Source organism: Anomaloglossus baeobatrachus, chromosome 4 (genome assembly GCF_048569485.1).
Source record: "Anomaloglossus baeobatrachus isolate aAnoBae1 chromosome 4, aAnoBae1.hap1, whole genome shotgun sequence".
Classification (NCBI taxonomy): Eukaryota; Metazoa; Chordata; class Amphibia; order Anura; family Aromobatidae; genus Anomaloglossus; species Anomaloglossus baeobatrachus.
Genome location: NC_134356.1, coordinates 644,236,938 through 644,381,116, shown reverse-complemented (window position 1 = coordinate 644,381,116; position 144,179 = coordinate 644,236,938). Strand labels below are relative to the sequence as shown.

The following is a 144,179-nucleotide window of genomic DNA, read 5'->3' as shown; positions in this document are numbered from 1 at the left end:
TGGACCGTTCCGAGCCGGAGGCCCAGCTGCGGAAAGCCCCTGTGCCCATCCCCCACACCTCGGCTTAGGTTGCGCCGGGTTGTCGCTGCAAGGTGGCGCCTAAGGCCAAGACACCGCGGGACTTGCCGCCCAGATCTCTGACAGTGGGCAACGTCCAGAATGTCCCGCGGGGCCCGACCCGTGCGCCGGAGCTCGCTGCAGCGCCGTATTGGGACAGGGAGCCGGTACCGCTGGGCCTGGAGATCGGTGAGAGAGAGAGGAAGAAGGCCGAGCTGGTGGCCCGAGAAATTAGGGAGAAGGAAAATCTCCGCCAGGCCGCATTCCGTGTCCGGGGCCCACTATATGAAGGACAGGTGAGGCGGTTTGATGTCCGCCGGGGCTATGGGTTTATATATGAACCGGGTCTGGAGGCCGAAGTGTTTGTAGCCCGGCGGGATGTGAATGCCCACCTGCCTGAGGAGCACCCCGGCCGTAATCTGATGCCGGGTGACATTGTACAGTATACCCGGCACTGTGGAGAGAGGGGGTGGTTCGCCCTAGATGCAAAACTGAGGGGCAGCCAGGAGAGCCGAGTGATTTCTGCACCCCCTCCCTCGGATGAAGCCGGATATCAGGAGTAAGAGCAGCGGAGCACCGTTGTCCAGTCCCCGTTGGGACCACCACTGAGTTGTTTGTTTGAAAGTTGGAAAATGATAAAAGAAAATGATTACCGGAGCTTTACCTGATTTACCGTGATTAGGAAACCGGCCGTTGCCGGCACCGTTGTCCCCGTGGGGACCGTTTAAAAAGTTGCATGAGGAACTGCTTATGGACAAGCCCGTGAACTTGCAGGGCAACCACAAACGTAAATAAGGCTTGTAAATAAGTTGTTTTACCGTTACCGTTTCCGCAGTTGCCGCCTCCGGAGAGGCAGGTTGGAGGGAGGGCCCTCAGCAGAGCAGGCTGGGGCCCAGCCACCACAGGAACCGGTGGCTACCCTCTGGAGGGGAAGGACAGATCCCGCTCGGGTAACTTGTGCTGGACTTGGGTCAAGGGGTGCTGCCTGGGTTTTAGGGGCAGCATCAGGGCCAGGTTGCTTGGGTGAGAGAGAGCGGAGACCGTAACCGTAAACCATTTTGCAACGTTTAAGAAATGTGCCTCCCGTTGTGGGATGATGTTATGATTTATATGTTACCGTTTACCTTTTTACATATTTTCCAGAAAATAAAACCGGTGTTAGACGGGCAGCCCGCGGACGGTCTGCATTCAGGGCAAGCCAGGGGTCACAGGTCATCACACCACCACACCCTACACCCCAGTTAGGAACACCCAAGCTACCAAAATCCTTGTTGCCTTCCTCCAGGGGCTGATGTTCACACCAGGGGGTGGTCCAGGCGGTTGGCTCCGCCCACCGTGGAGTACACAGCCCTGGAGGCGGGAGGAACCAGAGAGATAGAGTTTGGAGGAGGAAGTGAGAGGAGTTGAAGCCAGGCTAGAGTCACAGGAGGAGTAAACAGTGGAGTGAGGAAAGTGAAGTGAAGTGGAAGGAAGGAGTAGTGAAGCTAAAGAGAGAAGCTGAAGTGACAGTAGTAAAGCCTGAAGTTGGTCCGGATGTGTGCCCGGACAGTGACAGCAACGTCAGCAGACGGCGGTGATAGTCCGCAGGGGTGACTGCTCGGAGGTTGCTGGAAGGACCGCGGACGGGTAGTGGCCCGGCGGTCTGGAGCAGTATACGAAGAACAGTCAGCACCAGGGCAGGGGCCTTTCGGATCCCGGCAAGGCTAGGAGTCGCCATAATTTGCCAAATCCGTCAGTGAAAGGGACGTCTGTCTACAAACAAGCAAGTCCCGATTGAAGGCAACAGTCCAACCGTAACAGAGAGACACCGCCACCGACAGAGCACTAGTTTCTCAGGGCCAGCGCCTGCGGGCAAGAGAAGTGGGGCTCCTCCGGCTTATATCCAGGCCGGGGAGTGGGGTAACCGGTGGGAATCCATCGCTACCAACAACCGTATCTAGGTGCAAGGAAAAGGGACCGTCACCGTCACCTACTGGGGAAAGCAAGTGCAGCCGTCCGTGGGAACCGTCTTTACAGCCGTGTGTTTTACCGAAAACTGTGTCAACGTCTCAGGCTGAGTGAGTAAAACAGTGCCGCAAGGCACAGCGCTGCCCCCCGCGTCCCTGCGCCCACCAAGCCCTGCATCTCCCACCTCATCACTGGGCCCCGGGATCACCAACCCCTACCCACGGAGGGGCAACACAACAACTGGCTGCTCCATACCATCCCACCCGGGAGCCCCATACAGAGCAGCAGTGGTGTCAACAAATCACCACAACCGTGGGTGGCGTCACGGACAATAACCAATCCCCACACCCAAAAATCCCCTTTCACTCACGGGCGAGGAGCTCCGCTCGAGCCCCCGGGATCCGGCCCATCGCTCGAGCCACCGAGCAGCGGCAGGCCGCAGCAGCCGCGGCAGCCGGACCCGAGCAGTGGGAGAGCGCGGCGTCCCCTCCTCCGCCCGCGACACAGGGGTCACTCAGGTACTCACTCAGTCATTAAGCAGATGCTGAAAACCGGGTAAATCAAGTCTCTGACTGCCGTTGTCTCTCAGAGGGGAGCTCGTCTGGGTCCCGTCCCCTACAGTGCTGCCTGGTGATCCGTGACCTGCCTCCTGGCACAAAGTATAACTTCAACGTAGTGGCCCAGTAGTCTGAAACTTGCCGGGCCCCGCTCCCCACTGTGGCTAAGTGTGGGTGCCTGCTCTCAGGGCTGACACTTGGATTTTCTTGGGCTTCTTGTTTGGAAGGTCCTATCCCCCTCATTGCGCTAGTGCCCCGATTCTGGAGTGGGTGGGAACAGATCATAAAGGCTCCGTTCTCCTCAGGTTAATTGCCGGGTTGCCTCAAGCTTCTCCCCAATCTAGGGTCCATGTACCCCGCCGTGCCTTCGGTCCTGGACCGGTGATAGGACTAGGCTGCTGACCGTCCTCTTTGACAGGTCTAGGCACCTAGCCGCAATCCCGTGCGACCGGGGGTCCGACTCCTCTAGGTCCAGACCACCGTCTGCAACCTAGACAGCTTCTCCTAGGAGCCACCACTCCCAACCTCCTCTGAGCTCCTCTCAGCTCGAGGGCTACTTCGCTTCTCCTCTCCTTCACTTCACTACTCTACACTCCTCACCTTCCCTCCCTGACCCTCCAGGTGGGTGTGGTGCAGGGTGTATCTAGGATTTGATTTGCTGTTGGAGGCAACACTATAAGATAGGGACACAAAACCATGAGGGACTTGAATACTGCATGGAAGGGCAGTTTGTGCAGTACCCTGTGATGACCTGATAGTCCAGGGGCGTCACATATGCATGAGAGCTAATGATCGGACCCAGAAGCAGTGATGCAACCGTGTGGAATGTCGCTAAGTATAACTCTCCTGCTTTATACCTGATTTTCTTTGTTTTTCAGCCCCTCTAGCCCTTACAAACGCCATTTTAGAACGCATAAGTTCAGGTCCCTGAGACTTCTATGGGGTTTCAAGTTCAGCTGCCGAACCCGATTTTAATATTTGTCCGTGCTGGTTCAGCAAAACCCGAATATCCATGAGACTGCTCATCACTACTTACAAATATGGAGGTAAAAAACTTACCAAATACTCAACGTGTGCAATAGAAGACACAAAAGACTCAATATTTGTGTGGCGCCCTGGCCTAGCCAGGTCGTCACAAATAACATACAAACACCCCACCCCCATCAGACAGGGACAACAACCAAACAAAAACCCTTGTTGCCTGCCACCAGGGTCTGATGTCCACACCAGGTGGGGCGGGGCTAAGCGGTCGGCTCCACCCACCGAGGAGTTCACAGGCCTGGAGGCGGGAAAGGTGTCAGAAAGAGTTTAGGAGTTGAAGTGAGAGGAACGAACACTTGGGTGTCTGGGTTTGTGGCCCAGGCACTAACAGCAAGGTTGGCAGACGGTGGTGGCCGTCTGCAGGAGTCGTGGAGCAACGCGGAACCGTAGGACCGGGGACGGGCGACGGCCCGCCGGTACCAACCGGGGAGCGAAGTGAAGCCAGCACACACAGGCAGGGCCATCGGACCCCGACCAGGCTTGGAGCTGCCGACAATAGTCAGATCCGAATGTGACTGGAACCCCAGGGGTTTCACAACAGCAAAAGTCCCGATTGAAGGCAACAGCCCACACCGTGAGGGTATACAGCTACCGCCTAAGGCTAGAGACCCAAGGGCCAGCGTCTGCGGGCAAACGGGCTCCTCCGGTACCCATACACCGGGGAGCGGACTACCGTTGGGAATCCATAGTAGTCAGAAAGAAGAACATCAAGGTGCAGGGAAAGACAGCCGCCATCACCTGTCCGGGGAGAAACACTGCAGCCGGCTGCGGGACTCGTCCATCCAGCCGTTTGGTTTACCAAGAACTTTGTACCCTTCTTGCTTAGTGAGTACACCTGGGTCATCCGGCACCGCGCCGCGCTGTCCCTGCAACCCTGCACCTCACCAACCCTGCCTCCCCGTCACAAAATCCCCGGGACCATCAACCCCTACCCACGGAGGGGGAAAACAACATCTCAGCTGCTCCCTACCATCGCTCCCGGGATCCCCGTCACCAGCAGCGGTGGTGCCCATCTTCACCACGACCCGTGGGTGGCGTTGTAGTGGGTGGGCCTACCCCCTACTAGTTTAACATAGTTAACCCGGAAATGTTATTAATAAAAATGTTTTATTTGTATGTGCATGTGTATAGTGTTAGGGTACCCCTAGTGGCCGGGTGGGACGGCTGTCACCACAGTGGAGAGGAGGAGCCGGCAGAGACAAGGGGAGGAGAGAGCAAGGGTGTGAGGAAAAGATTAGATCAAGGGAGCAGTTGTCTCGGGGACAGGAGCGGAGCAGCAGAGCCGGGGCAGAGTGTGGAGCTGAGTGGGCAGAAAGCAAGAAAGAAAGAAGGGAGCTGGAAATCAGGGAAGCCGGTGAGAAAAGGAGCGAGCGGAACCTCATAGTGTGAAGCAGTCCGGTGTGGGTCCGGACTGTGGGTAGCCAGCAGTGGGAGCCGGGCGAAGTGGAGTAGTCAGGCACATCACCACTGGAGGGGACGCAAGGACAGGCTTCCCCCAGCTAAGAAAGCGTCTCAGCACCTTTATGGCTTTGTTCGGGACTTTGTGAGAAGTAGCATCCGGGGCAGCAGTGTGTGCACGTCGGGCAGAGTGTGTGAGCAGAACAGCAGGGGACACCGGAGAGAAGGAGGTGGACGTAACCTCAGAGCCTATTCTGCCGGTGTGGGTCCGGTGTATGCTTGGCTGAATAGTGGGTGCCCGAAGGAAGTAGAGTACGGAGGGCATATCCCCACCCGAGGTGACGTTTGGTCAGGGTGTCCCCAGCTCCACAGGAATTGTCATCTGCCAGATTTATTGCTGACCGGATTGCTTTGTCTGGACTTTTAACTGTGAAGAATAAAAGAATGTTTGTTCATCGCATTGTACCCTGCCTGAAGAGTGTTTGTGCGCCGGACAACATCTACACCACGACCACACTCTGCCCCACCAAGTTAGCTCCTGTCCCCATAGTGACGGTGGAACCAGGGGTAAGCCTGATACCGAGGGCCACGACTACAAGGCCGGAGGCACCCCTGGCACCCCGCTTCATGTGGCGTAGTCGGCAGGATCCGGATCGTATGCCAGGGGACCCGCTCCAAGAAGATGGAGACCAAGTGGTGCCGAGGGCCCCTGATCCGGACTCTCAGCGAAGATTTGCAGTCCCATGGTGGGAAGAGGAGACGGTGCCTGAGGTGAAGGACCGGGCACAAGATGGCGGCAAGATGGCCGTTGTCTGGGAAGACACAGAAGACGCGCGCAGAATTGGCGCCAAAAGAAGAGCCTGGGGCTGGCCGGTGCCGAAGAGAAAGCATGGAGTACTCCGCCCAAAGAGGGGAGGCGCCAGCTCCAGGGCATTGAAGACTAAGAAAAGGAAAAAGAAGTACCTCGGCGGAGGAGTCGAGATGATGCGTGAGGCTGGGGGTGGAGTCTGTTCAAGAGCGGGAAACGAAGACCTGCCTCCACTTCCTCCAGCCTCAGCATTGACACCGCCGCCATTACCAGCAAGATTGGCAGGGGCAGGGACACCTTCACCACCGAGAGGAGCTGCAGCAGCTGTGCCCGTGGAGCCACCCTACGCCCCTGTGTCCTTCCAGAGGATCCGTCGGCAGCCGGGACAATCGCTGGGGGCATACATCCAGGCACAAGCGGAGGAATGGAAGAGGGCCTGGCCCCCAGAGTAAGTCACCACTGCTGATCTGTTGTTTAAGTCCGGCGCCGTTCAGCCGGCAGAAGTTTCTTTAACGTTGACGGGCCTGTTGCCCTCCAGCAAAGACCGGGAGCGCTATTGAAGCCTCCGGGCACCTCCAGCAAAGACCGGGAGCGCTCTTGAAGCCTCCGGGCACCTTCAGCAAAGACCGGGAGCGCTGTTGAGCCTCCGGGCGCTATCCAGAGACCGGGAGCGCCGCTGAACTGGTGCCGCTGTTGAGGACTGAACCGAAAGGTTTTTATGTGTTTATGTTTTTATGTGTTTAAGAGCCTTGCCGGGAGGCTCGGATTTTTAAGAGGGGAGGCATGTAGTGGGTGGGCCTACCCCCTACTAGTTTAACATAGTTAACCCGGAAATGTTATTAATAAAAATGTTTTATTTGTATGTGCATGTGTATAGTGTTAGGGTACCCCTAGTGGCCGGGTGGGACGGCTGTCACCACAGTGGAGAGGAGGAGCCGGCAGAGACAAGGGGAGGAGAGAGCAAGGGTGTGAGGAAAAGATTAGATCAAGGGAGCAGTTGTCTCGGGGACAGGAGCGGAGCAGCAGAGCCGGGGCAGAGTGTGGAGCTGAGTGGGCAGAAAGCAAGAAAGAAAGAAGGGAGCTGGAAATCAGGGAAGCCGGTGAGAAAAGGAGCGAGCGGAACCTCATAGTGTGAAGCAGTCCGGTGTGGGTCCGGACTGTGGGTAGCCAGCAGTGGGAGCCGGGCGAAGTGGAGTAGTCAGGCACATCACCACTGGAGGGGACGCAAGGACAGGCTTCCCCCAGCTAAGAAAGCGTCTCAGCACCTTTATGGCTTTGTTCGGGACTTTGTGAGAAGTAGCATCCGGGGCAGCAGTGTGTGCACGTCGGGCAGAGTGTGTGAGCAGAACAGCAGGGGACACCGGAGAGAAGGAGGTGGACGTAACCTCAGAGCCTATTCTGCCGGTGTGGGTCCGGTGTATGCTTGGCTGAATAGTGGGTGCCCGAAGGAAGTAGAGTACGGAGGGCATATCCCCACCCGAGGTGACGTTTGGTCAGGGTGTCCCCAGCTCCACAGGAATTGTCATCTGCCAGATTTATTGCTGACCGGATTGCTTTGTCTGGACTTTTAACTGTGAAGAATAAAAGAATGTTTGTTCATCGCATTGTACCCTGCCTGAAGAGTGTTTGTGCGCCGGACAACATCTACACCACGACCACACTCTGCCCCACCAAGTTAGCTCCTGTCCCCATAGTGACGGTGGAACCAGGGGTAAGCCTGATACCGAGGGCCACGACTACAAGGCCGGAGGCACCCCTGGCACCCCGCTTCAGCGTCACGGACTAAATTCCCCAAACCAACCACCCCTTTCACTCACGGGCGAGGAGTGCCGCTGGAGTCCCCGTTTCCGGCCCACCGCTCGAGCCACCGAGCAGCCGCAGCAGCGCCGGACCCGTGTGTTAGCGAGAGCGCAGCAGCGACGGCGTCCTCCCCGCCCGCGACATTTGCACAGCAATGGCATTTTTACATTGCTGTGCACTGTGTTCATTTTCTGAACCAGCAGAAATTTGTTCCCCAGGCTGCTCCCCCAGATTAGTAGAAGATATGATATCTATGCCCTGGATTTTAATACCTATAGAATTTGTTTAATGACGGATGGCATATACAGATCAAAATCTGTGAACCAGATGGTGACTGGTGGCCTGTACATGAGTTGTTGGGTCTCCCTGTAGAGTTCTTCTGTCTTTTGGTCTTTATAGTGGTATTCAGCGCAGTGTAATAACAAAGAGCGGAACATGTGGGAATATTTAGAAGGTTTATGACACGGTGCTGAGGGTCCGTATCCTGTCGTGAAATGTCGGAGTCTGCTGTGAATTACCACCTCTTCCCACAAGTTCAGGCCAGAGGGGGAGCCGTGGCCTTCAGAGAAACCGCCCGGCCTGTTTATTTGGCTTTTTCGCGTCTGATCGGGCTTATTTATTGAAATAATATAGTAAATACCACAGCACGCGCCAAAATTACACAGTTCTCATTATCAAAACCGCGGCACTGGGAGGACATTCTGACATCTTCCAAAGAAATTGAAGCAGAAACTATCCAAAAACTCAATGGATGCAAAAATTGTGAAGATGATATCAAGGAAACGATTAACTCAAGTGCTCATCCAAACGTCCAACTGCTCTTAATGAGTACTGAGCACCTGAGCATGGTAGTGCCCGCTCATCACTAGTTACGAGAACCGAGCACCCAAGCATGGTAGTGCCCGCTCATCACTAGTTACGAGTACTGAGCACCCAAGCATGGTAGTGCCCGCTCATTACTAGTTACCAGTACTGAGCACCTGAGCATGGTAGTGCCCGCTCATCACTAGTTACGAGTACTGAGCACCCGAGCATGGTAGTGCCCGCTCATCACTAGTTACGAGTACCGAGCACCTGAGCATGGTAGTGCCCGCTCATCACTAGTTACGAGTACCGAGCACCTGAGCATGGTAATGCCCGCTCATCACTAGTTACGAGTACAGAGCACCTGAGCATGGTAGTGCCCGCTCATCACTAGTTACGAGTACAGAGCACCTGAGCATGGTAGTGCCAACTCATCACTAGTTACGAGTACTGAGCATCCGAGCATAGAAGTGCCCACTCATCACTAGTTACAAGTACCGAGCACTTGAGCATGGAAGTGCCCACTCATCACTAGTTATGAGTACCGAGCACCCAAGCATGGTAGTGCCTGCTCATCACTAATTACGAGTACTGAGCACCCGAGCATGGTAGTGCCCACTCACCACTAGTTATGACTACAGAGCATCCCTGCTTTCTAGTGTCCGCTCATCACTAGTTACGAGTACCGAGCACCCAAGCATGGTAGTGCTCACTCATCACTAGTTACAAGTACTGAGCACCCGAGCATGGTAGTGCTCACTCATCACTAGTTACAAGTACTGAGCACCCGAGCATGGTCGTGCTCGCTCATCATTAGTTACGAGTGCTGAGCGCTCGCTCATCACTAGTCATGAGTAACGTGCACCCGAGCATGGTAGTGCTCGTGTGACGCCCTGGGCAAGCCAGGGGTCACAGGTCATAACACCACCACACCCTACACCCCGGATAGGTACACCATAGCTACACAAAAATCCTTGTTGCCTTCCTCCAGGGGCTGATGTCCACTCCAGGGGGTGGGCCAGGCGGTTGGCTCCGCCCACCGAGGAGTTCACAGCCCTGGAGGCGGGAAAACCAGGCAGATCAGTTTGGAGTTCAAAGTGAGAGGAGCAAGAGAGAAGAGTAAAGGTGAAGAGAAAGTGACAGTTGAGAAAGCCTGAAGTTGGTCTGGGTGTGTGCCCCGGACTGACACAGCAAGGTCAGCAGACGGCGGTGATTGTTGGCAGGAGAGGCTGCTTGGAGGTTGCCGAAAGGACCGTGGACGGGTGGTGGCCCGGCGGTACCGGAGCGGTATACGAAGAGAAGCCAGCACCATTGGCAGGGGCCTTTCGGATGCCGGCAAGGCTAGGAGTCGCCGTGAATTTGCCAAATCCGTCAGTGAAGGGGACCTCTGGGTCTCCCAACAACCAAGTCCCGATTGAAGGCAACAGTCCAACCGTTAGAGAGAGACACCGCCACCGCCAAGGCACCAGTTTCTCAGGGCCAGCGCCTGCGGGCAAAGGGGGGCTCCTCCGGCACATATCCAAGCCGGGGAGCGGGTTACCGGTGGGAACCCATCGCTACCAACATTTCATTAGGTGCAGGGACAGAGACCGTCACCGTCAACTACCGGGGAAAAGCAACAGCAGCCGTCCATGGGAACCGTCTTTCCAGCCGTGTGTTTTACCGAGAACTGTGTCACCGTCTTAGGTTGAGTGAGTACCACAGTGCCGTGAGGCACAGCGCTGCCCCCGCGTCCCTGCACCCCACCAAGCCTTGCACCGGCCCTGCCATCCAGCATCCCCCACCTCATCACTGGGCCCCGGGACAACCACCCCCTACCCACGGAGGGGAGAACTAACAACTTTGCTGCTCCCTGTCACCGCTCCCGGGATTCCCATACAGAGCAGCGGTGGTGTCCATACAATCACCACAACCGTGGGTGGCGTCACGGACAATAAATTATCCCAACAACCAAACCCCTTTCACTCACGGGCGAGGAGTGCCGCTCGAGTCCCCGTGATCCGGCCCATCGCTCGAGCCACCGAGCAGCAGCAGGCCGCAGCAGCAGCGGCAGCCGGACCCGAGCAGTGGGAGAGCGCAGCGTCCCCTCCTCCGCCCGCGACAACTTGGCGTCACGAACAGGATCTTACCGCTCTGCCGTTGGGTAGAGGTGCGCCTTGTGACCGCTGGAGGTGTCCGGACGGAAAATTTCAGAAGCCGCCATCTTTGGCGCGAAGAGTTCCCGCTCGAGCGTCTTCTCGAGTAGCAGAGGCACGAAGGCCAAAACCCCGCCCCGATAGAGGAGGGGCCGGAAAGAGGCTAAGGGGGACGAAATGGCGACTGGTCGCATGTAGCCGCGGCTATACAGATAGGGACGCCGGGACCCCACGATCCGCTGACCCCTGCAAAGAATGTCCGCTCCACCTAGCTATGCGGAGGCTACCGAGCCGGTGCCCGGAACAGCGGCGTGGCTGAGGGCCCGAACGGCGGGGATCTGCCGACATTACCAGAACCAGATCTGCAGGCTGATGGAGCAGTGGACCGCGGAGGTGGAAGACGTAGCTGCAGTTGCACGGGTGTATGGAATGGAGGCCATGATGGAGGAGCTGGTGAGTGACCCACGCCCCTGTGTCCCCGAGGGACCGGCCGTTGCGGCTGAGGGACCCGGTCTACCTCTGGCCCCCATGCCGCCTTCGTCCTCCTTGCCTGCGCACCGCGCTGCACCTGGCTCGTCGGGCGTACACCCCTTTGTCACAGTGGCCGAGAGAGTAGCGAGCCTGGAAGCTGCGGCAGCTGGTGGCAACCCGCCTGACGCAGGGACAGACGATAGTGATTCCGGGTCTGATACCGAGCCCGTTTCGGAAGAGGATGAAGGAGTCGTCGCCCTGCATGGCATGGAGGCCACATATATTCCCCGAAGTGGAAATAACGGGTATCGGGCGGCCCTTCCTCGCCGTGCTTGCTATGCACTGGAGGGGCTGGTGCCCGTGTTCTTCCACCCAGAGCCGGGTGAGGAGGACGAAAGTGCACAGTAAAGGCAGCGGAGCACCGTTGCACCGTCCCCGTTGGGACCGTCTGTGTGTGTTTGAAAGTTTTGAAAAGTGTTGAAAGATAAAATGAAAGTAATCAACCGAAGTCTCAGCTGATTGTCAACCGTGATTGGAACCGGCCGTTGCCAGCATTGTTGTCCCCGTAGGGGCCCTTCAAAAGTTCGCAAGGGAACTCTCTATGAACAGGCCCGAGAACTTGCAGGACAACCACAAACATTAGTGGCTTGTAAATAAAAATGTTGTTGCAGCTACCATTACCGCCTCCGGAGAGGCAGGTTGGAGGGAGGGCCCGCAGTGGAGCAGGCTGGGGCCCAGCCACCACAGGAACCGGTGGCTACCCTCTGGAGGGGAAGGACAGATCCCGCTCGGGTAACTTGGTGCAGGACTGGGGTCAAGGGGTGCTGCCTGGGTTTTAAGGGCAGCATCAGGGCCAGGTTACTTGGGTGGGAGAGAGCGGCAGCCGCAACCGTTTCAAACCGTTTGTAACGTTTAAGCAAAGCACCTCCCGATGTGGGATGAAGTTATTTTACTTGTATGTCATATTTTTTATATCTTTTCAGAAAAATAAAACCGGTGTTGGACGGGCAGCCCGCGGACGGTCTGCATTTTTGCTAAGGGGGAATGTGACGCCCTGGGCAAGCCAGGGGTCACAGGTCATAACACCACCACACCCTACACCCCGGATAGGTACACCATAGCTACACAAAAATCCTTGTTGCCTTCCTCCAGGGGCTGATGTCCACACCAGGGGGTGGGCCAGGCAGTTGGCTCCGCCCACCGAGGAGTTCACAGCCCTAGAGGCGGGAAAACCAGGCAGATCAGTTTGGAGTTCAAAGTGAGAGGAGCAAGAGAGAGGAGTAAAGGTGAAGAGAAAGTGACAGTTGAGAAAGCCTGAAGTTGGTCCGGGTGTGTGCCCCGGACTGAGACAGCAAGGTCAGCAGACGGCGGTGATTGTCGCAGGAGAGGCTGCTTGGAGGTTGCCGAAAGGACCGTGGACGGGTGGTGGCTCGGTGGTACCGGAGCGGAATACGAAGAGAAGCCAGCACCATTGGCAGGGGCCTTTCGGATCCGGCAAGGCTAGGAGTCGCCGTGAATTTGCCAAATCCGTCAGTGAAGGGACCTCTGGGTCTCCCAACAACCAAGTCCCGATTGAAGGCAACAGTCCAACCGTTAGAGAGAGACACCGCCACCGCCAAGGCACCAGTTTCTCAGGGCAGCGCCTGCGGGCAAAGGGGGGCTCCTCCGGCACATATCCAAAGCCGGGGGAGCGGGTTACCGGTGGGAACCCATCGCTACCAAGATTTCATTAGGTGCAGGGACAGAGACCGTCACCGTCAACTACCGGGGAAAAGCAACAGCAGCCGTCCGTGGGAACCGTCTTTCCAGCCGTGTGTTTTACCGAGAACTGTGTCACCGTCTCAGGCTGAGTGAGTACCACAGTGCCGTGAGGCACAGCGCTGCCCCCGCGCCGCTCGAGTCCCCAGGATCCGGCCCATCGCTCGAGCTACCGAGAAGCAGCAGGCCGCAGCAGCAGCGGCAGCCGGACCCGAGCAGTGGGAGAGCGCAGCGTCCCCTCCTCCGCCCGCGACACTCGCTCATCACTAGTTACGAGTACCGAGCACCCGAGCATGGAAGTGCTCACTCATCACTAGTTACAAGTACTGAGCACCCGAGCATGGTAGTCCCGCTCATCACTAGTTACGAGTACTGAGCACCCGAGCATGGAAGTGCTCACTCATCACTAGTTACAAGTACTGAGCACCCGAGCATGGTAGTGCACGCTCATCACTAGTCACAAGTACCAAGCACCCGAGCATGGTAGTGCCCGCTCATCACTAGTCACGAGTACCGAGCACCCGAGCATCTGGGCCCTAGGTAGGGAACGGATGGGATGAGCACTTAGTCATCCCCACTAAGCTCTAAAGAAGACACAGGGATAACAAACAAGGAAAAGGAACAACAACTTATCCCCAGATGCATCAAAAAGAGAAACAGCAAACAACAACCAGGTTATACCAGACGAATGCGAGCCGACTGCTTGCACTGAAGACTTGCTAAGGGTAGAGGACTTATCACCAGCATTGAGCATGGGGAAATGAGGGTATATATAGACATCAAGGAAGGTGCTGATGAAAGGCAGCTGGAGGGTGAGGAACTCCTCTGGATCCTAAAGAGAAAGGGATGAAAACAATGCGGAGGCGATACATAGGATACCAATTACATCAAGCAGGGATGATAGAAGGTGAGGGAGCAAACGCTTTGACCCTCTATAGCCGGACACCACATGACTGTCTGTGTCACCCATGACAAACCCAAAACAATGATTGACTGCAGTGATCATGTCGCGGGCAGAGGAGGGGACGCTGCGCTCTCCCACTGCTCGGGTCCGGCTGCTGCTTGCTGCTGCTCGGTGGTGGCTCGAGCGGTGGGCCCGGATCCCGGGACTCGAGCGGCGCTCCTCGCCCGTGAGTGAAAAGGGTGGGATTTGGTTATTGTCTGTGATGCCACCCACGGTTGTGGTGATATTGGTGACACCACCGCTGCTCTGGACGGGGATCCCGAGAGCGATGACTGGGAGCAGCTTTGATGTTAGTTCTCCCCTCCGTGGGTAGGGGGTTGGTTGTCCCGGGGCCCGGTGATGGGGTAGGGATGGATGGCAGGCGGGTTACGGGGCCTGGTGAGGTGCAGGGTCAGCGCTGTGCCGCACGGCACGGTGGTACTCACTCAGCCAATGATGAGGTCACAGTTCTCGGTAAAACACACGGCTGGATGGACGGGGTCCCACAGACAGCTGCGGTGTTGTTTCTCCCGGCAGGTGATGGTGACTGCTTTTCCCTGCACCTATGTAGTGTAACGGTTCCAATGGGTTCCCACCGGTAACCCGCTCCCCGGCTTGGATGTGGGCCGGAGGAGCCCCTTTTGCCCGCAGGCTCTGGCCCTGGGAACGGTAGCCTTGGCGGTGGCTGTGTTTCCCTCTCTCGGTTGGACTGTTGCCTTCTGTCGGGACTTGGCTGCTGGGAAACCCAGGAGGTTCCCTTCGCTAACGAATTTGGCAAATTCACGGCGACTCCTAACCTTGCCGGGGTCCGTAAGCCCCTGCCGGATGGTGCTGGCTTCTCCTTTGCGTACCGGTCCGGTACCGGCCGGGCCACCGCCCGTCCACGGTCTTTACGGTAAACTCCAATAGGCCACTCCTGCAGACGGTCACCACCGTCTGCCAACCTTGCTGATCCGTCCGGGCCACACACCCGGACCAACTTCAGGATGCTAACTTCACCTCCAAAACTAAACTGCTCTACTTTTCCCGCCTCCAGGACTGTGAACTCCTCGGTGGGCGGGGCCAACCGCCTGGCTCCACCCCCTGGTGTGGACATCAGCCCCTGGAGGAAGGCAACAAGGGTTTTGTCTGACTTCGGTGTGCCTGACCGGGAGTGTGGGGTGTGTTGGTGTTGTTCTCTGTGGCCCCTGGCTTGTCCAGGGCGCCATATTCCCCCTTAAGTAAAATGCAGACCGTCCGCCGGCTGCCCGTCCATCACCGGTTTTATTTTCACCAACTGAAAAGATAAACGGTAAAACAGGGATACAAGTATAATAACATCTTCCCACATCGGGAGTTACTCTTACTTAAAACGTTGCAAACGGTTACGGCTTCCGCTCTCTCCCACCCAAGTAACCTGGCCCTGATGCTGCCCCTAAGCAAACAGGCAGCACCCCTTGACCCCAGTCCAGCACAAGTTACCCGAGCGGGTCTGTCCTTTTTCAGGGGACCCACGTCCATGGGGAACCCCTGAAACCCCCAGAGGATCGCCACCGGTTCCGGTGGTGGCTGGGCCCAAGCCTGCTCCACTGTGGGCCCTTCCTCCAATCTGCCTCTCTGGAGGCGGCAACGGTGAAAAGCCACAACAGAATTATTTACAAGCCACAAGTTTGTGGTTGCCTTGCTAGTTCTCAGGCTTGTCCATAAGGAGTCCCTTATGTAAAACTTGAAAGCAGTCCCCACGGGGAGAACGGTGCCGGCAACGACCGGTCTCAATCACTCTGCAAATCAGATGAATCTTCTCGGTTGATCATTCACTTATCATTCTTTTACAACGGTACTTTTAACTCACATGGTCCTAAAGGGGAACAATTGCAACGGGACTCCGCTGCCCTTACTCCGATTCATCTGAGTCGGTTGGGGGAAGGGGTACGGTGGATACTCGGGCCTCCTGACTGCCCCTCAACTTCGCATCCAATGCGAACCACCCCCTCTCCCACAGTGCCGGGTATACTGCACCAGGTCTCCAGGCATTAGGTTGCGGCCTGGATGCTCTCCGGCAGGTGGGTCATTTACATCCCGCCGAGCTATAAAGACTTCGGCCTCCAGGCCCGGTTCATAGATGAAACCATAGCCCCGGCGGACATCAAACCGCCTCACCTGCCCTTCATACAGGGGGCCCCGGACACGGAAGGTAGCTTGACGGAGGCTCTCCTTTTCCCGGATCGTACGGGCCACCAACTCCGCCTTCTTCCACTCTCTTTCCGCGATCTCCGGGCCCAGCGAATGTCGGCTCCCTGTCCCAATATGGAGCTGCTGCGAGCTCCGGCGCATGGGTCGGGCCCCGCAAGACCTTCTGGACACTGCCCACCACTGGCAATCTGGGTGGAAGGTCCCGCGGTGACTTGGCCTGGGGTGCTGCCCTGCAGCGGCAAACCCGGCGCAACCTCAGCCGAGGTGTGCAGGATGGGCACAGGGGTCCTCTTCCGCCGGGCCTCCTGCACGGAGCGGCCTATCGGCTCCGGCTCGGGAAGTTTATCGGGCGATGCCTCCGGCTCAGACTTCTGCACCTTCCAGGGTAGCACTTCCAGTCGGTCACGGGCTTCTGGCTACAGGTCGATCGCCTGGGTGGACATGCAGGGTACCGCTACCGGTTGCGGGGGGTAGCGGGCCTAGTGGCGGGGCCGCGGCGGCCAGTACGGGTAGCGGGGGAGGTAGCAAGGTGAGCGGGCGTGGGACCGGGTCCCTTGGCCGCGATGACCGACTCACTAGGGGCACAGGGGCGTGTGGTCACTCACCCTCCCTTCCTGAAGCTCCCTCTTCTCGCGTCTCCGCACGGTCGCTATGACCTCCGCCATGTCGGCCTCCCACTCCTCCAAGAGGAGCTGCATCTTGACCTGCAGGCGTTGTTGGAGCTGCGCGGTCCGGATCTCCACCCACGCCGCGGTTCCAGGCACGGGGGCTACGGTGCTGCGGGGACGGCATGAACATCTTTCTGGCGGCCTCTTCCAGGAACCAGCAACAAGATGGCCGCAGGGTCCTGGCGTCCCTGCTTTTATAGCCGCGGGCTACATGCGGCCAGACGCCATCAGTCCCCCTTAGTTTCTTTCCGGCTCCTCCTCTACAGGGGCGGGGCTTTGGCCCTTCGCGCCTCCACTACTCGAGGAGACGCTCGAGCGGGAATTTTTCGCGCCCAAGATGGCGGTTTCTCAAATTTTCCGGCCGGACACCTCCGGCGGTAACAAGGCGCACCTCTACCAGATGGCAGAGCGGTAAGATCCTGTCGTGACGCCAAGTTGTCGCGGGCGGAGGAGGGGACGCTGCGCTCTCCCACTACTCGGGTCCGGCCGCTGCTGCTGCTGCTCGGTGGTGGCTCGAGCGGTGGGCCGGATCCCGGGGACTCGAGCGGCGCTCCTCGCCCGTGAGTGAAAAGGGTGGGGCTTTGATTATTGTCCGTGACGCCACCCACGTTTGTGGTGATATTGGTGACACCACCGCTGCTTTGGACGGGGATCCCGGGGAGCGATGACTGGGAGCAGCTTTGATGTTAGTTCTCCCCTCCGTGGGTAGGGGGTTGGTTGTCCAGGGCCCGGTGATGGGGTAGGATGGATGGCAGGCGGGTTACGGGCCCTGGTGAGGTGCAGGGTCGCGGGGGCAGCGCTGTGCCACACCGCACGGGGGTACTCACTCAGCCAATGATGAGGACACAGTTCTCGGTAAAACACACGGCTGGATGGACGGGTCCCACAGACGGCTGCGGTGTTGTTTCTTCCGGCAGGTTGATGGTGACTGCCTTTCCCTACACCTATGTAGTGTAACGGTTCAAATGGGTTCCCACCGGTAACCCGCTCCCCGGCTTGGATGTGGGCCGGAGGAGCCCCTTTTGCCCGCAGGCTCTGCCCTGGGAACGGTTAGCCTTGGCGGTGGCTGTGTGTTCCCTCTCTCGGTTGGACTGTTGCCTTCTGTCGGACTTGGCTGCTGGGAAACCCAGGAGGTTCCCTTCGCTAACGAATTTGGCAAATTCACGGAGACTCCTAACCTTGCCGGGGTCAGTAAGCCCCTGCCGAATGGTGCTGGCTTCTCTTTGCGTACCGGTCCGATACCGCCGGGCCACCGCCCGTCCACGGTCTTTACGGTAAACTCCAATAGGCCACTCCTGCAGACGGTCACCACCGTCTGCCAACCTTGCTGATCCGTCCGGGCCACACACCCGGACCAACTTCAGGCTGCTTAACTGCCACTTTCCTCCTTCACTTTCACCTCAAAACTAAACTGCTCTACTTTTCCCGCTCCAGGACTGTGAACTCCTCGGTGGGCGGGCCAACCGCCTGGCTCCACCCCTGGTGTGGACATCAGCCCCTGGATGAAGGCAACAAGGGTTTTGTCTGACTTAGGTGTGCCTGACCGGGGAGTGTGGGGTGTGTTGGTGTTGTTCTCTGTGGCCCCTGGCTTGTCCAGGGTGCCACAGTCACATACCCAATCATCTGGAGAGGAAGTGTGGCGCCCCAGGACCTGGTCGCCACAACAGCATTGCCCCTCCAAAGGGTTAATGCTGAGCCTGGAGGTAATTGGGGGAATCATTGGCCAGTAAGTTCAACATCCAACGCAGTTTCTCCCTCAGGACAGCAGGGGGAACTCTGAACCTGGAGTTCCAGGGAGCATTCCTTAAGTCTGACCTGAGGGAGGAGTTAGGGGTCAGTCTGTAGAGAGAAAGCAGACGCAGAGTGTGCTGTCTTGTGGAACTGGGGCCTGGAGCTGGAAAAGCTTGGCCCAGTGAAGCAAGATTTGCAGAGAGGCACAGAAGAGACTCAGACATCGGAGTCTGTAGTTGCCAGGGTATAAAATCCTTCCCTGGTGGCCGAATCCGGAGGGCAGGAGAGCTGCAAGCCCCCTGGCCCATCAGCAATCTGAAGGTACAGCCGCATTCCAAGGGCCCGGTGTGGACTCCAGCAGAGAAACACCAGAGAGGGCCTGCGCAGCCTACCACACAGAAAAAGGGATGAACCACCGGTCCCAGCAGCAAGAGGGCCATTGCTAAATTCAGAGTGCAATGGTTCTGTAGAAGAAAAGAAAGATCAGGGAGTAGGCCTCATACTCAACTGGCCAAGGATATCACCCCCAGGCACTTCCAGGCCGGCAGGATCATCTTTACCACCTGTGACGGTCTCCCTGGACTAAGCTGTTGCCAAGTAAAAGAGGAGAAGGTAAAGAGGACTACTGTTTGTGCCTGTTTCTTTCACTGCCTGTCGGCCCTGCACCGTATTATTCACACAACATCACACCATAGACTCTCACGAGCACCAACTGTTGCCCCTAGGTACCGCTCCACCTGTGGGGAGCAGGATCATCCAAGCTGCCATACCATCAGCCCCGGAGGCCCTATACAGCAGCGGCGGCTTAGTAGCCGCAAACCACAGGTGGCGTCACGACAACCATAAACTTTATTCACCAGCCATATTTAACTGACACCCACCAGGGCCACGGAGTCAGGCCCTGCCACCACTGACGACCCCCGGACTGGTCCGGCCTGGCATCGGGTGTCCCATAGCAATGGGGTGGGCGAGTCAACTTTGGCGTCACGAACAGGATTTCGTGCCCGGATCCACCGGGTACTGTGCGCCTGAAGAACTGTGTGACAGAACTGTGTTGAAAGACTGTTCTACTGTGAGAAACTGCCGCCATTGAAGCCACTGAGCGCGGGAAGAAGGGGGGCGTGCCTGCAGAAAGAGCGCGAAAAGAAGCCCTGCCCCTTGTCTAAAAAAAAAAAAGAGCGCGAAGCAGTGCCCGCTATGGAGAGCGGAGGAAGAAGATATGGCGCCTAGAAAAGCTGACTGGCTGGCAACCCGAGTCTAAATGCCAGACCAGCAGATAAAGAAAATGTAACTGATTGCAAGCGGAGCGGTGCCGGCTGGGCTGGGATGGGCTGGGCGCCAGTCTGGCGCCAGATACTGGTGCAGCCTCCGGCCCCGCCTCCAAGAAGGGAAAGGGTGCAGCCGAGTGGCGTGGTCGAGCACCCGAGCAGAGTGGTAGAAGGCGGTCACTAGGCAAGCAGCATGGCGGAGAAGCTGCAGCCAGAAACCCCGGCAACCCAGAGGCTGGAACCGGGACTGGAGTTCCTGCAAGAGGAAGTCGAGCTTCTCACCCGGAGGCTGAGTGCCCTGCAGGCTGAAGTGGGACGGCGGGTGGAGAGCGCGGAGCAGAGGACGAGTGCCGAACAGAACCAGGCGGCAGCAGGAGTCGTGGGTCAACGAGGACAGGCCGCGGTGCTGGACCTGGGTAAGCTGTATGTTGCACCTGCCTGCCAGAGCCCCTGGTACGGCGAAGTGTCCCTGCCCAGCCCCCCTGCAGGCTTGCAGGAGGCGTCCGCCGACCGCACCCCGGCCGTAGCGCGCCCAGCAGCCCCCAGCAGCGCAGAGAGCTCCCAGGCCCCAGCGGGCCCCGATGAGTTGGTGGGCCCCTTGCCAAGCCCTCCTACCGCCCTGATGGATGTGTGCTCACCCGGGGTGAATTGGGATGCCACTCCGGTCTGTGAATTGGGATTGGCCCAGCCCCTGCGCCCAGCCGAAACCCCGCTAGCAATAGGGATAGCCTGCGCCCGCCAAGTGGAGCTGTTCCAGCAAGAGCGGGAGCTCCGGGAGGAGAAGCGGAGGGCCGTGGAGGCGTCCAACCTGGCCTCCAAAGCGCAGATCCGCAAGGCCCGCAAGGGATCCCAGGGCCCAGTGAGAAGGGGCCAAGTGATTGACAGCAGGAAGGCGGCTGGGGCTTTATCCGAGAGCCCGGACTGGGCAAAGATGTGTTTGCTGCCCGCCGTGACATCGAGGAGCATCTGTCCAGAGGTCACCCAGGGCGCGATGCTAAGCCTGGCGATATGGTGGAATACACTAGGCTGATGGGGAGCCATGGCTGGTACGCCCTGAGTGTCCACATCTTGCGGGAGGAGGCAGCCCCAGAAGAACCGGAGTGCCGCCGCAGTGCAGTACCGCCCCCGCCAGCAGCACTACCTCAGAGCAGGCTCAGGCCGCAGAACTTTGCAGCAGGCCTGCTACAGCTACTCAGGAGACGCAGACCAGGATCTCCATGGCCTACATGCTGCCTAGGGCCCTGCCAAAGCGGGACCCCAAGGACCCCAGCACTGAAGAGTAAAAAGAAAGAGTACCTATTAGAATGTAAATAGTTATTTAAAATGTCTGTAATGTTGTGTATAAAATGTTTTTTTAATTTAAATGATTGAGTAAATGGACAATTGGGCCACTGGACTATGGGTGGCCAACACTCTAATTGTACATAGTTAGCACCAGTGTGCTCAGCACCCCTGAAGAAAAACCCGTCCGGCGTGCATAGAGTGGGGTCATCAATGCTCTGACGCACGCCCAGAGTCTATGTTGGGGGTTTTATAGCGGTGGGTCCCCCATGGAGCAGTGTATTGGACACCCGGCAGGGAGCCACACTGGACTCTTATAGTTTTATTTAAGTTTGTAACGTTTAAGAAAATGTGCCTCCCATAATGGGATGAAATGTTCTAACATGTTTTGTTTCTTGAGTCCAGGAGTACTGAGTTTAACTAAGGGGGAGTGTGGCGCCCCAGGACCTGGTCGCCACAACAGCATTGCCCCTCCAAAGGGTTAATGCTGAGCCTGGAGGTAATTGGGGGAATCATTGGCCAGTAAGTTCAACATCCAACGCAGTTTCTCCCTCAGGCCAGCAGGGGGAGCTCTGAACCTGGAGTTCCAGGGAGCATTCCTTAAGTCTGACCTGAGGGAGGAGTTAGGGGTCAGTCTCTAGAGAGAAAGCAGAGAAAGCAGACGCAGAGTAGTGCTGTCTTGTGGAACTGGGGCCTGGAGCTGGAATAGCTTGGCCCAGTGAAGCAAGATTTGCAGAGAGGCACAGAAAAGACTCAGACATCGGAGTCTGTGGTTGTCAGGGTATAAAATCCTTCCCTGGTGGCCGAATCCGGAGGGCAGGAGAGCTGCAAGCCCCCTGGCCCATCAGCAATCTGAAGGTACAGTCGCATTCCAAGGGCCCGGTGTGGACTCCAGCAGAGAAACACCAGACAGGGCCTGCGCAGCCTACCACACAGAAAAAGGGACGAACCACCGGTCCCAGCAGCAAGCGGGCCATTGCTAAATTCAGAGTGCAGGGTCCTGTAGAAGAAAAGAAAGATCAGGGAGTAGGCCTCATACTCAACTGGCCAAGGATATCACCCCCAGGCACTTCCAGGCCGGCCGATTCATCTTTACCACCTGTGACGGTCTCCCTGGACTTGACCAGCTGAGGGAGTATTCTCCGGTCGTGATGTCTGTGTTACCAAACCCCTTATACTATAAATAAACACACGGACTGCATGCGACTTGGTTCAAATGGCCACAGCAGCCTTTTATTGCCTATTGTTCACAAACTAAGCACCTTAGGGACGCCGTCCAACGGGCGACCCAAAACAACACACATATAACAATAGACAATGTAAATTACATGACCCTCCCGGGGGCAGGCCCAGTCCATAACTACTACTCCCCCTGCCCCGGCCGCAACACACCGACCCAGAGATGAGGTGCCAATCACCCACGGATTGACACCCCCACACTTTGGCAGAACCCCGTGCCTGCCACATCCCGGAACCGAGAGCCACCATACCGAGACAATGACTCCCGGTCCAGTTACCAGTCACTTCCAACCTCTGGACCAGACCTACCCCCCCCGGCGCTGTGACAAATAACATCCCAACATCCCAAACCACGTCCCCCAGATGACAACACAAAAAAGGGAGGGTGGGCGGGGATCTCTTGGCGTCCGGAAGAAGAAGAGGAGGTAACCCCCTCCTCTCCCAGACTAACCCTTTCCCTACTCCTCCTCTTCCTCCCAAGCTAAACCACCCCTTAATGCCATATTAGGCCTGCCAAGCAAACTGTCCCTATTAACCCCATCACTCCCTAACTCCCCCTTGGTCATGTCGCCCCTCCTCCCCAGGGGATCCATGGCTGTCTTGACCAGCTGAGGGAGTATTCTCCGGTCGTGATGTCTGTGTTACCAAACCCCTTATACTATAAATAAACACACGGACTGCATGCGACTTGGTTCAAATGGCCACAGCAGCCTTTTATTGCCTATTGTTCACAAACTAAGCACCTTAGGGACGCCGTTCAACGGGCGACCCAAAACAACACACATATAACAATAGACAATGCCAATTACATGACCCTCCCGGGGGCAGGCCCAGTCCATAACTACTACTCCCCCTGCCCCTGGCCGCAACACACCGACCCAGAGACGAGGTGCCAATCACCCACGGATTGACACCCCCACACTTTGGCAGAACCCCGTGCCTGCCACATCCCGGAACCGAGAGCCACCATACCGAGACAATGACTCCCGGTCCAGTTACCAGTCACTTCCAACCTCTGGACCAGATCTACCCCCCCGGCCACAGGACAGACCACGTGACACCTTATGTGGCCTGGACCCGCCACACACCAACAGCTCGCTCAACACCATCCTGCAGGCCCAATGCCCATAAATCCACTCCAATGTCGTTGAGGTGCACTCCGTCACCCCTCCGAAACCGCCAATCTGCCGGCTCCAACTCCCTGTGCCTCACCACAATCCCACCGTTCCTGATCACAAACCTGGCAACCACCCGATTCACCTGGGCCCTGGCCTTATTGACCTTTTCCACCGACCGAGCCCCCCTCCATGACAACCTGGTCACTATGTCTGACCACACGACAATCAAACCCGGGTACTGCTTCCACAACCGCAGTAAGTCAATCTTTATATCCCGGATCAGATCCCGTGACGCCCGGACTCCCAGATCATTACCTCCCACGTGTAATACCAGCACATCCGGAGGCCGGTCAACCTTACAATAACGACCAAATTCTGGGACCACCCTGCCCCACTCCATGCCCCGAACACCGATCCACCGAACAGTCGCCTGCCCTCGATCCAGCCCTAGCTGCCGACCATTCGGGCGAACCGCCGCCCGCCGAGCACCCCAGAACACGAAGGAATGCCCCAGAATCCAGATTAGGCACATCCCTACAACAAAGAAAGACAACAAAAACAGAAATTAAAAACCAATAACAACACCACCATCAACGCCTCTCATGAAAAACCCATTCTACCTCCGTCCTCTAACACTTGTACATTACCCCCTCTTTTTTTTTTTTTTTTTTTACATATAAAAACCACTTCCAAACCGCCAAACCACCTGTACCTAGACCAAAGTTACCATAATGCTACAACAGCTGCGGCCTCACGTACCGCCGAAAACAAGAAGATTCCCATCTACCAATACGCTTTACCACCTCATCTCCAAGCCCCCAACGAGCAGCCTCCGTAGCTGCCCCTATCCGAAAGGAATGCGACCCGAAATCCTCCGGGCGCTCCCCCACATTCCGCAAACTTCGCCGCAGAACCGCTACAAACTGGAACCTTGATAAAAAGGACCCATCCACGTGCCGCAAAAATGGGCCCGGTAAACCTCCCCTCACGGCCATGAATTGCTCCACCAAACGTACTGGGCACAACTCCTCCCCCGGGACCGCGTATAACACCACCAACCTACCCCGACCCAGCTGATCCGTTTTCGACCGACTAATCCGGCACTCCACCTGATCACCGCCCACTCGCACATCCTCAAGCAGCAACCCGCCGCCTGTCACCCTGGACGGGCTTACCAACTCACCGATCCGGAAAGCCCCATAAAAAGCAAGACCGAAAGCTGTTGTAAACAAAACAGTCTCGTAAACCGACTCACAAATGCCGCTCAGGCCCCCCACCAACCGCCTCAACAAACCAAACGATACGGGACGCCTCTTGTCCCTCTCCTGCACACCGCGGCGGAACCCCCGCAAGGCCCGTCGAACCCGAAAATCCTGCGAAACATCTTGTTCCCCTCTCATTTTTAACCAAAACGCCACCGCCGCCACCCGATGCGCCACGGCCGACGCCGATCGCCCAGCCGAGAAATCCACACTCACCAACGCCAGTAATGCCACCAAGTAATCCACGCTTACCCCATCAAACATCCGACCCAGCAACTCCTCCCATTCAGCCCACACCTTAGCATATCGGCACCAAGTCACCTCAGTCACCGAATTCCGAATCAATTCTGAGAACACCGCCTCACCAGATTCCATAAATCCACGGGACACTCCACTCCGACTTCGTCCGCCCAAGGCAGTAGCGCCCGAAACCTGCTGAACTGAAAACGAGACAAAGCGTCAGCCACCCCATTGTCAACTCCCGGAACGTGCTTTGCCACCACCTGTACATTCAGCTGCAGACATCTCAACACTAAATGCCGCAAAAACACCACCACTGGCTCCGACTTAGCCGACAAGTTGTTAATAGCAAACACCACCGCCTGGTTATCACAATGGAAGCAAACCTTCCTCCCGGCAAAACGCGACCCCCACAGCTTCACTGCTACCACGATAGGAAATAGCTCCAACAGAGCCAAATTCCTGACCAAACCGCTCTCCCGCCACGCCTGTGGCCACCGACCCACACACCAGTGACCTCGAAACACGGCCCCAAACCCTGCCGACCCAGCCGCATCGGTGAACAGCTGTAACGCCCCGTTAGACGCCACCTTCTCCATCACCAGGGCCCGGCCATTGAAACACTGCAAAAATTGGTCCCATACCAAAAGATCGTCCTTGATCGCCTTCGTGAGTCGCACGAAATGTGTCGGCGACCGCACACCTGCCGTCGCCGTTGCCAAACGTCTCGCAAAAACTCTCCCCATCGGCATAATCCTGCAAGCGAAATTCAATTTCCCAAGCAAGGACTGCACCACCTTAAGCCGCACCTTCTTTGCCGCCTTCACCCCTGCCACCGCGGCCCTCAAATCACGAACCTTCTCCTCCGGCAACCTACATTCCATGGCAATAGAATCAATCTCAATCCCCAAAAAACGCATCACAGGCGCCGGGCCTTCCGTCTTATCGGGGGCCAAGGGAATTCCGAAGCTGTCTGCGACTTTCTGCAACGCAAATAACAACCCCGCACAAACCATTGAACCCGCCGGCCCAACACAAAGAAAATCGTCCAAATAGTGAATAATGGACGTGAGCCCAGACACATCCCGAACCACCCACTCTACAAACGAACTAAACGCCTCAAAATACGAACACGAAATTGAACAACCCATTGGCAAACAGCGATTAACATAATAACTGCCATCCCACCAGCAACCTAACAAATGCTGACTATCTGGATGAACCGGTAACAACCGAAACGCCGCTTCCACATCAGCCTTTGCCATCAACGCACCCCGACCCGCAGCCCTGACCGGTCCAACGCCTTGTCGAACGACACATAATATACCGCCGCTAACTCCGGTGCAATGCCATCATTCACCGATAACCCCTCTGGGTAAGACAAATGATGGATAAGCCGAAATTTGTTCAGCTCTTTCTTCGGCACAACCCCCCAACGGCGAAACCACCAACTTCGAACATGGCGGGGCATCATAAGGACCGCCCATTCTACCCAAAACCACCTCCTTTCTCAGCTTCTCATCCACCACATCCGCATGATCCCGAGCAGAACGTAAATTACGGTACGGCGGGGGCGATGGACTAACAGCCGACGGGATACGGAAACCATCAGAAAAACCAAACCATAACAACGCCGCTGCCTCGCCGTCCGGATACCTATTTAAAAAGGGGGCCATCGCTTCTACCTTCACCGGCGTCATCCCTTTTTCCAACCCCGTCACCCGCTTTTCCTTTCCCCTTTTTAAAGCACTTGGACAAGCTATGTCCTCCCCCACAACCTGAGCATTCATGCTTAAACCGGCATGCCGCTCCAAACCTGCACTGCCCCTCATTATATTGCCAACAGAAACCTTTTTTGTGACTTGCCGGGGACCCGGCCCCCGGTCCCCCGGCACCCCCCCGAAAGGGCTGAGTCGGTGCCGACATCAGTCGCATCCATAAGGAAATATCCTTATGGTCCCATCGCATATCCGGCCGCAACGCCTTCCGCTGCCGGAATTGCTCGTCGTAACGCAGCCACGCCAGCCCGCCATAAACCCGATAAGCCTCCCCTATCGCATCCATGTAACCAAACAAGGCCGAACAATGCTCCGACTCCTTCTCCCCGACCACGCTCGCCAAAATCGCAAATGCTTGCAACCAGTTTGCAAAAGTCCGAGGAATAAGCCTATAACGGCGCTTTTCCTCCTCGTCCTTCTCCTTTTTGGAGTCGCTCGGCTTAACCCTATCCAAATTAAATTTCTCCAGGGGAAGCAGAGAAAAAATTTCCACATATTCCCCTTTCCAAATTTTTTCCCGCACCTCCTTCTTTAAATGAGCCCCCAGCAGGCCCTCAAAACAAACATAAACTTCGCTTTTAGCCCTATCATCTAGGCGCACCACCTCATCCTCCTTCTCCTTTTTTTTTTCCTTTGCCCCCTCCGCCGCACTCCCCCCTGCGCCCCCCCCCTTCCGCCGCGCCCGCTCCGTCCCCCCCCTCCCACCGCCGCCGCCCCCCGACCTGTCGTCCCCACCCACGCCGCCGCCGGCGCCTGCGCCGCCCCCCCCCCAGCCCCGGCAACCGCCGCCAACCCCTGCAACAGCCCCAACAACTGGCTCCACACTGCTACACCGCCGGGCGCTGCCGTGTCCACAGCCGCCCTCCCGCCCCCGACACTCCCCGCCAGCGCAGCCCCTGCCGCCCCCGCTGCCGTCTCACCCAACCGCGGCTCAACGTCCCCCGATACCGCAGCCTCGCTGTCCTCCGTCTGCCGACCATCCGACTCTTCCGACAGCACGACCTCCTCATCCTCGCCGCTGACATCTTCTTCCATCCGACATCCGGGGGGCGCCACCGCGGCACCCCCCCCACCATGGCCGCCAAACCGGGCCGCCGCGTGGGCAGTGCCGTCCCCGCTCCGTCTCTTGCCCTGGGGCGACAGCCCAGGAGACCGTCCTGTCCCCCGCGCCGGCACCCCAGGCCTCGACCTCTTGCGCCCGCGCCCACCCCCTCGCCGACTGCCAGGGGACTCTGGACGCGGACTGATGGACGCCCGGCTCTGGATCCCAGCCGTCGCCGCCTCTGGCCCTCCTGGGCCGCTGCAGGCCTCCTGCCGCTGGGTCCTCCCGCTCCCACGGGACACCGCCACATCCGGGGGCTGCGCAGTGGTCCTGAGTGACCGGGCGGTCGCCGCATGGCTCACGCCGTCACCCCTGCTCACTGCCGCGCCAGGGTCAGGCACCACAGACCTCCCCCTGGCGCTGGACCTACCGCCGCCTGCAGCCCCTCGGTCCCCCCCGCCGACTGCAGGGGGAACTGCTGGCCTCCCTCCCTCGCCGAGCGCGCTCCCGACCTGGAGCCGCTGCCGTCACTGGAACTCCAGCCCGGAGGCTGGGACCGGAAGTAGGCCCCACGCTGGCCACTCCCACCTCCCGACCACCGCGGCTGGAACGCAGATTCCTCCCGCTGCTGCTGGGAGCAGCAGCCGGACTGCGCTGCTGCTCGGCCCGCTGCGGAGGGTCCCTGGAGGGGCTCTGGCATCTCCTCCTCGCCCCCCCCGCACCCGGGGAATACCTGCGGGGGGGCCGCGACTGGCGCACACCACGGCTGGGGGAGCGAGGGGCAAGCGCCGACGGGTTAACCCCGGCAGCCCTTATGTGGGACTGCACTGCCAGGGGCCCGTGCGCTGCAATGGCTGCTGCAATCAGGCGCTGAAGTTCCTGGAGATCAGCCATGGTGACTCGTGCTGCTGATCTCTTGGCGTCCGGAAGAAGAAGAGGAGGTAACCCCCTCCTCTCCCAGACTAACCCTTTCCCTACTCCTCCTCTTCCTCCCAAGCTAAACCACCCCTTAATGCCATATTAGGCCTGCCAAGCAAACTGTCCCTATTAACCCCATCACTCCCTAACTCCTCCTTGGTCATGTCGCCCCTCCTCCCCAGGGGATCCATGGCTGTCTAAACTGTTGCCAAGTAAAAGAGGAGAAGGTAAAGAGACTACTGTTTGTGCCTGTTTCTTTCACTGCCTGTCGGCCCTGCACCGTATTATTCACACAACATCACACCATAGACTCTCACGAGCACCAACTGTTGCCCCGGGGTACCGCTCCACCTGTGGGGAGCAGGACCATCCGAGCTGCCATACCACCAGCCCCGGAGGCCTCATACAGCAGCGGCGGCTTAATAGCCGCAAACCACAGGTGGCGTCACGACAACCATAAACTTTATTCACCAGCCATATTTAACTGACACCCACCAGGGCCACGGAGTCGGGCCCCGCCACCACTGACGACCCCCGGACTAGTCCGGCCTGGCACCGGGTGTCCCATAGCCCTGGGGTGGGCGAGTCAGAAGCACGAAGGCCAGTGCTGGGCAGTACTGTAAGAGAAGTGGCTGGGGATCACTAATGTGAGTACACCATAGATTTGTTTTTTAATTTTTGATTTTAGAGCATGCTGGAATGTTTTTGAGAAAAAGAAATCGGAGGTGGACATCTCTTTGAACCTTGCACATGTGAGTGAAGAACCATGTCTGTGGGTATGGAAAGCAGACCTGTTTGCCAGATGGAACCAGCAGGCAAGTATCCCGGATGCATTCCCCGGCATTGAGAGTGATGCTGCTGTCTGGGGCTGTAGGCAAAAAGTGGTAAACATATAAAAAATAAAGGGGGGAGAAAAGCGGTATAGATGAAAAAAACGATGAAGAACAGGAAACAGATATCATGTCATTAACTAAAATGACTGCCAAATGTTTCTCTGAGTGAAAGCTCCTGGCCGACATATGGGGGCAAACTGCCTTCTCCCCAAGTAGCAGAATGATGAGGTCACATTTTGCTGATAACATAGTTTATGGAGATAGAAGCAGTCCCATGTAAACAACTCTTTCAGCAGCTGAAATCATTTCCAGGGACACTTTGCTACTGATTCATTATATCTAAGCCAAGTTTGTGTGATTTTTAATTGTCTTTAACGGCCTTCAGCTCGATCTCAAGACATGGAGACTTGATGGATGAACGCTCTGTAGGAACATCAATCTTGTGCAGCCTAGATATGTCCACCAGGGTCTTCTCCACTGTTTTCTTGATAATATCAAGCCATTGGGTTACTGGTCTTCCTCTTCGCCTTGCTCCTTCTATTATGATGTCCTCTCCAGTGATTGTTCTCTTCGTATTCGTAAAGTAGGCAAGTCGTAGCTTGGTGATCTTTGCTTCGAGTGACATGTCTGGCTTGGTTTGTTCCAAAATTGATTTGTTTGTTCTTCTTGCCATCCATGGTATTGATAACATCCTTCTACAGCACCACATTTCGAGCGTTGATTCTTCTTCTGTCTTATTCCTTTATCGTCCGGGTTTCTCAGCTATATGTGACCACAGAAAAGACCAATAAAAATACTTACCAGCCACTCCCCCACTGACTGCAATTCCTGGTATAGGGAAAGAGATGCATGGATCAGAGTCTAGCTGAAAGGACCAGACTATGTACAGTACAAGCTAAGACCAGACTATGTACAAGCTGTGTCTTTGTCACTAGTGTCTTTGTTTCAAGCTGAATATACAAATTGGGGCATCAAATTGTGTGATGGAAAGTGAGAAGCATCATATTGTGTGGGGTGTATCTGCGGGCATCTATTAGGTATGGGGAACTACTAAGCAAACAGCAAAAGGTTAGAGGCGAGAAACCCTGTGTCCAGCGAAGGGCGGGATGGTGACCCCTGATGAAGCCTACCACTGGCCCCTGGCTTCCCTCATCACCCTAGAAAGGTTCGCACCTATGTGCCAAGTAGGATACCTGTGGTGTGATGTGGTATGATCAGACCATGTCCCTGTACAGTCAGACACGGCCATTACACAGTACACAGCAGGGACACATTTATAAGATTATTTCAGCACAGGATCATTTTTATTAAACACATCCTGTGGCGCCCTGGACAAGCCAGGGGCCACAGAGAACAACACCAACACACCCCACACTCCCGGTCAGGCACACCGAAGTCAGACACAAACCCTTGTTGCCTTCCTCCAGGGGCTGATGTTCACACCAGGGGGGTGGGCCAGGCGGTTGGTCCCGCCCACCGAGGAGTACACAGTCCTAGAGGCGGGAAAAGAGTTGAGTTTAGAGTTGGAAGTGAAAGAGAGAGGAGTGAAGTGGCAGTAGAGAAGCCTGAAGTTGGTCCGGGTGTGTGGCCCGGACGGATCAGCAAGGTTGGCAGACGGTGGTGACCGTCTGCAGGAGTGGCCTATCGGAGTCTACCATAAGGACCGTGGATGGGCGGTGGCCCGGCGGTACCGGACCGGTACACAAAGAGAAGTCAGCACCATCTGGCAGGGGCTTACGGACCCCGGCAAGGCTAGGAGTCGCCGTGAATTTGTCAAATTCGTCAGCGAAGGGAACCTCCTGGGTTTCCCAGCAGCCAAGTCCCGACAGAAGGCAACAGTCCAACCGTGAGAGGGAAACACAGCCACCGCCAAGGCTACCGTTCCCAGGGCCAGAGCCTGCGGGCAAAAGGGGCTCCTCCGGCCCATATCCAAGCTGAGGAGCGGGTTACCGGTGGGAACCCATTGGAACCGTTTACAGAACATAGGTGCAGGGAAAGGCAGTCACCATCAACCTGCCGGGAGAAACAACACCGCAGCCGTCTGTGGGACCCGTCCATCCAGCTGTGTGTTTTACCGAGAACTGTGTCCTCATCATTGGCTGAGTGAGTACCACCGTGCCGTGCGGCACAGCGCTGCCCCTGCGACCCTGCACCTCACCAGGCCCCGTAACCCGCCTGCCATTCATCCCTACCCCATCACCGGGCCCCGGGACAACCAACCCCCTACCCACGGAGGGGAGAACTAACATCAAAGCTGCTCCCTGTCACTGCTCCCAGGATCCCTGTCCAGAGCAGCGGTGGTGTCACCAACTTCACCACAACCGTGGGTGGCGTCACGGACAATCACCAAATCCCCACCATCCAATCAAATCCCCTTTTCACTCACGGGCGAGGAACGCCGCTCGAGTCCCCGGGATCCGGCCCACCGCTCAAGCCACCACCGAGCAGCAGCAGCAGCTGGACCCGAGCAGTGGGAGAGCGCAACGTCCCCTCCTCCGCCCGCGACAACTTGGCGTCACGAACAGGATCCTACCGTTCTACCAACTGGTGGAAGTGCGCCTTGTGTAACCGCCGGAGGTGTCCGGCCGAAAAATTTGTGAAGCCGCCATCTTGGGCGCGAAGAATTCCCGCTCGAGCGTCTCCTCGAGTAGTGGAGGCGCGAAGGCCAAAACCCCGCCCCTGTAGAGGAGGAGCCGGAAAGAGACTAAGGGGGACGAAATGGCGACTGGTCGCATGTGAGTGCGGCTATAAAAGCAGGGACGCCGGGACCCTGCGGCCATCTTGTTCCTGGAAGAGGCCGCCAAAAAGATGTACATGCCGTCCCGTAGCACCGCAGCCCCCGCGCCTGGAACCGCGGCGTGGGTGGAGATCCGGACCGCGCAGCTCCAACAACGGCTGCAGGTCAAGATGCAGCTCCTCTTGGAGGAGTGGGAGGCCGACATGGCAGAGGTTATAGCGACCGTGCGGAGAGGCGAAGAGGAGGGAGCTTCGGAAGGAAGGGTGAGTGACCCACGCCCCGGTACCTCTAGTGGGTCAGTCATCGTGGCTGCGGGACCCGGTCTGAACCCGCTCGCCCTGCTACCTCCCTCGCTACCCGTATCGGTTGCCGTGACCCCGCCACTAGGCCCGCTACCCCCGCAACCGGTAACGGTACCCTGCATGTCCGCCCAGGCGGATCGACCTGTAGCCGGAGCCCGTGACCGACCGGAAGTGCTGCCCTGGAAAGTACAGAAGCCCGAGCCGGAGGCATTTACAGAGACTTCCCCCGAGCCGGAGCCGATAGACCGCTCCGTGCTGAAGGCCCAGCGGAGGAAGGCCCCTGTGCCCATCCCCCACACCTCGGCTGAGGTTGCGCCGGGTTGCCGCTGCAGAGCAGCACCCCAGGCCAAGTCATCGCGGGACCTTCCACCCAGATCACCAGTGGTGGGCAGTGTCCGGAAGGTCTCGCGGGGCCCGACCCGTGCGCCGGAGCTCGCAGCAGCACCGTACTGGGATAGGGAGCCGACACCGCTGGGCCCGGAGATCGCGGAAAGGGAAAGGAAGAAGGCAGAGTTGGTGGCCCGTACGATCCGGGAGAAAGAGAGCCTCCACCAAGCGACCTTCCGTGTCTGGGGCCCCCTGTATGAAGGGCAGGTGAGACGGTTCGATGTCCGCCGGGGCTATGGCTTTATATATGAACCAGGCCTGGAGGCCGAAGTCTTTATAGCCCGGCGGGATGTTAATGCCCACCTGCCAGAGGAGCATCCAGGCCGCAACCTAATGCCTGGAGACCTGGTAAAGTACACCCGTCACTGCGGGGAGAGGGGGTGGTTTGCGCTAGATGTGAAGTTGAGGGGCAGCCAAGAGGCCCGTGTGTACACCGCGCCCCCTCCCCCAACCGATGCCGAGGAATCCGAATAATGGCAGCGGAGTCCCGTTGCAGTTGTTCCCCGTTGGGACCACAAAAGTACTGTTTACAGTTTTGAAAATGATAAGTAAATAATTGATGAGAAGTTACCTGATTGACAAACCGTGATTGAGACCGGTCGTTGCCAGCACCGTAGTCCCCGTGGTGACTGTTTTCAAGTTTTGCATAAGGAACTCCTTATGGACAAGCCTGAGAACTAGCAAGGCAACTACGAACTTGTGGCTTGTAAATAAAAATGTTGTTTTAAGGCTTTCACCGTTGCCGCCTCCGGAGAGGCAGATTGGAGGAAGGGCCCGCAGTGGAGCAGGCTGGGGCCCAGCCACCACTGGAACCGGTGGCGATCCTCTGGGGGTTTCGGGGGTTCCCCATGGACGTGGGTCCCCTGAAAAGGACAGAACCCGCTCGGGTAACTTGTGCTGGACTGGGGTCAAGGGGTGCTGCCTGTTTGCTTAGGGGCAGCATCAAGGTCAGGTTGCTTGGGTGGGAGAGAGCGTAAGCCGTTACCGTTTGCAACTTTAAAGTAAGAGTACCTCCCGATGTGGGAAGATGTTATTTTAATTGTAATCCCTGTTTTACCGTTTATCTTTTCAGTTGTGAAAATAAAACCGGTGATGGACGGGCAGCCCGCGGACGGTCTGCATTTTACTAAGGGGGAATGTGGCGCCCTGGACAAGCCAGGGGCCACAGAGAACAACACCAACACACCCCACACTCCCAGTCAGGCACACCGAAGTCAGACACAAACCCTTGTTGCCTTCCTCCAGGGGATGATGTTCACACCAGGGGGGTGGGCCAGGCGGTTGGTCCCACCCACCGAGGAGTACACAGTCCTAGAGGCGAGAAAAGAGTTGAGTTTAGCGTTGGAAGTGAAAGAGAGAGGAGTGAAGTGGCAGTAGAGAAGCCTGAAGTTGGTCCCGGTGTGTGGCCCGGACGGATCAGCAAGGTTGGGAGACGGTGGTGACCGTCTGCAGGAGTGGCCTATTGGAGCTAACCGTAAGGACCGTGGACGGGCGGTGGCCCGGCGGTACCGGACCGGTACACAAAGAGAAGTCAGCACCATCTGGCAGGGCTTACGGACCCCGGCAAGGCTAGGAGTCGCCGTGAATTTGCCAAATTCGTCAGCGAAGAAAACCTCCTGGGTTTCCCAGCAGCCAAGTCCCGACAGAAGGCAACCGTCCAACCGAGAGAGGGAAACACAGTCACCGCCAAGGCTGCCGTTCCCAGGGCCAGAGCCTGCGGGCAAAAGGGGCTCCTCCGGCCCATATCCAAGCTGGGGAGCGGGTTACCGGTGGGAACCCATTGAAACCGTTTACAGAACATAGGTGCAGGGAAAGGCAGTCACCATCAACCTGCCGGGAGAAACAACACCGCAGCCGTCTGTGGGACCCGTCCATCCAGCCGTGTGTTTTACCGAGAACTGTGTCCTCATCATTGGCTGAGTGAGTACCACCGTGCCGTGCGGCACAGCGCTGCCCCTGCGACCCTGCACCTCACCAGGCCCCGTAACCCGCCTGCCATTCATCCCTACCCCATCACCGGGCCCCGGGACAGCCAACCTTCTACCCACGGAGGGGAGAACTAACATCAAAGCTGCTCCCTGTCACCGCTCCCGGGATCCCCGTCCAGAGCAGCGGTGGTGTCACCAACTTCACCACAACCGTGGGTGGCGTCACGGACAATCACCAAATCCCCACTATCCAATGAAATCCCCTTTTCACTCACGGGCGAGGCATGTCTCCGGTACGTGCGGGCCACGTGTGTTCTATGTGTGCTATCCACGATAACACATGGAGAACCGGCAATTTACATACTCACGTGGTCCTTGCTGCTGTCCAGGGTACTGATCTTCGGCTCCAGCCCCGCCCACTCTCCGCTGATGCTGCTTCCGGCCGAGCGGAGGGGCGGAGATCAGTGGCCGTGACATCACACCCACCTCAGGAACACACTCATAATGAGCGGTCGGATGGCAGCAACTGTTTACAGCGGAAGATTCTGCAGGGATTACGAAGGTGAATATTTGTTTTTTTTATTTTAAAATAATGACACGTTTTTCTCCAGTGCGTGTCACATGGAACTGCATCCACACTACATCCATGTGGTACGGGTGCGGGCCGTGTGACACCCATGATGCTGGAGAAAAACGGACATGTCGGCGTTTTTTAAAAACGTACAAACGTACAATCCACATAGACACACGTTCCTTGTGGATTTACGTTAATGTGCCTGTTACCATAGGGTAACATTGGTGTACGTGAGTACGTGTCTCCGGTACGTGAAAAAACTGCCAAACACATACCGGAGGCACGAACGTGTGACAGAGGCCTTAGGATGAGAGAACATACGCTGGTGCGACCCCAGCTTTCAGTAAGAGAACTTAACGCTGGACACTCAACTCTTTCCAGCCCAGAGATTTCTATGCTGCAGTTAGTTTCTCACTACCCTCTCAGTCCCAGCTCATGTCCTGTTATCAGTCCTGTATAATCACACTCCCCCGCCTCTCACCATCATCAGTGTTCAAAACAATTGAAATCACAGTTCTTACTTTCCTGAGCCAAGCACTTTTACAAATTCCCTTTTATTTCTAAATGAACATATAATGATAATATACTCACAACATTGACAGACAGGTAACGTGTTGTATAGTGTTGAGCGAGTATATTGTCACTACTCGGTACTCGCACGAGTATCACTGTACTCGGGCTACTCGGCGGGGACCGAGTAATCTCGCGATTCTCGTGCTGTACTCGTGGTCTTCATCCCTGCATGTTGGCGCTCTTTTGAGAGCCAGCCCTCATGCAGGGATTGGCTGGCAGACCACTGCAATGCCACAGCCCTGTTAGTTGTGGAATTGCAGTGATTGGCCGCCCGCACAGCGTGACCGAGCCTTTATACCGGCGGGCGCGCTGTGCTCTGCTCACAGCCATCCAGACAGTCAGTGCAGGGAGAGTGTTGCTGCTTCAGGGAAAGGTTTGCGGCCCTTTATAGTTATTTCCGTAGCAAGGCTGCAAACAGTGTGACCAGAAGTCCTACTCAGGACTATTGTAGTTGTATACAGGCAGGGTATAGCCAGGTCGGAGTACAGGAGCAGAGTCCTTCTCAGGACTATTGTTGCTGTATACAGGCAGGGTATAGCCAGGTCGGAATACAGGCTAGTGACCAGAAGAGTCCTTCTCAGGACTATTGTACCAGTATACAGGCAGGCAGGCAGGGTATATAGCCATTCCTAGTGGTGACCGTATACCAGCCTTCATCATATCTGGGGCTGGTGTACACAGTCTAAAACAGTCCTGATAGTGTCAGACTTCTCAGTAATTGTCGCTCCTAAAAAGCTGTTAGGTTCTTAGTGCGTCCGTGCGTGCATTTAAAAACCGCACAGGTGTGGCTGTCGGTGGCAGTGTACAGGTGCACTTGTGTGCGTTTTGCACAAACTAGTATATAACGCACAAGTCTAGTGAATAATACACGTCAGTCAGCAGTGTCTGATAGTGTCAAACTTCTCAGTAATTGTCGCTCCAAAAAACCTGTTAGGTTCTTATTGCGTCCGTGCTTGCATTTAAAAACCGCACGTGTGTGGCTGTCGGTGGCAGCGTCAGGCTCCACATTGTCCCTGGATAGAGACGTGCATGAGGGCCTGTAAACCTGAAGTGCCCATTGTAAGGAAGTGGGTCTATTGTAGTATAGCCCTTTGGCAGGGCAGCCAAAAATTGGGAGGCTCCACATTGTCCCTGGATAGAGACGTGCATGAGGGCCTCAAAACATTGTTCCCATTGCAAAGGAGCGGGTCTCCTGTCGTTGTAATGCCCATTCTGAAAGAATGGGCGAAAAAATTTACCACTGGGGGTATACCTGAAACAACGGCCTAACTATTGTAACGGTCATCATGGTGGCGCGTGAGGAAAAGGAGGAGCAGTCCAGCGATTAGCCAAATTCCAGAAGTGTGTACCCATGGGTGAGTGGAGGTACATGGCAAATTCCCATTACAAACTTTAAATTCCGCTGTCATTTGCTGGTGAAGTCTGGCCCAATCCAACCCTTGTTCATCTTGATCAGAGTCAGCCTGTCAGCATTTTCAGTTGACAGGCGGGTGCGTTTATCTGTAATGATTCCACCTGCGGCACTAAAAAAACGCTCTGACAAAACGCTAGCGGCAGGGCAGGCCAGGACTTCCAAGGCATAGAGAGCCAATTCATGCCACGTGTCCAGCTTGGATACCCAATAATTGTAAGGCACAGAGGAATGTCAGAGTACAGTTGTTCGATTTGCAAGGTACTCCTTGAGCATCTGGGCAAACTTAGAATTTCTTGTGGCACTACCCCACACCTCAGGGGCTGTGGTATGTGAGGGGCTGAGAAAACTGTCCCACATCTTAAAGACTGTTCCCCTACCTCTGGCGGATTGGACTTGTGCCCCTCTCGGCTGTACGCCTTGGTTGTCCACTGATTCCTGACCTATGCCGCTAGCGTTTTGTGAGGGGAATGCTTTGCCTACTTCCGTAACTATGGCCTTCTGGAACTGCTGCATTTTGCCTGACCTCTCCGCCTCGGGAATAAGAGACATAAAGTTCTCCTTTTAGCGTGGGTCTAACAGTGTTACCAACCAGTAATGATTGTCGGCCAAGATGTTCTTAACGCGAGGGTCACGAGACAGGCAGCTTACCATAAAGTCAGCCATGTGTGCCAGACTCTTAACAGCCATCACTTCAGTATCCTGACCAACACGATGACTGAACATGCTGTCCTCCTCCTCCTCATCATCTACCCTGTCCTCTGGCCAGCCACGCTGAACCGAGGATATGACTGCATGTCATATCCTCAATTTGGCCGGAGAGTTGCTCCATGTCTTCATCCTCCTCCTCGTCATAGTCCTCCACTGCACATTGTGATGAGACGAGGCTGGGCTGTGTGTTATCACCCACACCCACTACTGTTTCTTGCTCCAACTCATCGCCGCTCACCATCTTGGTGGAGTCCTCAAAGTTTTGGCGGATGGTACATAGGTCGGACATCCATCTCCACTCCTCAGGTGTTATGTGTGGAGTTTGACCCATTTCCCGACGGCTTAGGTGATGCAGGTACTGAACAACTGCCCTCTTCTGCTCACATATCCTGACCAACATGTGCAGAGTTGAATTCCAACGCGTGGGGACATCACACACCAGTCTGTGAGCCGGAAGATGCAAATGGCGCTGAAAGCCGGCAAGGCCGGATGAAGCAGTAGGTGACTTTCGAAAATGTGCAGACAGGTGGCGAACTTTTACCAGCAGATCAGACAGCTCTGGGTATGACTTTAGAAACCGCTGAACCACGAGGTTGAGCACATGGGCCACGCATGGAACATGTGTCAGCTGGCCTCGCCTCAAAGCCGCCACCAGGTTCCGGCCATTGTCACACACGACCTTTCCTGGCTTTAGGTTCAGAGGTGTGAGCCAGTGATCTGCCTGCTGTTTCAGAGCTTAAGCAAGCATTGTTGACCTTAGGGAGATCAACATATCCACTGCGGAGACACCATCACGTGTTTCTCAACGCAGTGATTCTAGAGCAACGCCCCCTGGGAAGTATGCAAATAAGAAAGCCGCGGAGACACCATCACGTGTTTCTCAACGCTGCCAGGAAACTAGCCAGGTCTTTCACCGGGAAGGAACAACCACGGGAAGGGCAGTCTCCAGTCAAGGAGACCACCTATAGCAAACATGGTATCCATCCACAGACAGCCGTTTCGGGGTATTTGCCCCTCATCAGTTTATTTAATCGTATGAACGTATATCTTACCATCATATAAAAATAAACACCAGACAATAGACAGTGATTGAAAAATATCAAAAGGATAAAAATCAAATTTGAATATCAAGATTTTCTATATATGCAATAGCGTTATCATTTACAATATAGAAATCCTTCTTGTCACCATGGTAGGATCTCAGGGGGCACTCCTCAACAATGTGCTGGATAGTTTGACGATTTGCTCCACAGTCACAGGTCGGAGAGTCATATTTTCCCCACTTATACATAAAATCTGCACAGACGCCAAAGTTTGTTCTGATACGATTTAGAGTAACCCATGTTTTCCTTGGTAGATTGAACCCTGGTGGAGGGTTTTGTAAATTAGGGAACATTTGTGGATCACCTTTTACTACATTGACCCAAAGTTCTCGCCATTTCTCCTCTAAATTGAAGTCTTGTTCATGCAAGGTGATTGCAGTTTGGATGGGTGGATGTCTTGATTTCAATCGTTGTATTGTAACATCTCTGATATTTTGGTGTATTGGAAGTTTTTCATTATTCACTACTTTAGTGTATTCTTTAAGTAGGAGCTTTTGTCTTCTTAGATTTGCGGGTGCGATATGACCCAGCACAGGTAACCAGTGAACAGGTGTAGGTCTAATAGCACCAGATATTATACGCAAAGAGTTGTTCAGCTGAGTGTAAATTAAGTTTACATGACAGCTATTTAACCATGCTGGAGCACAGTATTCTGCAGCAGAGTACACCAGGGCAAGAGTAGATGTTCTCAAAACAGATGTTGCCGAGCCCCATGAGGATCCACAAAGTTTCTGAATAATATTATTACGTGCTTTCAGTTTCTGTGCCAATTTATCCAGATGGTATTTAAAAGTTAGACTTCTATCAAGGGTTACACCTAAGTACTTAGGATTGAAATTGTGTTTAACAGATTGGCCCTCATCAGTGTGGAGTAGGAATCTGGCTAGTGGGGGCAATGCCTAGTAAAAGACTACTTAAGCAAGCATTGTTGACCTTAGGGAGATCAACATAGCTGTCCACACCTCTTCTGCATTGTGGGGTTTGTCACCTATGCAGATTAGCTTCAGCACAGCCTGTTGCCGCTTCGCCGAGGCAGTGCTGCAGTGCTTCCAGCTTGGGACTGGTGTGGAGGGTAAAGTGGATGAGGATGCGCAGGAGGAGGAGGAGGCTGAGGAGCATGACATTCCGGAGCTGTAGAGTGTAGGTGAAACCCTGACTGAGGTAGGGCCTGCAAACCTTGGTGTGGGAAGGACGTGTTCCGTCCCTCGCTCAGACTGGGTCCCAGCTTCCACAATATTAACCCAGTGTGCCGTCAACGAGATGTAGCGGCCTTGCCCACAAGCACTTGTCCACGTGTCTGTGGTTAGGTGGACTTTGGCTGAAACAGCATTGTTCAGGGCACGTGTGATATTTTGTGACACGTGGTTATGCAATGTGGGGACGGCACACCGGGAGAAATAGTGGCGGCTGGGGACCGAGTAACGTGGGACAGCTGCCGCCATCAGGTCGCGGAATGCTTCTGTCTCCACCAGCCTAAAAGGCAACATTTCCAGCGCAAGCAGTCGCGAAATGTTAGCATTTAGAAGTGTGGCATGTGGGGCGTTGGCAGTGTATTTGCGCCTGCGTTCAAAGGTTTGCTGAATGGATAACTGAACGCTGCGCTGGGACAAGGACGTGCTTGATGATGGTGTTATTTCTGCGTGGGAAACTGCTGCTGCAGGGCCGGAGGAGGCTTGACATCAGCAAGCACTGCTCCTCGACTCTGTTGTACATCCCACAAAGTCGGGTGCTTGGCTGACATGTGCCTGATCATGCTGGTGGTGGTCAAGCTGCTAGTTTTGGTACCCCTGCTGATGCTGGCATGGCAGGTGTTGCAAATGGCCTTTTTAGAATCATCTGGAGCCAACTTAAAAAACTGCCAGACTCGGGAAGACCTAACATTTGTACAGGCACCTTGTGTCGTGTTGTTGTTCCGGGGAATGGTTGCCTGACTTCTTCCTGGGGCCACCACCCTGCTTCTTACTGCCTGTTGGGATGCTACACCTCCCTCCCCCTGTGCACTGCTGTCCTCGCTCTGCATATCCTCCTGCCAGGTTGGGTCAGTTACTGGATCATCCACCACGTCGTCTTCCTCTTCCGCACCCTGCTCCTCCTCCTGACTTCCTGACAATTGTGTCTCATCATCGTCCACCCCTTGTTGAGACACATTGCCAACTTCGTGAGAACATGGCTGCTCAAATATTTGGGCATCTGTACATACAATCTCGTCATGACCCACTTCAACAGGAGCTGGCGAGAGGCCAGAATGTGTGAATGGAGACGTGAACAGCTCTTCCGAGTGTCCGTGGACGTGTACTCGGCCTGGTGGTAGGAAGGAGGATCAGGTTCTGAAATGTGCGGTGCAGTATCACGGCTACTGACACTTGACCGTGTGGAAGACAGAGTGTTTGTGGTGGTGCCAATCTGACTGGAAGCATTATCCGCTATCCAACTAACAACCTGTTGACACTGGTCTTGGTTCAAGAGCGGTGTACTGCTGCGGTCCCCAAGAATTTGGGACAGGACGTGCGAGCGAGTAGATGTGGCCCTTTGTTGTGGCGAAATTAGAGCTTGCACACAACCTCGGTCTCTGCCTGCACCACCATCACGTCCACTTCCTTGTTCGTTGCCAACGCCCTTGCGCATTTTGCAATGCTGTGCTGATGTGTATTCACTAGACTTGTGGGTTATATCCAAGTTTGTGCAAAACGCACACAAGTGCACCTGAACGCTGCCACCAACAGGCACACACGTGCGGTTTTTAAATGCAAGCACGGACGCACTAAGAACCTAACAGGTCTCTATCCAGGGACAATGTGGAGCCTCCCAATTTTTGGCTGCCCTGCCTAAGGGCTATACTACAATAGACCCACTTCCTTACAATGGGCACTTCAGGTTTACAGGCCCTCATGCACGTCTCTATCCAGGGACAATGTGGAGCCTCCCAATTTTTGGCTGCCCTGCCTAAGGGCTATACTACAATAGACCCACCTCCTTACAATGGGCACTTCAGGTTTACAGGCCCTCATGCACGTCTGTATGCAGGTGTTGCGGGCGGGGAGGAGGGTGTCAGCACACTACGCTCACCCCTTCTGCTCGGGTCCGGCGGTTGCTGCTCAGTGGTGGCTCGAGCTGTGGGCCGGATCCCGGGGGTTCTCGAGCGGCACTCCTCGCCCGTGAGTGAAAGGGGGTGTTGGGTGCGGGGATAGTTTATTGTCCGTGACGCCACCCACGGTTGTGGTGATTTCACCACCGCTGCTCAATATGGGGATCCCGGGGATGGTGATGCGGAGCAGCCAGGTGTTGCGTTGCCCCTCTGTGGGTAGGGGTTGGTAATCCCGGGGCCCGGTGATGAGATGGGAGATGCAGGGCCTGGTGGGCGCAGGGACGCGGGGGCAGCGCTGTGCCTTGCGGCACTGTGGTACTCACTCAGCCTGAGACGTTGACACAGTTTTACGGTAAACCACACGGCTGGAAGGACGGTTCCCACGGACGGCTGCACTTGCTCTCCCAGTAGGTGACGGTGATGTCCCTCTGACCTGCACCTGATGTTTCTAAGTTGGTAGCGATGGGTCCCCACCGGTAACCCGCTCCCCGGCTTCAAGCTGGACCGGAGGAGCTCTACTTTGCCCGCAGACGCTGGCCCTGAGGAACTGGTGCCTTGGCAGTGGCGGTGTTCCTCCTTAATGGTTGGACTGTTGCCTTCAATCGGGACTTGGTTGTCCCGTTCACTGATGGATTCGGCAAATTATGGCGACTCCTAGCCTTGCCGGGGTCCGAGAGGCCCCTGCCCTGGTGCTGACTGTCCTTTGCACGCTGCTCCAGACCGCCGGGTCACTACCCATCCGCGGTCCTTCCAGGAACTCCCGAACAGTCACCCCTCTGGACAGTCACCGTCGTTGCTGACCTTGCTGACCCGGTCCTGCACACAGCTGGACCAACTTCAGGCTTTCCACTCTCTTTCTTTCCTGTCACCACTCTTGCTTTCCTCCTTTACCACTTTACTTCCTTCACTTCACTACTTGTTTACTCCTCCACTTAGCTCCTCACTCAAGCCCTGCCTGGGCTAAACTCCTCTCTAGCCCTCAGCTAGACTTCAACTGCCTGGTTCTTCCCGCCTCCAGAGCTGTGAACTCCTCGGTGGGCGGAGCCAACCACCTGGCCCACCCCCTGGTGTGAACATCAGCCTCTGGAGGAAGGCAACAAGGATTTTCTGGTTAGCTTTGGTGTTCCTAACCGGGATGTAGGGTGTGGTGGTGTGATGACCTGTGACCCCTGGCTTGCCCAGGGCGTCACACAGGGGCATTGGTGAACCTCACAATTTTGGACTGCCCTGGCAAAGGAAAATACTACAAAGACTCACATATGTCCCTCATAGCCCCCATCCTAAAATTAGCCCCCTTAATCTGGATATGGCCCTCTTATATTGAATATAGCCCCCTTGTGATGGCACACGTTCCCCTGTGCTGCCTATGGCCCCCTATGGATTGCATACATTCCCCTGTGCTGCCTATGGCCCCCTATGGATTGCATACATTCCCCTGTGCTGCCTATGGTCCCCTATGGATTGCACACGTTCCTCTGTGCTGCCCATGGCCCCCTATGGATTGCATACATTCCCCTGTGCTGCCTATGAACCCCTATGAATTGCACACATTCCCCTGTGTTGCCTATGGTCCCCTATGGATTGCATATGTTCCCCCGTGCTGCCTATGGCCCCCTATGGATTGCACACGTTCCCCTGTGTTAGATAGCGCCCCCATGCTGCTGCCCATGGCCCCTATAGATTGCACAAGTCCCCCTGTGTTAGATATTGCCCCCATGGTGCTGCCCTTGGCTCCTATATAGATCGCACAAGTCTTCCTGTGTTAGATATCGCCCCCATAGTGCTGCCCATGGCCCCTATATAGATCGCACAAGTCCCCCTGTGTTAGATATCACCCCCATGGTGCTGCCCATGGCCCCTATAGATCGCACACGTCCCCCTGTGTTAGATATGGCCTCTAGGCTGTTGCCCATAGTAAAATAAAACTCTCTTTCCTTACCTCCTCCAGCGCTGATCTCCCTCCTGTCTCCCTCCGTGCTTCTGTTCCTCCACTTCCTGGTTCTAGTGCCGGTCATGTGATCGGCACAGCAGAGTGAGATCTCTGCCTGATCACAGTGGAAGCAGGGACACGAGGAGAAACGCTGGAGGGGGTAAGTAAAGCTTTTTTATTTTAGAATGAGCAGCAGCAAGGGAGCCATATCTAACACAGGGGGGGCATGTGCCATCACAATGGGGCGCAGGGACATATAATATGCACCGCTTCCCCAGCCCGTCACTGCGGTGCGATTTCAGCACCATGGTGGTGGACAGTGGCTGTGCATATTATATGAGCGGGAGCAGGAGATCAAACACTGCCGCCACAGCGTTCACCTGCCCCCAGCAGCGCCCCCGCCTCCCCTGGACCCTGCAGTGTATATATATACAGGGCCGGCCTTAGCCTGAATGGCGCCCTGTGCAAAACTGTCCTTTGGTGCCCCCCCTACTAATTTTTTACCCATTTTCCCAGGAAACAAACGAGGACAGGAGGCCATTTTTTTATTTCCTAAGAAAATCGATCTCTTCAAATGTACAATAAATTACAAATTTGTGCTGTGTATATGTATGTATGTATGTATGTATGTATATGTATATATAAATACACACACACACACACACACACACACACACACACACACACACAAACACACACAGTCATGGACAAAAGTGTTAGCACCTTTGAAGTTGTTCCAGAAAATAAAGCATTTCCCTTAGAAAATTAATAATACACCCCCTACACTTCCCCTCTCCATAATATACTCTGTACACCGCCCCTTTCCATAATCTCTCTCCCACACTGCCCCTATTTATATTATTCCCCCACACACTGCCCCTCAGTGTACCCCAACACGATATCCCTGTGTATAATATCCCCACACACTGCCCCTCTGTAAGATATCCGCCTCCCCTCCCCCACACACACACTGATCCTCTGTATAATATCTCTCACACACACACACACACACACTGCCCCATGTATAATATCCCCACAAACACACTGCTCCTCAGTGTAATATCCCCCACACACTGCGCTCCCCCACACTGCCCCTCTGTATAATATCCTCCCACACTCTGCACCTCAGTAAACTACCCCACCCACACACTGCACCTCAGTATACTATCCCCCCACACACACTGCTCCTCAGTATAATATCCCCCCACACACTGCTCCTCAGTATAATATCCCCCTACACACTGCTCCTCAGTATAATATCCCCCACACACTGCTCCTCAGTATAATATCCCCCCACACACTGCTTCTCTGTATAATATCCACCACACACAATGCCCCTTTGCATAATAGCCCCCACTCACTGGTCTTCTGTATAATATCCCAACATACACACTGCTCTTCTGTATAATATCCCTCCACACACTGCTCCTCTGTTTAGTATCCCCCACACACACTGTTTATCAATATAATATCCCCCACACACACTGCTCCTCTGTATAATATCCTCTCACACCCACTGCTCCTCTGTATAATATCCTCCCACACACTGCTCCTCTTTATATCTCCCTACAAACACTGCTCCTCAATATATCCCCCTCCACACACTGCTCCTCTGTATAATGTCCCCACATGTACACTGCTCCTCTGTAAATAGCAACACACACTGCCCATTTGTATAATATCCCACAGACTGCTCCTCTGTGTAGCATCCTCCACACACACACACACACTGCCCCTCTATATATCCTCCACACACTGCAACTCTGTATAATTTACACACACACACAATGACCCTCTGTGTAATATCCCTCATGTATGCTGCCCCTTTGTACACTATCCCCCACACATGCTATCCCTCTTTATATATATCCTCACACATACACAATGCTCCTCTGTATATCACCCCACACACACTACCCCTCTGTATACTATCCCCCTACACACATTGTCTCTCTGTATAATATCCTCCTGATATATATGTCCAAATCCTGGTATATATGTCTGCATCCTGGGCCCTTCCTGCTATGCATGTCCCCATTCTGGTTTATTGTTCCCTTCCTGGCATAAATGTCCTCTTCCAGGTATATATGTTCCCATCCAGGGACCCTCCTGGTATGCATATCCCATCCCAGTTTATTTGTCCCTATCCTGGTATATATGTCCAATCCTGGGCACCTCCTGGTATGTATATCCCACTCCTGGGCACATTCTGGTATATATGTCCCCATCCTGGTTTCTGTCCCCTTCTTGGTATATATATCCTCCTCCTGGTATATATGTTCCCATCCTCGTTTATTTGTCCCATCCTAGGCTGTTCCTGATGTAGATATGTTCCCCTCCTAAACACATTCTGGTATATATTTCCCCATCCTGGTTTTTGTCCCCTTCCTGGTATATATCTCCTTCTTGTGTATATGTGCCTTTCCTGGGTTCAAATCCCATCAAGGACACCATCTGCAAGGAGTTTGTATGTTCTCCCCGTGTTTGCGTGGGTTTCCTCCGGGTTCTCCGGTTTCCTCCCAAAGACATACAGATAGGGACTCCAGATTGTGAGCCCCAATGGGGACAGTGTTGCCAACGTATGTAAAGCGCTGTGGAATTAATAGCGCTATATAAATGTGTCGCGGGCGGGGAGGAGGGTGACAACGCTGTGCTCTCCCACAGCTCGGGCCCGGCCGCCGCTGCTCTGCGGCTACTGCTGCTCGGTGGCTCAAGCGATGGGCCGAGTCCCGGGGACTCGAGCGGCGCTCCTCGCCCGTGAGTGAAAGGGGGGGGCTTGTTGGTGGGGGATTTGATTAATGTCCGTGACGCCACCCACGGTTGTGGTGATTGTGTGGACACCACCGCTGCTCTGTATGGGGATCCCGGGAGCGGTGACAGGGAGCAGCTTTGTTGTTACTTCTCCCCTCCATAGGTAGGGGGTTGGTTGTCCCGGGGCCCGGTGATGGGGATGGTTGACAGGTGGGTTATGGGGGCCTGTTGAGGTGCAGGGACGCAGGGGCAGCGCTGTGCCGCACGGCACGGAGGTACTCACTCAGCCCAAGGATGATGACACAGTTCACGGTAAACAAGCGGCTGGTTGCACGGGTCCCTCGGACGGCTGCGGTGTTAATGTTCCCTGCAAGTTAGCGGTGACTGTCTCTTCCCTGCACCTAAATACGGTTGTTGGTAGCAATGGGTTCCCACCGGTAACCCGCTCCCCGGCTTGGATATGGGCCGGAGGAGCCCCTCTTTGCCCGCAGGCGCTGGCCCTGAGGTACTGGTGCCTTGGCGGTGGCGGTGTCCCTCTCTCACGGTTGGACCTTTAAATCGGGACTTTGCTGTTTGGAGACCCTAGAGGTCCCCTTCACTGACGGATTTGGCAAATTGTACGGCGACTCCAAGCCTTGCCGGGATCCGAAAGGCCCCTGCCACTGGTGCTGGCCTCACTTTGTGTACCGCTCCGGTACCGCCGGGCCTTTCGGCAACTCCGATCAGCCTCCACTGCAGACGGTCACCGCTGTCTGTCAACCTTGCTGTCTCGTCCGGGGCACACACCCGGACGCTCTCAGTCAGTTTTTGGTTGCTCTACTGCCACTTCACTGCTCTCACCTCCACTCCTCAACTCAACTCCACTCAACTCCTAATCTTCACTAAAACTGTTTGTTTTCCCGCCTCCAGGACTGTGAACTCCTCGGTGGGTGGAGACCAACTGCCTGGCTCCACCCCCTGGTGTGATCACCAGCCCCTGGGGGAGGGCAACAAGGGTTTGTGTTTTGACTACGGTGTTCTTGCAGGGAATGTGGGGTGTGTGGTGATGTTGTGACCTGTGACCCCTGGCTTGCCCAGGGCGTCACAAATGAATAAAATTATTATAATATATATATTATTATATAGAATATATATATATATATATATATATATATCTCAATATAATTGCCATGCCCCTCTTCATCATTTTGCTGTGCCTTGCCTGTAAGATAGTTGGCTGCAGCAGGAGCCTCTCCCCTCGGCCCTATCTATAGTAGAATAAAATAGGTTGGGCTAAAGTTTGCTACCTCTCAGAAATAGAGCTGTTCAGCAGAAGAATAACCCTGTGTTCATGGCAGGATTTCTACAAGACTGACAGTGAGGGCAGCTATAGTACATGTGTAATTTACACATTTGATTCTCGGTTTAGTGCTCCTTAAGGAGAGTGTCGAGCAGTAATGATCTCTGTGCTGCGGCGCGGCAATGGATTCTTTTCCCATGGTAGCATTTTTCGATTATGGTGGTAACTGTGGCTTTGTAGTATGTTAGGATTGTGTTCCAGTCTGCTTCACCGGTGTGACTTAATGATGAAATCTGCCAAGCCGATCCAATATAAACAGACTATACAATGTCCTTATTCTGGGCAGTCTGCAGGAATCACTGCGTGGGTGTTAACCCTTGGGGTGTCTCCCATATAAAGCTGTTGGGTGGCATTCTCCACAGGAAAATTATTTTTAGGTGAAATTTAAAATGCCGATGTCATTTTCTATGTGCTTTTTTATGCTTTTTATTCCTGCGTGCTGCTTATATTACAGTGAACCCTTCTGCGTGGTGTGGCCATGTAAATAACGTCTTAGGTGCGGTATGACATAAACGGGATGGCAATAGGGGGAAAGAAATACTGAATAAATATTTTTTGTATTGATTGAACAGTAAATGAATACTATTCTGATGAAAGCATTTAGATATCTGTATAGCCAGTGGAGCTTTATTCTGATGCTGATCTCCATGATAATATACTGGTTGCCTGTAGTCACCACTAGAGGGAGCTCATGGCACATTGACTTACAGGGGTCGTCCGAAACTAAATGTCTGTCTACTTAATGTCATAATCTAAACACTTTTTTAGTATGCTGGAATTAAAAAGTCAATACTCCACCTGCTATATTTTATATTTTTTTACTACTTCCTCTATGATGACGCTTTGTTTGAGAATTCCAGTGCATGCTGGGATACTCAAAACATTCGTGGTCAGAGAGCAGAAGTTGCAGTCACTGCCGAAGCCTCTGCCTATCCCTGAAACGAAGCGTCATCACATCAGTGACCACCACTACTCTACTGCGCATGCGTCTGGTGGCAAAGTTACAGAGCGGGGGGCCGAGTGCTGAGGAGCAGAGGGTAGAAAAGTCCCCACCGCTCTGCTGGCTCCATAACTACAGAGTTCAGATCTCCTCTGGTGACATCAGCACAAACACTGCACCTGCCAGGAGCTTCATGGCCGAGCAGCTGCTGCAGCCGTACATCACCAAGCACAGTGCAGAGCCGTACATCACCAAGCACAATGCTGAGCCGTACATCACCAAGCACAATGCTGAGCCGTACATCACCAAGCACAATGCCGAGCCGTACATCACCAAGCACAATGCCGAGCCGTACATCACCAAGCACAATGCTGAGCCGTACATCACCAAGCACAATGCTGAGCCGTACATCACCAAGCACAATGCTGAGCCGTACATCACCAAGCACAATGCTGAGCCGTACATCACCAAGCACAATGCCGAGCCGTACATCACCAAGCACAATGCTGAGCCGTACATCACCAAGCACAATGCCGAGCCGTACATCACCAAGCACAATGCCGAGCCGTACATCACCAAGCACAATGCTGAGCCGTACATCACCAAGCACAATGCTGAGCCGTACATCACCAAGCACAATGCTGAGCCGTACATCACCAAGCACAATGCCGAGCCGTACATCACCAAGCACAATGTCGAGCCGTACATCACCAAGCACAATCCCAAGCCATACATCACCAAGCACAATGCCGAGCCGTACATCACCAAGCACAATGCCGAACCGTACATCACCAAGCACATTGCTGAGCCGTACATCACCAAGCACAATCCCAAGCCATACATCACCAAGCACAATGCCGAGCCGTACATCACCAAGCACAATGCTGAGCCGTACATCACCAAGCACAATGCTGAGCCGTACATCACCAAGCACAATGCTGAGCCGTACATCACCAAGTACAATGCCGAGCCGTACATCACCAAGCACAATGCCGAGCCGTACATCACCAAGCACAATGTCGAGCCGTACATCACCAAGCACAATGACGAGCCGTACATCACCAAGCACAATGCCGAGCCATATATTACCAAGCACAATGCCGAGCCATATATCACCATTCACAATGCCGAGTGTCAGACGTAATGGTGTAAAGCCAGCACCACGGGACGCTAGAGGAGATGTGTTCGGTGCAGTGACGCATCACACTGCTCTATCTGCATTTGACGGACGAGTCTGGGTTTGGTGAATGGCTAACGTTACTTGCCTGACAGCACTGTGCCTGCTGTATAGCTGGGTGAAGGAGGATAAGGATATGGACTTGTTTTCATTGTTTTCCAGGGATTGGCCTGGGCCTCTTATTTCCAATGAAGGGAAATCTTAATACAATACATTATGGACAATTGTAGCTTCCATATCTGTGAGAACAGTTTGGGGAAGGCCCTTTTCTGTCCCCCCTCCATAACTGATGCACAAGTGTTTTGTCCCCACTTAAAGGCGATTGAAGGTATTTAGTTGTGTAGGGCTGTGAGAGATTTTACCTTCATTTCCACTAGGTGAGGCAGACATGACCAAAGTGCTCCAGAGTTCATGGATTAAATGTGCACATGCTGAGATGAAGCAACGGTGATTTATTTTCTCCATAAGTTGAGGACATACATTGGTACATTGGTCTGAGTACCTGGCATTGTGGTTATCCTGTGATGCTTGTCTCTGAAGCCACTAAGGTCAAAGGACTTTCCTTTCTGTAGCCCAAGTGAGGATAATGTGACTCCCACGAGCACTGGCTGAGAACTAAAATGGATGCCATGAGGTGAGGTACAAGCAGGGCAGTAGACACTCCCATGGGCTGGACTACAAAGAACCAGGGGAACAGAAGGGCCCGAGCAGTAGGTGGCAGCAGAGGACAAACATGAACAACATACATTAATAACAGCGGATATGAACATTAATGGTAACAGTTTATAAAAAAAAACAGGTAGGAACAGCACAACAAGATCTATAAAGACAATCTCACATGTATGAAGAACGAGCGGCTCCACTCCAATATCCATATAAAACTTTGGCTTTATTTCAAAAAAGGGTGTGCATTAAAATGGCAGTGGCGAAACCGTGTGCGGGCTCCCACAGGACTACGGCCGTTTCGCATTCTCAAGTGCTTCTACGGGTCCATAGAAAATGGATGGGGTCCTCGCCCTAAAAGGAACACCTGGTCCACGTCACTGCTCAAGTAAACACAAACACAGAGTGCTAATTACTAAAACACAGAATATAAAACACAGAGAGCTAAACACAGAGTGAAACACAGAATGCTAACTACTGAAACACAGAACATTCTGTGTTTCAGTAATTAGCACTCTGTGTTTACTTTTAATTGAGCAGCGACATGGACCGGGTGTTTCTTTTATGGGGAGGGCCCCGTCCATTTTATATGGACCTGTAGAAGCACTCAAAAGTGCGAAATGGCCGTCATCCTGGGGAAGCCCGCACATTGCTTCGCCACTGCTATTTTTATGCACACCCTTTTTTTTAAATAAAGCCAAAGTTTTATATGGACGTTTGAGTGGAGCCGCTCGTTCTTTTCGACATGTGAGATTGCCTTGGACGTGAGTTGCCTTTGGAGAGTGCACTTCTCATACCTGGCATTACATGTTGGACTGCAGCCGCTTCCCTACAGCCACTGGAATCTCAAAGGTAACCCCAGTTGTGCGAGATCAATCCAAAATACTTTGTTCCTTCAAGATCCATAAAGACTTAGTTGGGGAAATCTGTTGGAAGATTGGCCGCACAAAGCCCAGACCTCAGCCCCATCCAACACCTTTGGGATGAACTAGAATGGAGATTGTGAACCTCGTTGCTCCCCAACACCAGGGTCTGACCTCACAAATAAAGGTGCACAAATTCCCACAGACTCCTCCAAAATCTTGTTTAACGCCTTCCCAAAAGAGAGGAAAATGGGGTGACCAATTCCATATATATGCCTTTTGGATTTAGATTGTGGTGTCATTAAAGCTTCTTTACGTGTACTGTGTAGGAGTCTCAATACTGTTGTACATATAGACAATTTTCTCAGGCCTCCTTCACATATCTGTGTCTCTGGTACATGTGACGTCCATTTTCACATCTACTGGAGACATGGACACACAGACACATGAATCGTCTTACGTACTTTCCCCAAGGACCATCACACATGGATCTATGAAAGACGCCTTATAGATCTTTTTAGATGATATGTTACTGTCACAAACCGTGCCGGGGAAGCCACTCAGACATCCCTCTGCTTGGTTTTTCTCATATCTTCGCCCCTGAGTGTCCCATGCGGGAGATATGACCATCATGTTTCTAGTTATGATTTGATCTATCCGAAGTTATGAAACATGACATGTCTGTGGGATTCCCTCAGAGAGTTATTAGTTTTAAGCTATTAATAGAAAATATGTGTCTTGCCGTTATGAAGCCGGAAATATACCTGCCCTATATGTGGGAGCGAAGTGTTCACTAATATTGTAGCTTCAAAATCTGAGATTCTTGTTTGAACTTGCTTGTAAAGCTTGCAGTTGCCCCCCCAGCTCTCTGGCTGAATACCCTGGACAGCAGGGAGCCTGGTCATACTCTTTCTTAGTCTTGATTGGATTTTGTCCCCTTGCCATTTGGCTTCCAGTTCTTGGTGTTGGATTCTTGCTGCAGGGTCGGGTGTGTGTAAATGAACAGTGACAGCTGACTGACATGTATGAATGTCACATTCCTCCCCATATTCCTCACAGTTACTTATAGAGATTTTTGTAAATATTTGCCTAAAAAACACACCATATAAGTCGACATGTCGTATTTGCCATTTATTGCATAATATAAAAAAAAACTATAGTAACAGACAATAGTAAAATAAATCCTTTTTATTTCCATTTCATTTAGAACTTTCCACCCTACTTACAAAGTATGAGAGGAACAATGTATACAAAGTTTATAAAACACAGCCTTCTAACCCGAAGTTTTGTGCTGGAAAATATGAAAATGAGACTTATAAATATTACAAATGCCCAAATCACAGTAACAAGCAATACCAAAACCCCTTAATAATAGCAATTAAATTAACCTATATACAAGATGTATATACAGAAGCACTCGCAGGCACCAATCTGATTGTCAAAGTAGTGATCACTATAAGGCCATGTTCACACATTGAGTATTTGATGAGTTTTTTTTATCTCAGTATTTGTAGCCAAAACCAGGAGCGAAACAATCAGAGGAAAAGTATAATAGAAACACGGGCGCCACTCTTGGTTTTGTCTTACAAATACAGATGTAAAAAACTGACCAAATACAAGGCCTGAAGCATATTTGCAAACTATGAGGCAGGGCTGTGCAGGAGGTTAGTGTACAAAACCTTTTTCCAGGACAGGCGCCTCTACCCCTCTACACACCCTCTTTGCGCCTTTTTCCTCCCTTTTTGCCCCTCCTAAGCCTCCGAGGTCTTCGGAGGCTTCAGCAGCACCTTGGATTTGCCAACTCTTCCAGGAGTCTAAGGGGTACTTTGCACGTTGCGACATCGCTACTGCGATATCGTCGGGGTCAAATCGAAAGTGACGCACATCCAGCGCCGGTAACGACGTCGCAACGTGTAAAGCCTAGGAGAGAAGATGAACGAGCGTGAAACAGTCAAAAGTTGGTGATCTGGGTCACGTTCATTTTCATAATGTCGGTGCGTCCGCAGGTACGATGTTGTTTGTTGTTCCTGCAGCTCCACACATCGCTGTGTGTGAAGGCGCAGGACCGACAAACATCTCCTTACCTGCGCCTGCCGTCCACTGGCAATGCGGAAGGAAGAAGGTGGGCGGGAGGTTTACATCCCGCTCATCTCCGCCCCTCTGCTTCTATTGGCCGCCCGATTAGTGACATCGCGGTGACGTCGCTGTGACACCGAACGCACACCGCCTCCTTGAAGGAGGGATTCTTCGGCAGTCACAGCGACGTTGCCGAGCAGGTAAGTGCGTGTGAAGCTGCCGTCGCGATAATGTTCGCTACAGCAGCTCTTACTACATATCGCATGTGCGACAGGGGCGGGGGCTATCGCGCTCAGCATCGCTATCATCGGCTAGCGATGTCGCAGCGTGCAAAGTACCCCTAAGAGGTCTCCCTTTTTTTGGGGGAGTCTACCAGTCGTTTCCTGGGAGAATTAGGAACAATGCTATTAAGACTATAGTGAATATATTCGTAAAGAACATGGAACAGGTTAAAGCCTTGGGGGAAAAAGACCATTTGGCCTTTCTTTTACATATTGAATCAAAGGAATCTCATTGCTTCCAATCATACTAATGGGCCAATAGTAACTATTCGTGTTCAGATAATGCTTACCGAATACCTAGTACTATTCCAGTATTCGTCATATGAAAAATGCTTGGGTTCCCCATTCACTTGCATTAAGTGATGAATACCGGAATAGTACTTTGGGATTCATTCCGAATAATCCGAACACAAATTGTTACTATTCACCCATCACTATCGTAACCTAGAGCCGAAACGTTTCATTAGCCATGGAGAGTGGCTAATCAGAGTGTTTCCATCTCTCTGTCTGGAGGACCTGGCATATTTACACTCTACATTTGCAGCCCATTAATTTCAGTACAAAGGGTGTAATACTCCAGGTCCCCTCCGGAGGCGCTGTTAGAAATCTTAACAATTACCGTCAGAGTTATATCTGATCACTGGCGATCTCAGTAAAAGTGCAGCCAATGATTTTCTTATTAGGAATTTTTCAATTTTTCAACGATTACATTCAAAGTGATTGAATCAGTTTTGTATTTTGTTTTAGATATCAGCTAAAGAAATTGGATCATAAATTCTATTCATCTTAAAGAATTTGTTTATAATCAGTTCAGAGCCTGATCAAGTGACTTTTCAGGAGAGATTGTCGCTCATTTTTTGCTGTAGTAACTTCTATAGGGATAAGGTAGTATTACAGACTGGTTAGCAGCTCTCTTCTGGCACATGGACTTCACTAAAGGCCACTTTACACAGAGATAAATCTGTGGCAGATCTGTGGTTGCAGTGAAATTGTGGACAATCAGTGCCAGGTTTGTGGCTGTGTACAAATGGAACAGTATGTCCATGATTTCACTGCAACCACAGATCTGCCAAAGATTTATCTATGTGTGTAAAGTGGCCTTAAGAGGGATTCTTCCCTGAGTATTCTAAAATAAGGCAAATTGTAAGAAGGTGTTCTAACCCCTTATATAGAACCCCTGAATCCCCGAGCTCCCCTGATTCTGATTTTGTTTTCCATTTTTTGCTGCTTCGCTCCTTTGCTGAGATATTCACGTGTTGCTTTTGGAGCGCGCTATGTGAAATCTCTGCTTGGAGTCCAACTGGGCGTTTCTTCAGAGTCTTCTCTGGGGTCGTGCACTTTTACTCCTCCTCCTTAGATGCTGCCAATCACAGCGCAGCATCACCAGATGCAAAGCTGTGATTGGTAGCATTTGAGGGATGAAGGGATCAGATGGAAAAAAAGTGTGTTTGTTATGTGTTTGATCATCCATGAGGAAGAATTCCAGGAAACATGAGTGGAGAACATGTGGTTTCTTTAATTATTTTAGTAAATTGCATTTTCGCCACTCGTGTATCCTCAAATTATTCATCAAGGATGATCCTTCACAGCAGCGCAGAACATACACCCTTTTTTCATCTGATCATTTATGTATCACACCACCACACCAGGTGAATACACTACTACTTGAATTTTAACCAGTTAAATACCTATTGCGCTTTTTTGCCACCCCCCATTAAATATGGGATGGATGAAAGCACAAGCCTCTAGAAAAGACTCTGAAGAAATGCCCAGTTGGACTGCGAGCAGAGATTTCACATACTGTGCTGCAGAAGAAACAAACATGAATATCTCTGCAATGGAGCGTCGCAGCACAAAATGGAAAAGAGCGTCAGAATCAGGGGCGCTCAGGGATTTTTAGAAGTTACTTGAATCATTTTTTTCACAAGTGACACATCCTCATTAAAGGATTATCTAGAAATTGTTGACCATTGAGTTAAGCAAACAAATACAGTCATATGAAAAAGTTTGGGCACCCCTATTAATGTTAACCTTTTTTCTTTATAACAATGTGGGTTTTTGCAGCAGCTATTTCAGTTTCATATATCTAATAACTGATGGACTGAGTAATATTTCTGGATGGAAATGAGGTTTATTGTACTAACAGAAAATGTGAAATCCGCATTTAAACAAAATTTGACCGGTGCAAAAGTATGGGCACCTCAACATAAAAGTGACATTAATATTTTGTAGATCCTCCATTTGCAAAAATAACAGCCTCTAGTCGCTTCCTGTAGCTTTTAATGAGTTCCTGGATCCTGAATGAAGGTATATTTGACCATTCCTGTTTACAAAACAATTGCAGTTCAGTTAAGTTTGATGGTCGCCGAGCATGGACAGCCGCTTCACATCATCCCACAGATTTTCAATGATATTCAGGTCTGGGGACTGGGATGGCCATTCCAGAACATTGTAATTGTTCCTCTGCATTAATGCCTGAGTAGATTTGGAGCGGTGTTTTGGATCATTGTCTTGCTGAAATATCCATCCCCTGCGTAACTTCAACTTCGTCACTGATTCTTGCACATTATTGTCAAGAATCTGCTGATACTGAGTTGAATCCATGCGACCCTCAACTTTAACAAGATTCCCGATTCCGACATTGGCCACACAGCCCCAAAGCATGATGGAACCTCCACCAAATTTTACTGTGAGTAGCAAGTGCTTTTCTTGGAATGCCGTGTTTTTTTGCCTCCATGCATAACGCCTTTTTGTATGACCAAACAACTCAATCTTTGTTTCATCAATCCAGGACCTTCTTCCAAAATGTAACTGGCTTGTCCAAATGTGCTTTTGCATACCTCAGGCAACTCTGTTTGTGGTGTGCTTGTAGAAACGGCTTCTTTCGCATCACTCTCACATACAGCTTCTCCTTGTGCAAAGTGCGCAGTATTGTTGACCGATGCACATTGACACCATATGCAGCAAGATGATGCTGCAGGTCTTTGGAGGTGGTCTGTGGATTGTCCTTGACTGTTCTCACCATTCTTCTTCTCTGCCTTTCTGATATTTTTCTTGGCCTGCCACTTCTGGGCTTAACAAGAACTGTACCTGTGTTCTTCCATTTCCTTACTATGTTCCTCACAGTGGAAACTGACAGTTTAAATCTCTGACACAACTTTTTGTATCCTTCCCCTGAACAACTATGTTGAATAATGTTTGTTTTCAGATCATTTGAGAGTTGTTATGAGGAGCCCATGATGCCACTCTTCATAGGAGATTCAAATAGGAGAACAACTTACAAGTGGCCACCTTAAATACCTTTTCTCATGATTGGATACTCCTGCCTATGAAGTTCAAAGCTCAATGAGGTTACAAAACCAATTTAGTGCTTTAGTAAGTCAGTAAAATGTAGTTAGGAGTGTTCAAATCAAGAAATTGATAAGGGTGCCCATACTTATGCACCAGTCAAATTTTGTTTAAATGCGGATTGCACATTTTCTGTTAGTACAATAAACCTCATTTCAATCCAGAAATATTACTCAGTCCATCAGTTATTAGATATATGAAACTGAAATAGCTGTTGCAAAAACCCAAATTGTTATAAAGAAAAAAGGGTAACATTAATAGGGGTGCCCAAACTTTTTCATATGACTGTAAATCATTTTCCTGTTCAACTTTTTTTGCATTAATCTTATACAGTAAAAATGTGCTTTCAGTAAAAAAAAACAAACAAAAAAACAACAAACTGCAATATATTTACAATCCTGAAAATGTTATAAATGCAGCAACTTTCGCTTTGTTTCAGTTGTAATCAGAAGACGGGGGTGTATTATAATCAGTGTGCCCCTGACTCTTTCTGATGTCCCTTCATTACTAGACCTACATTCATGTTGTCTGATGTCCCTTCATCCATCAGCCCTGCATAAAAAGGGCATCATGGGGTGTAAGCTATAGGAGGTTTCAATGGTATCAGGTGCACAGGGGGCAAAATAGGTGAGGGGCCCTGTAACCTAAATTTACAGCTCTGTAAAGGGCGCTCATATTCCCCCATCCTATTTTTTCAGTGCACGCACGTTTATTGAAGTCACTGAAGAAAAGAACATATAAAAAAAATACAAATAACATACAAAAATATACAAACAACATACAAAAGGATCTCCTATAGATGTGTATCCACCACCGCCCTCCAACTTCTGACATATTAATTCCTCACAGGAGGTTTCAGTGCCTGTAATCAGAGAAGAAATGACATGTAATCTACGGTGTTATTTATGTTACTTTCACATATAGTTTTCTCCAGTGATCAAACTCCTCTGATCAGACCGGCAATATGCCTTTAATGTATTCATCAGACAATCCCTTTAACATGCAGCTCCAGGGGGACTCTACCGTAATCCCCTCCAGCTTTGGAAAATTTACATCTTTTCACTGGATCTTACTACTCAGCGCCGATTATAGCTACAGCTTAGCTCCAGAGATTCTGGTTTTGTGGTGGACCAGTTCGTGATGATCTGTAGTTGTGATTTTGAGTGGTGTGGAAATTCTCCTGTTGTGTGTTTACTTCCTTCCTTTTTCTTTATTCCCCTGCACACGTATAGTCTCTCGTTTGTGTTTGAGTTCAGTGTGTACAAGTTTTCGTTCTCCTTTGTCCGGGTTGTTTCTTATGGGGTTTTGTTACTGTGTTTCCATTCCGCCCCAAGGGTGGGGGAGAAGGGGAGTAAGATCAGGACTCGGACAAGTGTCAGGGTCACGCTGGGGGCTCAGATTTGTCTACCATCAAGCCTACTTCTAAGATAAAAGACAGCGCAGGGTCTCGAGTCAGGCCAGCCTAGGAGCCCCTGTTCTGTCATTTGAAACCTTGTGGCATGCAGATTAGGTATCCATGGTTACTACCAGAACAACTAACTATCTGTCACTATATGAGTGGATGTAATCATGGATACTTAAGTTGCAATGCCCTGCACATGAGGTAAGATACATGGCTACATCAGGAGAACTACACTACATTTCTAATCGGAGGCATTTGATATTATTATTATTACACCTACTACATATTGGGATAGGATCTTGGAGATGAAAATACCTCTTTAAGTCGTTAAACAGTAACAATTGTTAGAGGCATAAGACGACTGTATAACACAGCCAGCATCCACTGTGAATGGAACAGGCTCAGCTCCTGAGCAATGTTGATACATCGGCACCCAATATGTGCCATGCTTGTGTGGCGGATGTTAGGAAGGGGCTGAAAGATGTTTGAGAAAAGCTTGAACAACAATCTTTAGGGTAAGCCATCGATATCAGGTCATAGTGGTCAGACGTACACCCTACAGATCATCTCATTAAAGTGACCACAGCGTCGTACATTTTGCATTGGTTGCCCAATCATTGAGCTACTACATGATATATAAGTGCCATTGCGTGAGACATGGAGAATTCATACCTTGGATGGAGGATTGGGTAGAGCAGGCTTAGCGCTCGGTACCGGTGGTGGAGCATTAGTCGGTCTCAGTAATGCCTGAAACAAAACAAAAATACAAATAATATCTATCTGCTCCACCTCTGTATTGTCACACACACAACATCTCATGTAGCCGTATGCATTTTTGTTTCTTACCGGGGATTTTTTCGTGAACTCAACTGAAGTCGTCTATCAAGAAAAGAAAAAAAAAAAACCTAAGTAAAAATACTTATCAATAATATATATATATTTTTTATCTAATCACCTTGATTTATTCTCTTTGGATTTTACTAATTGAACCTATCCATGTTCATACATTAACTCTTGTTGTAAGGCAACTCTCCGAAGCAGGAGCCCTTCCCAACTTCACAAGTAGGAGACCACACACAAAAAATCTCTTCCCCTTAATGAAGCCCCACTCCCTGAGCCATCGCCAAGGTAAAAAACATAAAAAAAGATCAAGAGGAAAGTTCTCTACAAAATTTTAATCAATAGGAGGATTTTTTGTTCTTACCGTAGAGAACTGCGGACCTTTATAGCCATCTCGACCTGCCGGCTGTAAAGAAAATAAAGATTAATATCCCTGAAAAAATATCAAAATATTCATAGATGCCTTGAAATGAGTAAAATAGTTATTGTATTTACTGAAATCACTGATAAACACACTGCCTGTACAGTATACATTTTACTTGTAAGTGTAGAAACACCGCAAGGAAAAAACGATCAAGCGCCCATTGATATGTTACAATTTTTTTTAATAATATGACCATATGTGCAGCCAAAAGATAAAAAATTCAGGATATATCGTAATTGAAATAACTCAATTCATACCATTTACATGGATGCCACGAGGTCAATAATGGATACCAGGTGAGGAGGGAATACCGCGACCTACCCGACGGCCGTTTCAGTATCTCAAGGTTACCTTTGTCAGGGGTCGTGGTTGTATGGGCCAGATTGTTAGGTTTATAATGAACCATGTGTCCAATCACAGGGTGTGCTTCTGTGACGCATGCACCATACAGCGAGAGACTCTGCCCCACATGGACACATGGTTCATTATAAACCCCACAATCTGGCCCATACAACCACGCCCCCTGACGAAGGTAACCTTGAGTTACTGAAACGGCCGTCGGGTAGGTCGCAATATTCCCTCCTCACCTGGTATCCATTATTGTCCTCGTGGCATCCATGTAAGTGGTATGAATTGAGTTATTTCAATTACGATATATCCTAAATTTTTTATCTTTTGGCTGCACATATGGTCATATTATCGGTGGATTAAAGATGTATGTACCTGGGTGAATATCAATTATCAACTGTGGGCCTTACAATATGAGGGATCTGTGACCCTTCTTTGGGGCTTAAAGTTCCTGTACTACTTTGCTTCACTTATTACATGTGTCTCTGTATCACAATAAAAAAAAAAAAAATTGTAACATATCAATGGGCGCTTGATCGCTTTTTCCTTGCGGTGTTTCTAGTCTAATAATTAGCGATTAGCCCTTATAGTCCGGCTCTACATGTGGCTTCTATTCTATTTGAATTAATCATCTTGCAATAATATGCATATATTGAATGTTCCACATTTTTAACCATGAGTAGATGGTTGTTGTTAATATATATATTTTACTTGTAAGTAGTTGACTAATGTTTTTAGGATCAGCGGTGGTTCTGGCAGTGGAGCCCCCAATAATCGGAAGTTCTATCTACAGTATTCTGTGTATTGGTGATATCTTACTAACTTAGTGAAACCCCTTTAATTCTATATATACATATCCCATACTCTTCCAGGTTTGGGCTGGTCTAATAGAGGACCAGAGCCTCTAGGAGAGAGCTTAGATTGTTAGGTGCTGTTATAGTAGAACCAAGTGGAATCAACCCCAAATCAAATTTAGGATTTTAGCTTAATGACCAATCATTGGGAAAGTGAGTTGATACACACGACACTTGGGGTGGTGCTCAAGTAGGGTCCAAAACCGTCTCAAGTAGATGTAGAAACTTGGCACTCAAGATAAATGTACATAGTGGTCTTTTATTGAGAAGAACTTGTAGGACCAGCACAAGCACAGACGTTTCAGTGGACACCGCGTCATACCTGACTACGCCAGTTGCCAAGTTGCTATACCTGCTGAAGACCCCTTGCACGCACACTGATGAAGGTCTTTGACAGAAACGTCTGTGCTTGTGCTTGTCCTACAAGTTCTTTTAAATAAAAGACTACTATTCACATTTATCTTGAGTGCCAGGTTTCTACATCTACAATCATTGGGAAAAACATCACAGTATGACTATCTTGATTTCTACCTTGAGAACCCCAACTTATTAGCTCGCCAACATTCTAAGGATTGATGGAGTTCCATGGGGATTGGACCTCTAGCTCAGCATAGGCCATCGATGTAGAACCCAGGAAACCCTGTTAATCCATAAACTGTGTATTGAGTAGATATAGGTTTGCTCTTTATAGACAGAGGTTGGGCCATCAGAACCTTCTTTTCTTCTGGTTGGCCCATGTCTGAATTTTCCTTTAGGTACAAAAGGCTCCTCATCGGAGATGAGCTCTTACTTCATTATGTTACGCTAAGACCCACTGACTCTGTATTAACTTTGCTAGAGGAAAAATATATGTACCTGTGACACTTCTGGTTTCTTTGTCTTAACTGGTGGAGGTGGTGGTGGAAACAGATTTCTTGAGCTTAGCTGTTTATAGAAAAAAAATATTACAAACAATATTGTAGTCAACAAATTCAGAGGCATAACTGTAGGGCAATGTTCCTCAACTCCAGTCCTCAAGGTCCACCAAAATATCAGGTTTTCAGGATTTCCTTAGTATTGTACAGGTGAGGGACTTATTCCTGAAAATCCTAAAAACATGATCTGTTGGTGGGCCTTGAGGACTGGAGTTGAGAAACACTGATCTAGTGGGTGCATGGAAATGATTTATGGCAGGAGAATGCTACTGTTAATAAAAATGATATTCCATACTATTTCTTTGCCAAAAGACAGGCTAGCAAGTCTAGCAAGAGTTATCCTTTGTTAGCCTTCTGGGATCACATGTTGTAAGGAAGTCTATCACATCTGTTCTTCTCATACTTAGTTTGGAGGAGATCTTCCACCCACGCCAACTATAGTTTCTGCTGTGTTGGTCTGTGTGCTCTTGGACTCACAGTTTTGCCGGATATAGAGTAGCCTGTGCTTGGTGTTGTTGTGGATGTTAACCCATTATCTCGTTGTTTCCACCCTGCTCTTGTTTTCCTCCTAACCTCTTGTTGTCTTATACCTGTTTGTGTGTGTGCTGTGGGAGTTTTGGATTCCCATGTTTATTTATTTCTGTTGGTTAAATCATACTCTTGCCCCCGCTCCCCCTGGGGGAGGTGGTATAAGATCAGGCCTGGCCAGGAGTAGGGCCAGGAAGGAGATTCAGATATCCCCACCATTAGGGGTATCTCTGAGAATAGAGATAGCACAGAGCCTCCTAGTCTGAGGGTCAACTTATAGGCCCTGGTTTCCCGCTATTCTCATATTACCTCATGACAAATACTAAAGTGACATATCAGAAGATAGGCACTATTACTGTTCGGCACTTGTTGACCATCTTACTTTTCTTATATGCTGACTTATTCATAAAATTCATGCCTTAATTATAAGTTTATCGAGTGCCCTCTTTTTTTTTATCTAAATATCGGTAGTGTGACCACATCTCAGGACTTAGGCTGAAGAAGGTGAGCTAAAAGGATGGGAGGTCTTACAACAATTCACTGGCTCTGGTTGAGGGCTTCTTAGAAATGAAAGGGTCAATGTAATGACAAGGTTAGGCACATAATTCCTCGTCAATATTGGAAACGGACAACATCGGCGCGTCCAATCGTAAATGAAAGGGAATACAAAGTTAAACTCTATGTCCCCCTCATCGGATCTGTTATCCCCCGTTTCTCTTACCTCTGGTGTTGACACGTTGGAGCCAGATTTCACTTGAGCCTGATGGAAGGATGGATTTGTTGCGCCACTTACTCTGACTGTAGATCCCCTGGAAAAGATGAACCAAGAATCAGATGGAATCAGGGACACAGATTCTGTGGGCAATACTGTATATCCTTTATTGCCCTTATCTACTTAACTGGTGCCAATTATGGCCATTCTAGTCTTAAAGTGTTTCTGTAGCATCTCTATTTTAAACAGCAGGCCGTACAGTATAGTAAGCAGGACAGCTGGCAATGTAACCATTAAACTACAGTCAGGTACTGTGCTTGTGTCACTATAATTAAGCAACTGTCCTACCTGGCTTGAAGCAGTGTCTCTCTGTCACAAGGAGATATGACATCGCCAACTGTCATGGCAGCATCAGGATCTGCGGAAACTACAGATACTGGCACTCTGCCTGCTAACTTCTCTGATGTCTGTGATCAGGGAGAAGCGGGCATCAGCCAACAGACCTAGACAGGCTAGCAAGAGTTAATCTTTGCTGGGCTGCTTGTTAGTCTTTTTGATCACATGCTGTGGGAGAGCCAGTCACATTCCCTCCCCTCTTATATATGCTGGCTGGACTATTCCATTAATGCCAGCTATAGCTTCTCTTTACTGGTCTGGTGAAGTGATATGAATCAGACTTACTGGTGGATGTTGTGCATTATTGCTGTCAGGGGCTGTGGTGTTAACCCTTATTGTCTTTTTGTTGCTGCCTTCCTGCTGCTTTTCTCCTTAGTTTCATAATGTTTATTCCTATAAGTTTGCAGTTTGTCTGTGTTTTGGTTTTCCCCAGTCTGTCTTAATCTGTGTTTCCACCATACTCCTGCCCCTTCTTTTCTTGGTGGTGGTGTAACAGATTAGATCTGGTCAGGAGAATAGTAAAACATGGGGACTCCGGTGTCTCCACCTTCAGGGGTAATCCAAAGGTCAGGGATAGCCCAGAGTCCCCTAGCGTGAGGGACCGCATAGCAGCCTCCTGTCCCACCCTATCCTGCCATCATATTATGACACTCTCCAAGCAGAATGTGGAAATACAAGGCGCTGCACAACCTCTTTATGTGCCCTTCCTGACAAAGGACTTAATAGCGCATCCTACATTGGATGCAGGTATATGAACCTGAATTCGCTCCATATATGGTGGGTGCCAGCTGTTTTACACAGCTATTACCTGCCTCTAAGGGGTACTTTGCACGTTGCGACATCGCTAGCTGATTGTAGCGATGCCGAGTGCGATAGTCCCCGCCCCCATCGCAGATGCAATCTCTTGTGATAGCTGCCGTAGCGAACATTATCGCTACGGCAGCTTCACACGCACTTACCTGCCCTGCGACGTCACTCTGGCCAGCGGCCCTCCTCCTTCCTAAGGGGGCGCGTCATGCGGCGTCACAGCGACGTCACACAGCAGGCGGCCAATAGAAGCGGAGGGGCGGAGATGAGCGGGACGTAAACATCCCGCCCACCTCCTTCCTTCCTCATTGCAGGCGGGACGCAGGTAGGATATGTTCCTCGCTCCTGCGGCTTCATACACAGCGATGTGTGCTGCCGCAGGAACGACGAACAACATCGTACCTGTCGCTGCAGCGACATTATGAAAATGACCGACACTACACAGATCACCGATTTTCGGCGCTTTTGCGATCGTTTACCGGTGCATCTAGGCTTTACACGTTGCGACGTCGTTACCGGTGCCGGATGTGCGTCACTTTCGATTTGACCCCGACGAGATCGCAGTAGTGATGTCGCAACGTGCAAAGTACCCCTAACAACAGCACTCACGGAACTCACTCCGATCACTGCTTTTTAACCGTTTAGATGCAGCTGTCATTCTCAGAGGAATTTAAACAGTTGTAATCAGGCTTTTTTCCAAGCTATAAAATTTGTTAAAAAAAAAAATCAAAAGGCTCAATTGGCGTTTTTTGTCATCTCACGTCCCCTTAAAAAATTGAATAATAAATTATAAAATGATGTATATACCCCAAAATAGCTGTAGCAATAAAATCCACAAGTCAACGTGTAAAAATACAAGACCTCCCCCAGCTCCATCAAAGAAAAAATTAAAAAAGTTATGGGTCTCATAAAACGGCAAAACAGAGCAATTTTTTATTTTGTTACGAGTTTCTTAATCACTAAAATCTAAAAAAAAACTATACAAGTTGGGTATTAGCGTAATTGTACCGACCTGAGGATTCATGTAACAAAATCATTTTTACCATACAATGAACACTATAAAAACTAAACACAAAAAACAATGGCAATATTGGGATTCAGTTCCTATGATATGGCAAAATGAATGGCGCCATTAAAAACAACTCATCTCACGAAAAAAAACAAAATGCTCCAGTATTAAGTCAACTTAGAAATAAAAAAAGTTATTGTTCTTCAAAGAAGGGGAGAAAAAAATGAAAATGCAAAAATGGAAAACTGACCATGCCGGGAAGGGATTAAAGGGGTTGTCCACTACTTTGAAATTGGTGGCCTACCCTTAGGGGTACTTTGCACACTACGACATCGCAGGTGCGATGTCGGTGGGGTCAAATTGAAAATGACGCACTTCCGGCATCGCATGCGACATCGTAGTGTGTAAAGGCTCGATGATACGATTAACGAGCGCAAAAGCGTCGTAATCGTATCATCGGTGCAGCGTCGGCGTAATCCATGATTACGCTGACGCGACGGTCCGATGTTGTTCCTCGCTCCTGCGGCAGCACACATTGCTGTGTGTGAAGCCGCAGGAGCGAGGAACATCTCCTACCGGCGTCACTGCGGCTTCCGTAGGATATGCGGAAGGAAGGAGGTGGGCGGGATGTTTACATCCCGCTCATCTCCGCCCCTCCGCTCCTATTGGCCGCCTGCCGTGTGACGTCGCAGTGACGCCGCACGACCCGCCCCCTTAATAAGGAGGCGGGTCGCCGGCCAGAGCGACGGTCGCAGGACAGGTGAGTCCATGTGAAGCTGCCGTAGCGATAATGTTCGCTACGGCAGCTATCACAAGGATATCGCAGTTGCGATGGGGTCGGGGACTATCACGCTCGGCATCGCAGCATCGGCCTGCGATGTCGCAGCGTGCAAAGTGCCCCTTAGTATAGGTCATTAATGTCTGATTAGCCGGGGTCCGACACCCTGCACCCCTGCCAATGAGCTGTTCTTGATCCTGGCGGCGCAAGTAGGGGGCTGGAAATGCTCAGTTCCAGAGCTGACTCATTTTCTGAGGTCGGGTACTGCATATCCGCCTCCTATTGATTAGAATGGGAGATGATGTGCCGTAGCCGCTATCAGAAGAAGGAACAGCTCTGTAACTGAGCGTTTTCAGCTGTCTGCTGCCACCGCCGGGACAGAGAACAGCTGATCAGCAAAGGTGTCGGACCCCGGCCAATCAGACATTGATGACCTATCCTAAAGATAGGCTATCAATGTCAAAGTAGTGGACAACCTCTTTAAGAATCCTATAAGTAAGTGATAACAGTGATGACTCAATGGGCAAATTTTACTGAGTGATACCCCCATTGAGACCGTTGGGTTTTTCTTGCCTCTTTAGTGATAGGACACATCTTTGCACCCTAATTGTTTAAAAAATAGCAAAAAGAGTGGGCTGATATGAATGGGCGCTATGCAGCACTATATTTTCGGAGCGGAAACAACCCTTTAAACCCCAATGGTGATCGCAGCACAGCCCATCTTACCTCTTCGCACATCTCTTTCGGAACACGACCATAAGGATAAGTCCGACCAGAAGAAGAAGGCCAATAAGGATGACCACCACAATGATGACAATGTCTGAAAAAACAGGAGAAATATTGAAAACCATCAGAGGGATATTCGGCTTCTGTGCTCTACTCTGTGTAAATTTAGAAGCTTATTCTGATTCTTCATCATCACACCAAATTCTTATGCTGCCTCCATCTTACTTAGGCAGGGCCATAGCTATTGGGATCTTGTAAGCAAAAGAAGAACTTTCTACATGTTGAACTTTTACCATAATTTCGACAAATTATGGAAATACTTGGCATGCCAGAAGGGACATCGACATCCTGAATGGGTCATTGACATTCCTAAACATAGGCATTAAAGGGGTCTTCCAATCTAAAAAAAATACTGTTGGTTGGGTGTGGGTCCCCCCACCAAACACCATATTTATGTTGACCTGTTTTCCCCTTGACGGAGGTATATGTAACACTCCTGGACTACTCAGGTCGTCACAGGGTATTGCACGCTCTCTTTTTCCAGTGCAGGATTCAACCCCCCATGGTTCTGGGTTCCCATCCTGCAGTACTGCCTCCATCAGCATACACAATCCTAGTTACACCTCGCACCACACCTTGTCAGGCACACTAGTGGGCTGCTTAAGCTGGAATAGGGCAGTCCACCTAGGGGTCAGACAGGGAGGTGGGAGGGGGAAGTCAGTGAGTGAGGAAGTGGAGCACAGAGCAGAGCTGACAGGCAGAACAGCAGTAGCTCCTAGAGAGTGAGGAGCTGGGAGTTGAGTAGGAACCCTCGAGTTGTGAGGAGCTCAGAGGAAGCTGGGAGTTGTAGCTCCCAGGGGAAGCAGACTAGGTCGTAGATGGTGGTCTGGACCTAGAGGAGTCGGACCCCCGGTTGCAGGGGATTGAGGCTAGGTGCCTGGGACCTGTCTTGGAGGACGGTCAGCAGCCTGGGCCTAATCACCGGTCCGGGACTGAAGGCACGACGGGGTACACAGACCCTAGGTCGGGGAGAAGCTTCAGGCGACATGGCAATTAACCTGCGGAGGACAGGGCCTCTAAGGAATGTTCCCACGAAGCTCAGAGATCGGGGGCACTAGCGCAACGAGGGGAATAGGGCTTTCCAAACAAACAGCCCACTGAAATCCCAAGCGTGAGCTCCTGAGAGCAAGCTCTTCTACTTAGCCACAGTGGGGAGTGGCGCCCGGAAAGCTCCAAGCTAACGGTCCACAAAGGACACTCTAAAAATACTGTGCCAGGAGGCAGGTCACGGACCACCAGGCAGTGCTGCAGGGGACGGGACACAGACGAGCTCCCCCAAGAGGGCAACGTCAACGCCAGCGACTTGGTTTACCATGTTGTCAGCGTCTGCTTTATGGCTGAGTGAGTACCTGATTAACCCCTGCAACCAGCGAGCCTGCACTCCCCCTGCACCCCATCACACCATCCAGAGTCCGGGGGCCTTTCCCTACCCGTGGAGGGTAACGTCATCTTGCTGCCCTACTTCATCACCCCGGGTACTCCCAACCGCAGCGGCTGTACTCCTAATTGCCTTACACCACAGGTGGCATCACAAACTATATCTCCCCTGTAAATACCCGCTTTTCCATTTGCTTGTGGCCCTTAGCCCCCGGGTCCGGAGACCCTCGAGCCACGAGTACTCACCCCCACGGATCCGAGCGGTTCGACCGCTGCATGGGCAGCACACATATATATATATATATATATATCAGATGTGCCCTTGCTTTCCATCCACGGTAACAGTGACACTTTTGCCCCACAGCCTTGTCTGGTATTGCAACTCAGCTCTATTCACCTCAATTACAATTATTTGTACCATCAGGCTCAGACCACAGACAAAAGTGGTGCTGTTTTTTTTTTTTAAAATGTCTTACAGAGATTGTTATAATACCTACTTGATTCTGAGACGGAGTCACAGTCCGGTGGTGCCCATCCTTCTTGGCATTGACATTTTAGCTCGTGGTCACAAACCTGAAGGAAAGTATAGTGTGATGTCAAGTCAGTGTGATGTATATACTGTATATATCCTATCCACAGGGCCAGGACTGAGAGTTATCTAATTTTGGAGTAAGTGATAACTATGGTTAGTTGACCGGTAATTTATCGCTATGTTGGGAAGGGTGGGTATATTTTTTTGGCCCAAGTGCCATCTTTTTGTCGATGAAAGATCACATGAATGGACAATGCCTGACTATACAATATGTGATTCGATAACAGCAAGAACTCTGGATCTTGCCCTCGAAGAAGATCTACCTCGAAACGTACGTCGGGCGAGTGAAGGGACCCGGTGATTGAGCATCACATTACTTAATATGGGTGAGTCTGGAGCACTGTGCGATCTGAATCTTTGCTGAACGCACGGGCAGACTGGTGTGGTTATTTTAGCTTGAGCGCCACCTAATGCCCCTAGTGCTGAATAGCTTTGATTTGGATTTTATTCCACTGCATATATGTATAATTGAGCTTGTGCTCCAGATACGTTTATAATACGTATCTATTTTGCTACACCTGTACTATTTGGGTCAGTGGTTGCTCTATTATCCGGTTTCCCTTCCATTTTGGGCTTTTTACAGTGTCCACACATTCACCTGTCATTTTTTGATTATGTATAAAATTATGGTCTCTGATTTTTGCAATCAGTTGTTGAATATAATGAACTGTTTTTAAAATTTTGTGATAAATAAAAATAATTAAATTATTAAACAGTTTGAGCATGTGTTATATTTATACTGTTGCAACTAATGATGGGTCATAGAAACTCCCAATTTCTCTTTCCTTGGTTTCTAATGTGTATGATGGGAGTGACCCGGTGATGAAATAATGCGGTCCGGTTTGTTCCTTTTTCTTGTGATTATCTCTGCCCATCAGAGGAAAGATGACAGGACCCAACGATTTGACGGGATCGGCTGATCACATGATGTGCATAAGACCTTCCTCCGAATATGATGTCACTGGGAATAGGGATCGGGCATGTTGAATTTCCAACCCTGATCCTTTCATTCTCGGGTGACAGAAACTGATTACAGTGAGCACCTTAAGGAGGATCCATCACAAGGTCCAAAGTGGCCAAGTTTTAATCTGCTGCTTCTCAAGTACTCCATTATTTTGGGAGTGGTGGTGGTGGGAGAGGGACAGGTATTGTAGATCCACCACATACTGTAGTTCCAGAGATATGGGGTCTTTTATTTGCTATGACCAATATACTGTATTTCTGGTCTTTACCTAGAGGGCTTGACTCACAGAGCAGAAGACAAGTCCTCAGAGAATCCTGTGGGCAATTCCCTTTTGGTAAAGACCACATTGGGTGCACCTAAAAAAAGGCGTATGGAACCATTTGGCGGATGTTAAAGAACAAGAGAACAGTTGCTGAGAAGAACATCCAAGGATTGTATTAAAGCAATGGGTGGACAGCAATGCCAAGACAGGTTTTTAAACTTGGGGTTATCCAGTTTGGGAAAACGAAGGCTTAGGGGTGATCTTACTACAATGTACAAATTTATGAGGGGGCAATACAGAGACCTTTCTAATAATTTTTACATCTGTAATGATGACAAGGAGGAAGAAACAAGGTTTAATCATAATCACAGACGACGATTCTTTACTGTAAGAGCAGTGAGAATATGAACTCTCTGCCACATGATGTTGTAATGGTCGATGTACCACGAAAGTACAAGGAGACCTGGGTTCCTTTCTTGAAAAATATGGTTATGTGCGCTGGATTCTGTGATTGCGTGTTGATCCAGGGGACTAGTCTGATTGCCGTATGTGACGTCGAGAAGGAATTTTCCCCCTAATATGGGGAAATTAGTGTCTGCCCCATGGGGTTTTAGCCTTCTTCTGGATCAACACATTAGGCTGAACTTCATAGACGTATTTCTACCTTTTAAAGGGAACCTGTCATGTGAAAAAATGCTATTAACCTGCAGATATGTGGTTAATCTGCACGATAATAGTGATTGGAACCTGCCTGACGCCTGCACATTAAACTTCATTCCTCCTGGCAGCATTCCAGTTTCAGTCATGGAGGCGGTGCCGGGTGCCGGTGCAGGTTCAGTCACTGCTCTGTGTATTGGCTGTAACCACGCCCCGCACTGACTGACAGTTTCCTCTAATGCTACGTGCTCACCCCATGTCCAGGACAGTTGGCAGAGCAGTTTTCTGACCGGTAGGCGCTGTTGACCGCGATACATTTTCCATCAGCACAGACCTGGGAACAGAACAAACAGATAATTGTCATTGCCATGATCAAGAAAATGTTACATCCTGTACAATGATATCCTGTAGAAGGCGTCACGCGGCCAAAAATACCACCCCAGATGATTTTCCTCATGAACCACACAGCTGGCATCTGCCTACAACAGCAGTGACCAGAGCTCGCTCCAATTGCTGCTGTTTAACCATTTAAATGCTGCTGTCAATCAGATCAGCACAGACATGTGCACAGCCTAATAGACTATCACAAAAGCACGGATAGCACATGTTCGAGAAAATCAGATATCTGAATGAGCCATAACAAACACAGCACATTGTTTTCGATGCAAATTGTGTAATGCTTCATTTCTCCTGCGGGAGTGCTGTAGAAATATTCAACGCTTGGTACCAGATTACCCAAACGTTTCGCTGAGATCGTCTCATTCTCAAAGGACCATTTTATCTAAAAGGGATCTTTGATCTGTAGGATCCCACCTTAGATAATCAATCTAGTCTAAAACAGTAACTGAAATCCAACCTAATAACATAATGGTAGGCTCCTTTCACTTCCATGTCTTGCACTTACCTTTCCTTCATCACATTTTGTTCCATTTTGAACCATCCCACCTTCAGCAAGAACCCCTCGACAGTTTGTAAACTTGGCGACAGCAGCGTAAATGGTGGGACTGTCATTACCTCCGAAGCAGTAGAGCACTCCGCACTTAACGTCACTGTATAAAACAGAAGTTACGTAAGTACTTAGTCCTTCGGTGACGATCTCTATGGTTAGTTTTACATTTGGGCTCTGAGTAGAAAGGTTCTAGGACCTTGTTCTCACCTATTCCCACATGCGATATAGGTTTCGCCTACTTTCTTGCAGAACCCGTAGTAGACTCCTCTTCGATTATTATTAAAACAACTGTCTTCTGCAACCTTTGCACCTAGCAACAAAGAGAGTCCAGATAAAGATGTGATGTAACATGTATTTTAGGGGTAAAGTGTCTCCTTGAAGAGAGCACCAAGTTGACTCAGCGACTTCTACGCCATGCAATGCTCTCCAGGAAAATTAAAAATGCGAATTGTCTCTTGCCCGAAAGTTGTGTTGGCAAATGAAAGCTCAAGTTTGGCTGGAAAGGGTGTTTAAACCGTTCCTGTTGACTTTTAGGATTGCTACTTCCCATAAATGGCACTAGAGACTCGTCCTCTTCCTCGGTGAAGACATGGGTGTAACTGTATAAAGGGGAAGAGGTTGCAGTTGCACTCAGGCCCAAAGGATGTACCATGAGAGCTCGGGGGTCCATGAATTTCAAGTTTTACCTCTGGGAGAAGAGGCTTTATTTATACAACATGTATCTTAGGTGCACATACTAGCCCTTTGGGAATGGCCAAGAATCTACCAGAAAATAGGGAGATATCCTGAACTACCAGAAGAAATGTCTTTCGAGGTGCACCTAAAATAGTGTTCCTCTAAAGATTTTTGTACACGTCATTATATAGAGCCCAAGTTAAGGGAGGGAAATAGTTTTTGAGGAGGTGTGGATGGGCTTCGCCTGTGGCAAAAGGGGGGGAGTGGCAACAATTTTTTTGGCTTAGGTTGCCAAGTATGATCCTAGGAAGCAATATGATGCTTACACCTCCAGACGAAGCCTAACGCAATGAAACGTGCGTCGAGGTGCCTGTCTGCCCTTCATGTCCGACATTTGGCTTAATTTGGCTCACCATGTCACAAGATCTTTATCTTATCTGAATACTATATCTTAACACTTTCTACAGCATACTTCTCATTGGCGGTTTATGCCTTAATACAACAGAATTGTATGCTCTGCTCTATTTCTCTTTTTTTTGTTACTATATAGTCGTTTATTGAATATTATGCTCAATCATTTCCTCATACCTATTAGGTTATTATCATTATATTTATGCTTTTCAATTCTGCATTCACTGTAGGGATAGCTGCTGGAGGAGGGAGAGCTTAAATTACAGCAGGCATATAGGAAGGGTTTATTGCCTAAAGGCCGCTTTACATGCTGCGATATCGGTACCGATATTGCTAGCGTGGGTACCCGCCCCCATCGGTTGTGCGACACGGGCAAATCGCTGCCCGTGCCGCACAACATCGCCCAGACCCCCGTCACACAGGGTTCGTTCAGCGTCACAGCGACGTCACAGCTGCGTCACTGAACCGCAGCCCAATAGAAGCGGAGGGGCAGAGATGAGCGGGACGTAACATCCCGCCCACCTCCTTCCTTCCGCATAGCGGCCGGGTTGCAGGTAAGGAGAGGATTCTCGTTCCTGCGGTGTCACACGGAGCGATGTGTGCTGCCACAGGAACGAGGAACAACTTCGTTACTCCTGCAGTAACGATTTTTGAGAATGGACCCCCATGTCACCGATGAGCGATTTTGCACGTTTTTGCGATGATGCAAAATCGCTCATAGGTGTCACACGCAACGGCATCGCTAATGCGGCCGGATGTTCGTCACCAATTCCGTGACCCCAACGAGTTTGCATTAGCGATGTCGTAGCGTGTAAGGCCCCCTTTACAGTCCTTCTATACGAATACCCAAAAGTCCTTTTTTGGGCTACATATTTTCTCTTACCCTTCAATACCAGATAGTTTGCAGGCATATATAATATCTACCTAACTTACAATGAGCAAGGCGTGCGGTAAGGGACGGGGAAGTGGACGTGCTGCTGGTGGACAACTAGTCCGGTAACTAGTCCTTATAGCACCTACGCACTGCAAGTTCCCAGGCAAAGAGTTAGGTAAATGAATGGTCATTTGCAACCTGTGCCATACTGAGATCAGCAGGGGCTTGACCACTACCAGCCTGACCATCAGGCACATGTCATCAAAACACCCGACTAGGTGGGCTGAATACCTGGGTCCTGTCACGCTGTACTATTCGATGTCTTAAAGCAGTACATCCACTAGATGGCAGCAGAGTGGTAGTAGAGCCCAGAAACCCTGCACTAATAACAAACCAGGAGTAGTACAGGGAAGTAACCACAAGGTGGCAGTAGAGTAGTCAGCGAGCCGAATAGGTAATCAGAGGTCAAACAAAGTACAAGGGAAAAAAACCACACACAGCATCAGAAACTAACAACGGGGTCAGGAGCTGGTCAGTCATGGAGATATCAAAGGGGCGAGACAGAACCAAGGTCGGGGACAGAGCGCAAGTCAAGTACCAGGAAGTCATAATACACAAGGGGATAAGGTAGGAGAGATGGGGTTGGGAACGGGCTGACAGACACGTGTCAGGAAGTCAGGAGAATGCGGTAGGATGGATCAGGGAACTCACCAATGCCAGCTACACACGTTGTAGGCATAGACTATAACTGGCACTGCAGAGTTGCAGCACCCAGATATAGTGTGCCGGAAGCAGGAATGAGGCAGTGAGAGATTAACCCCTGACATGACCAGACTGGGGTTAGAACAAGGCCAAGGCAGATTCCGGCCTGAATCATGACAGTCCACAGTCAGTATCCGAGGGAGACCCCACTGCCTTTTCACCTGTGCTGTTTACTTGCCAATAGAAAGACTGTAAGGGTATGTGCAAATGTTGAATATTTGGTTGCAAAAATGTCTGCATCTCTTGGCAGGAATAAAGCAGTGGCAAAAATGGGCACGTGCATTTTTCACCTGTGTTTTTATACCATTTTTGACTAACTTCATTGAAGTCAGTGGATGAAAATATGTTGCAAAACCGCTGAAAGAATTGACATCATGCAGATTATTTTCTGCACCAACCTGCAAATCACAAGTAAGCAGGGGCTTTTGGAAAAAAATTCAATTGACTTCCAAGATACTCGTTACTTGAATCGAGCCCATCCAAGCGTCTGACCTGCTCAATTCGAGCAATGAACACCCGAGCTCGGTATTTGCACTGCTATCACTTGACCCTTAGGAAAATTGAAATTTTGCTAGTTTTATTGGTTATTAAAGGGTCACTTTCATTAATTGGTGCAGAACGTTTTTAGGCTGGTATGATCCAAGGTAAGTCTGGATTTATTGTACCTTAAGACCTTGAGCAGGCCATAAGTCTTGGCCTAATTATGGCTCTTTTGACCCAAGCTCAGAGAATCATAGATCTTTAGGGCTATTGGTTTGGATAAAAAAAAAAATCGTCGATATAACGTTACCTAGACAGAAGTAAAAAAGTGCATAATAATATACCGAAATTGTGAATTAATATGCAAATTAATATTATGTTAATTAGCTACTCCCAATAGAGGAGGATACTCAAGGATAAGGGGAAGATGGGAGAGGGCGATAGAAATTAGAACTTAATTTTATTAAAGGCGACAATTATTTCACTTCAATTTGATGTACATGATTAGGAAAACATGGCTGCTTTGTTCTAGAAACAGTGCCACACCTGTCTGAAGGTTGCATCTGGTATTGCAGCTCAGTTATATTGAATTATTATGGCTGAGCTGGCCCTTTTTGACAGAAGGCAGCCATATTTCTTTAATATTAGACAGGGTTAGAACTACATGACTGGTAGAGTTTAAAGCAACTGATAATCTGATAAATAAATTACTGATCTCTAGGGTTCACTTACCTGGTCCCCATATTTGAGTGCATTGGCTTGACAGCATTGGGCACAGTCCATTAAAACAGGTCCCTTGTCCATCATTGCATGGGCGACCATTGTATATAAAGCGATCCTGGGTACATTCTGGAGATTTTCCGTCGCACATATCGGCCAGATCACAGTCATCTTTGGCGGCCCGACACACAGAACCCGCTTTCTTAATCTGCCAAGAAACAACTCTGTCAACCACGGAACAAAATGATGAACAAAGAATATGTGTCGCATCTTCACCGGAGACCACTCCTGTGACTTCAGCTTTGATCACCAGGCACCGATGTTTTTCTTCCGTGGACAGTGCTGGTGATAGGAGAGGAGTCGGTGCCAGTGGCACTGGTGGGTGCAGGCTCAGCTCATCCACTTAGCTGGGTGTCACTGGGTCCTGTAGTGCCACTGGCTGACTGTAGTGGCGTGTGTCTTCCAGCTCAAGTTACCACAGTTCAGCTACAGTGAATGGGAAGTCACCACATCTTTCTAATTCCACCTCCTGTCTGCAGTTCCTTGCCAGATATAGTTTTGTATTCCTGCTTGTGTCTGATTCCCATTCTGTTCTGAATATTAGCCCTGTCTTTGACCTCTGCCTGCTCTCTGACTACTCTCCTGCCGTTTTCGTACCTCGTTGCCATCTCCGGTGTTGAACTCAGTCTGATTTCCTCACCTTGCCCTTGTCTGCCGATTTTGTCCCTTTTCATTTTCTCCTTGACACTGCCTGCTGACTACTCTTCTTGGACTCAGCCTTCCACAAGTAGCGATCTCTGGGGCCCTGTAGTAATTCCAAATTCCTGTATAGGGGTTAAAGGGTTTCGGGGTTCTCAGGATCCTGCTTAGTGGGCGGCTTTCCTCTAGCCTATCCATGACAGCCATCCTGAGAGTGTGGTTCCAGGCAGGCATGACAATATGTTTATGTAATATGGCAACAATGCAAATTAATCCATTTGTGGTGACGGAAACTGCATGGAGATCAAAGCTCAACCATCGCGCCATCTTGGTGGTCCGATTTGCAGTGCTTTATACTGTAAAACCCCCTATTCTGTACATACCTCTGCCATTTACTAAAGATACAGTAGATATACAAAGTAATCATAGAGTATAATAGGAAACTGAAATATCGCCAATATAAGGAGCTTAACTCACCTTGCAGTTCTCGCAGCATGCCCCATCTGCACACTCGGCCTTAGTCTTGAACTTGCATGTGGTGGCCTCACAGCAAGGATTGGTGCATTCCTGCAAAATAGTAAAGAAACTTTGAAAAAGAGCTATTATTATTTTACTAGTTTTACTATTATGTACTTATTTTGCATGGGCTGGAGAAAAGGTACAGTATGTGATTTTTATTCCCTACCCAACTCACCTCACACCACCTGTATCTCTGGTGATCTGAGCTAAGTCCTAGTTAACCACCTTAAAGTGGACATTTCATTTGATTTTTTTCATTTAAACTGAGCACCTCTTTCAATTGGTGCTGCTCCGAGGATTCAGAAACAGTTTTTCTTTTTCATCTGTGCCCCTGCATTACAAAATTATATCCCCGGTTATACAAACTTTCACTTTCTACAACTGAGTGTGTACCACAGAACTTCTCCGTGGGCGTGGCTGTGTTTTGATTGGCTGAGTCAGAGGAGAAAGAGGAAATGCCCAGAGAGAGAAGTTCTATGATATAAGCCCAGATGATTGAAGGGAATATTTGCATCTTTATTATAAAGTTTGGAATGGAGAGGCACAAAAAAACAAAAGAACAAAAGCTGTCGCAAAATCAGGGCATAGCGGCAATTTGCAGAGGTACTCAGCATAAATTAAAAAAAACAAGTCAAAGGTTCTCTTTAAATTCCGATATCAATCTTTGACTGTTTAATGAAGTGTGGCAATCCCGATAGGATGCTATTTCAAGCATCTATCGCCTCATCCCAACCAGAACTGTGGGGTGCCAATTGGTTGCCATTGCATCTGGATCCTCCTGGATCGGGTCATGTCAGTATCAACACGCATGAGACATTCTGGGGCGAGTGCTGACCGAGAGTGACCTACGCAGTCACTCCTAGTCAGCACCAGACCCAGCATTTCTCTTGTGCGATTACATAAGTTACTGATGCATAAGAAACTCCAGGCCTGGTGCTGAGCTGGAGTGACCTATGAAGCCTCGGTATCTGAACGAGGCTCCATAGGCTGGAGAATGGATTCAGGGGACATCGTGAGACCACTATACAATGGATTACGGTCGATAACCCCCACTTCACCCTATTGTAGATTGTAAGCTCTTACAAGCAGGGTTTTTATTTTTTCTTTAATTATTGTATCTTCTATAACTGTTACTTATGATTGTATATGAACCTCTATATTGTAAAGCGCTGCGGAATTTGTTGGGGCTATAAATATGATTATTATTATTCAATTGGTGACACGGTATAGTGTGGGGGAGTCTTTATTTAAATTAACTATTTTTCCCTGTGTGTCTGTATTTTTAACTTTACACTTAATGGGTTGGTAATGTGGGTGTCTGATAGACCCCTCTCTATTACTAAATCCTGGGCTTTATGTTAGCTGACACTACACAGCTGAAATCAACCCCAAAGAATACTACCCCGATTGCCACCACATCAGGGCAACTGGGGAGAGCAAGAATTGGCAGAACTAATGGATGCCCCCAGGCTGCCATTTTTAGGCTGGGAAGGGCCAAATAACCATGGACCTTCCCAGCCTAATAATAATATTTACTCACTTATATAGTGCCATTAATTCCACAGCACTTTACATACATTGGCAACACTGTCCCCATTGTGGCTCACAATCTAAATTCCCTATTAGTATGTCTTTGGACTGTGGAAGGAAACTGGAGAACCTGTAGGAAACAAACACAAGGAGAACATAAAAACTCCTTGGAGATCTTGGCTTTGGTGGAGTTTGAAACCAGGACCTCAGCGCTGCAAAACAGCACTGCTAACCGCTGAGCCACTGTGCCGCAACAGTCTACTTTACCTTGGCTAGTTATCAAAGATAGGGGAGACCCCAGGCTTTTTTTTAATTTTTAATTATTTATTCATTAAATTAAACCAGCCTAAAAATACCCTATAGTGCCACATGAAAGGCACTAAAGGGAGCAAGTGTAAACCCTGCCTATATGCCTGCTCTAATCTAAGCTCTCCCTCCTACAACAACTCTCCCTGAACAGAAGTGTGCAGGGCATGGCACCCTCGGGTCTCATATAAGACATGATGATGCAATGCAGCTGGCCAATCACAGTAATTCCAGTAGCCAATATGACTATGGCATTACTTTGATTGGCAAGCAATCCCCACAAGTTTAGTGGCTGAAAAACAGCAGCGAAACATGCGTGATGGGGACTCGAGCATAACACTCAAGCAACCGCGATGCTCGATCAAGTATAGAGCCGTGCCGAGCATGCTCGGTCATCACTAATAAAGAAAATACGAAAAAAAAATGTCTGGTTTCATAAAAGCTTCTATGAGAAGATAAAATTAATCAATCCCTATAGAAAAAAATGAAAAGAGGAGAAATTAAATTTTCTTATTGAATCATACCCCTAATTTTTTATTTTGTATTTTATGCACCCGAAATATAAAAACATCAGCTAGCCACTAAAATATAAAAATAACCTAAACAAATTTGTCATTGCCATAAATATACTGAGCTAAATGTTGTCCAGTCATTTGTACCACAGAATGAAAGCCGTAAAATCTAAATCCTAAAAACAATGGTGGAATTGGAATTTTTTTGTCCACTTTCCAGAACACTGTGTGGTAAAATGAATGATGTTATTGAAAAGTAAACTGCAACTAGTCCCACAAAAATCAAGTCCTCATACAGAAACCCCCCCTCCTAGGAATATGACTCTTGGAAGAAAGGGAGGAAAAAACCTAAGGTAAAAAAATAAAAAATCTCCTGGTTATGAAGGGGTGAATTATAATACCTTAAAGGGAACCTGTGACCGGATTTGTCTCCTATAAGCTGCGGTCACCACCAGTGAGCCCTTGTATATGGCATTCTAGAATACTGTATATAAGAGCCCAGGCCGCTGTGTACAATGTAAAAAAACATATTTATATACTTACCTCCCTATACTTATACTCACTTCCAGTGCGGCAGCGGTTCCTGATGTCTGATTTAGCGTTCCCGGGGCCCACATGTCATTCTTATGGCACACAAGCCCCATGACCAATCACGTGGGCTCTGCAACTTCAGACATCACTGGAACCACGACCATACCCGAGGTGAGTATAGGCTTATTTATTTTTACGGGCGTGAACAAGGAGAATGAGTAGAGGTTGTCCAAGAACAAGAGGAATGAGTAGGAGTTGTCCAATATCAAGATGAATGAAAAGGGGATATCCAAGAACAAAGGGAATGAGAAGGGGTTTTCCAAGAACAAGAGGAATGAGTAGGGGTTGTCGAAGAACAAGATAATGAATAGGGGTTGTCCAAGAACAAGAGGAATGTGTAGGAGTTGTCCAAGAACAAGAGGAATGAAAAGGGGTTGTCTAAGAGGAATGAGTAGGGCTTGTTTAAGAACAAGAAGAATGAGAAGTGGGTCAGTTGTTACCTGCACGGTGCCACAGTCACAATCTTCTCCCACCTCTGTGAATTTATTTCCGCACACCGCGGGGGATAAAATATTTTGTTTTGACGGTACATCTCTAATGCACTGCGGCATCTTGTCATAAATGAACTCCTGAAAGGTGGTCAAGCTGCAGGAACTAAATAGGAATGGCGTGTTAGAGCTGTAAAGGTAAATAAAAAAAAATTAGGTAGAAAAGTGGAAAAAAAAAGGATTCTGATGTCAACACATAACGTCCAGATACTTGTCTTAGATGGAAAATGAAATGAGATGGAGAGCTCATCCAGATGGTTTGAATGGAAGCCTCTAACCACAAAGTGACTGTTCAAACCAAGCCCAAGCACGTGGTGCACCTTTTATCAATAGTTCATTGTACCTTCCTGCCTACTTGTTTTTCATCTATCTCTGTACCCCTCCTCTTTGATTTAAGAACCTATACAAGAACCAAAGGAGGGGGAAGAGGTGGATGAAGAACTAGGTAAGAGGGAAAGTGCACTCAACTGTTTGGTCACACCAAAGGAGCACCAAGTACTACCGTATGTACTTGGTTTGCCAAGATTCCCTTTAGGATTCAGACTCCACATGATTAGGTAACCTGAGTTTAGATCAAATACAACACTATGTTCTCTTGGGATAGATGTACACGATGATAGATAGCGACGTATCTGCCGTATTTTCGAAGGTGAAGCCACTCCAGGAAAACACTGGCGGTTGTATTCGAAAAGTGGCTTTGCTGGTGGTTTTGCCGTTATTCTTGCTCTGCCGCTGGCCTGTTTTGCTCTGTGCTTCCAAACATAGAGAGTGGGTGGTTTCAGGTAGAGGACGCCTGACGAATTGGCCTTCACTTCTTTTAACCAATTCAGTGTTTCGAAACCCTGAAGCGATTAACCCTTCACCCCTGAGTCCGTTTTCATCTGTGCATTGCTGTATTCTAAGAGCTATGGCTTTTTTATTTTTTCACTGACCGAGCTATATGGCTGCATGTTTTTTACGGGACAAGATGATGTTTTCAGTGATACCATTTTTATTTATATATGACTTTTTGATCTCATTTTATTCCACTTTTTTGGCAGTTGTATGATGAAAAGACATTCTAGAAAAGATTGGGTTTTGCTACTAGTTTTATTTTTTTTTTACTGTGTTCACTGAAGGAGTTAAATAGTGTTACAGTTTTATAAATGTGTTTACTTTTTTGGTATATTTTTGATTTTACATAAATATATGTATTTATTGGTATAATATTTTACATTTTTTTTGTTCTTTTTTTATAATTTTACAATTTTTTTAGCTTTATTAAACGTTTTTACTTAGTCTCCATTTGGGACATTAACTTTTATTAGTCTGATTGCTGATATAATGTATTGCAATTCCCCAGCATTGCAATACATTACACCTGTCAGTGAGACACTAACACAAACCTCTCAGACCATGCTCCTGACATGATCCAACACACTTGCCCTAGGTTGCTGACCTGTAGGTCATTACGATGACCTCATGTTGCCATAGCAACGATAGTGCCCTGTGATCACATTGCGAGGGTCATGATCGTGCGGGAGAGGAAGCGAACTCGCTCTCCCAGCCCCCTAAATGTGGGCATCGATATCAGTCACAGCACTTAGGGGGTTTAACAGCCCAGGGCACTACAGGCACCACTCCTGGCTGTGAGGGTTTTGGCTGTCATGTAAGCCAAGTTCCTGACAGTGTACATGTGTACAAAGCTCCTGTACTCCCCAAGCGATTGCCATAACGTACCTGTACATCATCAGTTGAGACTGCCATAAACTACCTATGCATCATCAGTTGAGAACCCCTATCTGACAATAATGTATAGGTAATTCCAATGTCGTGAAGGGGTTAAAAGATAAGACGCAAGATGGAGCTGTCATGCCATAGGTTTTGATCCAGCGACCCTGTGTTGTGTGATCGCTTTCCTTCTCTGATAAGCCACAGTTCAGTTTCTGTCTCTGTGCTGATTATCTTTTCTCCTTGTTTCATTCTTTTCAGTCAAAAGGTGTTTTCTATTGTCATTTAGTATGCCCTATCATATTATGGGTTTGGCTATTTATACCTTCCTCTTGCTGATCTTCTCTGCTGGCTATATTCCAATGGGGATCCTGCTTGGAGTTTCCAGCCATACTGCCAAGGATATATGCCAGTCAGATAGAGACCATATAGGTTTATTATCTTTGTTGTGACATCTATCTTTCACCTGCCAATAGTTAGGTAGTAGAAGGCTATTTTTTCTTGCAGCAAGTACTTGACTTTTTCCACTTTGGATTTGTGTTTTCTCACTTTGGGATTTCTTCTATCTATGGATGCCTTCCTTACTCAGAGTTATAATGCTCTGCATCTCTCTCCGGTTTCTAAGGAGGTACAAGGAACACTCGACGGCCTTATAGGTAGCTAGATCAGTGTTATCATCTCCTAGTTTGCGGTTAGGGTTATTCCAGCCTGCATAGGTGTCACCAGGGACTGTGCATCTAGGAACTTTAGTTTGCAGAGTAACAGGTCGGGTCAGATGCAGTAGTTTAGAGATAGGCCCTATTTTCCCATGTGTGCGTGACAGGAACATGTGCACTGCAGTGTTGTTTTCACATTGCTGTGCATTATGTGCGGTGCTTTTTCAGGCAGAATCTGCCTGAAAAAGATGCCTTTTCCAAATCGCTTTGACTACAGGGAAAGTTAGGGTCTTTCCACCAGTTCAATGAGTCCTTAGATTTAAATGAGATCCTGGCTTAACAGATTTTCCACCTTGTTTAAAAAAACTGACAGTGGAAAACTATGGGAATAAATTAAGAAAAGAAGGTATACCCAACTTGAGAATCCACTTTTCACTCCAAAGATCTCTGCAGGAACAGAAATCGATAGCATTCACTCAGTGTCTGCAGCAGTCAGGTGACTGGTGGTCGAAAGAATACCATCAGAAGAGTAGTGCTGGAGCAGATTCCCAGGGTCAGTATATCTTCCATTTATTTCCAGGGCTTGCTTGCTTTGTTTGGTTTTTTTTTAAAACAAGATGGAAAACCCCTTTAAAGGGAACCTGTCAGCAGATTTGGGGCCTATAACCTGCGGCCACCACCAGTGGGCTCTTATATACAGCATTCCAGCATGCTGTATATAAGAGCCCAGGCCGCTGTGTGGAACGTAAAAATCCCTTTATAATACTTACCTAAATGGTCACTGCTGTGCAGTTGGGTCATATGGGCGTTTCCATTTTCCGGTGCCAGCACCTCCTCTTTTGGCCATCTTTGTTGTCCTTCTTCTGAAGCTGGGGTGCATGACGCGTCCTACGTCATCCACACACGCCGGCATTGAGGTACTGCACAGGCGCTCTTTGATCTGTCTTGAGCAGGGCAGATCAAAGTATTGAAGTGTGCCTGCGTGGGACCGGCGAGTGAGTATGACGTAGGAGGCGTCATGCATACACGCTTCAGGAATACGAAGATGGCCGAAACAGGAGGCGCCGGCATCGGAGACGCCCATAAGGCCCAACTCCACTGCAGCGACCGTTTAGGTGAGTTTTATAAAGTGATTTTTACGTTCTACCCAGCAGCCTGGGCTCTTATATACAGCATGTTAGAATGCTGTATATAAGAGCCCACTGGGGGTGGCCACAGCTTATAGGCTCCAAATCTGCTGACAAGTTCCCTTTAAGGCATTGGCAATAGCTGTTGTAGATCCAAGATGGCAATCAGAATTTTGATGATTTACGGATGAAACTTCCAGCTAATATCCTCACCTGAGAGATGGTGCCATGATGCAGGAATCTGCAGAGCAGGAACATGCGCTGGTGTCATGACTCATTCCAAAGTTGTGTCCCATCTCATGAGCAATTGTGGCCCCCACAGGAATGGGCTGCTTGCTGTGGTCCTGTGGAAAGAAGCTCATTAAATTAATGGAACAGTGAACAATTTCGCTGGTATTTTATCCCCTGTTTCTACAAATGTTGCAGACAAAATAGATCTCTCATCATAGCTCATTTGTTAGTTTACTGTATAGACTGGGACAGCAGAGTCATGTTTTTTTATTATTACAGGGTAGGACAAATTAATGATTAATGTATTGTTGGAGGTAAGGTGGGATTATTACACTTGAGGTTAAGTTCACCAGGGATGAAAATGCTGCATCTTGCTCAGAAAACTGCGAATACGCCGCGCTCCAAATTATGCTTTTCAAATTTATTGGACACCTCCCAATGATAACAGAATTTTTTCCCCAAATTAAAAAAAACTCAAAATACACTGTTCCAAATTATTATGTACAGCGTTTCGAAACATTTTATAGGTCATTTGTTGAATTTGCAGCATTAAGAGGTCACGATTACTGATATCAAAAGCTTTTTCAATCGAAAACATTTTAACAGGCCAAGTTACATGTAACATCGGACCTCTTGTTTGACATCCACATCACAATTCTTGCATGCATTGAACTTGTGAGTTTTTGGAGCTTCAATTTCTTTGCAGGATGTCAGAATAGCTGCTGTTTAGGTGTGACCGGCGTCCCACACTCACAGATCTTTTGCTTGAGGATACTCCAAAGGTTCTCAATAAGGCTGAGTTTAGGGAAGGCTGGAGGCCACCCCATGAGCTTAATCCTTTATGCCTATAGCACCCACTGATTCTGAGGTAGTCTTTGCAGCATGATATTGCGCATTGTCAACGCGAAGGTGATTTTGCTCTGGATGGCACGGTTCTTCTTTTTGTAGCATGGAAGAAAGTGGTTAGTGAGATACTCTTTATACTTTGCCGAGGTTATTCTCAGACCTTCCGGGACCTTGAAGCAGTCTACCAGTTCTCTCCTCATAAGTCCAGCCCAAAACATGACTTCACCACCTCCTTGCTGACATCGCAGCTTTACTGGGACATGGTGGCCATCTGCCAACCATCTACTTCTCCATTCATCTGGACCATCCCGGATGCATGGCATTCATCAGTAAAGAATACTGTTTTAAAATTAATGTTTATGTATGTCTGAAAAAAACCCTGAACATGTGCTGTGTCATAGCATTACATTGGTACGGGTTTAATCCCATGATCGCACTCAGACCGCTTGTTTGCACCTGCCCTTAATCCGACAAATTTGTTTGGCAGAAACCTTCCTTATTAAGCTTTTATAAGCACAAAGCTGTCTGTGCTCTGTATCAACCAGAAATCTCTACACAGTACAATGATCAGGGTTACGTTTTCATAAACTATCTAATGTTTTCATACCCTGTCCAAGGCATTGCACTACTTGACGCTTTTCGGCAGCAAAGAGATCCTTTTTCTTTCCCATTTTGCTTGAAACCTACGTACTTCTTATTAGAATGCAGTCAAATGGCCATATAAATCAGACCGATTTACCAAATGTAACAGCTTCATGTATTTCTATGCAGATGTGACACTCAGGTTGGGAGAGCCACTGGCCAGTCAATGCACTGCGTTCCGATCTCGGCCCGATTTATACGGCAATCTGACTGCGTCCATAATATGGAATGTCCTTCTTAAGTAGTTTTCCTTTAATTGGGCAAACTAATCATCAGAAGTGTTTGAGATTCATTTCAGTATTCCTAAGAACTCTGAGACACAATACCATCCATGAGTTTATTAGAAAAACTAAAAGATTAATCTTTTTGACACTTAAATACAATTTGCATAATAATTTGGAACACAGTGTACAGGAGCAGGCAAGGGAATGAAACATTAAAAAACGTCAAGAAATTTTACCTATTGACTTCAGTACAGAAGCAAAAATCTGCAATTAAATTGTAGTTTTTGCAGATATTGCTGCCGATTGTTTGTAAATGTGCAGCAAATTCCTCCTGAAGAATAACAACCATCACTCCACTTATAACGGTGGCAAAGGTACCACCGCCAGGCAGAGTTCAATTACGGTACAAGAGGCAAGAGTTCAGAAATAGGTGAACCGCTTTATTAACGGACAGGAAATATAGGAGTAAGTCAACAATGAAGTATAGTATGGCAAGGGTATAATTACCAAACACTGTAGGTTCTAACTGGGCCGCGCCAACACTGTGTCGCCCAGCTATTACAAGTATCAATACAACGGAAAACTTTACAAGAAGAATTTGCTTATGACCACACTACACTAACAACCTAACTGGCCTCTGCCAATCGGACTGCGCAGCTACCGTGCCCTGACAACTGAGGCCTACGCGAAACACTATTGGGTGTGCACACCGGACTCAGTAATGGACTCAGAGTACTGTTGAAGGGAAACAAGTCCACACCCGGTAGCTCGATACCACGATACTCAGATGGCCCGTTGGTGTGCACTTTACTTCCCTGGCAGGTGGAAACTTCTCCTCTTCCACAGACCCGGAGTTCATTGACTTTTTCCGACTGGCGTCTTTTCTCGTCTTCGGGGAGCTTCCCAGTCGGGTACTGGCTCAATGGCCTTGTTCCGGCTCACAGCCTCTCTCGCATCCCCGATTCTCTCTAAACCGCCGCTCTCTGATACTTTTCAAGCGGCATCTCCTCTCTCTCACTCTCTCAGATAATCCAACATCTCCTTTTCCCACCCTAATCTTTTCTGTGTCTCTTTCTGTGCCGCCCCCACACCAGCAGCCGCCGCTGCTCGGATCCGGATCTACGGTACGGCTCTAGGGGTTTTCCTGACCCGGTGGTCGCGCGGACACTACGAATAAAATGGGGACGTTTTTGTACGGGGTTGGTTGTAGGTTGTCTGTGATGCCACCCACGGTGTGTGGTGAGGTATGGCACCACCACTGCAGTTATGGGAGACCCGGAGAGATGTGATGGAAGCTGGATGTTAACTCCTGCGTGGGTAGGGATGCATGCCCTGGGGCCCAGTGTCTTTATGCTGAGGATTGGGAGTGCAGGGGCCGGCGATGTTACTCACGGTGGAATAAAGCACACGAGTCCTGTGGTAAACCAAGGTGAAGGTGGCTGGCTGCCGCAGATGGGTGTATCTGATCCCACACCCGGGTTTGGTAGTCAAAGTCTCTCTCCTCTGCACTGTTTTGTAGATGGGACTGCCCGGTGTAAAATGCAGGAGTCCGCTCCCGGTCCTTTGGTTGGGAGCCGTGCCCATCTAACGCTGACTCTTGGCATCTTCTGGCCCTGGCGGTTGCCCTATCCCTTTCGGTGGGTGGTTGTATACTTTTCGGGACTTAGGTTGGGACAGGACCTATAATCCTGCCCTTTATTGGTAAATTAACTAGGCCGTTGGTGCCGACCCTGGCTTCAGGGTCCAAGTACCCCCTTCTGTGCACACGGTTTCCGGTCGGTTCATCATGATTAAGGGTGATTGTTTCACCTGAAACGCGTAGTGCTGTGCTGGTCATGTCATCTGTTGTCTGCATGTTAAAATAAAGACCATGGCTTTCCTCGCCTGAAGAGCTGGATGTTCCTTCTTTCTTCTATTATTAATAATAAGTTCCTTACCCGGCAGTCTTTTTCAAGGGCCCCACGTCCAGGGGAGGTCACCGGTCTCCATGGTGATTGGGCCTTGGCCTACTCCACCGCAGGCCCTTCCTCCAATCTGCCTCTCCGAAGACTGCTGCGGGGTGAGAAGGGTGGTCTGGGACTATTTACAAGACTCAATAGTTTTTGGGTTGGCCTGCCAGTTCACGGCCATGGTCCTTTTTAAAACTTTCTCAAACGGGAACTTTAAACGGTTAACAGTCCCAACGAGGACTCACACTGAGGTAGCTGGGATCCTGCTACCACTGCTGCATGGGGCCGTATGGCTCATTCGGCACCCTGGATCAGCTGCAACGCATCCCGGAACTTTGGACTTCTATCGGGAATGGAGGTTCCGTAGCAGGTGAGGTCGTTGCTTCGGGGGACGGTGCCAGCCGGCACTCCCCAGCCACATAGGGGACCAGCGCTGACTCCGGGCAGGTCAACGAGGTCGGGAGGGTCTGCGTACCTTTCTCCCGACCCGGCGCTGTGCGAGCGACTCGGCTCTCCCGGGCCCCCACCACGGCCACCATCCTCCGGACCTCCACTTTTCATTCCAGGTCCTGCTGCAGCGACTGCGAACGCACCCGGACACAGAATCTCGCTAGCTCCCGCTCCAACCAGGCAGCAGTTCCCAGTGGTAAGCGATCTGATTCGGGTTCTTCTGCGGGAATCACCACTCCGCCTTGGGGCACCGCCGCTCAAGCAGCAGGCGCTACTCTGCCATCCGGCTTAGGCGCGGACATCTTCCCGCTTCTCCCCCTCGGTCTTTTGCAAGCACTTCCATGTGCAGCAGATCAGTTTCGCTTTCGGCCTCAGGGTGTTGTTTCCTTCCGGCCGCGCTCAGTCAAAGTCTCTCTCCTCTGCACTGTTTTTAAGATGGGACTGCCTGTAAAATGCAGGAGTCCGCTCCCGGTCCTTTGGTTGGGAGCCGTGCCCATCTGACGCTGACCCTTGGGATCTACAGGCCCTGGCGGTTGCCCTATCCCTCTCGGTGGGTGGTTGTCTACTTTTCGGGACTTAGGGACAGGACCTATAATCCTGCCCTCAATTGGTTAATTAGCTAGGCCGTTAGTGCCGGTCCTGGCTTCAGGGTCCAAGTACCCCCTTCTGTGCACACGGTTTCCGGTCGGTTCTCCGGTGTCTGTACCGGCGGGCTACAACCCTGCCCCGGTCCACTCTAGATCCCCGAAGCCGTCTTCCCGTCTCCTGCAGACTTTAGCTACCATCTGCCACCTAGACAAGGCGTCAGGGCAAACTGACTGTTTTCCCGCCCCGGGCTGTCTAGACCCCTAGGTGGGCATTTCCTAATTGCCTGGTCCCGCCCTCTGGTGTGTCTGTCCTTCCCTGAGGGGGGTGACTAGGGTTTCAGGTTGGCTGCTGTAACCCTTTGTGGGACTGGTGTTCTGTGGGGGCCTAAGTGCACATCTACCTGGTTTTCCACATTTCTCCTTTTCACGCATTTTTTGGCCAAGATTCAACCAACTACACAGTTCAGAGAGGAGCATCGACTCTGCCAGCTAGTCCACAAAATACTGACCACGGGGGAACACCGTCTCCCCTGTCTAGGAGCTGTCTGTACCCACCTTTATACAATTTGTGCATATGGAATAAACCACATGGAAATTTTCATTGAAGAGTGCCTTCCTTTCTGCGCTGGATTTTTTTTTTCACTTATCTGTTTGTAGGTGCGACACTCTTACACCCTCCCCTTAACTTCTACCACTTCTGTACCAAGTCATTTCTGGATTCATCTGTTAGCTGGTGTCTAGTGGTGACATGTGAGTCCTGCAGCCAATCTGAGGTTTCAGTAGTTACTGTCAACATATCATCGTTGGGAGTCAAAAAAACAGAGACCAGAAGGGATGCATTGCATTGCAGTGGCAGAAGATTGGTACAGGACGTGTGTCAACAATATGGCCACCAACAGGAACATTCTTACAAGTAAAATTTAACTAGCTATAACATATTAAAAAAATGGATGAAGGTTCTACTTGCCATCTACTTTCTGATTTATGAAGTTGACTAATTTGAGAAGAGGTAGACATGAAGGGATAAAACCTTTAAGAGAAAGAAGTGACAATATGCGTCTCACCTGAATGACCCCAGAGGAGTGACTTTGGCTACACATGGTGCCCACAAACGCCAGTCCAACTGTGCTGCCATCTAAATCAGTACTCCTGTGAAAAGAAAAATTACTGGTGACCTTTTGGTTTTACAGATCTCGAAATCCGTTGCTTACTCATAAAATACACAGAAATAATTTTGAGTTAAAAAAGTTTTATGGTGGAGATGTGAAAATAGCAGCTAACGAGAATGTAAATCGTGACGTAGAAGATGAAGAGTCTTACGTTATGAACATGGCATTGTCATGAGCTTGTCTTGGCAGAAGGACGGTCTTTCTCCAGTTGGAAAAGAGATCAAGGTCTTTAGAGGCCGAAGTGGACACGGCAAACTGGTCTGTGGTCTCCCAAATTTCCAAGCAAATCAGTGCCAAATAGACAGTTAAGGGTTTGTAGACCTTGAAGAAGACATGTTTTATCTTAGTTATGTCCAATACTCAAGCTAAATCCAACTAGGTACAATAGGGGTCTACAATACACTTTTCCACTGAGTTCCACAGAAATGCTCTGTGAAACGAACCCTTTGCGTCTCCCTGTGTCTAAATCATTCTGAAATTGTGTAAACAAATGGTCAGATTAAATTAGGTCACAACTTTTCTATATACTTACCAGATTGACATAATTAATCATCTCAAAAACCCTCTGTTTAATGGTTTCTATGCTGCGGTTATACTTTATAAACTAAAATGAAAGGAAAAACTAGATTAATGTGATATTTTCAAGAACATTGCTATATGTACTGTATTTTGCCTTCACATGCGTAATATTACAGACTCCAGGACTGAAATCCCAAGATCCTCGAGGCACACGTTCTAGAGGAACATTTCAGCATAAAGGGTTGTCCCAACCATCTGTTACAGGAGAGGTGATGGTGTGAACCTTCCTGTCGGTCCACTGATCCTGAGAACGGGAGTCTTAAAGGGGTTCTCCAGGCAAAATAAATCTATTCCCAAGAAAGGGGATATATATACAAACTAACACACTCAATTCTACACACCTAGCAGGACGCTCAAGGGTCCAGCAAAGGCTGCTCCATGATCTGAGACTTCATTCCACCGGATCACTAATTTTCTGCAGTGGCAAGTTGAATTTGGGAAGCGTGTCATCATAATACATCCAGTCACCAGACAGAGGTTGCTGTCATCTGCTTACAAGTGGAATAGTGACTTCACAGTTTTTGTGTCTGCGCACACCTCTAAGTGGCCTCTCTTGGATCCAGTAGGGCACCGGTAAGTGATTATGGCTGAATTTATCTATTAAATATCCCGCTCCTTGTTAATGTTTTTGATTTGCCTGGACAACCTCTTTGAGTGTCCTGATGGAATAGAACGATGGCTGCTCCAACTTTTGGCTATAGGACTTTGGAGATAGCCAAATACAGTACTTGGCTGTCTCTCACAGTCTTTATGATGATTATATCCATTCGGTTGTGTCCAACCCTTAGGGGTGCTTCACACACAGCGAGCTCACTGCCGAGATCGCTGCTGAGTCACGCTTTTTGTGACGCAGCAGTGACCTCATTAGCGATCTCGCTGTGTGTGACAATGAGCAGCGATCTGGCCCCTGCTGCGAGATCGCTGCTCGTTACACACAGCCCTGGTTCGTTTTCTTCAAAGGCGCTCTCCCACTGTGACACACAGATCGCTGTGTGTGACAGCGAGAGAGCGACAAATGAAGCGAGCAGGAAGCAGGAGCCGGCGTCTGACAGCTGAGGTAAGCTTGTAACCAAGATAAACATCGGGTAACCAAGGTGGTTACCCGATATTTACCTTAGTTACCAGCCTCCGCAGCTCTCACGCTGCCTGTGCTGCCGGCTCCGGCTCTCTGCACATGTAGCTGCTGTACAAATCGGGTTAATTAACCCGATGTGTACAGCAGCTAGGAGAGCAAGGAGCCAGCGCTAATCAGTGTGCACGGCTCCCTGCTCTCTGCACATGTAGCTGCATTACACATCGGGTTAATTAACCCGATGTGTACTGTAGCTAGGAGAGCAAGGAGCCAGCGCTCAGTGTGCGCGGCTCCTGCTCCCTGCACACAAGCTAAGCGGTGTGCGCTGGTAACTAATGTAAACATCGGGTAACCATACCCGATGTTTACCTTAGTTACCAGTCTCCGCAGCTTCCAGACGGCGGCTCCGTGCAAGCGCAGCGTCGCTTGCACTTCGCTGCTGGCTGGGGGCTGTTCACTGGTCGCTGGTGAGATATGCCTGTTTGACAGCTCACCAGCGACCATGTAGCGATGCAGCAGCGATCCTGACCAGGTCAGATCGCTGGTCGGATCGCTGCTGCATTGCTAAGTGTGAAGGTACCCTTAGCTACTCTATAGGCCAGTCAAATACAGTACTTAACTACGGTATCTCCCATAGTCTTCATGATGATTATATCCATTCAGTCATGTGCAACCCTTGGTTACTCTGCAGGCTAGTCGAATACAATACTTGGCAATCTCCCACAGTCTTTATGATGATTATATTCTTTCAGTTATGTCCAACCTTTGGCTGCTCTGTAAGCCATTCTAATATACTGTAGTACTTGGCTATTTCCCATAGTCTTTATGATGATTATATCCATTCAGTCATGTCCAACCCTTGGCTACTCTGTAAGCTAGTCGAATACAGTGCTTGGCTATCTTCCACAGTCTTTACGATGATTATATCCATTCAGTAATCTCCAACCCTTGGCTTCTCTGTAGGCCAGTCCTCACCATGCGTCCCTGTTCTCCATGGCTTCTTTCAATTGCTTCTTGTTCATTACCTTGTCAATCTTGATGGTATCCAGTCAACATACCTTTGGTCTACCCTGTTTCGTTTTACTGCTGACCATTCCAAGTAGCATCTCCCTTTCTTGTAAATTTGCTCTCATCACAAAATAGGTCTGTTTCTCTCTTTTGATCCTGTCTTCTAAGAAAAACATTGGGTCTATTTTTATTAAGAACACATTTGTTGGTGATCCTAGCTGTTAATGGGATTCACAGCAGCCTCAGAGGCATTGATCGTTCTTCTGTGTGCTTTTGTGACTGTCCACCTCTCACAACTATATGTCACAAGTAGGGAACACAATGGCAGTGATCAGTCTTTGCTTGACAGTGACTGAGATGTTCTTGAACTTCCATATTTTGTCCATGCATGCCTCAGAGCTAATCAAGGCTTGGTCTTGGCTATCAAACCACCACTGTGATCAACAAGGAACCCTAGAGAATTAAAGTTATTGACCACTTTTATATGGTTGTTCTTCATTTAGTCTCCTACAGACAATGAATGGAGCGGAGGTACACAAGTTCAGCCATTATTCCATTCCAACGAGATTATAAGATTCCCCATTCTCGGGACCGGTGGGACCTCACGTGATCAGCAACCTGTTACCTACCTTGTGGACAGCTGATAACGTCCTGTCATGGGAATAGCCCTTTATTGTAACCCCCAGCCAATACAGTACATACTACTGCTTACTATGCTTACCATGGTTTTATCTGTCACCACACATAGCTGGACATATTTCTGAGCTTTTAGAAAGTTCTGTTTCTGGAAAAAAATACAACAGAAAGCGAAGTATAAAAGACACATGTGATCCAAGCAGAAATATACAAGGGGATTGTTAGTATTTATAGCATGAGCTTGATTTTGGTATAATTAATTTCTAATTTCTTTTATTACTAATAGTTATAATATTCAAGAAAATCACAAAGAATTAAATCCTACATTTGGCCACATGGGGGCGATCACTGCATATATATGTATCAAGATCCTATTCTGGGAGGTTCCTTCTAACTTTGCAATTTAAAAACTAAATAAGTTCCTTGAGGATTAAACAGCAAAACTAAAAGTATGTAATAATTAAGAAATAGGATCTTGCCATTAAGGCCTTGTGCCCACAGGGCGTTTTTACAGCGTTTTTTCTAGCGTTTTTCATTGCTTTTTTTAATCAATAAAAGCAAGGAAAAAGCATCCCAGCAAAGTCTATGAGAATCAGGACTTGCTGTGCCCACGTTGCTTCTTTTTCAGTTGCTTTTTTTCTTGCTGAAAAAAGAAGCAACATGTCAATTGTTTTAGCGTTTTTTCCTGCTTTTTTCCCCAATTGACTTCAATGGAGTCAGGGAAAAAAGCAAGAAAAAACGCATGTGTAATGCCCACGTTGCTTTATATTTTATGCGTTTGGGCGTTTTTAGGGAGAAAAGAAAGCTATGGCTATGTAGATTCCTTCATAGAAGAAAGCCACATAGCCAGAGTCCGCAGCTGTTATCTTATCTCCCATTGTTTAGCGCGACACCTCTGCAGGGACCCCCGCTGACGTCACAAGGTAAAGAGTTCATCACAGCGGGGGATCTCCAGGAGATCCCCCAGTAATCACCTGCATGAATTGTATTCACCCCCTGACATCCCCGAACTTATACAGCGAGGTGTCGCGGTAAACAATGCATGGACCGCCGCTGATGTCACAATGTAAAGAGTTCATCCCAGCGGGGATCTCCAAGAATGTGGGCGGCATTGCTCGGTAATCCCCCTGCATGAATTGTATTCACATTGTGACATCCGGAACTTCTCTGCAGTGACGTGTGGCATTAAACAATGCAGGGACCCCCGCTGACGTCACAAGGTGAATAGTTAATCCCAGCGGGGGATCTCCAGGAAAGCCCCCGGTAATTCTCCAGCATGAATTGTATTCGCCTCCTGACATCCCCGGACTTCCCTGCAAAGAGATGTCGCGGTAAAACACCGCAAGAATACTGAATGCCTGGTGCACAGCCTATGCCACATAAATGCAGGCAACCCCCGCTGACGTCAAGGTGAACCCCGAAAAACCCCGGTGATCCTCCTGCATGAACTGTGTTCACCTTGTGCCATGCACCAGACATTCAGTATTCTTGCAGTGTTTTACCGACACCACTCTACAGGGAGGTCCGGGGATGTCACAAGTTGAATACAGTTCATGTAGGAGATCCGCCGCTGGAATGAACTCTGCACCTTACTCACCTCTCTGCAGTCTCCTGGGTCACGTCCGATGGGCTCCAGGACCTCCCGGTAAGCAGCTGATTGTTTACGTCCAGCGGTGAACAGCTTGCCAGCTTTTTAACAAGCAGATGATGAATCAGCTGATCTTCCCTGGACGTAAACGATCGGATGATGCTATCAGGTGATAGCATCAGCTGCTTGCCAGCGGGTCCTGGAGCCCATGGGACTTTTAGACAATCAGCTGATGTGTAATCTGTTTCAGGTCCTTGAACCTGTGTCAGGTTCAAAGACCTGAATCCAATATCATCTGATCAGAAGGCAAACCGATCAGATGATGTGTCATCATCTGATCAGTTTGCCTTTCAATCAGATGATATTGGATTCAGATTGGACATCAAGGGACCCTCGACCCAGGACTACAGCGGAGGGGGGTTCTTTAGTTCAATAAAGATGGAGTCATTAATTGTGTTGTGTTTTATTTCTAATAAAAAATATTTTTCTCTGTGTTGTGTTTTTTTATCTTTACTAGAAATTCATGGTGGCTATGTCTAATATTGGCGTGACACCATGAATTTCAGGCTTAGGGCCAGCTGATAATACAAAGCTGGCCCTAACCCCATTATTACCCAGTGAGCCACCCGATACCAGGGCCGCTGGAAGAGTTGGATACAGCACCAGAAGATGGCGCTTCCTATGAATGCGCCATTTTCTGGGGCAGCTGCTGACTGCAATTCACAGTGGGGGGGCCCAGAAAGCTTGGGCCACCCTGTACTGCGGATTCCAGTCCCCAGCTGCCTAGTTGTACCTGGCTGGACACATAAATTGGGCGAAGCCCATGTCGTTTTTTTTTTAAATTATTTTATGAAATTCATGAAATAATTAAAAAAAGGGCTTCCCTATATTTTTGGTTCCCAGCTGGGTACAAATAGGCAGCTGGGGGTTGGAGGCCACCCATACCTGCCTGCTGTACCTGGCTGGCATACAAAAATATGGCGAAGCCCATGTCGATTTTTTTTTTAATTCATTAAAAAAAAAACAAAAAAACAAACACATAACCCAAAAGGGTTAGGAGTAAAAAAAAATGCTTAGGCTCTCGCTGTATTTTCTATTGCTAGGGTAACTTAAACAGCTACTGGCTGCTAACCCCTCCTGCTTGGTGTTACCTTCACTGGCAATGAAAAATCCAGTTAAGCCCTTTTTTCTTGAGTTTTTTTGCCAAAAAATTAAAAAAAAAATTCCATGGGCTTAGCCCAATTTTTGTGTCCAGCCAGGTACAACCAGACAGCTGGGGACTGGAAACCGCAACGCTGAGTGGCCCAAGCTTTCTGGGCCACCCGCTGTGTATTGCAGTCCGCAGCTGCCCCAGAAAATGGTGCTTTCATAGAAGCGCCATCTTTTGGCGCTGTATCCAACTCTTCCAGTGGACATGGTGCCAGGTGGCACGCTGGGTAATAAGGGGTTAATACCAGCTTTGTTTTACCAGCTGGTATTAAGCCCGAGATTCTTAATGTGAAGCCAAGTTTGACCCGGATATTAAGAATCTCCAATAAAGGGTTAAAAAAAGACACCACACAAAAAATACTTTATTAAAAATAAATACACAGACACACTTAGGGACTCCATTTTTTTACTCCCTCTCACCCCTCCTCAATCCTGGTCTTCTGTCACCGATCTAGCTCTGCTATATCAGAAAGCACGGGGGAGGAAGAACGCTTCAAATCCCCGTGCTGTCTAATCACTCAATGAGTTAGCAGAGACTGCAGGTTGGTAAGCGGTGACATCACCGCTACCACTGTTGCCATAGTAACCTAATGAGCAGGTTGCTATAGCAACGGTGATCTCCGAGCACCTGATTCCCGGCACCGCTATTCACCTGCATGAGCCGGTAAATAGCGGTGCTGGTAAACGATCTAATAGATCATCATTTTCCTGTCACTTTTATTCCAAAATGGAGATTGAAAAAAATGGGCTGAACAAGGAAATGACATCAGAACACCTTTTTTTCATATCCAACTTTAATGAGCTGAAACAAGCATTCAATAGTAACAAAAAAAGCATGAAAAGAAGCAGGAAAAAAAGCAGGAAAGAAAGCATGAAAGCATGAAAAAAAGCATGAAAAAAAGCATGAAAAGAAGCATGAAAAGAAGCATGAAAAAAAGCAAGAAAAAAAGCATGAAAAGAAGCAAGAAAATAAGCATGAAAGCATGAAAAGAAGCATGAAAAAAAGCATGAAAGCATGAAAAGAAGCACAGAAAAAAGCAGCTTTTTTTGTGCTGAAAAAAAAGCACCGTGGGCACATAGCCTTACTGAAAAGATTTTATGATAAAATAACTTGACAATGTAAGTGTCACACTTAACAGACAGTCTTGTGGTGTCCGACTGTAGAAGGTCGCAGCGTTTGGCTACACAAGCTGCTCCCTAACTTTCCCTTTTTCCATGCTTGGGGTTTATCCTTTTCTCTTGAGGACCCTGCAGATTTGCTCACCTTTCAGTTGGTAATCATCAGCACTTCCCTTTGTGTCTTTAAATACTCTAATTTCCCCTTACTCTTTGCTGGTATATACTGCCTCCCTATCAAGCGCTCTTAGCGAAACGCGTCGGGGCTTCCCCCCTCTCTACTGGACTCTCATTCCAGCATCTGCACTTGCACTTTACTATGGGTAAGTAATTGTCCCACGTTATTCCACAGGGTATGGATTTTTCCTTACTATATGCTTTTTAGGGCTTCTAACATTGTGACCCCCTGTGTTATTAACTATGTAGTCTATGGGATTACCCTATATATTATGCTGCAGAGGTCCTGGACTGGAATATCTCTGATTCTTCTGCATCTCCAATCACTGTTGTATTTTACTTTTTGTACATCCCATAATAACAGTGCCCCTATATGTATTCTTGAATTAATAAAATCATAAATATTCTAGAGGTGGTCCTTGTACGTTTTTTTCATAATGAATGGCCATATAAAACTCATTTTTCTTATTTTTCTATGTATTCCTATATTGAGTGGCCGACCACATGATATTATTGTTAAATATCCATCTGTTGCCCTCCTTTATTGTCCATTAATTCCCATACAAATAGACCAATATTGGCCAAAACTGCTGATACCGATGGATTCATCCTGCACAATCCACCACTCTCCCCCAAACAGATGATGTCGGGGGGAGATAAGGATTTGACATGTCTGATTTCAGACCGCCAATTATTTTGTTCTCTAAGAGATAAGCAACCACCAGAGACATCGGCCAGCTGCTCTCTCAGAGAATACAGGAGCGATCGGCAGAATCCATGGGAGAGTCGGGCAAGATAGTTGATGTTTCGGCCAACAGATATATAAAGTGTATGGACATCCTGCCAAGCCAGGATCCCACTGTCTTACCTCAGCATTGCCGGATCGCGAAGATTTGAAGGTTCTTCCTTCTGTCCAGGTGGTATTAGTTACCCCGCAGGTTAGTGGAGTCTCATCTTTGCTCTCAAATATGGCGTGATCTCCTTCATCTGTCTGATTCAGAGGCTCAATCAAGAATCTGCGGTTTCGGGTGTGGATGAGACCACTGCCAAAAGGAATAAAGAAACACTTGTGGAAACATGTCCCTAACTACAATTACTGAGCTTCTCCAGGGGTGAGAACCTCCATAAATATTGTAGCCAAATGTTTATAAACTGAATGAGACCATATACATAAGATGACTACTCCAATAGGCCGAGCCCTGGTGGGTTCTCCCCACCATGTTGAACTAGTTGCACCAGAAGTAAAGTTCCCGTCCGGCTTAGTAGGCTTTGTATTCTCTGAAATGCTGAAGTATTTAGAATAAAACATATGTGATTGAAATGAGGGAGCGATCCCAGGCTTCAATTAGCTGCACTGGCCGTGCCCACTACGCTGCTCCGCCTACTCACTAAGTCGGCCATCATGCAGATTCACTCCGAACACTTCAAGGAAAGTGTGCCCATCGAAAACAGAGGCAGGCAACGGTGGCAAGAGACGGATACAACAACCAATGATAAGTAGGCCGGATCCGCAATATAGGAAACGCTGGTCCACACCCACCAAGGTGGGCATCATGCCCAACAACTAAGCCGATCATGCCCATTAACTTCCGCTCCCCAATAATGCAAGTATGCCAATGAGTGAATCCATTTACCCAGGGAAATCGTGCGGTCGTTACTATAAATAAATGCTGCACAGTTATGTCCTTCATTACCTTTCCTCCTGGCTTTTCTTATCCTGACAGTTAAGGTATGAGATGGCCAAATTAAAAAAACTAAACATAATATATTCTGTTTGGAGATGATTACTCTATATGTATCTACACACTGTCTGTGATCTCAATCGCAACCTATCCAGAGTTTTGCTATTTTGCTATATCGTAGTGAATCCATATTGTGGGAAATTGGAGTCCATAACGAAGCTCACAGAAAGCCGCACTCCGTTAGGCCTCATTCATTTTTTTGCTCCTTTTTGTTCTTTTTTATCCTGATTTTCCTCCATTTTTTTGTCAGTGTATCCCTTTTTACCATTCGCATGGCATTCGTTTTCTTTGTATGCAAAAAAAATAAAGTTTTTTTCTCCTACCCTTAAAAAATATACAGCACGTTTTTGTTTTTTCTCTTAGACCCATAGACTTGAGTGGTTGATTTTTATACACAAATTGGATCAAAATTGGACGTCTCCATTTTTTTTTTTAGCATGCGAATAGACAACACTGGATACGTGTGGAAAAATATGGCTACAACGCATACGTGAAACATGGACGTCCTTGATAACAAAACAACAGCTTCTGCACAGGGGACAGAGGAGCGTCTGAGTTTATTACCGCAGACATTTATCAAAAATATCAATATTGTTGGCATGAGGCTGCCAGTACGGGAAGGGCTAACACCCATTTCTTGGCGCTACTGGCAGCCTGGCACCACAAGTTACACAATAATGTGGTATGGCGGTATAGAACATGAGAGTGTCACCGTACATAGTGGTCAGCTGTGAAAACATGATCTGAGAACAGAAAACAAGCGCCTAGGACACAGATATTAGCTGTAATTACACATAATTATCCAGGATTACCACACCAGACAGTGCAGCTAATTGAAGCCTGGGTGGCTCAGGCCTTCATCACTCACATATGGGTTTATCCCACCTTACCGGAGTCCCTTGCACGTACAAAGGCTCAGCGTGGAGCCATGGTCTTCCTTCACGTGACCCTGGTAGCAGCAGTGGTCCTGGAAGAGATTGATGAAGGGATCAAATTATGTGGCATGGGCCAAGGAAGAGATTCAGGGGTGCAGCTATCGAGGGTACAGGTAGCGTCGACGAAGGAGCCACCTCTATAACTGGCCCTTGGTGGATGTTTTGGAACGTCATATTCCACCTCAGAAGAATCTTCTCAGAAATTCATGAAGGTGTGAGTTATATAATGTAAAAAAATAGAAGAATGGGGCAAAAAAAACAAAAAACTAACAAAAGGGGTAAGTAGTATGTTGTAAGTATGGCACACATCCCTAAGGATCAGGGAGTATGCGAGGAGATCTAGGCCAGGGGGCGACATGAGCTAAGTGTCAATGTCTGTCACCCTGGTTCATCCCAGGGTTCTTCTGCCAAATACCTGATCCTGTGGTTTGGTCGTTATCGGATTTCCATCATTGTCATAACGAGTTATTGTGAAATCATCCGCTAATAGATCCCTGCAGAAAACAAAGGAAGGAGTCATTAGAAGAATCAGTGCACGTGAGAAAAAGAGTGATGACTGTATAATGAAAAATTTAGTGACTTAATACAAGAAGAACTTCAAAAACTTAGTAAAAAACACACAAAAATCTTCATAAGTTGCTTTTTTAAGTAATTTTTCATTTGTATTGTATTCATTGATGGTTTTTGGCCAAATTCCATAAATAAAAAATGGCACGCATGCTTCATGAACTGTGTGCAATGAAAAAATGCTCTTCATTTTATTGCCAAATGTTAAATGTTGTGCTAAAATGTTGTAAAATTTGCACAATCAAACAAAACGTTTGCAACTTTTTTAAAAAGTTGTAATTCATGGATCATAGGAAAATGTCTGGAAATGTCAAACTCTTCCCACAATGACGACTAGAATAGAAAACAGCTGAATACACACAAATCAAAAGAAGGAGAAGTAGCAAATAAAAGAAACAGGGAAAAATACCAAAAAGCAGAAAAAAAGGCTCAAATGCAATAATGAATTCCGCCCTATTAATTTTTTTTTTTCAACGTTTTTTGAAGTGGATTTTTCAGCAAGAAAAATCCACATAAGGCTATGCACTCACGCTGAGTGTTTGGTACAGGAATATTCTACACCCAAAATGCACCTTCTGGCAGAAAAAAGGCACCAAAAAATGAGGTGTGTTTTTGCTTCGTTTTGGTGCACTTTAATTTTGTTTTTCGTTGCGTTTTTTTGACATACGTTTGTCATAAAACGTTTGGTGAGTTTTTGATGTTGCGGAGTTTCTACATTAGTTCTGCAGCTATTAGGTAAATTATGTTGCTTGCGGGGTTTTTTAATTGCGTTTTTGGGCGTGTTTTTATTGTATTTTTGGCTTTCCAGTTTTTGTCTCTTTGATGTTTAATGCTTTAAACAAAGCTGCTTTATTTTTGATATTTCCTGGTATTTGGCTTCAACAAAACCTTATTGATCTACTTAGGTGTAGATTATTTGTGTTTTTGTGCGTTTCCGCTTTGGACGCCTTTGGAAAAAAATTCAAGACAGAAAAACCAGCGTACCAACAAGACAAAATGACGTTGCGGATTGGAAACATGCACCGCAGGTCGGTTTACGGTGAGTAATAAAGAAGGACAGAGGGAAGGAGATTTCTATAAATCCCACCCACTTTGATGGAACTGTAAAGACGCTGAGTTTGTAACTCAGTGAAAAAACGTAGCATCAAAAACTCAACAAAAACTCATATTGGCTAAATAAAATCTACAATGGAATCTAGGCCTGCTACAATTTCTGCCAAAATCTGCACCACTTAATTATTTTCTGAAACTATGTCCTAAAGCAAAATGAGAAAATAAATTGACAGTAATTGAGCTGAAATGTCAACTAATGTCAAATTGTAAAATATTATTCAGCTTATTTCCACATATACCTGTTTCTGGGAAACTGGGTGATTTGTCCGATATTACAGCACCCTCATGTGCACTCATAATGCTTTTCAACTTTGCTTATACTCAGGGACGTAATGATCTCAGTCGCAGAGAATATGACTGCGACCAGGCCCGACAGGGTTACGGGCCCAGAGCCTACCCTACAGAGAAGCAACTGGCTCCTCTCAGTGAGAGTGGCATACCGTCATTGGCGGCAGGCCACGCGAATGCAATGGGGCCAGTGAGTCAGGGGGGCCCGGTGCCAACGGTGGCACTAGGCCCCCGTTGCCAATCATTGCACAAAGTAATGATGAAGGATGGAGCGCAGCGCTCTGCTCGATCCTTCATCATTTTCCCTCTGTGCCTGCGTTCGATGTCTCAGCGCAGAGGAGCGCGGTTATGTCACTTATGCACACCGCTGTGCTGAGACATGCAGAGAGCTCAGGAGGACACTCTGACCAGAGCAGCGGGGGAATGAGGAGAGGTGAGGTCTTGTTTATTTTTTTAAGTTAGTGAGTACACAGTGGCCAGAGGCCTATGGGGGCACATTCAATGGTATAGGGGCTGCATAATACAAAATTAAGAACTATGGGGTGAATTATAATACATGCAGGGCTATGGGGGCTGCATTATAATATATAGAGGACTATGGGGTGCAGTATAATATATGGAGGACTATGGGGTACAGTATAATATATTGAGGATTATGGGGTGCTGCATACTATATGGAGGACTATGGGGTGCAGTATAATATATGAAGGACTATGTGGTGCAGTATAATATATGGAGGACTATGGGGTGAATTATAATACATGGAGGACTATGGGGTGCAGTATAATATATGGAGGACTATGGGGTACAGTATAATATATTGAGGATTATGGGGTGCTGCATACTATATGGAGGACTATGGGGTGCAGTATAATATATGAAGGACTATGTTGTGCAGTATAATATATGGAGGACTATGCGGTACAGTATAATATATTGAGGACTATGGGGTACCGCATACTCTATGGAGGACTATGGGTGCAGTATAATATATGAAGGCCTATGTTGTGCAGTATAATATATGGAGGACTATGGGGTACAGTATAATATATTGAGGATTATGGGGTACCGCATACTATATGGATGACTATGGGTGCAGTATAATATATGAAGGACTATGTGGTGAAGTATAATATATGGAAGACTATGGGGTGCAGTATAATATATGGAGGACTATAGATGTATTATAATATATGGAGGACTGTGGGATGAATTACAATACATGTAGGACTATGGGATGTGCATTATAATAATTGGAGGGCTATCTTATACATGCAGGACTATGGGAGGTGCATTATAATACATAGAGGACTATGGAAGTGTATTCTAACATATGAAGGGTTATGTGGGACCCATTATACTATATGTAAGGCTATTTGGGGGCCATTATAGTATTTGCAGAGCTATATACGAGGGTGGACAAAGATACAAGCATGTGATGGGAAGGTTTTGTGCTAAGGGAAAGAGGCTCTTTCCCTCAGCACCCAGCTTTCCGATATTCTGCTATACATCTTTTTTCCTCAGCACCCAGCTTTCCCAAACTCAGATATCATGGAAAAGCTGGGTGCTTAGGGAACGATGTATAGCAGAGCATGGAGAAGGTGGGTTCTGAGGACACGATGGATATCAGAACATAGGAAAGCTGAGTGCTGATGAAAAGAGGGATTTCAGATCACAGGAAACCTGGGTGCTGAGGGAAAGAGCCAAGTGTCAACGTCACTATCCCGTACCCAGAGTGTCAGCGTCATTATCCTGTACTCCGAGTGGTGGCATCATTATCCTGTACCCCGAGTGTCAGCGTCATTATCTCGTACTCCGAGTGTTGGTGTTTGGTTGGGGGGACCAAGGGCCAAACTTTGCACCAGGGCCCATCATCTCTAGTTACGCCACTGCTTATACTACTACCTCCACCACCGTACTACTGCCATATCATGGCTTAGTTCTGCAAATTTACCCTTCAGAAACCTAGGAAAACTGAGTGATTGTGCTTAAGACAGGGGTCCCACTGCCGTATAATTCTGCTGTGAGCCGAGCGTCATTCCTGTGCTCCGAATTTCTTACAAGCGAAAATTAGATCACAGGTGCGGAGAAAATTGAGAGATTAATCTTTTTCCCACTGTGCTTCTTACTTTCTCAGCATAAACTCACTTGCGGTGTAGGTTTCAAATCTGTATCGTCAATTTCTCCTGCGGGTACACTGAATTTTATGTGCAGATTTTTCCCCATAGGCTTGCATGTAAAAAATGCACATGTATTTTTGGTGCATTTCCGCATCAGAAACTCATAAAAAACGCATGTGATCAGCACATGACTGTATCAATAGAGTTTTATCAAAGCCAAATATCAGTTGAATGTAAAAAAATATTCACAAAAAAAGTAATAAAACAAGCAGGTAATGTAATTTACCTAAGAGATGCAGAAAGAATGCAACATCAAATACTCACCAAAAGCTCATCGAGAGACCGTAGCCTAATATTTTGTCGTGTGTGCGATGACATCTAGACCTTAATCCCCCGCGCCCCAAACACATTAGATTAATGTCAGTCAAACCGGCTGCTGATAGTGATGTGATGACAACTAGGCCTTAATCTCCGCATACACATTAGATGAATGTCAGCCAAACCCGTGGATATCAATGGGATGACATCTAGACCTTAATTCTTCCCCCATACACATTAGATTAATGTCAGCCGAACCCACCAATATCGATGGGATGACATGTAGACCCTGATCCCCCCATACGCATTAGAATGAAAGCCAAGCCCACCAATATCTATGGGATGCCATCTAGACCTTAATCCCCCCATACACATTTGATTAAAGAGTTTGTCCACTATTTTTTATATTGATGGTCTATCCTAAGGGGTACTTTGCACGTTGCGACATCGCAGGTGTGATGTCGGTGGGGTCAAATCGAAAGTGACGCACATCTGGCGTCGCTGTCGACATCGCAGTATGTGAATCCTTTTACATACAATTAGCGAGCGCAAAAGCGTCGTTATCGTATGATCGGTATAGGGTCCGACATTTCCATAATTTTACAGCAGCGACGGTGCGATGTTGTTCCTCGTTCCAGCAGGCAGCACACATCACTGTGTGTGAAGCCGCAGGAGCGAGGAACATCGCCTTACCTGCGTCCCGCCCGCAATGAGGAAGGAAGGAGGTGGGCGGGATGTTCGTCCCGCTCATCTCCGCCCCTCAGCTTTGATTGACCGGACGCTTAGTTAGTGATGTCGCGGTGATGTCACTGTGACGCCGAACGCACCTCCCCCTTGAGGGAGGGATTGTTTGGCAGTCACAGCGACGACGCCGTCGCTCCGTGTGACACCCCGGGAACGATGAACACAGCTTACCTGCGTCCCGCCGGCAATGCGGAAGGAAGGAGGTGGGCGGGATGTTTGCGTCCCGCTCATCTCCGCCCCTCCGCTTCTATTGGCCGGCCGCTGTGTGACGTCGCTGTGACGCCGAACGTCCCTCCCACTTCAGGAAGTGGATGTTCGCCACCCACAGCGAGGTCATTTGGAAGGTAAGTAAGTGTGACGGGGGTTAATTGTTTGTGCGACACGGGCAACAAATTGCCCGTTCCGCACATACGATGGGGGCGTGTGCGATCGCATACGAGATCGCATATGTAATTGAAACGTGTAAAGCAGCCCTAACTCTACTTTGTGTGTATATGTGACGGCTGTGAGTTATCCTGGACTGTATCTGTATTGTACTGTGTGTATATGTGACGGCTGTGAGTAATCCTGGACTGTATCTGTATTGTACTGTGTGTATATGTGACGGCTGTGAGTGATCCTGGACTGTATCTGTATTGTACTGTGTGTATAAGTGACGGCTGTGAGTTATCCTGGACTGTATCTGTATTGTACTGTGTGTGTATAAGTGACGGCTGTGAGTGATCCTGGACTGTATCTGTATTGTACTGTGTGTATATGTGACGGCTGTGAGTGATTCTGGACTGTATCTGTATTGTACTGTGTGTATAAGTGACGGCTGTGAGTTATCCTGGACTGTATCTGTATTGTACTGTGTGTATATGTGACAGCTGTGAGTGATCCTGGACTGTATCTGTATTGTACTGTGTGTATAAGTGACGGCTGTGAGTAATCCTGGACTGTATCTGTATTGTACTGTGTGTATAAGTGACGGCTGTGAGTGGTCCTGGACTGTGTCTGTATTGTACTGTGTGTATAAGTGACGGCTGTGAGTGATCCTGGACTGTATCTGTATTGTAGTACTGTAAATCTGAATGTGGCAGAACAGGATAAGATAAATGTTCATTGGATTTATATCTAAATGCTACAGTTCGTGCTCTACTGTTATGGCTAAAAATGTTAACGTTATGGGGCCCCCACCAGATTTTCTGCCCAGGGGCCCCCACTAACCTTAATCTGGCCCTGGTCCTAATCATTGTTCAGCCGACAGCCATCTAAGCTGTACGTCGACCTTTAGTGTATGCCGGCCAGTAGCTGAGGCATGATGGGAAGTGTAGTTTTCACATATCAGATTCTGGAGCCTGAGGCCTAGTTACAGACAAGATCCATTACCATACCTCCCAACTTTTCAAGAAAGGAAAGAGGGACAAAGTATGCGGCGTGCTGCGCGCGCCGCGGCAAATTTTGGCCACGCCCCTAGCCACACCCCTAGCCACACCCATTTAGCAGTAAGGGTCATTCAGCAGATGCCCCGAACTGTTCATTCATATTTATAGCAGTCAGAATTTTTTTATATTTCTATGTGTCACTATATGACATGTTGCTTATTTGTGCCTATCAATCCGTGTTCACACGTTGCATAAATTCTGTTTCTTTTTGTTTCTGTCTGCACCAAACTACACAATAACAATCTTCTCTGTTTTTTTGGTTCAGATGTGAATCTGCGTTTTTAAGTGTTTTTATCGTACAGAGAAGCTTTTTCCTGCATTTTTTAAGCTCCACATAGAAACCTCCAGAGAACCCCCCCCCCCCGAAAACCGCAGAATTCAGCGGCGTCTTTTCATGGAATCACATACACTTTACTTGGACAATTACACACAGCAGAATAAATGTGCAAAGAAACAGCAGAAAAAAATGCAGCATTTACACTACATGTGAACACGGACTAAATGTCCAAGCAAAGTGGATGAGACGTCCTGAAATCTCCGCTCCTGGTGCGTGGAAAGACGCCGCTGAACGGTGCGGATTTGGTGTTTCTTTCTTTATAAGCTTCAGGATTCACATCAGCAACAAACATGTATCAAATAAGGGGAACAATGCATAAAAAATACCGCAAACACACAATAATCAGAGAACATTGTTATTGCACTCGTGGCGCGGACACCTGCAGAAAAAATGCCGCATTTACGCTATGTGTGAACACGGCCTCAGTGATCCATTTTTATTACATTTTTTATGGGTTTTAATAAAGAAAAATAATAAATTGCGCCTTTTTTTTCCCGCCATTTACCGATCCCCATAAATAATCTGATCGCTGTGTTGTTCAGGTCATTACGATTACAGGGACACCAAATATGTCCATGTTATTTGCTGATTTGTGATGTTTATTATTTTATAAAAAAGTGCAATAAAATTACATTATTCTATTTTTTTTTATTATTTTTAGTAACTTTATTAGAAGAAAAAAAAAATCCTCTTTTCCTCTCCCTCCAGAATACAGGAGATAGAGATGCTGCTCTGTACAATGTAGCTGTGTCCTGTGTAATCTGCTGTGTAAGAGGCTGCATTGTAGGTTCATTTATGTGAAATCCTCCCTCTGACATCATCAATCCTAGTGGCTCAACAGCTAGAGCAGCTAGGAAAGCCAGGAGGTTGCTGGACACAAGTTTGAATCCAAGGTGGTGAAGATAAACAAAAAAAAATTGTATTTGTATTTTTTTCCTCATTTCTTTATAGTAGTTTTATGGGAACAAATGAATCTGACTCTTTCACCAACATTGAGATACAGTATTTATCTATCTATCTCTATCCCTCTATCTATCTATCTATCTATCTATCTCTATCCCTCTATCTATCTATGATTCTATCTATCTATCTATCTATCTATCTATCTATCTATGATTCTATCTCTCTGTCTATCTATCTATCTATGATTCTATCTCTCTATCTATCTATCTATCTAGCTATCTATGATTCTATCCCTCTATCTATCTATGATTCTATCTCTATCTATCTATTATCTGTCGTGTATCTATATATCCCTCTATCATCCATCCATCCCACTATCATCCATCCCTCCCTCTATCCCTCCCTCTATCTCTCCATTCATCCCTCCATTCATCCCTCTATCCCTCCCTCTATCCCTCCATTCATCCCTCCATTCATCCATCCATCCCTCCCTCTATCCCTCCATTCATCCCTCCATTCATCCCTCTATCATCCATCCATCCCTCCCTCTATCCCTCCATTCATCCCTCCCTCTATCCCTCCATTCATCCCTCTATCATCCATCCATCCCTCCCTCTATCCCTCCATTCATCCCTCTATCATCCATCCATCCATCCCTCTATCCCTCCATTCATCCCTCTATCATCCATGCATCCATCCCTCCCTCTATCCCTCCATTCATCCCTCCATTCATCCCTCTATCATCCATCCCTCCCTCTATACCTCCTTTCATCCCTCTATCCCTCCATTCATCCCTCCTTCTATCCCTCCATTCATCCCTCCATTCATCCCTCTATCATCCATCCATCCCTCCCTCTATCCCTCCATTCATCCCTCTATCATCCATTCATCCCTCCCTCTATCCCTCCTTTCATCCCTCTATCCCTCCATTCATCCCTCCTTCTATCCCTCCATTCATCCCTCAATTCATCCCTCTATCATCCATCCCTGCCTCTATCCCTCCATTCATCCCTCTATCCCTCCATTCATCCCTCCCTCTATCCCTCCATTCATCCCTTCATTCATCCCTCTATCATCCATTCATCCCTCCCTCTATCCCTCCTTTCATCCCTCTATCCCTCCATTCCTCCCTCTATCCCTCCATTCATCCCTCCTTCTATCCCTCCATTCATCCCTCCATTCATCCCTCTATCATCCATCCATCCCTCCCTCCCTCTATCCCTCCATTCATCCCTCAATTCATCCCTCTATCATCCATCCATCCCTGCCTCTATCCCTCCATTCATCCCTCTATCCCTCCATTCATCCCTCCCTCTATCCCTCCATTCATCCCTCTATCCCTCCATCCTTCTATCCCTCCATTCATCCCTCTATCATCCATCCATCCCTCCCTCTATCCCTCCATCCTTCTATCCCTCCATTCATCCCTCTATCATCCATCCATCCCTCCCTCTATCCCTCCATTCATCCCTCCATTCATCCCTCTATCATCCATCCATCCCTGCCTCTATCCCTCCATTCATCCCTCTATCATCCATCCATCCCTCCCTCTATCCCTGCCTCTATCCCTCCATTCATCCCTCCCTGTATCCCTCCATTCATCCCTCTATCATCCATCCATCCATCCCTCTATCCCTCCATTCATCCCTCTATCATCCATGCATCCATCCCTCCCTCTATCCCTCCATTCATCCCTCCATTCATCCCTCTATCATCCATCCATCCCTCCCTCTATCCCTCCTTTCATCCCTCTATCCCTCCATTCATCCCTCCTTCTATCCCTCCATTCATCCCTCCATTCATCCCTCTATCATCCATCCATCCCTCCCTCTATCCCTCCATTCATCCCTCTATCATCCATTCATCCCTCCCTCTATCCCTCCTTTCATCCCTCTATCCCTCCATTCATCCCTCCTTCTATCCCTCCATTCATCCCTCAATTCATCCCTCTATCATCCATCCATCCCTGCCTCTATCCCTCCATTCATCCCTCTATCCCTCCATTCATCCCTCCCTCTATCCCTCCATTCATCCCTTCATTCATCCCTCTATCATCCATTCATCCCTCCCTCTATCCCTCCTTTCATCCCTCTATCCCTCCATTCATCCCTCCTTCTATCCCTCCATTCATCCCTCCATTCATCCCTCTATCATCCATCCATCCCTCCCTCTATCCCTCCATTCATCCCTCAATTCATCCCTCTATCATCCATCCATCCCTGCCTCTATCCCTCCATTCATCCCTCCCTCTATCCCTCCATTCATCCCTCTATCCCTCCATCCTTCTATCCCTCCATTCATCCCTCTATCATCCATCCATCCCTCCCTCTATCCCTCCATTCATCCCTCCATTCATCCCTCTATCATCCATCTATCCCTGCCTCTATCCCTCCATTCATCCCTCCCTCTATCCCTCCATTCATCCCTCTATCATCCATCCATCCCTGCCTCTATCCCTCCATTCATCCCTCCCTGTATCCCTCCATTCATCCCTCTATCATCCATCCATCCCTCCCTCTATCCCTCCCTCTATCCCTCCATTCATCCCTCCATCCATCTTTGCAGCTGAATAATCTGCTTCTGGTGTCTGACCTGCAGTATATAGGTCAAGATAACAAAATCTTCCTATTGGTTTCAATAGAGGCAGTAGCTCAGTGGTAAAGCTGCTGCCTTTGAAACAATGACTTACAGCTCCACGAGTTCGAGCCCCGGCCGCCCCGAAAATCCAGAGCCGATGATAATTTAATTTAATTTATTCACTCCACTGAGGGGAGGAGCCGGGACATCAGCTGTGAGCCGCGGGAGTGCGGGACAGCCCTGATAAATCGCGCAAGTCCCGCAGAATCCGGGACGGTTGGGAGGTATGCCATTACTCATAATAATGAGTAGGTAAACCCCCCTCCATGAGGGTTAATTATTAATATCACAGATGATAAGGGTTTACACAGGCGACTCTGTACATTCCCAGAGTCTGTTATCTGCTTCTTATATGTACAGTACTGAGGGAGGTTATTACAGTTCTCTCCCCCATATTATATCCATCTGAAGCAGACATATTACATCTGCCTAATAGTAAGACTGTCCTTGTTGCCCATAGCAACCCGAGTTGAGCTTATTTTTCTAGAGCAGTTTAATCCAAGGATCTGGAGATTTTTTAATTCTGCACTTTAATTTTTCATCTGCCCTTCTTCCAAAATCAATAAAGTTTTTAGTTTTCCTTCCGCATTGCTGGATGATAACTTGCTTTTTTGTGGGATGAGTTGTAGTTATGGCTGACATCATTCACAAAACCAAACAATGTATTGAGAAATGGGAAAATAATTATAAGTTTGATAAAATGACGAAAAAAACCCCAAAATACAATTTCACTATTGTTTTTTTTTTAACTTCTACATTGTTCACTGTATAGTAAAATTTAGCGGGCAACATGATTACAGCAGGATTACAGAGATGCCAAAATTATATATTTTTTTTATTACTTTAAAGGTGTGAAAAATTATGAAATTTGTAAAAATGTATTTTTGTGCCCCATCATTTTGCAAGACCTTAACTTTTTTTTATTTTTCCACCCATGGATCTAGGTGAGGGCTTGTTTTTTGTGTGCAGGACTGTAGCGCCCCTGAATACATCAGGGTGCTACAGGGAACTGCATCCTGTTCCCCCGGGTGCAGGGTCTACCCCCCGTGGTTCCAGGTTCCCAACAACGGTGTCACTAACATCCGCACTACAAATCCCAACCACACCTCACACCATGACCTGTACAGACACACCAGTGGGTTGGTCAAGTTGGAGCATGGCCACCCACCTAGGGGTCAGGAAGACTGGTGGGAGGGAAGACAGGGAGTTCAGAGTTAGCCCTCGAAGTGTGAGGAGCGGGGGAGTTGGAGCTCCCAGGGAGGCGACAGGTTGGGTCGCAGACGGTGGTCCAGGACCACAGGAGTCGGGGACCAGTAGCAGTGACGTTGGAAAGGGGTGCGAAGGACACAGTCATGAAGGACTGTCGGCACCAGCAAGCCCAAAAGAACTTACCGGTACCAAGCATGGCAGGGTACAGGACCCTAGATCATCAGGGAAGAGCTTCAGGTGCCTTGATAATTAACCTGTGGAGGATAGTCTCTTTATGAACTTTACAAAAGAGCTCAGAGATTGAAGGCATCAGCACAAAGTGGGGGATAGGGTTCTTCAAAGTACACAAACCGCTTGACGCATCTATAAGGGATAAGCAGGTTACCATACAAAGCACCCAACCATATCTAACTAAAATAAAGACTAGAACCACGACTTTATTGCAGGAATGGCCACAGTTTTATTTAAACCGTATATATGTATACCAAAACTCGTGGCTCAACATGCCACTCAATTGTTACTTAAACCTTATACATATATACCCGTATAACCATACACACCGATAGATCCGTCCGAGAGGCCAACCATCCTTCATAACCCCCCCGGCCGTAACCTCCAAACCGGCCCAGAGGACCACCTCGGCCGTAACCACCCGGCCCAAAGGTGAGGGGTAACAACGTTCCATCGTTAATTACCCCTTCCCAGAACCTGCGGGACCTCCGCCCACAAGTTCCCATCCAATCCGAAGCCACTCCCCTTGAGCGACTTCGTACCAACCAACCGACTGTCGGTACTCCCAACCTCTCAGACGGACCTATCCCCCCGCTGTGACAAAACAACTTGGCAAATCAATCTATATTCTCCAGTCTTTCCTTTTTTTTTTTTTTTTTTTTTTGCACAATGTTTTTCTCTTTTTTTTTTTTTTATATACATAACATCAGGGCGGGCGGGTGGGACACAACTTTTCAGCGACGAAAGGGGAGGTAATCAGTCCACCCCCCTCTCTTATACCTCCCACAACCCCCCACCCCTTCCCTGCTCCCCTCCAATCCCCCTACAGCTTCCTTCCACCAATCCAATAGTCCTAACTATCCCCTATCCCAGTTCAACCAATTAACCCCCTCCTAACCTTGCACCCTCACGATGGTCATGGGGTCCATTCACCCCTATGGGGCTCACTGCCCTTCTTGACGCATCTATAAGGGATAAGCAGGTTACCATACAAAGCACCCAACCATATCTAACTAAAATAAAGACTAGAACCACGACTTTATTACAGGAATGGCCACAGTTTTATTTAAACCGTATATATGTATACCAAAACTCGTGGCTCAACATGCCACTCAATTGTTACTTAAACCTTATACATATATACCCGTATAACCATACACACCGATAGATCCGTCCGAGAGGCCAACCATCCTTCATAACCCCCCCGGCCGTAACCTCCAAACCGGCCCAGAGGACCACCTCGGCCGTAACCACCCGGCCCAAAGGTGAGGGGTAACAACGTTCCATCGTTAATTACCCCTTCCCAGAACCTGCGGGACCTCTGCCCACAAGTTCCCATCCAATCCGAAGCCACTCCCCTTGAGCGACTTCGTACCAACCAACCGACTGTCGGTACTCCCAACCTCTCAGACGGACCTATCCCCCCGCCACAGACCGGCCAAGTGACCCCCTTACTTGGCCCGGGCCCCCCACACCCCCAGCGCTTGCTCCAGGCCATCCCTCAAACCCAACATCCATAAATCGAGACCCACATCGGTCAGATGAACCCCATCTCTCCTTAGATACTGCTCCGTGGCCTCCTCCAATTCTCTATGCCGCACCACCAACCCACCATTTCTCGCCACAAACCTGCCAATTGCCCGGTTCAGCTTGCTCCGAGCCCTATTGATACGGTCCACCGACCTGCCAAAACGCCACTGCGTCCGAGCTATAATGTCCGACCAAACAATGACTATGCCCGGGAACGCCCTCCACAAATGCAACAGGTCCAGCTTTATGTCCCTTTTCAATTCCCTCGCCGACCTTACTCCCAGATCGTTCCCACCCACGTGCAAAATTAACACATCAGGGTCACGATCCATACGGCTAAAGTAAGCCACCTCTGGGCGCACGCTACCCCAGGTCATGCCCCGAATTCCGAGCCACTTAACTCGGGCTTCCGACACCGACACTCCAAGCTGCCGACCGTCACGACGCACATCCGCTCGCAACGCTCCCCAATACACGTAGGAGTGCCCGAGGATCCACACAAGGCATGGACCTACAAAATATAAAGAACCACGAATAAAAACAGCAACAGCCAAGTAAATTGTCACATAACAGCATCAAAACGCAAACCAGGAATCCCCCACCCCTGCAACATCACCTGACCAAGTGAGGCCTAATGTACAAGCGAAACCTGGAAGACTCCCACCTCCCAATCCGCCGGATACAATCCTCATTCAAACCCCACCTGGCGGCTTCCGTTGCCGCCCCAATCCGGAAGGAGTGAGACCCGTACTCACTGGGCTCCTCCCCCACCCGTGCTAAAGCCGTCTTCAGCACCGCAATGAATTGGTAACGCGACAAGGCCAATCCGTCCGCATGCCGCAGGAAAACGCCAGGGTAACCTCCGCGCACCTTTAAAAACTCCGAAACCTGTACCACCGGACACAGTTGGTGCCCCGGTAACGCAAACAACACCACTAAGCGCCCCCGTCCCCTCTGATCCGTCTTCGAAAAACGAAGCCGACATTCCACTCTATCCTCCCCCAGCATTACATCCTCCATCATCAAACCACCCATCGCTTGCTTAGACGGGCTGACCAATTCCCCAATGCGAAAAGCACCAAAAAACGCCAATACAAAAGCTACCGAAAACAACACCCGCTCAAAAGGAGACGAACACAATTCCCCCAAACATCCCACTAAACGCCCCAACAATGGCAATGACACCGGCCGCCTCATGTCACGCGACTGGGCCCCTTTCCGAAAACCCTTCATTGCCTGCCGCACCAGAAAATCCTTAGTCGCGTCCCGAACCCCTTGCATCTGAAATAAGAAGGCCAACGCCGCCAACTTGCCACCAATCACCGAAATGGACCGACCTGCCGAAAAATCCCCACTAATGAACACCAGGACCCCCAACACTCGGCCCTTGTAACCCGACTCCATAAAATCCCCTCTTTCCAACTCCGCCCATTCCTTCCACACCGCCTGATATCGGCACCAAGTAGCCTCAGACACCGATCTCCTAATCCCCTCAAATGCTACACCGATGCCAGGTCCCACAGCCATTCCGGACAAGGTTCTCCATCCGCGTCCGCTCCCGGCACCAGCTTCCTGAACCTGCAAAACTGAAATCGTGATAGCGCGTCAGCCACCTCATTTCGAATCCCTGGCACGTGCCGAGCCACCACCCAAATGTTCAATTCCAAACACCTCAACACCAAGTGCCTTAAATACCCCACCACCGGCGGGGATTTTGCCGACAGCGCATTGATGGAATGCACCACCGCCATGTTGTCACAATGCATGCAAACCCTTCTTCCGGAAAAAACGGGGCCCCATAACTCCACTGCTACAATGATGGGAAACAATTCCAGCAGAGCCAAATTCCTCACCAGACCTGCTTCCACCCAAAGCCGTGGCCACTTTCCAACACACCAGTGCGTCTGAAAAATTGCCCCAAAACCTGTCGCTCCAGCCGCATCAGTGTACAACTCCAACTGGCTATTGGACAAAGCCTCGCTCATCCAAAGGGTCCGACCGTTGTACCGGTCCAAGAACCTCTCCCAAACCAACAAATCCCCTTTCATCACTTTGGTCACTCTGACAAAGTGATTTGGAGCTTTCACCCCCGCGGTTGCACTTGCCATCCTCCTATTAAAGATCCGCCCCATTGGCATAATGCGACAAGCGAAATTCAATTTTCCGAGCACTGACTGCAAATCCCGCAACCGCACCTTCTTGGCCTGATACAAAACCCGCACCGACGCCTTCAAATCCAGAAGCTTCCCCTCCGGCAATCGGCATTCCATTGCCAGAGTATCAATTTCGATCCCTAAGAAACATAGGGCCGTCGCCGGCCCTTCTGTTTTTTCCTTTGCCAACGGAATACCTAGGCTCCGCGCGATCCGCTCTAACGTGAACAACAACAAGGAGCAGACCGAAGAGCCCGCCGGACCCACGCAAAAGAAATCATCCAGATAGTGAATCACTGAATGGACTCCTGCCACATCTTTGACTACCCATTCCACAAAAGTACTAAATGCCTCAAAATGAGCACACGAAATGGAACAGCCCATCGGCAGGCAGCGATCAACATAGTATTCACCATCCCACATACACCCTAAGAGATGAAGGCTCTCTGGGTGCACCGGGAGTAAACGAAAAGCTGCTTCCACATCCGCCTTTGCCATCAGGGCCCCCCGCCCGGCAACCCTTACCAGCTCCAAAGCCTTATCAAAAGATACATAAGAAACTGCCGACAACTCTGGCGATATCCCATCATTCACCGACAATCCCGCCGGATAAGATAAATGATGAATGAGCCGAAACCCTCCACATCCGGAACACTCGTGTTTAAACCGACACGAGGCCCCAAACTTACACTGTCCCTCGTTATACTGCCAACAAGCCCCCTTTCTCTGTCCAGCCGAGGACCCGCCGCTCGCACCCGGGCTCCCGGCACCCCCTCGAAAGGGCTGAGCCGGAGCCGTCATTAACCGCATCCACAAAGAAATATCCTTGTGGCCCCACTGGACACCCTGCCGCAGAGCCTTCCGTTGCCGGAACTGCTCATCATATCTTAGCCACCCTAAACCGCCATACACTCTATACGCCTCCCCTATCGCGTCCATATAACCAAATAGGGCGGAACAATGCTCCGGCTCCTTTTCCCCGATCACGCTGGCTAAGATCGCAAAGGCCTGTAGCCAGTTAGTAAACGTCCTCGGGATCAACCTATACCTTCGTTTTTCCTCATCCTCTTTCTCCTTTTTTGTATCACTGGGTTTCACCTTATCCAAATTAAACTTCTCCAAGGGAAGCAAGGAAAAAATTTCCACATACTCCCCCTTCCAAATCTTTTCCCTCACCTCCTTCTTCAAGTGAACCCCTAACTGCCCTTCAAAACACACATAAATTTCACTCCGTGCCCTATCATCCAACCGCACAACCTCATCCTCCTTTTCTTTTTCCTTTTCCGTCTCCTTGCTCACACCCACGTCAGCCGCCCCACTGGCCGCCGGTCCCGCACCTACCGCCGAGGCAGGGTCCCGCACCGTCACCCCGCTCACCGCCGCCTCAGTCTGCACCACCTCCGTGGGGCCCACCCACGCCCCCACCGGAGCCCCCGGCCCGGTCCGACTAACCCGCTCCGCCGACAACCCCTGCAACGCTCCCAAAAGTTGCCCCCAAAACTCCGGGCCCGGGAAACCAGACTGACCGACCACACTCGCCCCCTGTGCCACACTTCCCGCGACGGAACCCCCGCCCTCACTACACCCAGCATTAAACATGTCAGTCGTCTGCTCACCAGGCTGCCGTGGAACCGACGCCGGCACAGCCGTACCACGATCTTCCTGCTGCCGCTCTGCCCGACCTGCCGCTGCCATTGCTCCATCGTCACCGCCGGAATCTGACGTGCTGCCGAAGTCTTCAGGGGGGACCAGCGAGGGGACAGCCTGCACCTGGCGGCCGTCAACCCCCACGGTCACCGCACCCTGCTCCTCCGGGCGCCTTCTGCTCGACCTTTTTCGTTTCTCACGCCGTGGCGCCCTGCCGCCGTCCTTCCTCGCTGTCTGCATGGGCGCCTGCTGCGCTGCTGTTCTTGCCGCCGTTCTCAGTGGGCTCCCTCCCTGCCGACTGCAGGAAGGCCGTGCTGCATCTGACCGTCGCTGGGAACCCCCCCCAGCCCGATCCTTGCTGGCGGGGACCGTGACTGTGGACCTCATCCGTGCCTCCGGGCCACCGTACCCCTCCTCCAAGCTCCTCACGTCGCCGCTCCCCTCATCACCCATCCTCCGACCTGTCGCTCTCCCCTGCCGTCTGCAGGGAGTCTCCGTCCGTGATATACCCCGACGAGCGCCACCCCCAGCCGGCACTTCACTGGGGGCTGCTGTGATCGCTGCTCCGGTCCTGGACTGTGCTGGCCGCGGACCGGAAGTGGGCCCCGCCGAGGCTCCGCCCACCCCCGACCCGCGGGATCTCCGTCGAGGATTCCTCCCGGCGGCCGGCAGCTCCCCCTGGTACGCTGGAGGGCTCCGCTGTCCCGGAGGGTCCCCGTAGGGGCTCCTAGATCTCTATCTCCCCCTCCCACTGGGGGAGTAGCGCTCCGGCGGTCGCGCCCGCCGAGCACGTAGCAGCGGTCCGGGCGCAGGAGTAGCAGGCTGTACCGCTCCAGCTCCACAGACCGCCACTAGCTGCTGCCGCAGAGCGTCCACGCCGAGGACCTCGGAGGCCCCCCGCACCATCTCTAACAGCGCATTAAGGTCAGTCATAGCAGCAGGCAGCACAAGCGTCCTGGGGCCACAACTTTTCAGCGACGAAAGGGGAGGTAATCAGTCCACCCCCCTCTCTTATACCTCCCACAACCCCCCACCCCTTCCCTGCTCCCCTCCAATCCCCCTACAGCTTCCTTCCACCAATCCAATAGTCCTAACTATCCCCTATCCCAGTTCAACCAATTAACCCCCTCCTAACCTTGCACCCTCACGATGGTCATGGGGTCCATTCACCCCTATGGGGCTCACTGCCCTTCTAAACTCCCAAGTGCCAGCCATCAAGAGCACAGCTGCCTTACACATGGGTAGCGGGGCCCCAACAGCCTCAAGCCGAGGGGCAACAACGGTCAATCAATATGTGCACGGAGGCAGGGCTCCGGATCCACCAAGTGACTGTTGGGAGCGGGACCTGGACGAGCTCCCCTGCAGATGTATGCACACCAGTGACTATGTAAGGGGAATATATGGAAAGCAGAAACTGCTGTGTGAATACTGTCATGAAAAATCCAATAGCTATATGTAAAAATGAAGGTATGAAAAATGGAACCTTCATTACTGCCATGAACATATGAATAAAGAGAAATTTACCTATTGAATTGATCAATGCAATAGAGCCCCAACACTACGCCAAAGTATTTCTCTACGTTGGGGTCCCTAGCTTGTGTGTGTCCTCTCATGCAGTTAAAAAACTTACCGTGTATGGGAAGCTGAGACCCAGGCTATTTATGCGTATAATGTGGACTGGCAATAGGTGTGAGTGGGGTGGGTTCACAAACGAAAGACTACAAATCAATATTGACCAGTTTTTTGCAGCGAAACGCAGTGAACTTCTGTAGTCGGACACCACAGGGTTGTTTGTCAACCTTCACAAACCCTTTATGAATGCAGAATATCCTTTTTTTAATTTCTGAATAGAAAAAAAGAGCAATGGGGGCAATTAAATAATAAGGACATTTATTTTTTATTGATTTTGTCCAATGTGGAAAGTTAGGAAACATTGCAGATGTATTTATTTATGTTACCATTATTATTTTACCATTTACAGACGTTATGATCAGTGTCCCCACTGGGGCTCGCAATCTACATTCCCTACCAAGAAGACTTTGGAGTTTTGGAGGAAATTGGAGAACCTGGAGGAAACCACGCAAAAAAGGGGAGAGCATACAAACTCCGTGTAGATTTTGGTGGGATTTTAAGGTCACAGTGGTAAAAAATATTTCATGAGTTTCACTTTAAACTCTTCAGGAAGGACGAATGCTCCAAGGCTAACATTCTAGATATGTTCTTTGTGGGATCCTCAGAAGCATTCGATATTTCCCCATAGAAAACCTGATTCTCAGCCCGGCTGGTTACAGTATGTGGAAATATCACAGCAAGTAAGGACAGGTTTAGGTCCGTCAATAAAACAAGACAGGATGGCAGTGAAGTCATGCAAATATCTACATAGTCATAGGACATGCTGCAAATATTGATCCAGAGGTATAGACAGACAATGAACAGGATCTGCAGGTTGTCCTCTGAGGTGGCAGGAATACAAGATAATAGGGAGACTCACTCTGTTTTCTCCAGATGTAGGACTAAAGGTTTTCCTTCCACGCTATCCAACTTGTACTCGACCAGGTACGGATACTTGCTCTGGGTAGAAGAAAGATAGATTGTAAGGGGAAAAAATGGCAGAACAAAAAATACAAATATCCCCAGGACAGGAAGGAGATGTTACAGAATGATTATAGGGTGCCTGCTATAAAGAGGTCAGCTAGGTCCCACAGAGAAGATTTCACACATTTTAAGAAGACAACTTGTTAGAGAACATTGTGAGGACCTCTTTCTGCACATGACACGTCCACTCTTGGATTGCAAACTCTGTTAATATGGGTGAAATTATTTATCATCCTGTCAACCCATGAAAAATGGACACTAGTGACAAGGATGTGGTCCATCGTCAACTCTGAATAGAGTTGTCTCTTGATGGATCTTTGAGGGCCATTGTGTGTGGTTGTTGTTACCTCTCCTAGATCCAGCACCAGGCACCGCTCCCGTCTCTGCTGCAGTGCCTTTCTATACTTTGGCACAGATAACATGCCTTTTGGCCATATAGACTGGTTCAGACAGTGATTTACCACCTGAGAATTAAGGTAGTTGGCATCCTCGCCACTCCTGGGAACTCCTATTACTCCTATGCATCTTTGCTATACGGCTGATAACTCTGCTTTACTGCTATCCATCTCTGCTTAGTTCTACGTGACATACCCAGGACTGCTACTTCGCTGGGCTCTTCAATAAATCATTGGTATTTGCTACCAAGTCACAGTAAGTCTGCTTACCTATTCAGTTCTGCTACATTGCTGGGCCCTGCTAAATTGTTCAGGTCTATTGTTCATTTATCCATTGAGACCCCTGGCTGACCCAGCTCTTCTACGTCGCTGATCTCTACTTTACTACTTACCATAATTTCACACAGGACTCCGAAGCAAACTCTGCTCAACTTCATCACTAAGATTACTCTGTTGTGCCATTACTTCGACTCTGCCTCATTAGTCTCCGTACATTGATCCTCCAGCTCCTTAATAAACTACTACTCATCTCCTCTAGTTGCCATCCAATCTCTACAGCCTCTGTTGTTCCAAGGTGAACTCCATCTGTATCTACGTCATATGTCCATGCTGCATTACAGCTGCTCATCTTAACTAAGGGTTTTGAGTATCCATCTCATAGGGTGAGATACAGTCATATGAAAAAGTTTGGGCACCCCTATTAATGTTAACCTTTTTTCTTTATAACAATTTGGGTTTTTGCAACAGCTATTTCAGTTTCATAAATCTAATAACTGATGGACTGAGTAATATTTCTGGATTGAAATGAGGTTTATTGTACTAACAGAAAATGTGCAATCCACATTTAAACAAAATTTGACCGGTGTAAAAGTATGGGCACCCTTATCAATTTCTTGATTTGAACACTCCTAACTACTTTTTACTGACTTACTAAAGCACTAAATTGGTTTTGTAATCTCATTGAGCTTTGAACTTCATAGGCAGGTGTATCCAATCATGAGAAAAGGTATTTAAGGTGGCCACTTGCAAGTTGTTCTCCTATTTGAATCTCTTATGAAGAGTGGCATCATGGGCTCCTCAAAACAACTCTCAAATGATCTGAAAACAAAGATTATTCAACATAGTTGTTCAGGGGAAGGATACAAAAAGTTGTTTCAGAGATTTAAACTGTCAGTTTCCACTGTGAGGAACATAGTAAGGAAATGGAAGAACACAGGTACAGTTCTTGTTAAGCGCAGAAGTGGCAGGCCAAGAAAAATATCAGAAAGGCAGAGAAGAAGAATGGTGAGAACAGTCAAGGACAATCCACAGACCACCTCCAAAGACCTGCAGTTTCATCTTGCTGCAGATGGTGCCAATGTGTATTTTTCAACAATACAGCGCACGTTGCACAAGGAGAAGCTGTATGGGAGAGTGATACGAAAGAAGCCGTTTCTGCAAGCACGCCACAAACAGAGTCGCCTGAGGTATGCAAAAGCACATTTGGACAAGCCAGTTACATTTTGGAAGAAGGTCCTGTGGACTGATGAAACAAAGATTGAGTTGTTTGGTCATACAAAAATTCATTATGCATGGAGGCAAAAAAACACGGCATTCCAAGAAAAGCACTTGCTACCCACAGTAAAATTTGGTGGAGGTTCCATCATGCTTTGGAGCTGTGTGGCCAATGCCAGCATCAGGAATCTTGTTAAAGTTGAGGGTCGCATGGATTCAACTCAGTATCAGCAGATTCTTGACAATAATGTGCAAGAATCAGTGACGAAGTTGAAGTTACGCAGGGGATGGATATTTCAGCAAGACAATGATCCAAAACACTGCTCCAAATCTACTCAGGCATTCATGCAGAGGAACAATTACAAGGTTCTGGAATGGCCATCCCAGTCCCCAGACCTGAATATCATTGAAAATCTGTGGGATGATGTGAAGCGGCTGTCCATGCTCGGCGACCATCAAACTTAACTGAACTGGAATTGTTTTGTAAACAGGAATCGTCAAATATACCTTCATCCAGGATCCAGGAACTCATTAAAAGCTACAGGAAGCGACTAGAGGCTGTGATTTTTGCAAAAGGGGGATCTACAAAATATTAATGTCACTTTTATGTTGAGGTGCCCATACTTTTGCACCGGTCAAATTTTGTTTAAATGCGGATTGCACATTTTCTGTTAGTACAATAAACCTCATTTCAATCCAGAAATATTACTCAGTCCATCAGTTATTAGATATATGAAGCTGAAATAGCTGTTGCAAAAACCCAAATTGTTATAGAGAAAAAAGGTTAACATTAATAGGGGTGCCCAAACTTTTTCATATGACTGTATAACACCTGGGCTCACCGGATTATCCTTTGGTGGTCCAGTCTGATTATGGTTGCCACAAAACTTGCATTGTTGAGGTTCAAGTAGACCATATTTTACAACTTTTGTTTTACAATCACTTTTAACATAATTCTAGAAAACACAACTGAAGTACAACCATCTTACTGAAGAGTAAACTGGGCACAATTTTCAAAAAGACTGGTTCTAAGGCTGCCATTAGGTAAGTGTTAAAACCTTAGGGTTTTTTTGTGATGTTTTCAGGACACCCTCATGAGTACCTCCAGACTAAGCTGTCTCCTGCATGGAACACAAACCAGAAGTGGTAGTACCAGGACCTGGGACCATCTCAAGTTAGAGAACAACTGGACACTGTGTGATGTATGTAAGTAGGGTTACTCTAGAGCAATGACTTCATGCAACGGGGAAGCAAAAATCCAACCGGTCACATCCTTGTTACCCCCAATTAGAAAAATAAAGACACTCTCTGGCACATAGTTAGTAATGTTCTTAGAAGTCTCTAAGTGGCTCAAATTCACCTATGCGTAGTGATGAACGAGCGTCCTCGCCACTGCTCATTACTCGATCAATCATCGGAGTTGTTGGGTGGTACTTGAGTACCGAGTGTAATGGAAGTCAATGGGAAACACGAGCGTTTAAACTCCGATGCTCGATTGAGTAACGAACAAGCTCACTCATCACGACCCCTGAGCACTTTGTATCTACAACACCCATATATATTCATACAGTATATATGAAATGCAAACATAATGCAACAAAGTGCAGATTGATAACTAACTTGACATTCGTCATTGGCTTGAGCCAATGTTAAAGGGGTTTTCAAGGTTTTCCAGGAAAGTCTGCAATCACTCTGTGTGACTGCAGACTTGTTAATCTTCACATCGTGCACTATCAGGATTCTCTGGTGACACATGAGCGATCATGTGACTGTAAGCATGTGATTAGCATGCTACCGGCCACATTCCAACTAGACTTGTTCAATACAAGAGAATTGAGCTAGGCCATGCATGTCTAGTTGTAATGAGACCGGTGTATGCATATCGCAGACCTGCAGTCAAATGACCGCTCGGAGTCACTGCTGGCACCGGAGAATCCTGATAGTGTGCAATGTCAGCACTGTTAGGATGCACATGTTTACAGTCACATAAAATGAATGCACACTTTCGTGATAAACCTGCACAGCCCTTTTAAGTTATTTTAATCCTCTAAGATGCTGCTGTATTTGTCAAGTTAACCTTTGCTAAATCTGTATGTCTGTATAAGAGAAAATCTCCCTGAAGCTCTCCTGTAATAGGAAACAAGATCAGAGGACCCCTTAAGGCCAGAATCACACTTGTGAGAGACTCGCGCTAGTCTCGCATGGCATCACCCGGCATGGCCACACACTCTCCAGACAGGAGCGGGATGGCAGCATGTATTTCTATGCAGCTGAGACGCTCCTGTCCGGAGAGCATCAGGCTGTGCCGGGTGATGCGATGCAAGACTCGCGTGAGTCTCTCACAAGTGTGACTCTGGCCTTACTCTGAGATTTGTCAGTGCTGATAGTGGAAGCGGATGGAAATGTGACTTACCTGTGTATCTCGCTTGTGCTTAAAATGGATTTTTTCAGGAACCACAACCTCATATTTCTGCCCCTCTGGTACTGCATTTAATGCTGCGGGGAAATGAATAATAAAGTTATCATGCATTAATTATATAATGACTGGGCGGATATAAGAAAATGCCATATGCCCGTGTGACTACAGAAAGTTACAATCAGAGTTATACAATTCCATTGTAAAGCTGGTTTATTAGCAAAATTTAGAAACTTTCTGCTGTTTGCAATAAATCATCAAGAAGAACTAAAGAGCTCTACACAAGCGAAATGGGAAGTGGTTTCTCTGAATTCACAAAATGTCACTTTTACTGACTAATGCAGTCTGAGAATTATTCCCCATTTCATGACAAGCATCCTTAGTACTAAATAGAGCCCCCTGGCTGTTATAACCTGCTGCAAATGTGATGCATAGCCAGACACCAGCTTCTGGCAGAGTTCCTGGGGAATCTTAGTCCATTGCTCATGGTGATTGGCCTCCAGGACACTGATAGTCTTGGGTTTTCTTGCTACAGCCACCTTCTTCACATCCCATGAAAGATTTTTCTGTCTTGATTAAGTCCAGCGACTAACACCCACTCTAGAATCTTCCAGGACATCTCCTGAGACCAAGACTTGGTGGACTGTGACTGTGTATGATCATTGTCCTGTTGGAAGGTCCAATGACACTCAAGGTTCAGTTTCCCCAGAGAAGACATGATATATTCTCATTTTGCCCTGTACACACTGCAGGGCGCCAGCACAAAAGGGAGCAAAGAAGCCCCAGAGCTTTACCAAGCTACTGCCATGATTCACTATATACACCATCGATCCACCACCATGCTTCACTGTAGACATCACTGTAGCCACCACCATGCTCCACTGTCGGTATCGCTAACTTAATGCCATGCTTCACTATAAGCAACACTGAACCACCACCATGCTTCACTGTAGACATCACTAAGCCATTGCCCTGCTCCATTATAGACATCACTGAGCTATCACCATGTTCTACTGTCAGCATCAACAAGCCAATACCATGCTTCACTGTAAGCAATAGTGATGCTTTAATGTGGGCTAAACCAAGCCAGTTGCATGCTTCAATGTAGGTATCACTGAGCCTCCATTATGCTTCACTGTAGGCATGGTGTTCTTTTCAGTAAATGCTTAATTCTTCTTCCTTTAGACTTATTGATGAGCCCAAAAAGTTCCAGTTTTATTTCTTGTGCACAAAACAGAATCGCAAAACTTCCTTGACTTATTTATAAGGTTTTGAGCATATTGGAGATGACTTTTCTTCTGCTATTGGCTCAGCAGAGGTGTCGCTCTAGAGCTCGAGTATGGAGACCTTCAGAATTTAGTATGCACCTTAACGTGCAAACTGAAGCCTCAGTGTCTCCTTCCACCACATTTTTGTAAAGGTTTTTGTTGGTCACTCAATGGTTTTTAAACCACTGGTGTCGCCGGTGTGCCTATAATTTTGCACATATGAGCTCTGCTTCCAACTGAGATTCTAGGAACATTCACTGCCTTTGGATCTTGTGTTTGTGCAGGCTCTTCTAACTTTTTGGTCACTCCCTTCACAACCCAAGAATATTAATGAACTGAAGGCTATTGTAGTTCTCGGGATGCTGCTGTAAGCTGTTATATGGTTATGGATCATATTAGCAGCAGGTTATAACAGCCAAAGGGGCTCTACTAGGTACTACAGACTTCTCACAAAACATATTGACATTATACAATTCCTTTATTCGACATATTTGTAAAGGATGTACGTAAAAACAATTAAAATTATGGAGAAATGCATTGACAAATAAAACCACACAATAAATTATTTATAACCGTACTTGTGTTCCTGCGGTTAAATAAATGATAATTGAAATACAGGTTTTGATGCTGGGTATGTAAGAAATAAGTAAACAATACAGTGTAAATTATTTTGTGAATATTTTTGGCATAAAAAAAATCCCAAACAAGTTTTCACACAATGCAGGTCACTTAGTATGCAGCAAATAAATATTGAGGGACAGAATAAGCAATAGAATGAAGTGAGAAAAAAGTTGTAAAGTGCATGTGCTGATGTCAGAATGGCATTGCTTGTGTATAAAGTACATGTGCTGATGTCAGAATTGTATTGCTTGTGTATAAAGTGCATATGCTGATGTCAGAATGGCATTGCTTGTGTATAAAGTGCATGTGTTGATGTCAGAATGGCATTGCTTGTGTATAAAGTGCATGTGCTGATGTCAGAATGGCATTGCTTGTGTATAAAGTGCATGTGCTGATGTCAGAATTGTATTGCTTGTGTATAAAGTACATGTGCTGATGTCAGAATTGTATTGCTTGTGTATAAAGTGCATATGCTGATGTCAGAATGGCATTGCTTGTGTATAAAGTGCATGTGCTGATGTCAGAATGGCATTGCTTGTGTATAAAGTGCATGTGCTGATGTCAGAATGGTATTGCTTGTGTATAAAGTGCATGTGCTGATGTCAGAATTGTATTGCTTGTGTATAAAGTGCATGTGCTGATGTCAGAATGGTATTGCTTGTGCATAAAGTGCATGTGCTGATGTCAGAATTGTATTGCTTGTGCATAAAGTGCATGTGCTGATGTCAGAATGGCATTGCTTGTGTATAAAGTGCATGTGCTGATGTCAGAATGGCATTGCTTGTGTATAAAGTGCATGTACTGATGTCAGAATGGTATTGCTTGTGTATAAAGTGCATATGCTGATGTCAGAATTGTATTGCTTGTGTATAAAGTGCGTGCATGTGCTGATGTCAGAATGGTATTGCTTGTGTATAAAGTGCATGTGCTGATGTCAGAATTGTATTGCTTGTGTATAAAGTGCATGTGTTGATGTCAGAATTGTATTGCTTGTGCATAGAGTGCATGTGCTGATGTCAGAATTGTATTGCTTGTGTATAAAGTGCATGTGCTGATGTCAGAATTGTATTGCTTGTGTATAAAGTGCATGTGTTGATGTCAGAATTGTATTGCTTGTGTATAAAGTGCATGTGCTGATGTCAGAGTTGTATTGCTTGTGTATAAAGTGCATGTGCTGATGTCAGAATTGTATTGCTTGTGTATAAAGTGCATGTGCTGATGTCAGAATTGTATTGCTTGTGTATAAAGTGCATGTGTTGATGTCAGAATTGTATTGCTTGTGCATAGAGCGCATGTGCTGATGTCAGAATTGTATTGCTTGTGTATAAAGTGCATGTGCTGATGTCAGGATTGTATTGCTTGTGTATAAAGTGCATGTGCTGATGACGGAATTGTATAGCTTTTGCATAAAGTGCATGTGATGATGTCAGAATTGTATTGCTTGTTATAAAGTGCATATGTTGGTGTCAGAATTGTATTGTTTGTGTATAAAGTGCATGTGCTGATGTCAGAATGGCATTGCTTGTGCAATAAGATGGAACCACTTATAAAATCCCCAAAAAGCTGTGTACGGTTTAATTCCTTTGTTCATGCACTTTGCAATTTTTTTATTTTTTTTCATGGGAGATGAATGTCGCACCCCAGGGCTATGGGGTACTTGGTCCCGAGTCTGGTTCCACTGGGAAGTGTCACGGGTGTAGTGGCCGGTGCCCGGTTCCGTGACCCTGGGGGTCTCTTATAAAAGGGGAATATTTACAGGGATTGTTAATAAAGTTTTTGTCGTGACGCCACTTGCGGGTTGCGGCTATATTAATGGAGCTGCCGCTGCACAGTCCCTTACTGCTGGGGCTTTTGTTAATGGCAGCCTGGATGTTGCGGCCCACCGCAAGTAGGGCCAGGCCCCAGGGGATGGATGATGGTGGTAGTTGTTTAGATCCGTTAGTGATACTGGGGCGGGGAAAGAAGGTAGGCCACACAAGAGATTGCAGTGTAACTGGTTCTTACTGAGATGTTGCTGGCAACCCGATGGCGGCTGGTCCTCACCACTGGTCCCCCTAGTTCCAGTGCCGGTGTGGTGACCTGGTGGCTTTCTTCCCCTGCACCTGTCTCTAGTTGGTGGGTCCCCGTGGCTTGGGGCATCTGGGGGTCCCCTCCCGGTTGTCTTTCAGTCTTCGTCCGTATGGCAGGTAGCTTGAACCCTGTGGGGTCGGTTTCTCTGTTCCCGTTCCCGGGTTCTCCCGTCGCTACTGTGTCCCGGACTTTACAGTCAATGAGGTCCTGGATCGTCCCCTCACCATGCAGATTTTATCAGGTCTGCCTGGAGCGTTATCCTGACCTAGGGCTCTGCACCCCGTCAGTACTATGGTTCTGAGAGTACTCCACCATACTCCCTAGGCAACCACTCGCCTGAGCCTCACAGGTAACTGCTACACTCCCCGTCAGTATTGTTACGTCCGTCTCCTTTCACTTCCACTTACTGACTGTCAGGTCCCTCCTCCCTGGTCATCGTCTAGTGTACTGGATCGGTTCCACTCCTAAGTGGCCATCCATTGGGTCCAACCCTAGCCCGTCACCAGTTTTAGGGGAGAGGTAAACAGGGGTTGTATGAGTGTTTTGGTGTTACCGGCACTGGTCTTCTAGGTCCCTGAGGGTAGGCCCTGCATCTTTGACAGGATGCAGTTCCTTGTAGCTCCTGATGGCTCAGGGGCGCTACATGAATAATTGTGATTACACGTAAATAATAATTTCTTCTTCACCATATTTTCTACATTATATCAATGGATACATATCTCTTATGAGTATGACATGATTATGTGACCATATAAAGATAAAGAACCCCGGCACACAGTATGGAAGGAGGATAAACAGTCAATGGTTTTTGTAGTATGTTCGAGTTTTATTCAAAAGAAGTTTTCACAACAATTGGAAGTTGCAATACAGTCCTTTCACAACAACAAGGAGTTGCAATACAGTCCGACGTTTCGGCTCTTAAACGAGCCTTCACCAGGGACATAAAGGTACTAAATTTTAACAGGAAAGATCACAGGAAACATAATTACAATAACATCATGTTCAAAGTGAAAACATAACAACAATATTTCTCCAAGTGATGTGGTTATAAGACGTGAGACAATATGTGCACATCTTAAAGTGCTATCTTGATGTACATCCGATGGGGAGGGGATTTGGAGGATTTAAGAGTGAGAGGGGGGGCTGAGGAGAAGGTGGAGTAGAGGAAGAAGGTCTTCTAGGTCCCTGAGGGTAGGCCCTGCATCTTTGACAGGATGCAGTTCCCTGTAGCTCCTGATGGCTCAGGGGCGCTACATGAATAATTGTGATTACACGTAAATAATGATTTCTCCTTCACCATATTTTCTACATTATATCAATGGATACAGATCTCTTATGAGTATGACATGATTATGTGACCGTCCGCCAATCCCTCACTATGGCTACGAATATCATGTACTGTTCACTGACCTTGTTACATCTATTACATCACCAGTCTGATAGGACAGGATGTGACCCCCTGCCTTCATTATGACAACATGATAGATCATCAGTTCCTCATGGTATCAGTCTGATAATTTAGTGACTATAAGGGCATGTGCACACAAACTGTATGGTTTGGCAAGAAAACCGCAACAGAAAAAAATGCTTGTTTTTTTATTGTGCTTTCATGGGGTTTTTTGTTAAGCGTTTTTCCATTCCTTTTTCTAGTCATGGCAATTGCGGGAGTTCGAGCGTTGTACCCCCGCGATTGCTTCCTGATCTCCAGCTGATGTTACAGCTGGAACCCGGCCGTCACTGCCCGGAGTGGTGCCCACGCCGCTCCCGGCAGTTTAACCCCATGAATGCTGTGATTTATGTGATTGCAGCATTCAGGAGGCTGAGATAGGGATCGCCTATCGTAAAATGATACATGGCACAATGAAACGGTGGCACAATAAAGCGGTGGCGAGATGAAACGGGAGCACGATGATACGGTGGGATGATGGAATGGTGGCACGCACCGGTGGAGATGTCTTTATTTCTTCACACCATAAAACAAGCGGGTGGGTAGGTGTGGGTCACATATGGACAATTTGCACAAGGACCTGTTGAAGTGCAGCCTTGAGCGAAACAGGCGTCGTTCATATGTGACCAGCACCTACCCACTTGTTTTATGATGAAGAAATTAAGGGGGCTTTACACGCAGCGACATCGCTAGCGATGTCGCTCGTGAAAGCACCCGCCCCCGTCGTTTGTGTGTCACGGGCAAATCGCTGCCTGTGGCGCACAATATCGCTAGTCCCCGTCACACGTACTTTCCTTCCTAACGACGTCGCTGTGGCCGGCGAACTGCCTCTTTTCTAAGGGGGCGGTAGGTGCGGTGTCACAGCGACGTCACACGGCAGCCGTCCAATAGAAGCGGAGGGGCGGAGAGCAGCTGCAGGAAAGTGACACCCACCTCGTTGCCGGAGGACGCAGGTATGGTGTTGTTCGTCGTTCCTGGGGTGTCAGATATAGCGATGTGTGGTGCCTCAGGAACGCCGAACAACCTGCGTCCAGCACCGTCAACGATATTTATCAACGATAAGGTGAGTATTTTTGATCGTTAGTTGTTGTTCGTATGTGTCACACGCAACGACGTCACTAACGATGCCGGATGTGACATCTCGTTAGCAATGTCGTTGCGTGTATCGGGGCCTTTAGACTTATCTCCACCAGTGAGTGCCATCGTTTAATCGCTATCTTCCAGACTTTCTCTTTATCTTTTACCAATAGATCAACATGTTTTGCACAACAGATGAATACAATGTACCTGCTGGTGACTGCAGAAAATTAGTAAATTGTAACAAGTGTACTCATAAACTGCAGGCACCATATGTTTTAGAGGGAGCAAAACTAGGAGAGTCACTTATATAGAAGGATCTAGGTGAACTTGTAGATCGCAAACTATGTAACAGCATGTAATGTCAGTCTGCGGCTTCTGAGGGCAGCAGGATATTGTTATGATTACAGTAATGGACTGAGGTGACAAGGGCCCACCAGTAACATTGAGTTTGGGGGTCCTCTGTTCAGCTACATACATACATTACATTATCCACATTTACCATATAATAAACCAGGCAGTTTGATAAATAAATGATGAGACACTGCCATTGTCCGTACACAGTGAATCGAGTGTATTGTGCCAACTATTACTCATATAAGGTGGTGCACACGGGCCCACCGGGGGATTCACCTGACCTCCTGTGGGCCAGTTTGAGCCTGGTCAAGAATTAGATGAGGCCTGGACAGGGATGTAATGGTCCCGTTTTACAAAGCCTCATCTGGAATACGCCGCTCAGTTCTGGGAACCAATTTACACAAAGGAGACCCTGGGGTTAGAAAAACTACAGAGAAAACCTGATAATGGGCATGGAGGACATCACTTAGGCTACTTTCACACATCAGTTTTCTGCATTCAGGCACAATCCTTTTTTTTCCTGATGCAAAGGATCCGGCAAAAACGGATGCAAACTGTATCCACCGGATCCGGTTTTTAACGGATCCGTTATGCCGGATGCGTACAAAACCGGATCCGGTGGATACGGTTTGCATCCGTTTTTGCATCCGGTTTGTCCTTTTTTTTGAAGGATCAGCTTTTTTAATTAATTTGGTGCATGCGCAGTTTACAAAAACGGATCCGGTAGCCGCATCCATTTTTTACCGCATTGCGCCGGATCCGGCGTCCATAGGCTTTCATTGTAAAACACGCCGTATCGCGCCGGATCCGGCGCGATGCGGTTTTTTTGCCGGACAAAAAAACGTTGCAAGATACGTTGCCTCCGGCCGCCGCTTTGATAAATTTTGCCGCATCCGGAAAAAAACGGATGCACCGCAAAGCCATCCGGTACAATCCGGTACCAATGCAAGTCTATGGGGAAAAAACGGATGCGGTACCGGATCCGTTTTACCCGTTTTTTTCCGGATTTAACCTGATGGCAAAAAACTGATGTGTGAAAGTAGCCTTATACAGAGAGTAGATTAATTATATGCAGTTAGTCTTGAAAAGGTGGGACATGATAAACTAGTACAAGTAACTAAATGGCCCATACGAAGCTATGTCCTGCAAAACTCTCCAAACAAAGGACGCTCCCTTCATCTGGAGAGAAAAAGGTTCCTCCTCCAGAGATGAGGCCTCTTTACCATGAGAACTAATAGTGTGTGAAATATCCGACCTCAGGGGCTCATCTCAGCGGGAGCCGTGGATGGGTTCAGGAAAGGCGTCCATGCTTTCTTTATGCGCATGTCTAACATTCTTGTATTGAATGTTGATCCAGTCGATGGAAGGAACAATTTGCTCCTCTAGGATAAACTGGATCATACATAACACCTGCACCTATACCCAATTCCTGGATCATGCATAACGTCTGCACCTATACCCCATTCCCGGATCATGCATAACATCTGCACCTATACACCATTCCCGGATCATGCATAACGCTTGCACCTATACCCCATTCCCTTATCATACATAATGTCTGCACCAATTCACCATTCCCGGATCATGCATAATGTCTGCACCTATACCCCATTCCTGGATCATACATAATGTCTGCACCTATACCCCATTCCCTTATCATGCATAATGTCTGCACATATACCCCATTCCCTTATCATGCATAATGTCTGCACATATACCCCATTCCTGGATCATACATAACGTGTGCACCTATACACCATTCCCATGCATAACGTCTGCCCCTATACCCCATTCCCTTTATCCTCTCCCTCGGTTGAACCTGATTGTCATGTGCCATTATTTTCAATTATACAAGCTAGTAATTATGTATCTTCGCCCTGGAGCGGTTCTGGCAGAAGAGTTAAAAATTTCCGTAAATATTGCAACATCTTCCAATATAGCATTGGACACAACAATGTACAAGAAATTCCTTGTAAACTGGTAAAATGACACTTCTCATACCAGACCCTGATTGTATCATCAGCCTCCCATCCTCCTTTCCTTACAAGACACCGGTGTGTATGTAGCGCGGCATTCCTGCATGTACTGACACTACATCTACAGGGCTCCAGTCGCCCCAGGGCCCGGATTCCCAGCACTCAACACTGCAGCTCCAGAACACCTCCTAAATCCCTGTCATTCATTCCAGGGCAGTGAATCCTGATTCTAAGGAAAGTCCCCATCCCGCAGAACAGAAGACAATGCCAATGAGTTCCTCGCCTGCCGGCTACTTCTGTGCCCACCACTACCTGTGACTCATAATCTATAACCGGCACAGTCATCCTGGTGATGCTACCGTACCCTCAGCACAGTATCATACACATAGTGAGCGACCGGCCAAGGGGAAGTTAGATTGTAAGTTCTGAGCATCAGATTTTAATATTTGTGCTCCTTACAAAAAATCCCTATCATTCCCTGAACGGCAGTGTCTTAGGTCTTATTTTCTTGCAAGACATGAGATGATTTTGAAACAGAACGGCAAAAATAATTGATTTATTATTGTGTAAGTATAATTTTATACAAAGTCTAGTGGTGACGGGACCCGTCACTGCCAGATTACGGAGGTATAATTCTCTAGAAGCATTGCTGTTGAGGCTTCATATGGTGGCACATTATATTACAATGCACAGTGCACCATTATGCAGAAGGGGAAGATCAACGCATTAAATTAAAGGGGTTGTCCACTACTTTGACATTGATGACCTATCCTTAGGGTAGGTTATCAATGTCTGATCAGCCGGGGTCCAACACCCCACACCCCCGCCAATCAGCTGTTCTCGGTTTTGACGGCGGTGGCAGCAGGAGACTGGAAATGCTCAGTTCCGGCGTTGCACCGTCTTCTGATAGCAGCCACGGCCGGGCACTGCACATCCACCTCTCATTCTAATCAATAAGCAGAGGCGGCTGTGCATTACCTGGCCACTGCCGCTTTTAGAAGACGGAGCAGCGCCGGAACGGAGCATTTCCAGCCTCCTGCTATCGCTGCCGGTACCGAAAACAACTGATCGTCGGGGGTACCAGGTGTCAGACCCCGGCCAATCAGACATTGATGACCTATCCTAAGGATAGGCCATCAATGTCAAAGTAGTTGACAACCCCTTTAAGTATTCATTCACAGAGTTTCCTCTACAATCCTACGTTTGTCTCCCTTAAACAATAAAGCCATGTTAGGGTACTTTCACACACCCGGTTTTTGCCGTTAGGCACAATCCGGTGTAAAAACTGATGCAACGGATCAGGCAAAAAAACGGTTCAGTTGCATCAGATTTTTCCATCAGTTCCTTCCGTTTTTGGACGGATCCGTTGTGCTACTGAGCATGCTCAGTAGCAAAAAATGGAATCCGTCGCCCATAGGCTTTCATTGTACATGACGCCGGACGGTGCCGGAACCGGCTGCCGAAAAACGTTCCATGCTGCATCCCTTCCGGCAGCTGGACACAGAAACTTCACCAGATCCGGCGCACGGCGGATGCAATGCATGGGCATCAGGCACAATCTGGCACTAATACAATTCAATGAGTAAAAAAATGCATCCGATGCCGGATCCATTTTATCCGGTATTCACCGGATTGTGCCCGACAGTAAAAAACAGATGTGTAAAAGCAGTCTTAGGAGGGTGACTCAGGAGTCGCTACTGAAAACTTAGGCTGTGTGCACACAGTGCATTTTTATCGCGTTTTTGATGCAGTTTTTTTATGTGCAGTTTTGTCACAAAACTGTACACAAATCCATATGGCAGCAAAAACAATGAGAAATCTGACATTTTGTGCACATGTTGAGGTTTTTTTTTCCTTGCAGATTTGGTGCATAAAATAATCTGCAGCATGGCAATTCTTTCAGCAATTTTTCACCATTGAAAGCAATAAAAAATTATGCAAAAATGATACAAAAAAAGTGTTTTTGCAGCTGCTTTTTTTCCTGCCAAGAGATGCAGAAATGGTACAGAAATTTCTGCAACCAAATACTCATAGACTGCACATTGCCTTAACGGGGGGGCACTTATCTTATATGGCCTCAGCGCTGGGGTCCTGGGTTCAAATCCCATCAAGTACAACATCTCCAAGGAGTTTGTATGTTCTCCCCGTGTTTTCTCTAGGATTCCTCCCACACTCCAAAGACATAGTAATAGGGGATTTAGATTGTGAGCCCCAATGGGGACAGTGATAATATAAATTAAGTGCTGTGGAATAAATGGCGCTATATGTGAGTACAATAGAAGTTGTCATTTCTGACCATCTGGAAAAGCCACCATTGGAATTCCTTTAGTTGGCCAGGACATGAGACCATAATCTGCCGAATTTACTCATTTTAGCACCAAATTAAGCGGGATTATGGGAACCATTTGCATATTATCAACGTATGTTAACGAGCCACCCTTATCAGCCCGATACAGTAATGGCCGATTCCGCAAGAAGTAATATCTGTGGTTATAAACTTTGACCAAAGTTTCCAAAACAAATCAGAACTATTCGAAACAAGCTAAGTTACTTAGTATCAGCCCTTAAAGGAGACGTGCAATGAATCTTCACAGCGTGGACCCCACCTATAGATCCTGTCACACATGGACCAATCCCAAAGTGACTGATAAGTGAAGCTCCCCTGTGCCACGAGGACTCACCTAGGAGCTGGCAGTCCAGCAGTGCCAGGAGGAGCAGCCCAGTCCTCAGCATGGTCTCCTGATTTCTAGAACTCACACCTTCCAGTAGAGAGAGTGAGGAAGTGCTGATCATTGTGCGCACTGGATCAGGAATTTATAGACTCACATGAGCAAACAGGTTACTCAACTCTCCCGAGAAGAGAAGGAAGTGACAGCATTGTACTTATAGCTGCCCCTGTCTATTGTACTTTCATTCTAGTCCTGCCCTCCTACATTGGCATCTTGTGTAATGTTATGTGTCAGGAGATCTGTCCAGCGTGGCACTGTAATGAATTCCCCAAAAAACACTTACGGTACCTGTTTTATTGGCACTGAATTTTTATATAGTAATCAATGTAGTAAATATTGGGGGAAGTGGTATTTAGAGGATTGCAATATGCAGACTAATAATTTTGTGACCATTAGTGATGAGTGAGCGTCTCGATCATCAGGGTGCTCAAGACACAATCAATTATATAATCGATACATGATCCATCATCGGATTGCTCGGGACGCTCGATACGCAGTCGATCATCGGGTTGCTCGAGACGCTCGATATATGGTCATCGGGGTGCTCGGCACTGCTCAATATACAACTGATCATTGGAGTGCTCGACACTGCTCCATACACGATCGATCATCATGGTGCTCGGCACTACTTGATACACGATGGATCATCAGGATGCTCGGCACTACTTGATACATGATCGATCTTCGGGGTGCTCGAGACGCTCGATACACAAACGGTCATTGGGGTGCTCAAGACGCTCTATACACGGTCGATCACGGGGGTGCTCGAGACACTCGATACACTGTCTATCATTGGAGTGCTCAAATTGCTCGATAAACGATCGATCATCAAGGTGCTCGGCACTGCTTGATTCACAATCAATCATGGGGGTGCTAGGCACTGCTCAATACATGATCGATCATCAGGATGCTCGGCACTGCTCGATACATGATTGATCTTCGGGGTGCTCGAGACGCTCGATATATGGTCATCGGGGTGCTCGGTACTGCTCAATATACAATCGATCATTGGGCTGCTCGACACTGCTCGATACACAATCGATCATTGGGGTGCTCGAGATGTTTGATACATGGTCATCGGGGTGCTCGGCACTGCTCAATATACAATTGATCACTGGAGAGCTTGGCACTGCTTGATACACGATCGATCATCATGGTGCCCAGCACTACTTGATACACGATCGATCATCGGGGTGCTCGGCACTGCTCGATGCACGATCTATCATCGGGGTGCTCGAGACACTCGATACACGATGGATCATCAGGATGCTCGGCACTGCTTGATACATGATCGATCTTCAGGGTGCTTGAGACGCTCGATACACAAACGGTCATTGGGGTGCTCAAGACGCTCGATACACGGTCGATCACGGGGGTGCTCGAGATGCTCGATACATGGTCGATCATTGGGGTGCTCAAGATGCTTGATAAACGATCGATTATCAAGGTGCTCGGCACTGCTTGATTCACAATCAATCATGGGGGTGCTAGGCACTGCTCAATACATGATCGATCATCGGCTTGCTCAGCACTGCTCACTATGCGATCGATAATCTAGGTCTTTAGCACTGCTCGATACATGGTGATCAGGGTGCTTGGCACTGCTCGATATACAATTGATCATCGGGGTGCTAGGCACGGATTGATACATGATCGATTATCGGGGTGCTCGAGACACTCGATACACAATCATCAGGGTGCTCGGCATTGCTTGATACATTATCGATCATTGGGGTGCTTGACACTGCTCGATACACGATCAATCATCAGTGTACTTGGCACTGCTCTATACACGATCGGTCATCAACATGCTTGAGACAGTCCATACACAATTGATCATCGGGGTGCTCGGCACTGCCCGATACACGATCGATCAACGGGGTGCTTGAGACGCTCAATACACGATCGATCACTGGGGTGATCGAGATGCTCAATACACGGTCGATCATCAGGGTGCTTGAGACGCTCGATACATGGTCATCGGGGTACTCGGCACTGCTCGATACACGATTGATCAAAAGGGTGCTCGAGACGCTCGATACATAGTCATTGGGGTGCTCGGCACTGCTCGATATACAATTGATCATTGGAGTGCTCGGCACTGCTTGATACACGATTGATCATCATGGTGCTTGGCACTAATTAATACACGTTCGATCATCAGGGTGCTTGAGACGCTCGATACACGATCGATCATCGGGGTGCTTGGCGTTGCTCGATATACGATCAATCGGGGTTCTCGAGATGCTCAATACATGATCCATCATCGGAGTGCTCAGCTCTGCATGATACACGATCGATTATCGAGTTGCTCAGCGCGGCTCGATACACGATCGATCACCAGAAGGCTCAGCACTGCTCAATACACAATTGATTATCGTAGTGCTCAAGACACTTGACAAAAAAATCGATCATCGGGGTACTTGAGACGCTCAATACACGATCAAACATTGGGGTGCTCGGCACTGCTTAATATGAGATCGATCATCAGGATGCTCAGCACTGCTTGTTACACGGTCATCGAGGGGCTTAGCACTGCTCGATAAACGATAAATTATCGGGTTGTTCGGCACTGCTCGATACATGATCAATCATTGGGACGTTCAGCACTGCTCGATACACGATCGATTATCAGAGTGCTCAGCATTGCTTGATACACAATCGATCATCGGGGTGCTACACTATCAATCATTGGGATGCTCAGCACTGCTTGATACACGATCGATCATTGGAGTGCTCGGCACTGCTCAATACTCAATCGATCATCGGGGGGCTCGGCACTGCTCGATACGCAATCGATCATTGGGGTGCTCGAGACACTCAATATACGATCGATCATCGGGGTGCTCGAGACTCTCAATAATGGTCATCAGAGTGCAAGGTACTGCTGGATATACAATTGATCATTGGAGTGCTCAGCACTGCTCGATGCATGATCAATCATCAGTGTGCTCGGCATTACTTGATACATGATCGATCATCGGGGTGCTCAAGACGTTCGATACATGATCGATCATCAGGATGCTCAGCATTACTCAATACACGGTCATCAGGGTGTTCAGCATTACTCAATACACGGTCATCGGGGTGCTCGGCACTGCTCGATACGTGATCAATCCTAAGGATGCTCAGCACTGCTCGATACACGATCAATTATCGGGTTGCTCGGCACTGCTCAATACATGATAATAATTGATCATCGGGGTGCTCAAGATGCTCAATATACGATTGATCATAGGGGTGCTGGGCACTGCTTGATACATGACCGATCATCAGGGTGCTCAGCATTGCTTGATACATAATCGATCATTGGGAGGCTTGGCACTGCTTGATACATGATCTATCATCGGGGTACTTGGCACTGCTCAATGCGCGGTTGATCATCAGGGTGCTCTGTACAGCTCAATACATAATCGATCATTGGAGTGCTCGGCACTGCTTGATACATGATTGATCATCGGGGGGCTCAGCACTGCTTGATACACAATTTAGTATTGAGTCCACTCCTCACACACATGTTTGGTGGCTGAAATGTGCTGGGATTGACTGCCACTCACGGTAATGCCATAGTCATGTCCGCTACTTGCATTACTGTGATTGGCTGGCCGCATCGCATCATCAGGTCTATATAAGACCTGGTAATCCCATGCTTTGTGTACTGTACCCTGGAAAGAGGGTAAGGAGAGCTGCTGGAAAAGGGACAGTGTATTGGAGTGACTATTGCCTTAGACTCATTGCTGCTGCAACATCAAAAATATATTATATTCTCTAATAATACCTCTGTTTGCTTTATTTAGTATAGAGAGAGCTGCTGTAGAAGGGATAGTGTATTAGAGTGATTGCCTTAAGCGGGCTTTACACACAGCGACATCGCTAGTGATGTCGCTGGTGAAAACACCCGCCCCCGTCGGTTGTGTGTCACGGGCAAATCGCTGCCCGTGGTGCACAACATCGTTAGGAGCCATCACACATACTTAACTGCCTAGTGACATCGCTGTAGCCGGCGAACCGCCTCCTTTTTAAGGGGGCGGTTCGTTCGGCGTCACAGCGGCGTCACTAAGCGGCCGCCCAATAGAAGCGGAAGGGCGGAGATGAGCGGGCCGAACATCCCGCCCACCTCCTTCCTTCCTCATTGCGGGCGGCCGCAGGTACAGTGATGTTCCTCGTTCCGGCAGTGTTACACATAGTGATGTGTGCTGCCGCATGAACGACGAACAACCTGCGTCCTGCAACAGCAACGATAATCAGGATTAGAACGACCGGTCAACGATCAACGATTAGGTGAGTAATTTTGATCGTTAACGGTCGTTCGTGCGTTTCACATGCAACAACATCGCTAACGAGGCCAGATGTGCGTCACGAATTCCGTGACCCCAACGACATCTTGGTAATGATGTCATTGCGTGTAAAGCCCGCTTTACACTCATTGTTGCTGCAATGTAAAACCAAGAGTTCTTTTTTGGTATTTCCTATTAATACTGCTCTTAAGGTACCATCACACTTAGCAACGCTCCAGTGATTCCACCAGCGATCTGACCTGGCAGGGATCGCTGGAGCGTCGCTACATGGTCGCTGGTGAGCTGTCAATCAGGCAGATCTTCATAGCGATCAGAGATCAGCCACCAGCGACCCGTGTAACGACGCTGTGCTTGGAAACCATAGTACACATTGGGTTAATAAGCAAAGCGCTTTGCTTATAGTTACCCGATGTGTACCGTGGCTATGTGTGCAGGGAGCCGACTTCTAGAAGCTACGGACGCTGGTAACCAAGGTAAATATCGGGTAACCAAGCTAAGCGCTTTGCTTGGTTACACGATCTGTACCTTGGTTACAGCGTCCGCAAAAGCCGGCTCCCTGTTCCCTGCACATTCAGATCGTTACTCTCTCGCTGTCAAACACAGCGATGTGTGCGTCACAGCGGGAGAGCAGCAACCAAAAATGGTCCAGGACATTCAGCAATGACCTCACAGCAGGGGCCAGGTCATTGCTGGATGTCACAGCAACATCACTAGCCAGATCGCTGTTGCATCACAAAAACCGTGACTCAGCAGCGATGTCGCTTAGTGAGACGTGGCCTTTAGCTACGTAGATAATTTAAAATGCGCAAGGCCTGGGGGAAGGGACAGGGAAGTGGACGTCCCACTGATGGCTGTGCACACAGAGGCTGTGACCGAGGGGCCAGAGCAAACTGTGTCTGCTGCAGGAGCACAACAAACACATGCATCATTTAGACATAGATTCCTGTATCACTTCGCAGGAAGGGGGGGGGTGGGGACACCACTGTTGAAGCCAGAGCAGTGAGAATAGGTGATCGGTTGGATGGCAGTTAATGCTCCCAATATGTTTCCCAGCACCACTCTGTCTTCCACATAGTCCAGTCTCACTATCCAAGAGTCTGAACTATATAATTCTCACCCTGATACTCCTTCCTCCCACCATGACGAGTCCCAGAAGACAAGTGATCCTCCACTCGGACACTCTGAGGAGCTCTTTACCTTTCCATTTATTGCTTCTTCTGGCTTCTCACCCTGCAGGTTTCAAGAGGGACATGAGGAGATCATGTGCAGTGATGCCCAAATATTTGAACAGCCATGGTCAAAAGAAGACAATGGTGTGCATCAGCAATTAGTGTCTCAAGAGGTGGATGATGATGAGACAGAATCATGTTGTTAAGTCAACAAGTCAGAAGGAGGACCAGAGTGCAGAAGTGGATGACAAAGTGGTGGACGATGATGTCACTGACCCAACGTAGGAAGGTGGCATGCAGGGTGAGGACGGCAGTGCAGATGTAGCGCCGCTGAAACCATCAGGGTGCTACGAGGTTCTGCATCCCCACAAGGATGCAGGGCCTACCCCCTTAGGGACCCAGAACCCCAGTGCTGGTAATACCAAAAGCCCAGGTAATCCCAGTTTTCCCCAACAATCCCCTATTCAATGGTACCCAGCTAGGGTGGTACCGAAGGATGGCTGCCTAGAGGTGGAGGCACTCCAGTCCACTAGTTGACCATTTGGGAGGGGCAGACTGTGGAGAGTAGTCAGACAAGAGTTGACAGTGGAGGAGTGAAGGTGGAAGTAAAGGGATGTCCTGGCTTGGGTTAACGGTGACCTGGTACCCAGGAGAAGTGGTTGCTGGGGGAGTACGGTGGAGTACTTCCAGAACTACGCACTGACGGAGTACAGGACCCTAGGACAGGAAAGAGCTTTAAGCTGACCTGTTAACACCTGCACAGCAAGGGGACCATCAAGGACCTTCCTGACCCTAAAGAATCCGAAGACTCAGTAGCAAAGGGAGAATCTGGGACAGGACAAGAGACTCCAACCCCACAGGGTTCACACTAAGGTCAGGCGGACAGAAATGGACAAACCACAGAATGGGGACCCCCAGTTGTTTTATACTATGGGGACCCACTTACCAGAGACAGGTGCAGGGGAGGAAGGTACCAGAGAACCAAACTGGCACTGGGACAAAGGGGACCTGGAGGCAAAACCAGCCGGCCTTGGGCAACCAGTTAACATCTTCAGCAGTGAGTAAACCAGTTGCACTGAATACCTGTGTGGACTACCTTCTTCCAATGCCCACTGCACCATACACCCTCTGGGGCAAAACCCTACTTGCGGAGGGACTACCATTCTAGCTGCCAATATCACCATCCCCAGTAGAGACATTCTGCAGCAGCGGCTCCCTACACTTAGCCGCAACACAGCAAGTGGCGTCACATGTGAACATTATCATATTCTCCCCTATAAATATTCCTATTACAAAAAGGGCCCAGGGCACGTAACCGAGTAACGGCCACCACCATGACATTCCCAAGAAAGACACTGCCCGGAACCAAGTACCCCATATCCCTGGGTGCTACACAGAGGGGGAAGGATCCATAGGACTGCAACAGGCAGAAAGAGGCAGTGGGGAGGCCAGAGGGAGAAGGTGAGCAACCGTTTCCCCAGATCACCCACATGTGGCAAGTTTCCCTGCAGAGGGTTAGGTGTTTCCCAGTCTAGCGCTTTTTTCAAGAACGTATGGAAGACAAAAGAAAAGTCATTTGCAAACCTGTGCTGTATGAAGATCAGCAGGGTCCTGACCACTACCAGACTGAAAACCACCAGCATATTCAGGGACATGTCATCAAAACACCTGAATAGATGTGTGGCGCCCCTGAGGCTTCCGTCGCCACAGGACATTGCACCCCATCCAGAGGTGTGATGCCCCATTCTGGGTGAGGAAAGGAGTGAACGCCGGTCCCCTGGTAAATCTACACAACACCCATTGTTAGGTACATACTGGGACCAGGGACAGTGGCAGTTACCCTCTCATGCTGCATGCTGAGAGGGGCCGTAAGACCCATCCCTGCTCCTATAGGGTACAGCTTAGCAACTGGGGAGGTGGGAGGAGCCATCAGAGTGCAGTCAGAGAAAGGAAGATCAAGTTAGTTTCAGTTTTACCTCAGAGAGTGAGAGAGTGAGGAGCCAGCATGTAGCTGTGAAAGAGAAAGGAGCTCTGTGAGCTCAGAGTGTCCGCACAGAGAAAGCAACAGAAGTCAGAGAGAGAGTGGGGAAGGAGGAGGAGGTCTGCAGGAGGCAGGCAAGGAGGAGAAGTAGAAGAAAGAGCTCCAAGTCAGTTAGGAGCTGAGAAGAAGAAAGAGACGCTTCCTGGTGAAGATCCTGGGACTCAGAGGGTCCAGGTGACATCAAGCAGAGAAAAGAAGGGATTCCAGGGCCACGGATAGCTGTAGAGCTGTGGTGGCCTGCTCCACTGGAACATCGGTGGAGGGATCAAGCTGCAACAGGGGACGGTCCCTAGAAACCGGAGCAGTGCAAAATCATCTCCAAACAGTAAAAACCGAGGCCCAGGGAAAGTTGTAAACTCCCCGGCCCATAGCCCACAGCAGAACCTCTAGAAAAGGGGAGAATGATCCGACAGGTGACCCCCCCCCAGCCTGGAGGCTTTAGTGGAGGCCGAGCAGGTTCATCCTAAAAGAGCTAGGCTTAGGAAGACAGCTGAAGACAGAGACACCTTAGAGAGAAGGGTACCGGTTTTTGCTCCAAGAATCACCCAGAAACGGCGGAGGTCCCTGACAGTGGGTTCCAGTCGTCTGAGGGCACCAGTGTGCGCATACCAGGACGTGTGAGTAAAGAACTTGAAACTGCACCCTTGGAGTTGCCTCTGTTATTCCGTCTGCTTAGACTTTCACTACACCATAGACTCTCACAAGCACCAACAGTGCCCCGGGCATTGCTCCACC

At 48.8% G+C, this 144,179-nt stretch overlaps 1 protein-coding gene across 1 annotated transcript; it reads right to left on the bottom strand.

Annotated features, from left to right (window-relative positions):
* Positions 1 to 57,681: 57,681 nt before the first annotated feature.
* Positions 57,682 to 135,996, bottom strand: LOC142304255 (zinc metalloproteinase-disintegrin-like VAP1). Its single transcript, XM_075346469.1, has 25 exons — positions 135,889 to 135,996; positions 124,389 to 124,471; positions 119,983 to 120,062; positions 100,683 to 100,761; positions 100,223 to 100,299; positions 98,459 to 98,633; positions 93,586 to 93,648; positions 90,738 to 90,809; positions 90,357 to 90,526; positions 90,101 to 90,185; positions 84,321 to 84,451; positions 80,567 to 80,744; positions 77,146 to 77,235; positions 75,982 to 76,177; positions 72,255 to 72,357; positions 72,003 to 72,147; positions 71,352 to 71,432; positions 69,121 to 69,196; positions 67,187 to 67,280; positions 63,480 to 63,567; positions 62,172 to 62,240; positions 60,055 to 60,096; positions 59,697 to 59,729; positions 59,523 to 59,597; positions 57,682 to 58,310 (listed from the first exon to the last, which is right to left on the bottom strand). The coding sequence occupies exons 1-25, from the start codon at positions 135,938 to 135,940 to the stop codon at positions 58,284 to 58,286; spliced, it is 2,364 nt and encodes a 787-aa protein (XP_075202584.1). The 5' UTR covers positions 135,941 to 135,996; the 3' UTR covers positions 57,682 to 58,283.
* Positions 135,997 to 144,179: the final 8,183 nt, after the last annotated feature.

Bases quoted from the DNA above. Each gene is read 5' to 3' on its own strand.
- LOC142304255 (XM_075346469.1), bottom strand. From the start codon at position 135,940: ATGCTGAGGACTGGGCTGCTCCTCCTGGCACTGCTGGACTGCCAGCTC. The intron at 60,097-62,171 runs GTACATATATTT...TTTTCTTTACAG, and splicing joins AGAAACCAGAAGTGTCACAG to CCGGCAGGTCGAGATGGCTA. The intron at 59,598-59,696 runs GTAAGAAACAAA...GTTTTGTTTCAG, and splicing joins AGTTCACGAAAAAATCCCCG to GCATTACTGAGACCGACTAA.